The sequence below is a fragment of the Epinephelus lanceolatus genome, chromosome 24 (assembly GCF_041903045.1).
Source record: "Epinephelus lanceolatus isolate andai-2023 chromosome 24, ASM4190304v1, whole genome shotgun sequence".
Classification (NCBI taxonomy): domain Eukaryota; kingdom Metazoa; phylum Chordata; class Actinopteri; order Perciformes; family Serranidae; genus Epinephelus; species Epinephelus lanceolatus.
The window spans coordinates 1,088,235-1,203,586 of NC_135757.1; the positions used below are offsets into that span (position 1 = coordinate 1,088,235).

The window sequence follows — 115,352 nt, forward strand, 5'->3', positions numbered from 1 at the left end:
ATAGTATAGCATGTCATCGAAAATCATGAAAAAAAACATCATAGTATAGCATGTCATCGAAAATCATGAAAAAACGTCATAGTATAGCATGTCGTCCAAAATCATGAAAAAACATCATAGTATGGCATGTCGTCCAAAATGATGAAAAAAAGTCATAGTATAGCATGTCATCGAAAATCATGAAAAAACGTCATAGTATAGCATGTCGTCCAAAATGATGAAAAAAAAGTCATAGTATAGTATGTCGTCCAAAATGATGAAAAAAAGTCATAATATAGCGTGTCGTCCAAAATCATGAAAAAAAAAGTCATAGTATAGCATGTCGTCTAAAATGATGAAAAAAAACGTCATAGTATAGCATGTCGTCCAAAATAATGAAAAAAACGTCATAGTATAGCAGGTCGTCCAAAATGATGAAAAAAAAGTCATAGTATAGTATGTCGTGCAAAATAATGAAAAAAAGTCATAGTATAGCATGTCGTCCAAAATCTTGAAAAAAAAGTCATAGTATAGCATGTCGTCCAAAATGATGAAAATAAAGTCATAGTATAGTATGTCGTCCAAAATCATGAAAAAAAACATCATAGTATAGCATGTCATCGAAAATCATGAAAAAACGTCATAGTATAGCATGTCGTCCAAAATGATGAAAAAAAAAGTCATAGTATAGTATGTCGTCCAGAATCTTGAAAAAATGTCATAATATAGTTTGTAGTCCAAAATGATGAAAAAAAGTCATAGTATAGCATGTCGTCCAAAATCTTGAAAAAAAAGTCATAGTATAGTATGTCGTCCAAAATCTTGAAAAAAAAGTCATAATATAGCATGTCGTCCAAAATCTTGAAAAAAAAGTCATAGTATAGCATGTCGTCCAAAATCTTGAAAAAAAAGTCATAGTATAGCATGTCGTCCAAAATCTTGAAAAAAAAGTCATAGTATAGTATGTCGTCCAAAATCTTGAAAAAAAAGTCATAGTATAGCATGTCGTCCAAAATCTTGAAAAAAAAGTCATAATATAGCATGTCGTCCAAAGTCTTGAAAAAAAAGTCATAGTATAGCATGTCGTCCAAAATCTTGAAAAAAGTCATAGTATAGCATGTCGTCCAAAATGATGAAAATAAAGTCATAGTATAGCATGTCGTCCAAAATCATGAAAGAACGTCATAGTATATCATGTCGTCCAAAATGATGAAAATAAAGTCATAGTATAGTATGTCGTACAAAATCTTGAAAAAAGTCATAGTATAGTATGTCGTTCACAATCATGAAAAAAAGTCATAGTATAGCATGTCATCGAAAATCATGAAAAAAAACATCATAGTATAGCATGTCATCGAAAATCATGAAAAAACGTCATAGTATAGCATGTCGTCCAAAATCATGAAAAAACATCATAGTATGGCATGTCGTCCAAAATGATGAAAAAAAGTCATAGTATAGCATGTCATCGAAAATCATGAAAAAACGTCATAGTATAGCATGTCGTCCAAAATGATGAAAAAAAAGTCATAGTATAGTATGTCGTCCAAAATGATGAAAAAAAGTCATAATATAGCGTGTCGTCCAAAATCATGAAAAAAAAAGTCATAGTATAGCATGTCGTCTAAAATGATGAAAAAAAACGTCATAGTATAGCATGTCGTCCAAAATAATGAAAAAAAAGTCATAGTATAGCAGGTCGTCCAAAATGATGAAAAAAAAGTCATAGTATAGTATGTCGTGCAAAATAATGAAAAAAAGTCATAGTATAGCATGTCGTCCAAAATCTTGAAAAAAAAGTCATAGTATAGCATGTCGTCCAAAATGATGAAAATAAAGTCATAGTATAGTATGTCGTCCAAAATCATGAAAAAAAACATCATAGTATAGCATGTCATCGAAAATCATGAAAAAACGTCATAGTATAGCATGTCGTCCAAAATGATGAAAAAAAAAGTCATAGTATAGTATGTCGTCCAGAATCTTGAAAAAATGTCATAATATAGTTTGTAGTCCAAAATGATGAAAAAAAGTCATAGTATAGTATGTCATCCAAAATCTTGAAAAAAAAGTCATAGTATAGTATGTCGTCCAAAATCTTGAAAAAAAAGTCATAATATAGCATGTCGTCCAAAATCTTGAAAAAAAAGTCATAGTATAGCATGTCGTCCAAAATCTTGAAAAAAAAGTCATAGTATAGCATGTCGTCCAAAATCTTGAAAAAAAAGTCATAGTATAGTATGTCGTCCAAAATCTTGAAAAAAGTCATAGTATAGCATGTCGTCCAAAATGATGAAAATAAAGTCATAGTATAGCATGTCGTCCAAAATCATGAAAGAACGTCATAGTATATCATGTCGTCCAAAATGATGAAAATAAAGTCATAGTATAGTATGTCGTCCAAAATCTTGAAAAAAGTCATAGTATAGTATGTCGTTCACAATCATGAAAAAAAGTCATAGTATAGCATGTCATCGAAAATCATGAAAAAAAGTCATAGTATAGCATGTCGTCCAAAATGATGGAAAAAAAAGTCATAGTATAGTATGTCGTCCAAAATCTTGAAAAAAAGTCATAGTATAGTATGTCGTCCAAAATCTTGAAAAAAAAAGTCATAGTATAGCATGTCGTCCAAAATGATGAAAAAAAAACGTCATAGGATAGCATGTCATCGAAAATCATGAAAAAACGTCATAGTATAGCATGTCGTCCAAAATGATGAAAAAAAAGTCATAGTATAGCATGTCGTCCAAAATCTTGAAAACAAGTCATGGTATAGTATGTCGTCTAAAATCATGAAAAACGTCATAGTATAGTGTGTAGTCCAAAATGATGAAAAAAAAGTCATACTCTAGCATGTAGTCCAATCAGTTTATTGTAACTTAAATTGAGAAAAACTGGTTAATAAAAGAAGAACAAACCAAGGAAGAGGGCCGGTGGGTCCTATTTAACTCAAAAACAAAATCTAACAAAAAGAGGACTCACTGGGAGCTTAACCTATGATCTGACTAATCAAAGATTAAAGGAAAAGAAATTTGTATTATCTAATCTAGCTTTTAAAACAACAACAAAACAGCACCCCTGCACCTAGTGTCTCTATACAGATCATTATCTATGTGTGGCTGAAAAAATGTGAGGAATCAGTCAACAAGGTTTTAACAATTTCTAACAACCTGGCCACAATTCAAAGGTTCACAAGATCTATAAAAGCTTATAACAAGCTACAAACGCTACAAGTTGGCTGTCTAACACAACACAAAGTTCTTAGTAATTGTATCGTCCACTGACAAAATTTCATAAAACTTCACAGTTTATCATGTTTAGAAAAATGTGTGTCAGTGTCAGTACCAAAATTCAGCCAGTAGATGGAGACATAGACAGTAGAATCAAAGGCTGTGTTCAAGTCTGCAGGCTGATCAACTGACTCTGCAGATAATAGATGAGCTGATCATGTGACCTCCACCTGAATATGACTTATTAAAGAGTAAAGCTGTCCTTTGAGGGCTTTGAATGGATCATCTGCAGGCTCTCAGTTAAGGCTGGGATATTTTAGTGGAGAACAATCCCTTCAGATTTACCTTTTTACAACATGAATTAAAAATGACATCAAGTATTTTTAGAGTGTAAAAACCTTCACATGTAAAGAACACCACCACAGGTAAACTACACAGAGAAGTGAGTCATATGTCAGCTGAAATTTCTCAGAGGTGTTTAAACCTCCACTGACACCTTTATGAAACAGAAGGAAAAGACAAACAGAGCTTAGGTGGGATTTGAACCCACAACCATCTGACTAAGGATCAGTTTGTCTACCCACTGAGCTGTGAGGATTCTGAGAAATGAAGTGACTCACACAGAACAATGAGACAGTTTGTCAGTTTGGTGAAGTTTCTGTTGCTTCAGTTTGATCTTATTTGTCTCTCTGGTTCTTGGTACTGATCGGCCTCAGAGATGGTCCAGCAGTGAAGGTCATCAACTGCTGATCAGTAGCTGCGGGCTCAAACCCCGCCTAAGGTACGCCACACAGAAGTGTTTGTGAAAGTGTGTGTGAGAGTTCATTAACTGGGACACTGTGTTGCGTTCGTTACTTGCAATCTTCCAAATTTCATGTTGTGAATTTTCACCGTGGACCAACAAGGATGAAACAGAGAACAAGTAAGTACAACTGAGCCCAGGGGGTCAAGCTAGCTTGACAGGCATGCGTTTTATATTTGTTATAGTTGTTTATTGTTATTGGTTTAAATGTGTGCGTTTTAGTTTGCAGGCTGATCAGCTGACTCTACAGGTGAGAGAGGAGCTGATCATATGAACTTCATATGACATCATCTGCAGTAAATCATCCTTATTTAGGCTTTTCATGAATGGAAACTCAAAGTAATAGTATAGTATGTAAAAACAGTCAGGTTATAGTATGTCTTTTTTCAACAACAAAATATAGTTTGACTATTTTAGCAAAAAAAAAAATTCAAAATACCATAGTGTGCCTTCTTTAGCAGTTTTTTTTTTTTGACATAGTATACTATGACTTTTTCTGACATACTATAAAGTGACTGTTACGTTCCCCATGGTTGTGTAGGGGTCAGGGATGCAACATAAGTCCAAATGAGGAAAATGAGGAGTCAGGTGTTGCTTTTAACCCTTTCATTGCCAGTCCTGGAGGCATGAGAAAATTGTCAGGGAGAGCCCTGGCCAAAATAACAAACAAAATAGACCTAGACACAAACAAAGCACAGAGCTAACCAACTGAAAAATAAGAAAAAGTACAGAGCCTCCTGTTAACATGAATTAGGACAAGTAAAACTCAACAGGTAACAGTGGCATCACAAAGACAAATCTAACAACAACATGGCCTGTGTTACAGTTCACAGCAGAAGGTGAGTCTACCAACAACAAAACTGGCTGAACAGGTAATAGTAGTTCAACACAGATTAATACTATAACAATCTTTGCTTTCTCAAGTTTACAAAGACACAGAGTGCTCTGGAATATGTGGACAGAGTGGCTCACCAACACACCAGCAAAGCAAGAAATGGCAGCAAACTGAGGACCAGAAGAGCAGTTCATCGGCCTTTATAAATCCCAGATGGTCTGACTGGCTACTGGTTCCCAGCCAATGGCACAAGAGAGGGGAGGAGGAGCTAGAATTGAGGCCCACAGAGCCTCAAGAGCAACACAGTGTAGGGTAATCACCCATTCACTCATGGGAAAATGTAACACGGACTTTTAGCCATTCTATTATTCATGCTATATTATACATGCTATATATTATATACATGCTAACCCTTTTACCTGCTATACTATGACTTTTTTGGTTTTATTTGTTAAACATACTATCACTTTTTTGAATTCCTGGTGTATGACTTTTCTTGTCAGTTGTTGGATGCACTTATTTTCAACATACTTTCCTGTTTCCTTTTTCAAATGTTTATTTGTTTTTACAATTCTTTCGACATACTATACTGTGACTTTTTTTTTTTTAGTTTTTTCCAACATGCAACGTTATGATTGCTATATTATACAGTCCCTCCAGGATCTTGTGGCAAAAAAAACTTGAATTTGCGGCCCAAAACCTTTGAATTTGCTGCCAATTTTGTCAAAAATTGTGATAAAAATTCCAGCATTTTTATGTGATTTTTTTGTGTAAAATTGCACCAAATGACAAAAAAATTGCATGTCAGGTGAAAAAAAATACGTCATGTAATCACTTGCTATAATAATTATACTGAATATTACAAAAACAGCTGCAAATGTTTCAGTTCTCTTCTTTAGTTTTATTTTACAATTTCAAAACCTGGACTCCAATAATGTTGCATAAAATCCTGAGTGAATATTCTAGCTCTCAAACCAGACAATGTGACTGTAAAACATCATGTAAACTACATCTTCTGTAAACATGACATTTCATTCATCTATTTGTTTATTTATACAGGGACAGTGCACATTAATGAACATTTCTGTAAATGTGCCAGTTTTAGCTGAGTAGCTAGTTTCCAACTGCAGTCCCCAAGCAATGTGTTAAATGCCCGCTAAAAGGAAACAAAAACATTACAATAAACATTTCGTAATAACAGTAAAATATACAGCACATATAAAAGCACATGGATCAGATTAGAAGGCATAATGCACACAGTAAAAGACAAGAAGTGGCACATAAATCACAATGGAAAGCACATCAAGCACATTAAAAGACAGGAAAATAAGCTTCAGCCGGCAGGTAGGTTACATCAGGCAAACAGACAAACATAGTAGCCATGCAACATATTGGCAGGACACCAGGAACAAAACAATACAGAACAGTACAAAACAAAACGCAATGCACATTTAAGCAACATGTAAGCAAGCGAAACAGACAAGCAGATAGGCAGTCAAGCAGGCAACATGGAGGCAGAGAGGCACGCAAGCAGATAGACAGAATTATAGGATTAGTATGGACTACTGATTGTGATCGCAGGTCTGATTATCTTTTAACCATAGTTTTAGAGTGTGTTTGAAGGCTTTGCTTGTTTCAATATTGCGAATGTGTGGAGGTAATGAGTTCCAGAACTGGGCAGCTCGCACTGAGAAGGCTGACTGGCTCAAGGAACTTTTTCTCAGTGGTATGATGAGGGTAGTTGTTGAGGCCGATCTGGTCAGTCTGCTGCTCAATGTAAAAAAGTCAGCAAGTGGTGGTGGAGCCAAACCATGGAGAATTTTGAAAACTAGATTTATGTTGTATAGTGTTATCCCAGCTTAAAAGGATATGCTTGTCCAGGATACTGCAGTGATGGTAACAAAAAGATTTCTTGCCCAGAACTTTTAGGGCTTGCTTATACACAGAATGAATTTTAATAAATTCAACACATATTGTATGCATTTAAACAAAGTGCAAATTCTTATGTCAAAACAGAGCATTTCTCCATACTGCAATGCCATTAGCGTGATTTGATGACGCATCTGATGACATTTCACATGACATTGCATGTGCAAAGACTTCCGGTCAGCCAGAAAATGCAGAAAAATCATGGGACTTTTGATAAATTGCAAACCCCTGCAAAAATTGTGGGCTTGCGTTTAATTTGTCTTAATCATTGCGATTGCAAGATCGAGATTTTCTGGAGGGACTGATTAAAGTATGACTTTTTTTTCTTTTTTCTTTTGGTATGTTTTGCTTGTTTATTTATACAGGCTTTTACACATACTTTACTATGAATGAGGATCATCATGGAGAAAAACTTGGCAATTAAAGAGAAGTATGCCACAGATAGTGATTATTTTATTGAAGTGAAAATACAAAATGGAGTTTGCATGTTCTCCCCGTGTCAGGGTGGGTTCTCTCTGGGCACTCCGGCTTCCTCCCACAGTCCAAAGACATGCAGATTGGGGACTAGGTTAATTGATAACTCTAAATTGTCCGTAGGTGTGAATGTGAGCGTGAATGGTTGTCTGTCTCTATGTGTCATCCCTACGATAGTCTGGCGACCTGTCCAGGGTGAACCCTGCCTCTCACCCGATGTCAGCTGGGATAGGCTCCAGCCCCCCCGCGACCCTCAAGAGGATGAAGCGGTTAGAAGATGAATGAATGAATGAATGAAAATACAAAATGCAGAAAGGGATTATAAAGAATGTAAAGAAATGAAGGTCATGGATAATGTTAAAATGTTCACAAAAATCTAGCACAGGACTTGTGGACATATGTTTGTAAAGTTTGTCATCGCCTCCTTTTCAGACATCATGTCTTGAATTGTAAGAAAGAAGCTCATGCAACAAGTCCAAGTGTTGCTTCCCTTGCCATGGCTGAAACAACTAAAATTTACCTTTGTCAGTGTAGTGAGACGTGTGAGCTCCCTGCTCAAAGTGTTGCAAACACTTTACATCAGGAAAGTATTCGGCCAGAACTGAACATCTAGAGCACACTGGAACAACATTTAACCCTATGGGCCCTAGGCATTTTTGGGGTATTTTTACTGTCTTTACTTTTAAGCTCATATCACAGTCATTATAAAGGCTACATACACATGCTATATCTTGTTTTTTTCAGGACAACGTGAAAACATTTAATGTCCTTCTATGTGCCTGTATTTTATATTAATTTTTATATCAATGAAAAAAACAAATCTGTGTGCCTAAATTCTTACATTTTTACATGTATCTCACCATAGCAAGTTGGAAGTAGACATATTCTGCCATATATGAAGAGGGGAGACTCTCTGGAATCTGGCAATATAAGAACCATGATGCTGGGACATTCTGTCACTTCACAACTGTCCAAAACATGTGGTTTGTGCCAGGCGGACATGATTGCCAGTATTTTTTCATTATTGCAAGAAATTCCATTGACTCATTCACAAGTCAAAAATGTGTTTTATCTGAAAGAAACATGCAATATTTACATCTAAGATCATAGAAAAATAGTCAACCAAGTGCAATGATGTCCGCCAAGATAATATTTGCCACTTTGTTTGCAGAAAAAAAAAAATTGGGCATGGGGGGGGGCACGTGTCCCCCTCAATGTATATGGTGACTATGGCCCTGTCAGCATGCATAATTAGGCTACAGTTGTCTGGGTGCGCAAATGTGAAGTGGCTGGTCTTGTCATACAAAGTTTGATGGAGTGTCAACTGGACAATATGGAGATATTTGCATCTTGAAAGCTGGACTACAAATGTGGATAGACAGGGAGAAACACACGCAAGCCTAAGATGTGGTAAGATACGATATTCCTCACTATATGAAGTGACTGATAACAAGATCTGTATAATGGATTGTAAAGAAATTCGTCAGGTTTTTATTTTGTAGACAATTAATCTGGATTTATAGCGTGATCGGATGACAGCACAATGATGTGTGTGGTATCACTGGAAAGCTGCACTTTCATGTGATATGCGTGGCATTTCTGTGCAACCCTGCATTCGCGAGTAATCCATCCAAGAGTAATGTGTATGCAGAGCTGTATGAAAGCTCTGTTCTACATAATTTTAGTGTAACTTTATCATTGTTTTCATTGTGAAAACATTGGACTACCAACAAGTGCTTGGTCTTGTTGGAAAGCTACAATTCCGCTGTTTCACGTGATATGGCTTCTCGCTATGATGCACGGTCGCGGAGAAAATCAATAGAGAAGAACAGGTGTGAATTTGGACGCACTATGCATCGTTCGGGCCCATAGGGTTAATTGCAAGACACACTGCATTTATGAAGTAACTTGTTTTGCCAGAAGGTGTACAAATGGAGTGTTGGGGCCAACTGTTTGTGTTCCATCAAATTTTGCAGAAAATACCAATGTACTTCAAAGAACAGAAAACTGTACAGCTATGAATATCAACAATGACAAATTTGTGTTTCATGGATAACAGTAAAGTATGTTGATGGACATGTGTTTAAAACCAGTTGATGTGGCCCAAGAGGTCTGTGGTCAGTACTTCAGTTGTGTGTTTTATGTTGCTCCTGCAGAAGGGAACTGTCCTCTCAAAATTTTACTGGATGAAACAAATGAAGCGAAGTGTGCTCAAACTCTTTTCCTAGGTGGAAGAGGTACTTGTGAAGAAATATTGACACTGTCCAAGTATTTTAGTGCAAGCATGCTTAATGCTGATGATAGTTTTTTTTTTAATGGACTACAACTGTAAATTTGATGATGGATAAAAGTTACTCAAACCAATCCGAAGTACACTAATATTTTGGCAAGGTGTTCCAAGACACCTGCCTCCTATGGTCAGACAACATTGAATTCCAACATGGTTTTGCTCCTTCTGTTGATCTCAGGAGGAAAGAAATAATTGAGGGTCTCTTTAAGCAAGAAGGTATGAATAGAAATTTTGGTAATTTTAACTGGTCTCAGAGATGTGGTTTCTTGAGCATAAATTCTGTTACAGCTGCTCAAATGTTTGATCACAAAAAGGTGGAAAAACTTTTAAACTAAAAAAGTTTGCCATGAAATATTAAAAATAAGGAGCAGATAAATGGAGGAATCTGTGAGGTCAGTAGGGCCAGGAGAGGAGGAATTGAAATGTAAAACAAAGGAAACAAAACACACAACTCAGAGGTATGTGGTGAGAGGAGATGTGCCCACAGACTGGCTGTATGAATTTTTTAATGTAAATTTATGTATATATGTTGTATGTGTGCAGTGTGAAGGAGCTACAGCCCACATTTCATTGTGCTGTAAAACAACAAATAAATGAAGCTGGTCACCTTGTTTTATCAGACTCAGTAGAAAAAGTAGAGTCAGTCTGAAGTTTGTAAAGTTTGACATCAGTGAGACACAACAAACAATGATGAGTCAGCAGTATAAAGTCTTTATTCACACACAGTCAGGGACAATGTGTTCAGAAGTTCAGTGTCATAAACAATGATTGATTTGATCATCCATCATGTACATGTTGCCTTTACAGATACGTCGGGGCTGCAGACAGCAAACATGGACACAGAGAGAGACAGAGAGGGGTGGGACATAAAGCAAAGGTCCCCCACCAGAATCTAACCAGGGACACATGGTGGGACAGAACTAACATCAGCTGTGTGACATCCTGTACACACTCAACTGATGTGTTCAGCAGTGAGAAGGTTTCTCTAACAGGAGGAGACTCTCACTCCTACAGAGAACACAGAACCACTGAGGAACCAGGCCAGAAGAACCCAAACCCAGGATAAAGAGGTTCAGTGAATGTGGTGTTGAAGGTGCGGAGGTGGATCAGTGTGTCAGAGGAGACTCTGAAGAAGGACAGAGTGCCAGCAGGACAGTCCACATACACTGCTACTCTACCAGAGGAGGAGGAGGAGGAGGAGGAGGAGGAGGAGGAGGAGGAGAGTTCTATTCTCCTGTTATTATGCCTGACAGAGTAACCACCAGCAGAGCACTCCAGACTCCAGGACTGATGATTCCTTCCAAACACACAGTCATCACTGTCTCCTCTCCTGCTGATTCCTCTGTAACTCACTGAAATATCAACCCCTCCTCTCCACTCGACCTCCCAGTAACAGCGACCAGTCAGACCAGTTCTACACAGCAGCTGCCTCCACCTGTCAAATCTGTCTGGATGATCAGGATATGACTGATCCTCCTCCAAACGTGTCACCTTCCTGTTGTTGTCAGACAGTTTGAGGTTTTTGTTTATTGTGTTTGTGTCGATGGTGAGTTCACAGGAATCTGATGGAGAGAAGAAGACACAATACAGCTGCAGTTATTCATCTATCATTTGTTCAATGATCACTTCCTCCAGGAGGTTGTGATTGCAAAAATTAACTCAAATTCATCCAACCAGGATGGAGCTGCATGCAGGGTATTGATTCTGTATCTCTGTTATCATGAGACTCCTGCTTTTTAAAGATATTTGTTGGGGCTTTATTGCATATATTTGATAGAGTTGTAGTTGTAGTTACAGTTGTAGCATGAAAGGGAAGAGAATAGCATGCAGCAAAGGTTCAAGGGTTGGAATCAAACCCGCGGCTGCTGTGGCAAGGACACAGTCTCTGTACATGGGGCATCTGCTCTACCAGGTGAGCTAGTGGGCACCCTGAATATGAAGTTTTTGATGAATGCATCGCTGTTGTCTATTGTGTTGTCAGGGATGTAAGAAAAGATTAGATTATCACGCATGCTTCATGTTTGAATGTCAAAAGTTTCTTTCAATATTTTGTTTTCTTTTTGATTTATGTCCTTCTGAGAAGTGAGCAGTTAGACTGAGGTGCAGAGGTTGATGTTTTCTCTCTGGAAATTAAATGGTGAGTAAATCTGAGACTCAATTTCAGGTCTTTGATGCTGTGAACATCCTTTTTTTTTGTCACTGCTATATACTGTCCCTAATATTGGTGGTGTGTGGGTCATTGGTGTCAGTGGATTAATGCTATCTTTTCCTTTTGGCCGGTTTGGGAGTCAGGTGGTCCAGGTTATTGATTTCTCCCTCCATTGTGAACTGGTGGTAACAGTGATCGATGAATCTTTTTTAAGTTCTCCACACTAAATCGCATATGATATCGTGCTGTGTTGGCTGGGTGTGATGCAGTCAGGATGTTTTTTTTCATATTTGCACATTATATATTATTTGCATAATATATATGCATATTATATTTTGGCACAAAAGTAGAAGAAGTGTTGAATCCGATCTAGCAGCAGGGCACTGCCATGTTGAATGATGATTTCACCACCATAGTCTCGTGATCTCAGCACATCTCAATCCTCCTCAGCCTCCTATCTTTAATCAAGAGCCTGGTTTGTGCAACAATCTTATCTTAATTAAAGACAGGAACAAAAATCCACAGATGTCTGGTAACAAATGTTCTCGTATTAAAGTGAAACACTTCACTAAAATATGTTTCTGAAAACATTTGAGGTGAGAAATAGGCAACACAGTCACTGAATCTTGGTTCATATTTGATCAGCACTGATTAGATTTAACATTTGATCGGAGTTTGACAGAGAGAGGGGGTGGCTCTCTTTCTCTCCACTTCTATACTCGTTTTGTCCATGACATTTCAGGCCACATCAATCCCAAAAAAAGGCCACCAGATCCTGGAGGAACTGATATATTGACACTCAGAAATTTGAATGAGTGATGTCCCAGTTTGAAGATGTTTTGCTTTCATGAATCAAATTAAAAACACACTTACACTTCCTCACACCTGGTCTCAACCATCGGACTCCACCAGGCTCCACCCTGAAAGAAGGAGGGGGGTCAGAGCAGCACTTCCTCTTTCAGCATGCACACATGGACATTACATCACTCTCATACACATATTGTTATACACTGATAAAGGAACAGTCCACAAGGTTGATAACACACTTGAATGTAGCGTCTGAGTTCCTTTAACATGCAGAGATCTGTCCAAACTGCATCAATTATTACCAACAGGCAATTATCATTTTTGTTCCTGGAGATGTTCTCCTTGGAGACCTCCTACACAAATATCTCCTTTTTATGTTCCACCAGTGTTCATACCTGAGAGTGTCCAGTCTCCAGTGTGGATCCTTCAGTCCAGCAGACAGCAGCTTCACCCCTGAGTCTCCTGGATGATTGTAGCTCAGGTCCAGCTCTCTCAGATGGGAGGGGTTGGAGCTCAGAGCTGAGGTCAGAGAAGCACAGCCTTCCTCTGTGATCAGACAGCCTGACAGACTGCAAACACACAAAACAACACACATGGCAGATCATCTGAGGGTCCTGCTGTGTCACTCAAACACAAGAAGAAACTGTCTCCAAATCAATAACTGATCAATACAATGACTGAATCAGAGAGTTAACTGTAACCATGTCATTGTGATCTGAATGTTAAAGAGTCTACAGTCATGCTAGCAGCTCTGTGAGGGTGTATTAGTTCACTGGGTGTTTTGAGCTACATGATAACATAAGCATGCTAGGATTCTCACAGTGGCAACTCTATCACATTTATTTATTTTATTTATTTATTTGTTTATTTATCAGGGACAATGCATATTAATGAACAGTGAACTGTAAATATATTTAAGTTTAGAATTCATTCATTCAAGCTCTTTAATGGGTTAATGAATCCTGACCTGAGAGTTTCCAGAGCACAGTGTGGACTCTGCAGTCCAACAGAAAGAAGCTTCACTCCTGAATCCTGCAGGTTGTTGTTACTCAGGTCCAGGTGTCTCAGACTGGAGGACTGGGAGCTGAGAACTGAGGACAGAGCTTCACAGCTTCTCTCTGAGAGGTTACAGCCACTCAGTCTGGAGAGGAAATAATGAACAACAAGACAAATGATATTTGTGTTGAAATGTTGAGTGTGGACTTGTGGTGACACAGTTTATATGATCTCTTCCCAGTACAGGTTAAAATCATTGCTGTTTTACTCTAAACATGTTGGAGACGTGACAACTAACCATGACTGAAGGACAAATAAACAGACATCCAGTAATCAAAGTCACAAAAAACATAAATGAGTTTCTTGATCTTTACAACGCTGAGGATTGAGGACAGAGCTTCACAGCTTCTCTCTGACAGGTTACACAAACTCAGTCTGAAGAGACAACAGTAAGGAAACAAGTTATTTTTCCTCCTGTTGAAAGACAGCAGCAGTATTTATTGATGAATAAATCCCACTTACAGAGCTTTGTTGGAGGCTTTGACCACTGGCAGCAGCCTCAGAAGAGCCTCCTCTGAAGCAGAGTATTTCTTCAGGTCAAACACGTCCAGATCTTCTTCTGATGACAGTAAGATGAAGACCAGAGCTGACCACTGAGCAGGAGACAGTTTATCTGTGGAGAGACTTCCTGAACTCAGGGACTGTTGGATCTCCTCCACTAGAGAACGATCATTCAGTTCATTCAGACAGTGGAACAGGTTGATGCTTCTCTCTGCAGACAGATCCTGGTTGATCTTCTTCTTGATGTACTGGACTGTTTCCTGATTGTTTTTTGAGCCACTTCCTGTCTGTCTCAGCAGGCCTCGTAGGTGTTTCTGATTGGTCTGCAGTGAGAGACCCAGGAGGAAGCGGAGGAACAAGTCCAGGTGTCCATTTGGACTCTGTAAGGCCTTGTCCACAGCACTCTGGTGGAGATGTATGAGTTTAGATTTGTCTCTGAAGACTTTAGACAGCTGGGATGTTGTTTGTTGTTCTGCCATCAGATTGACTCCAGAGTTGATGAACTTTCGATGGACATGAAGAGCAGCCAGAAACTCCTGAACACTCAGATGGACGAAGCAGAACACCTTGTCCTGGTACAGTCCTCTCTCCTCTTTAAAGATCTGTGTGAACACTCCTGAGTACACTGAGGCTGCTCTGATATCGATGCCACACTCTGTCAGGTCTGATTCATAGAAGATCAGGTTGCCTTTCTGCAGCTGATCAAAAGCCAGTTTTCCCAGAGACTCAATCATCTTCCTGCTCTCTGGACTCCAGTGATGATCTGTCTCAGCTCCTCCATCATACTTCATGTTCTTCACTTTGGTCTGAACCACCAGGAAGTGGATGTACATCTCAGTCAGGGTCTTGGGCAGCTCTCCTTCCTCTCTGGTCTTCATCACATCCTCCAGAACTGTAGCAGTGATCCAGCAGAAGACTGGGATGTGGCACATGATGTGGAGGCTTCGTGATGTCTTGATGTGGGAGATGATTCTGCTGGCCTGCTCCTCATCTCTGAATCTCTTCCTGAAGTACTCCTCCTTCTGTGGGTCAGTGAACCCTCTGACCTCTGTCACCATGTCAACACAGTCAGGAGGGATCTGATTGGCTGCTGCAGGTCGTGTGGTTATCCAGAGGCGAGCAGAGGGAAGCAGTTTCCCCCTGATGAGGTTTGTCAGCAGCACATCCACTGAGGTGGACTCTGTAACATCAGTCAGGATCTCATTGTTGTGGAAGTCCAGAGGAAGTCGACACTCATCCAGACCGTCAAAGATGAACACAACCTGGAACTCTTCAAACCTGCAGATTCCTGCTTCTTTGGTTTCTGTAAAGAAGTGATGAACAAGTTCCACCAAGCTGTACTTTTTCTCTTTCAGCACATTCAGCTCTCTGAAAGTGAATGGAAATGTCAACTGTATGTCCTGGTTGGCTTTGTCTTCAGCCCAGTCCAGAGTGAACTTCTGTGTTAAGACTGTTTTCCCAATGCCAGCCACTCCCTTTGTCATCACTGTTCTGATTGGTTCATCTCTTCCAGGTGAGGCTTTAAAGACGTCTTCTTGTCTGATGGTTGTTTCTGGTCTGTCTGGTTTCCTGGATGCTGTTTCAATCTGTCTGACCTCATGTTCATCATTGACCTCTGCAGTCCCTCCCTCTGTGATGTAGAGCTCTGTGTAGATCTGATTCAGAAGGGTTGGGTTTCCTGCTTTAGCGATCCCCTCAAACACACACTGGAACTTCTTCTGCAGGTTAGATTTGAGTTTACGTCGACACGCTGCAGCAACAGTTCCTGAATAAACAAACAACAAATGATATCAGTGAGTGGATCCTACAGAAAATCAGAGAATTGAAACATTGAAGTGTGTCTGCAGAATTTGTAAATGTAAACTCCTCCCATGTTTCCTCCATTTCCTCTTTCCATCCTGTTCAGTCTTTATAGAAATCGTCTTACTGCTCTGCAGACAGTCAGCCAGCTCCTCCTGCTTCATTCTCCTCAGGAAGTGCAGTGTGATCTTCACAAATGCCTCTCTGCTGCTCCTCCTCTGCTCTTCATCCTCACCCTCCAACACCTCCTCATCCTCCCTCTGACTCTCGAAGCATTCTGGGTAATGTGAACTCAGAACCTTCTGGATCTTCTTCAGCTCGTTCTTCACAAAAGTGAGGATGTTCTCCTCCAGCAGCTGGAACAGAATATTATATGAATGACACAATCAAACATCAGATCCATGTTGGACACACTGACAATCCACTGGTGTAAAAAGTGCAGCATGGAGATGATTGTGAACAGAATAGATGTCAAAGTAGTTGTTGTACATGTACAGACCATAAATATGGAGTCCAGGTGTGTTTGATGCTGCTGGGCAGACTGACCACTGGGAACCTCTGAGCTCTCCTGGTCCACTCTGTGGAGGAACCATCAACAATCAGCTCACATTATGTCTGTCCACACAGAGACACTGTCCACACAGAGACACTGTCCACACAGAGACAGACACTGTCCACACAGAGACACTGTCCACACAGAGACAAACACTGTCCACACAGAGACAGACACTGTCCACGCAGAGACAAACACTGTCCACACAGAGACACACACTGTCCACACAGAGACACTGTCCACACAGAGACAAACACTGTCCACACAGAGACAGACACTGTCCACACAGAGACAGACACTGTCCACACAGAGACACTGTCCACACAGAGACAAACACTGTCCACACAGAGACAGACACTGTCCACACAGAGACACACACTGTCCACACAGAGACACACACTGTCCACACAGAGACACACACTGTCCACACAGAGACAGACACTGTCCACACAGAGACACTGTCCACACAGAGACAGACACAAGGTCAATCATCATTCAGCTCATGTTTTATAAGAACACTGAATCAGATCATTCCCTCTGATAACCAAGTGTTGTTAGTACAGCTGATCCCACTGAGAATCCACCGTCTGGTCTGCGGCTCTCTGCAGCTTTTAGGTCATCGACTCCAGTTCAAACTCCTTCTCATCACATTGAAAATTCTCAGTGTCAGCACAGCAGAGATTGGGGAGTGATGATCCACTCCCTCCTCAGGGATCTTTGACTCTGAGTCTACAGTTACTGCTCAGTACTGCCAGGTAACAAACAGCCAACTTACTGCTTCTACAAAACAACCTCACACTCTGAGACAAAAGCTCTCACCTTCTCAGGTTTGTGACACAATAGTAGTTAAAACATCAATGTTACATTCAGCTTACTGTTGTCCAGCTTTAAACGTAATAGGACGAAACATTGACCGGTCACTTTTGAAGGAAACACAACTGGGTGCAGGTGAGTCTGGTCTCTGATGGATCCTGAAGAACAAACAAACAAAGAGGAGTTTTTTACCTTCCAGCCACAGCAGCTTCTGGAGAAACTACCAGCTATCAACAAGAAAAGTTCAGTCAAGTTCAGGTGAAACGGATCATAATGTGAATTCAGAATAAGTGCAGAGTTGATATGTAGATATCGTAGGCTCTGACACCGTCACTCCCTATAAGGACACATCAGGATCAGCACAGCAGAAACTGGGGAGTGATGATACAGGTCTACAGGCATAGACCGCGGAACCGGGGGCCCAGGGGGGCCATGGCCCGGGTAACTTTTGTACTCTGACATAGAGGGCTGCATTGGGATTGGGTCCCGCCGGGTCCCGCCGGGTCCCGCGGGTCCCCATTAAACAGTAGAAGGAGAAGAAGAAGAAGAAGAAGAAGATGTAGCCTAGCAACAGGATGTCAACACAAAAAATTACTGTCAAAGACCAGTTCTATACATTTACCAATTTTAAAATGGGAAAAAGAGCTGGGTGTATCATCGGACCCTGACTTCTGGACTCAGATATGCAAAAATACATTCAAGATGACAAGACACACTAATATACAACTTATCGAATTTAAAGTACTCCACAGAACACACATCACCCAACAAAAGATGAATAGAATGGGCTTTAGTCAGTCTGACACATGCACTCAGTGTACTCAGAACACTGCAGACACCTACTTTCATGCACTCTGGTTATGTTCACCCGTCCAGCACTTCTGGTCTACAGTCACCCAAAAACTCTCCTCCATTTTGGACTGCAGGATCCCATTATCTCCCAACCTGTGCTTAATTGGTGACCTGATGACAATTGACCTCCCAAACAGCCACTGCAGCTCTCTTCTTGTAGCTCTCGCCATCGCCAAGAAAACAGTCCTAGTCAACTGGAAAGATAAACAGACCCTCAACATCAACCACTGGCTGAATCTCCTTGTAGAACATATTTCGCTGGAGAAAATATCTGCTGGCCACAGAAACCAATTAACATACTTTACAGAAAAATGGTCACCATTTATTCACTCACTCATTTATTCATAAATGGACGAATATGCCCTGACCCAGCGTTCATACCAATTTGCCGCTTGCTCCACCTGTCTGTCTGTCTATCTGTCTGTCTGTCAGCTCCATCTGTCATGAGACAAACATGAAAGAAGACGTGCAGTTTATTGTGTTTCACCGGTGACGAGCTGTCATTACGCGCGACTATTACGCACGTCTGCGCGCTCTTTATAACTCACTGTGTGAACCTATGTTGCATAATAAAGATTTGTCCCCTCGTAATTTTTAACTGCCCCCTAAGTAACTTCATCCTGGCGCCGGGCTTGCCTTAACCTCAATCACTGCTATATAAAGGTAGAAAAATAAATAAATACAGAGAAGGAGAATAGAATATGAAACAGCCTTTATTTCATTAAAAACTAAATGAAAACAACGAAATAGGAGCACTATTCCTGACCAGTGCGTCAAAAGACATGCAGGCCAGGGAAATGAAACAAACAACCCCATGAATGTCTTTATTAATAGCCTATAAAATGATGTGTTTTCTCCTGCGGGACGGGAGAAGACACAAAATCAATGCATCTCTATTATTGTGCAACATAAATTCTCAGAGTTTTGCGGTTGGGGGCGGTAATGTTCAGAAATTCAGCGTTCTGGTTACTTTTCAGTAACTGCGCAGCTGCGCTTGTTTTGTTGTTGGGTGTGTGTGTGTGTGTGTTTGTGTGTGTGTGCGCGGCTCTGCACATCAGTCTGATATGAGTGCTGACTTGTGATGATAATGAATATGATGTTGATTTAGATTCAAGGCAGCAAGATGAGTTTTGGTTGTGGTTGTGGACTGGATGTACTTTGTTGTTTGCTATAGTTTCATCTGTGCGTTTATGTGTAAATAGGCTTGGCCTGTTGGGTGTGTTAGAGTGGGATCAGAGGGGTTAATCTGAGCAAGAATGTGTTCGTGTTCATGCGTGTACTGTAGATGTGACTGTGTGGTGTCGGAATAAAAAAAGTGCTCCGCAACGTTATTTAATACATCAGTAATATTGTCTGTTTCAATGCATATGCCCCCCACCCCCTCCGCGTGACTTGAAATTATGCCCCCCCCCCCCGGTTCAGATGCGTTCTGCGGTCCATGTCTACAGGCAGCCTCCAGGTGGAGCTGCAACACACTGAAGGAACAAATCTATTGTTCAAAAACTTTCTCCAGTTTGGTGCTGTCAGATACAGAACTCTACAGAGCCCAGGAGGGGACATGGACAAAAGTTTTTATAAAGTATGCAAGTTTTATGAGTCACACATACACTTTAGTAAAGCTTTACATTACTGTTCAGGAAGAGTCAGCTCAAAATGTATTGTGACACATTCATAATTTCAAAACTACATCTATGATGTAATAAACATTAATGTCATATTCAGCTTACTGTTGTTCACGTCCATTTTTAAACACAAGAGGCTGATGCTTTGACCGGTCACTCTTGAAGGACACACAGCTGGGTGCAGGTGAGTCTGGTCTGGAAGACAAACCACCAAAGAAGAATGTTTTTATCCTCCAGCCACAGTAGAGAAAGAGCATGAGGGTTTGATAGTCAGCGGTGAGTGACATAGGTAACAGCAGAAAGAGTAAAGGAGAAATGGCAGGGAAAAACAACTCAGTATTTGAGGGATTTTCCAAAAGAGGAACGGTAAGAGTAGTACAATTTATCATACTGCTGAGATCACTGGACTCTTGAGTTGATTTGTTAATCTGTGTGTTCTGGAGAAACTACCAGCTATCAACAAGAAATGTATTTCAATCAGTGCGTTCAGACTTGATGCGTCAAACACCTTTTGTACAAGAGGAGTTAAAAATGAACTTTTCAGTCTTCAGTCACCAGCAGCAAGAAGTTTAATAAACTAAACAATAAAAGGTCTTCACACTGAATTACTGCAGTCTGTGTATCACTGGTTCATTTTCTGTAAAAGACTGAACAAAGTCAGGGCTAAACAAATCAACAGATGACGGACCAAACCACGGCTAGAAAAAGGTGAATATTGGGTCGAACCAGGACTAAAACTCAGCATATGAACTCTTGAGTAATGTCCAACATCATGTTTTGTGAGGTCACAGTGACCTTTGACCACCAAATTCTAATCAGGTCATCTTTGAGTCCAAGTGGACGTTTGTGCCAAATCTGAAGAAATTCCCTGACAGTGTTTCTGTGATGTCATGTTCACGGGAATGAGACGTACAGACGGAAGGACAACCCAGAGACGTGATGTCTCCGGCCACAGCTGTTGACGGAGTGGAGGCATTAAAAACAGAGAATATTGGATCAAACACCAGAGAAGAAGAAGAAGAAGAAGAAGAAGAAGAAGAAGAAGAAGAAGAAGAAGAAGAAGAAGAAGAAGAAGAAGAAGAAGAAGAAGAAGAAGAAGAAGAAGAAGAAGAAGAAGAAGAAGAAGAAGAAGAAGAGCGATGCTAAAAATAAACATACCGTTTCAAAAGAACTTCTCTGGATAAATAACAGTGAAAACATGAATCAGTAAAATTATAATGTTATTAAGAGCTCACCTCTCTGCAGCAGAGGGCTGATGGACTTTAAAATTAATGAGTCGACCATTTGACCAGTCGCTCTTTAAGGACACACAGCTGGGCTCAGGTCCAGGTCCAGGTCCAGGTCCAGCAGAGTCTGGTCTCTGATGGATCCTGATGGACACATGAATTCATTATGAACACAACACACACAGAGAGGTTTGAGTGCTGAGCTGTGACATGGAGAAGAGTCATGGACAGTTAGAGATCCTCATCTCACCTCTGAGCTTTGGTCTGGCTGTCATGTTCCCCACACAGAGTGGTTTTAGAGGGAGGGACTCCCTCCTCTCTGTCCTCACACCGATTCATGCTGCTCAACTCACACACACTTTCATCTGGAGAGGAAACACACATCATTCATCTGCACATCAACTCAAATCCTCCTTTACATCATTTCTCCTGTCAAAAGATCAGCTGCTGTTATTTTCTCTTTCATATCAGTGTCAGCTGAATGCAGTCAGACAGCAGCTGCTCTACTTCTACTATCACTCCACTAGATGGAGTCATCCAGCTGCAGCCCAGCACACACATGATACACATATTTGTAGATTCAGTGTGAGCTGTACTTTAAGATCATCATCAACCTGCCTGTTTTCTTCAGTATGACTTGTGTGTTCTTCTCAGACAAGGACATTTAAACTTAGTGATAGTTTTGTAACTCTGACGTGCTCTCATCTAACATCAGCCCCCAGCAGTGCAGCACTACTGAAACTGGGACAGTTTGATGACACATGATAGACTTATAAATACACTAACACAGTGTCCAAGACATCATCTGTGTAGTTTGAGAAATTTGTAAAGATGACTCCCAAAAGTCGAGTGCCAGATATGTCAAAGAAAACTGGCTCATCACAAATCTACAACCAGTCTGGCAAATCCTCCTGAAACCTTTGAGTGACAGCTTGATCTCAAAGTTTTCTTTTTACATTGAAAAAAACCTGCAGGCTGACAAGTGACAAGTTTTCACAATATTTTAGGTGCATCGACTGATGTCCTGTTTCTCTGTGTCTCAGTGTTTCTGGATGTTGAGCTTGAAGCAGTTCAGTGTATTTGATGAAGCTGATGTACTTGCAGTTTGCGGGGTTGTATCCACAGGGTTAAATGCTCCCACTGTAAGTCTCTTTGGATAAATGTGTCAGCTAAATAAATGCTGTGGAACAGATTTCAAACAACAGTGAGGAAGCTAAAAATCATGCAGGATGGTTCACAGAGAACAAGGTACTTATAATTGATTTTAGGATGAAGACACACAGCCCTGTCTACATCAGTGGAGCTGAGGTGGAGCAGGTGAACAGTTTTAGCTTCCTGTCAATCAGCGTCACAGAGAACCTGTCATGGTCATCACACATCTCTACCTGGTTAAGGGAAACTACAATGTGAAGTTCTTGTTCTCTTCTACAGAGCAGCAATAGATGAATCCTGACTGGGACCATTACAAACTGGTGTGAGATGTACACGGCCCAGGACAGGAGAGCTCTGCAGCAGGCCATTTAAACCACCCAGAACATATCTGCTACATATCTACTGAACATCAGTGATATCTGTGAGACTGTTTTATATAACAGCAATCCTGTTGCATACTGGCAGTAACGCTGAACCTTGAACCTTGAGAAGGAACCCAAAGTCCACAGAGGTTATTAAAATGTCCAGTAAAAGATTAATCTTGATATCAGAGCCAGCTGTAAATGGTGACTGCATTTCATTGTGCAATCCTGTTGTACACTAAAGCTAAACCTTGAAGTTTTAAAGGTTCCAGAGGAAATATTAGTGTGATGTTGTGTGTGACTTTACACTGATTTGTTTTCTGATGGCTGAAGAAAGAAAAAGAACATCAGCTGTTCACCATATAAATCAATAATCCAACAACACGACTTGTCTTCAAACTTTCTCCTGAAATAAGAAGTGAACGACGACTACAAACATCACAGAGCAAGAAACAAACCCTAAAGAGACTAAAGACAAACTTGTTGTTAAAGTATCAAACAAAGTCAACTTACAGCTTCTTCAAACAGTCCAAAGTGTTGAAGACGAAGAGAGAAAAGGCTCCAACACAGGTGAGCTGGTACCTGGAGTGAGTCATGAAGCAGGACAGGCAGGAAGGGCAGGAACAGGAGCAGACTTTCACAATAAGACGCTGTTGAGATCTACAGTGTGACAGAGTATTTCAGTGACATATGGCTCTAGACATACAGCACATGTTGCAGTACTTCATACCACATATTTATTTTCAAGGTGACTCAACAATATTTCATCCATGTGATGCAGCAGAGTTTGGACACATCCTGTCTTCTTTCAGTGTTTAGTCAGACACTAGTTGCCTCTATAAGGAATCACAACTTTCCACTCTGGCTGACTCCTTTTTCCACTCACTTGTTTAAAGCTCATTTTCCTCTTTAGATGAATGACATGTGTTTTGTTACTCAAGTGAGGTGAAGCTTTAAGACCTGAAGGTGGAGCTGATAAAACCCCTCCTATTACTGCCAGCACTGCTTCACATGTGGACATGACTCATATATGGAACAAAGAACACACACACCAGGACACTTTTTAGGCTTGATTTGATGTTATTGGTCCAACAGCATAGCATTAGACAGAGAAAAGTCCAACTCAGAACTGAAATGAGTTTTAAACAGATTTTATTGATTCTGTACATGTTCATGTTTTAGAAATAATTAATTTATGATCATTTCTAAATAAATGTATTTATTACTTAATGTAAATATCTGTACATCATCATGGTGGTTCATCAGACTCAGTAGAAGAAGAAGAATTAGTCTGAAGTTTGTAAAGTTTCACATCATTGAGAGTAAGTGGCATTTATCAGTGATAAATTTGTTGCGGCTGAAAGCTCTAGATCCCATGGTGGTCAGGTGGGCTTGAGGGACAGTGAGGTGGATGGTAGAGAAAGACCTGAGAGTGCGGGTGGGGTTGTGGATGTGCAAGAGCTCAGAGAGGTACAGAGGAGCTTGGTTGTGGATGGCCTTAAAGGTGAGGAGTAAGATCTTGAAGTCAATGTGATATTTAACAGGGTGTCTGTGAAGCTGCTGGAGGACGGGAGTGATGTGATTATTGGATGGGGTTCTGGTGATGATGTGAGCAGCAGAGTTCTGAAGCAGTTGAAGTTTTTGAATGGACTTCAGAAGGAGACCAAAAGGAGTGAGTTACAGTACTCTATTCAAGAAACCAGGGTGTGAACAAGAATGGCAGTACTGTGCGGTGTGAGGGACGGGCGAAGGCGATTAATATTGCACAGATAGAAGTAGGCAGACACACATACAGTAAAGGAGGACTGTTAAAAACAAAGGAGTGGTATTAAAAAGAAGTGTATTCATCAAATGTAATTTGTTTGAAACCAAGTGACGCTGAGACTATGGATGCTGTACCCCGACCCTTTTTACCTGTCCTGGATGAATAGGAAAAACTGTTCAAATGTTTGATAACCACTTTCATGTCTTCCTGAGAGAAGTCATTATGTCACCAGCAAGTGGAATGGCAAGCCCGTGGTTCAAGTCGGATACATGCACTCTCTGGGTGAAAAGCTCTTTAGGATGCTAAGTGATGATGATATTATTGCAGAGTTTGTGGACCAATATGGGCCTTGTGAGACGCATGACTTTGTTTGTAGTGTGCAGCAGCATAGTCAAAGACATTCAAAGACATACAAAAAGAAGGGAATGATCTGACATTTCCATTTCCCCAATACACCAAGTGATTACACTTCACATGAAGTGAGCTTTCCAGAGAACAAGCCACAATGAATGTTGAAGCCAATGACATGGCACATGCATGAAGAGAAAATGGTGCTGTTATTATATGGAGAAAAAGTTGGCCAGCAAAGACGAGCATGCCACAGAAGAGTATCATCATATAGAAAAAAAATGTGGCTATTAAAGAGAAGTATGCCACAAACTGTGATTATTGTAATAAAGTGAAAATAGAAAATGGAGAAAGGAATTATAAGAAATGTGAAGAAATGAAGGTCATGGACAATGTTGTCAGAATGTTCACGGAAGTCTTGCACAGGACATGAATACATTTTGTTATTGCCTCCTTTTTGGACATCAAGTCTTGCGTTCTTTATTCTCTCTCTCTCTCTCTCTCTCTCTCTCTCTCTCTCACTCTCTCACTCTCTCTCTCTCTCTCTCTCACTCTCTCTCACTCTCTCTCTCTCTCTCTCTCTCTCTCTCTCTCACTCTCTCACTCTCTCACTCTCTCTCACACACACACACACACACACACACACACACACACACACACACACACACACACACACACACACACACACACACACACACACACACACACACACGTTTCCTTGCCATACCTCAAGGTATAATGTGGATTTGCTATGCCTGCCACAGAAAATTTGTTTTTGGTACACTCCCTGCTCAGAGTGTTGCAGACAGTTTACATCTGGTAAGTATTCTACCAGAACTCAACATCTTAAACAGACTGGAACAGGATTTAATTGCAAGACAAGTTCCATTCATGAAGTAACTTGCTTTGCCAAAAGATGGACAAAATGGAGTGTTGGGCCAATTGTTTGTGTTCATCAAATTTTATACCTAACATACCTTCAGTTGACAAACCAGGATTCTCTTCAGAAAATTAAGAAATTTCATGATTACTCAAACTAATCCAAAGTACACCTAAATTTTGGCAGTGTAGTCATCTATTTGCTACGGTCGGACAACTTGGAATAACAACATGATTTTACTCCTTCTGCTGATCTGAGGAGGAAAGAAGTGATTGAGAGTCTCCTTAAAGCAGAAAGGTATGAACAGAGGTTTTGATAATTTGAACTCATCTCACAGATGTGGTCTCTTCAGGAGAAGTCATGATCCAACTGCTCATATGTTAGATTGACACTTCTATGTATTTCTAAGAAAAGTCAATATGTCACCAGATAAACCTTTTGACAGTGTAATTGATTATGTTACACCAGGTGGAATTTGAAGCCCATGGTTCACCTCATACCCATGCACTCTTCTGGGTTAAAGTTCACAAAAATGATAAGGAGGTTATTGCAGAGTGTGCATACTGATATGTGACTTGTGAATGCCACCTGATTGTGATGACTTGCATGACATTGTTTCACAGCAGCATAGTCAAAGGCATTCAAAGACATGGAAAAAGATGGGAACGAACTGACATTTCAATTTCCCCTATCCCCCTAGTGGCAGAGATTTAATTACACAGGTGAGCTTTCCAAAGATAAAGCCACAGTAAGTGTGGCACAAGAATGTAGAGAAAATTGTGCTTTTAATGTTGCACAGGAGGCATAATTTTGAGTCATGGATTATAGTTACACATTTTGGGATTAAGTATGAAATCTACTGCTGTAATCGCTACACTCACCTCTGATCAGCAGGGTGACCTCCATCTATGATGGCTAATGGACAACACACCTATGTGAGCATGAGACACATACCTGGCCCAGGTGTGTCTCATGCTGCTGATGACCCTCCAAACAGGTCTGCAGCCCTGGAGACAGAAAGCTCCACAGCAGCAAAAAGCACCAAGCACAGGAGCCGTCACAAAACACAAGAGAGACATAAAGACAGAGAAGACGCATTAGACAGAGAAAAGTCAAACTTGAGTTTTGAACAGATTTTACTGATTCTGTACATGTTCATGTTTTAGAAATACTTTGACTGTAACTACTGTAACTACATTTACATACTTTGTAACTACAATGACATACTTTGACTGTAACTACTGTAACTACATTTACATACTTTGACTGTAACTACATTTACATATGTTACAACCCAATAGGAGACTAGGGGTAAGTGAAGAACCATAAAACCAGACAAAAGTAAAGTGAATAAGGCAAGCTGCCGTTTATTCATTCACAGTAGTAAAGTGACAATACAGGCTACACTTTGCAATCATAAAACAATTAAAACAAAACTCTGACCTGTCACCAAAAGCACCCTAGCTAACTAACTTTAGCGGAAGGCCACCCAGATAAACAAAACAAAAACATGTCTACCTGTCTGCTCTATGACTTACCTGACAAACAAAACACACTCGGACCGACACCCATAAGTCTAGTGAGTTAAACAGGGAAAACCTACATGTGTGCGCAAAAAGGTATGTGGTATTAGTACTTAAATATTGCAGTCAAAGATATGCATACTTCTTCCAATACCTCTTGCAAGCAGAGCTGCAGACACAAATAAATAGATTAAAACAGTCCTGTTTGTTCCTCTAATTTTCTCAATTAAAGTTTATTATGCAATATACTAACCCTTTTTGATGTAATGTGTTTTTTAAACACTAGATTTGCTTATTTTGATTTATTTTTTAACATATTCATTCTAAACTGCATCCAATATTAATAGATTAATCATAAATTAGAATAAGGAATCAATAATGGCACAAAACAGCATTTCCTCTTCTACTTCACTTCACTCTAATTCACTTTCTTTCCTCATTGACTGTATTTGAACCATGTTTGTGTGAGTGTGCAGTTCTTCAGCAGAAACAGGAAGTAACTGATGGTCCTGTGATTTTAAACTGTAAAGTTTGTTAAGTTTGTCCACTTCTTTGTTACAGCTGAGTGGAGCAGCACAGGCAGGGAGGAGCCACATGGAGGACAGCAGGTGGATTCAGAAAAGATACTTTCATTGAGGAAAACAGGCTTACAGGCAGATGAGATGAAAACCAGGCAGTCAGGCAAGAAGGAAAAACCAAGAACGCAGGGAAACCACAAGAAAACATGAGCAGATGATCCTACAACCAGCTGCTGACAATGGCAGGTTATATACTGACTAGGATGATGAGGTCACTGAGAACAGGTGTGTGAGTGGGGACGGAAGCCCAGGTGATTGCAAATGTTCAACAGGTGAGGATATGGGGCCAGGAAGAAAGTCTGGGGACATCTGGTGGCTGGATGTAAAACGGCAGGTCTGTTCCTGAGAAGCCAACTGATTAATTTAGTCTAATAAATTGTACAAAACTCTCAATCTGGAGCTCTGATTAAGAGAGAGAGAGAAAGATCGCGTGTCACTGGGTGGGTGTGACTGTGGACACAGAAACAAGATGGCTGCCTGAGTTCAGAATGTCAAAGGCTGAATCCAAATGGACCGCCCTCTGGACATGCAGACTGAGCCCTTGTGGACGTTAGGTGTACATATTGTGACGTATTTACTGTCATCACATAAAGCCTGCGAGGGCACACTGTTATAGACTGTTTTACTCATTGTCACGGAAACGTTCACGTATTGCTGCTGTCATATTCATATATATGTCATATAATTTGATGAACAGTGCCTACTCATCTGGTCCTGCAGATGAGAAGATATAAATTCCATCTATAGCCTTTTTTGTGACTGAACAAAAATGTATTCATGCATCTCTATATGACAGGCTACACATGTTCAAAAGCAGACATGTTTGTAAATAAGGACAGGACTATAACCCAATAGACTGGGTATTACAGTCTACATTAGAACCCCTTCTTCTGTGCCTATTCCACTGCACAGCCTGATACACAGCCCCATAGGCTGCGATAATAAAATGTGTTTTCATTCCTTCTACAGCCCATACTTATACATATCTCTGTATCATGATGTGGTTGAATATTATTTCTGGCCCGCACAATTTAATAGACCTAACTATCAATAAGTATTTTACACATTCATAAGTCTTGTTTCTTTGGCAGTTGAATAATCCACAACATCATGAATTGTGGGTTATTGAATCAGTGAAGTCTGCTGTAGTCTGCACCCCAAGCGGACTCTCTGGAAGTCTGCAGAAAGTCCGCTTCAGGCCCCTTGTGGACTGGATGGACTGTAGCTTTGGATCGCCCTAAGCACACCTAGACTTGCCGGGAACACGCCCCCAAAGTCTACGAGTCTGCAAGTGCAGTGAAGTGACTGTATGTCCAGTGTCTCTGACAGTCTCCATCCATGTCAGTGAAAACATGGATGCTTCACACACAGAAGATCTATACAATCAGCACAGTTTCAAGATTAGAGTCACCAGTTCACTATCTGACCAAATGTCTCCCCTGAGCACCACACAGTGTGGGGACCCTATTGAAACTGAAGGAATTATTATTAGCATATGAATTCTTAAGTTATGGCCCAAACAATGTTTTGTGAGGGCACAGTGACCTTGACCTTTGACCCTCAACCTCAAAAATGTCATCAGTTTTTTCCTCAGTTCAAGTGGATATATGTACCAAATTTAAAGACATTCCATTATGGAAGGGGCTGACTTACATTTAGACTTACATATAGATGAATAGACATGCATACAGACAGACGATCAGAAAACATAATGCCTCCAGCCATGGCTATAGTCAGTACAGAGGCATACAAATATCCCATTATCAGCCAATAATTTACTGGTCTGATATATATTGTGCATCCCTAATTTTCTGAACAAGCTCTAAACACACAGAATGTAATTTCTGCTATTTCTTAATCAAAACCATAACAACAGAGAGACTCTGGTGACATCGTGAGCTAGCATGGGATCATTCATCCAAGATGAAAGTCTGTCTGACGTGACTCAGGTTAACTTCTGTAAGCCTCAATAAAATCATAGTTTTATACTCATGCAGTCATCAGTCAACAATCAAATCTAAGACTGGTTCTACGAGGCAACTCTCAGATGAAAGAATACAAATGTATGTGAAGAAGAACAATGCTGAAAATAAACTCCTCTGGGTAAATAACAGTTCAGACATGAATTAATAACATAATAATGCTAATAACAGGAGTTATGTACCCTGCTTAGTAGTTCCCCCTGCTGGCCCCCAACTGACATTATTCCTCCTTATCCAGATCCACTGGCTGGCTCTGGCTGCTTCATCTGACATTTCCCTCACTGTCTTCCTCAAATTCTGTCCCCGCACTCCGAGTTCCCCCAGGAGTGAGACAGCTGATCTTGCTATGAATCCCCTACACCCCACTTCCACTGGACAAATCCTAGTCTTCCATCCTCGCTGCTCAGCTTCTGCTCCTAAGTCTGCATATCTAAGCTTTTTTCTTTCATAGGCTTCTTCCACTGAGTCTTCCCAAGGAACTGTCAGCTCAATGAAATAAACTATCTGTTGACTCACTGACCACAACACTAAGTCAGGCCTCTGCCTGGTACAGACTATTTCCTGAGGAACAATAAGCTTTCCCCCTAAATCTACTTGCATTTCCCAATCACAAGCACCTTCTAGGCGGCCACACCCTTGCCTCCTCACTAACTTATCCCTTCTGTATTTCTCTCCCTCACGGACAAACTGAATTACTAAGCCCCTATCCTTAACACCTTCTGAATTTACCTGTCTTCGTTTCCCTTCGATGCCTGCAGCTAAACATTTCAACACCTGGTTATGTCGTCATGTATATCGGCCTTGTGACAAGCTAACTTTACAGCCTGACAAAATATGCTTTAAGGTTGCGGTACGTGAACACAATGGGCATGATGGGTCCTCATTTACCCACAGTTTTAGGTTCTGGGGGGTTGGTAACACATCGTATGTAGCCCCTACCAGGAATCTAATACGATTCTCCTCCATACTCCACAGGTCCCTCCAGCTAAGCTTCCTCTTCTGTATACTTTCCCAAATTCAACCACTGTCCCTGTTTAGCCTGGGCCACTACCTACCACATCCTTACTCCCAGATAACAAGAGCTCTGTCCTGACCTTTGTACATTTAAATTCCTCTGTTAAACTAGATACTGGCAGCTGAAGTATCCCTTTTCCATACAATGCAACACTACTTAGGCACCTAGGAGCGCCCAACCACTCCCTAATATAGGAGCTAACCGACCTTTCAATTCTCTCCACAACAGATATTGGAATTTCATAAACTGACAATGGCCACATTAACCTAGGATATAGCCCAAATTGCAAACACCACAACTTCAACTTTCCTGGAAGTTCGGATTTATCTATTCTATCCAATCCTTCTGCCACATCTTTTCTAAATTTCACCACCTGTTCTTCATCATTCAACTCCACATTGTACCACCTACCTAAGCTCTTTACTGACTTTTCCCTAATTGTTGGGATGTCCTCATCATCTATGACAAACTTCCTATCACTTACCTTCCCTCTACGTATCGAGATGCTTCTAGATTTACTAGGCTTGATTTTCATGCTGGCCCACTTGAGGTTCTTATTTACCTTCTCTAGTAGCCTCTTTGTACATGGCATTGTTGTGGTCACCAGTGTCATGTCATCCATGTAAGCCCTAACTGGTGGAAGATGCAACCCATTCTGCCGTCTCTCTCCACCTACCACCCACTTAGAAGCCCTGATGATTACTTCCATTGCCATAGTAAATGCTAATGGAGAAATTGTACACCCTGCCATGATGCCTATTTCTAGCCTCTGCCAACCTGTTGTGAAACCTGCTGTACTTAGACACAACCTAATATCCTGAAAATATGCTTTCACTAAGTTAACAACTACCTGTGGCACTCTGAAGTAGTCAAACGCACTCCAAATGAGGCTGTGCGGTACTGAACCAAATGCATTTGCAAGATCTAAAAATATTACATGCAGGTCCCTTTTGTTAATCTTTGCTGACTGAATCTGGTGCCAGATCATGCTAGTATGCTCTAAACACCCTGAAAAACCTGGTATTCCTGCCTTCTGCACCATGGTATCTATTAAACTATTCCTTTCTAAGTAGCTAGCTAGTCTCTGCGCTACTACACTAAAGAAAATCTTCCCCTCCACATTCAAGAGAGAAATGATCTGGAATTGGCTAAGGTCCACAGACTCCTTCTCCTTAGGAATGAGGACACCCCCTGCCCTACGCCATGCTCTTGGTATAATGTGTGTTTAATGTGTTTAATGCATGTTTATTGTTTGTATGCACGCACATCTGCATCTGTAGAACAACCAATAGGAACGCCCTCCCCCTGAAATGACCTGTGATTGGACAAAGTCTCCTGAAAACAAGAGGAGGCGCAGGAATTGATTTTTCTCTCAGATCTCGTGTATTACAATAAGCTCAAAGGTCATTATGGGATTTTTGCCCAGTGAAGCCAAAAGCAAACTGTTTGCCTGATCTTTAAAGTTTTTGATTGAGTGCCGAGAAATCTGATTTTTAAGAAAAACAAACCACTGAAGGACATCTAGAAATGCAGAGGAATGAATCGAAGCAACGGGGAAACCAAAGCATCACATCTGTGTGTTGAACAACATCTTGGAGACATGGAAACGTCCCTCTGTTCTCAAACAAACACACACACACACACACACACACACACGCACAATCCCATCTGATCTGCTCAATGACTTCCTGTCTTCTGCTGCTGTTGGACTCAGATGAAAAGAGGCTCTTTTGTTCCCGACTGTTACAATACTGGGAGCTCTGGTCCACACTCTGCTTCCCAGGGAACAATGTCTCACACACACTAATGCACACTAACACACACACGTCCATGCCATGTCCTTTGCTGCAGGAAAAGTACTAATACCACACTGAAAATACTCCACGTAAAAGTCCTGCATTCAGACCCTTACTCAAGTGAAAGTATCTGAACGTAGTGCCGTATAGCAATAACTGTACAAGTACCTCGAATTTGTACTTACAGTACTTGAGTAAATGTATTTAATTACATTCCACCTCAGGAAATGTTTCACACATCTGTGTTTCAGGATCTCTGAACATAGAAGTGTATGATTTCAATCAATGGTTCCCAACCTTAGGGTTCCAACTCCCACCGAGGGGTCACCAAAGCTTCAACAAGGGTCGTAAGACCTTCCTGATTTTAAAGTGAAATTTTAAAGACTGAGGGTCTGGAACTCGTGCTTACGTAAGTCTCACACTGACGGTCTCCGGCTGTGCAGGTCTGAAGATGATGCTAATTTAAGGGTTTTATAACACACACTCTCTGTATCTCAGCATCTCATTTATTTCTGTGAAGAAAACTACATTAAATTGTTATTTTTAAAGTTTTATTCAAGACATAAACTCCACAATAAAATCCTCACCAGACACATGCTATACTCACAAAGTCTTCACTCTGCCAAACAGCCTTGTCCTGCATCAGCCATGTTTCTACAGTAGCCCAGAACGGACAACCCAAACACTGGCTCTAGATAGGACATTTAGGTTCTGCAGCCTCTCCATGACGAGAGCATCAGAAAAGCTTTTTTTATCAGTGTTTTACAGGTTCAAATGACCTCGTCCTTTTGTTTGTTTGTTTGTTTTGTAATCTGTAGTCCTCGCTGCTTGATGCCGCCAAAGCCCCATTTCCACCCAGCGGTACAGTTCAGTTCAGTGCAGTTCAGTTCAGTCACAGTTTCTGTCTCAACAGTTAAAGTTGTGGATGGTCCCAACAGCAGCGTTCCTTAGCGTCCCCATGTTTGGTCCCCCCTCTGTTGGGGTACCTAGCACACAGATCTGGTACTAAAAGGTGGAGCTAGAAACCCTGCAGTCTGATTGGTCAGTAGAGGACGCTCACTCTGGTTTTATGTAACCTCTGTTCATACATCAGTAAACTACAACTATAAAATGAAAGAGAAAAAAATAACTTCATTCACTGGGCCGACTGCCGGCAACTTTTAAGGTGGAACGTTAACTTGTAATGTTACTCAATGCATGAGTTGATGACGTGAATCCATCAGCACACCTTAAATTTCACTGTGACAACTTTGACCATCACTTTAGTTTTTATATGACACACACTTTTAGTAATGACTTTAAAAATATAGATGAATTTGGAGCGGATTATGTGAAGGTCATATATTCTAATCCTCACTTCCTGTGGGCTACAGCAACACTAAACCCCTGAGCTTGCCTGAGAAGGACTAAATGCACAAAGCTGCTATTTTTAAATATCCCATGGAGAGAGACTCTCACTGCAGCCTGTTCTATTTTGTTGTGAAAATGTGGGCGTGCAGCCTCGTTCTGTGGACGATAAACCAGGTGCAGACTTCCATCTGTGTCACCGCTGATGAGGAAATACAGCGAGTGCTGGACGGAGCAGTGAGTGACAACAACCCCGCCCACATTTAAGAGGACATGTCTGAAGGGTTACTGCTGGTTCCAAAGGTGCTGGACTGAAAGGGTTTGGAGGAGACGGGGCTTAAATCTCCCTGAATCATCCAAATTAGGGGGGTTATTGTTTTCCGTTTCTCCCAATTTATCCCCCTAAATCCTACACACTGGATCTTGACATAAAAAGGTTTGGAACCACTAGTTTTAACAGTGTTGTCTTGCTTTTCAACAGTCCATTGAGGCTGATTTGCATTTTTGAAAAGTGACACAAAGCTTTCATTCTAATAAATGTTTGAATCAGTAGGTGTCAGAATGTGATGACTGATCAGTAATTGATCCGAGTGTGAGCTCGTGACTGCTCAGTAGATTAAGACTCTATTTTTGTTTTCCTGCGGTCACCTCGAGGCATTCCTGAAGATTGGCTCTCATTCCTTTCCTTCCTCCCTCCTCTCTGCAGAGCTGTAACAACAAACAGTGTGATTAGAGTCTCCCTGCAGACACATTATGTGTCACATGTCACACAGGAGCTCAGTGATATGACTCAGATTGCAAACAGGTGGCAGGAACACCACAACTGTGTCTGAGGTTTAGCTTCCTAAAATCCTCTTGAGGCTGAGATGATGTTAAATCCATCTGATCAAATATTTCAAGTCAGTACATGTTCGAGGTACTTTTTAGAGGTTAATGAACTGAAGGAACTTTTTACTGTCCGACAGCTTTAGTTACTGTACAGATGAGTGTTTTTTCATTAAGCTAATGTTCCTGTAACTCCAGATGTGTTCTCGTAAAGTTCAGAGCGTGTAGGAGTTTAGGACACTATGATGGTCATTCCAATGCTCAGTTATGTTTCATAAGTTGTTGTAGAATTTTTCAGATTGATACTATTTGTTACTCAGATTTGGTGCTAAATTTAGTCATTTTTTATCACTTGAGAATTTATGAAATGATCAAAAAAACTCTAAAGACCTCAAGGGACACCACAAAAAAAATATGCTGGGATTTGGTAACAAAAACCTTAAACATTTGGAAATTTCTGAAAGGACTGCATTTTTCAACGATAGGATGGCGAGCACTTCTGCTCTGGAAACAGCTGAGAGACCACCTTATTGTCAATAAACCTACGAAAACCATCAGTGAATCCTCCTGGGGCCGTATTCACAAACATTCTGAGAACACTCTCAGAGAACTCCTAACTTAATCAAAAGACTTTAAGTAAGGAGTCTTAGCTTAGGAGTGATTTAGGAAAGTTCTCAGAGCAACTCTAAGCAAGGAAGGGACAGAAATTTCTACCTGAGTGAGGAGGTGTGGTCGACCCTGTTGCTAGGTGTGATGCTTGCTTTTAACAGGTGTGATTGGTTGTCCTCTTGTGAGCCTGTAAGGTGTGAGGACACCCAGTGGAAATGAAATTAACTGCAGACTGTGCAAGAGTTGCTGTCGAGTGTGATCACTCTGCAGACTCATCACTGCTGCATTTTTACAGTTTTTAAAATATGTAAGTATTGTGATGATTTTATTTCTGGTGTTATAAGAATATTGTGTCAGGTGGAAAAGGCGTGTGTACCCCTAATAACGTCGACCACATCTGTAGCATTTCATATCTACACTGTCATTCAGTGTTTGGAGAATATTTCTCTGATCTCTTTGTGTTTCCATCATTTTCTCCTCCTCATTCAGAAACTCTTAAACCTCCTAAAGTCCTCCTCCCTGCTCATAACAGTTTTTCACCTTAGGAGCTCTCTTTAGGTCTGAGATGCTTTGTGAATAACTGATCTTTACAAAGAACTACTCTTAACTTTAAGGAAACATTTTAAGAAAACATCACAACTCTAAGAATTGCCTTAGAATTTGTCACTAGGAGCAACTCTAGGTTAGGTTAGCACTAGGAAGCTTTGTGAATACGGCCCCAGGTCTTGAGGCTGCAGTTATCCTAGTCATTTTATACAGTGATAGCCATTAAAAAAAAAAGAGGTCTTGCTACAGTGGAATGGCTGCTATGGGGACTAACAGGATCACACATGAATAAAGTGTCTCCGCTTTACAGTTAGACCTGATTTATGTAATTCAGTGACTGTTTATAGACTCCAGTATTCAGAAATATTTAAAAACAATATGCAAGAATAAAATGTATCCTCCCGAGACCATTATCTTTGAACAGGAAGTTTTGGGAGAAAAAAAATGATGTCCTCATATGGGGACGATGGGTTTATCTTAAAAGTCACAAGTGTGAAATTAAGTATAAAACTGATCGCCTGAATATTATTGTGCAAAAACAAATTAAAAATAATGCAACAAATCTAAAAATCTTGTGATTTGTTTATTTCGATACTCTGCATGATCCGTACTCCAAGTTAGGAGCGTCCGTTTGTCTGTCGGAACAGTCTGTCACGACTAATTGCTCCCAGAAATGGCCACCATCTTATTTTTGCATGGATTAGTGTACTGTGCTTCTGGAACGACTAGATGGCACAAAAAAGTGTCCACGTACGAGGACAACAGGTCTGAGTTAAGTAGAATGAAGTATAAAGTGCAGCAAACCCAGAATGTGATGTCCACATATGAGGACGCAGGATCTCAGGAGGTCATACTGCACGCTGAAAACCAGGGACCAGAGCATGTGAGCGGAGCGGACTGGGTGAAAATTTCCACTCCTCACTCGCAGATCTGTCACTTTGCACCGCTCGTCCGCTCTGCTTGGTTCTGCGCATTCTTCACTCTGCTCTGCTCCACTCCATCATAAATTTTATCCTACTTCGCTCAAAAAACTGCGTCGTACTACCCTAACCTGTAATCTTCTATTCACAAATAAAACATGAGCTTGGTAGATTCTCCGGGGAAGCCCACTCCCCGCAGTTAGGGACCGTTCTCCACGGTACCGCTGTCGGCAGGGTGGAAATAAGTAATAATAATAAGTGTGGAGGAAACGGATCGGGTTAAGCAGCTGACCTCTGGGGAAGCCCTCTCGCCTCTCCCCGCAGTTAGGGACCATTCTCCAAGGTACCGCTGCTTCTCTTCTCAGTTTCTTTTCTGAAGTACACAGTAAACTCCATAGTTTTGAAAGAAAATAGTGTGGGTGTGCGCAGGTGCAAAGATGCATTCTGGGTGGGGCATGAGCGACCGGAGCGAAATTGGAGGGAGAGATAAGGCTCCACTCCACCTTTTAAAAAAAATACCTGCGCCTCGCTCAACACAAAATCCTTCCACTCCCCACTCCGCTCACATGCTCTGCCAGGGACTAACACAAAAACGGCGTGTATGTAAAGAGGAGACTCGTGGGTACCCACAGAACCCAGATATCTTGAGGTCAGAGGTCAAGGGGCCTCTGTGACAATGGCCATGCCAGTTTTTTTTTCCTTCACCAAAAATTACCCTAAATTCAGAGTGTTATTTAACCCCCTTACTGACAAGCTAGCATGACCTGCTTATATGGAGGTAGATCTGTGTCCATATCAACGACAACCCGTGTGTTAATGTTTAATCTGTAAATATACACAAATAGACAATACACACAAATTCCATAAATTAAAGAGGAAAGACTCAGGGTGTGTAAAAAAAAATATGGGCATCTGACCTTTCTTTCACCTATAGAGTGTCCGGCATGAGTTACTTTTACGAGACAGCTTACAAATCATCTTATGCTCTGTAATCCATTATGACAGTAGTAAGACATATAGCAGAGGCCTTATTGCAAAGCAGGCCAAAGGTGGACCTCCAGAGAGGCCTTCAAAGAGATGCACCATGTATTGTGACTATGGATGGGCATGTGTTTTGGGTAACTATAAAGATAGAGGGCTGGAGGACATTGCCAGCTCTCACTTTGACTGACTGTTCATGCAGTTTGTACTGTGTGTGAGACTCCATTCGTGAATGCTTAATAAAACTCAAGAAAGACAGCCGACGTGTGAAGACTTTTCTTTGAATTGTTTATTGAATAGTAATTTTGCCACCACAACACGGACAGTTGATCTGTCCCACAAATAATAGGGGTCAATGATTTTAAGCAGGCTTGTTGATTTTAACCAAGGTTGCTGATTTTAATCAAAGGTTGTTGATTTTAACCAAGGTTTCTGATTTCTGAAATGAGTTTCCTCCACAGGGTGGCTGGGCTCAGCCTTAGAGATAGGGTGAGGAGCTCAGACATCCGGGAGGGACTCGGAGTAGAGCCGCTGCTCCTCCACATTGAGAGGAGCCAGTTGAGGTGGTTCAGGCATCTGGTAAGGATGCCTTCCGGACGCCTCCCTTGGGAGGTGTTTCAGGCATGTCCAACCGGTAGGAGACCTCGGGGCCGCCCCAGAACACGCTGGAGGGATTACATCACCCAGCTGGCCTGGGAACGCCTCAGGGTTCCCGTGGAAAAGCTGACGGAAGTGGCGGGGGAGAGGACTGTCTGGGCTTCTTTGCTGAGGCTGCTGCCCCTGCGACCCGGACCCGGATAAGCGGAGGACGACGAGTACGAGTACGAGTACCAAAGGTTGCGGATTTTAACCAAGGTTGCTGATTTTAACCAAGGTTTCTGATTTTAACCAAAGGTTTCTGATTTTAACCAAAGGTTGTTGATCTTAACCAAGGTTGCTGATTTTAACCAAGGTTGCTGATTTTAACCAGAGGTTGCTGATTTTAACCAAAGGTTGCTGATTTTAACCAAAGGTCGTTGATTTTAACCAAGGTTGTTGATTTTAACCAAGGTTGCTGATTTTAACCAAAGGTTGCTGATTTTGACCAAGGGTTGCTGATTTTAACCAAGGTTTCCGATTTTAACCAAAGGTTGTTGATTTTAACCAAGGTTGCTAATTTTAACCAAAGGTTGCTGATTTTAACCAAGGTTGCTGATTTTAACCAAAGGTTGCTGATTTTAACCAAGGTCGTTGATTTTAACCAGGGTCGTTGATTTTAACCAGAGTCGCTAATTTTAACCAGGGTCGCTGATTTTAACCAGAGTCGCTAATTTTAACCAGGGTCGCTGATTTTAACCGGGGCCGCTGACTTTAACCAGGGTTGTTGATTTTAACCAGGGTTGTTGATTTTAACCAGAGTCACTAATTTTAACCAGGGTTGTTGATTTTAACCAAGGTTGCTGATTTTAACCAAAGGTTGCTGATTTTAACCAAGGTCGTTGATTTTAACCAGGGTCGTTGATTTTAACCAGAGTCACTAATTTTAACCAGGGTCGCTGATTTTAACCGGGGCCGCTGACTTTAACCAGGGTTGTTGATTTTAACCAGGGTTGTTGATTTTAACCAGAGTCACTAATTTTAACCAGGGTTGTTGATTTTAACCAAGGTTGCTGATTTTAACCAAAGGTTGCTGATTTTAACCAAAAGTTGTTGATTTTAACCAAGGTTGCTGATTTTAACCAAAGGTTGTTGATTTTAACCAAGGTTGCTGATTTTAACCAGAGGTCGCTGATTTTAACCAGAGGTCGCTGATTTTAACCAAAGGTCGCTGACTTTAACCAGGGTCGCTGATTTTAACTAGGGTCACTGATTTTAACCAGGGTCGTTGATTTTGACCAGGGTCGTTGATTTTAACCAGGTTCATTGATTTTAAAAAGGGTCGTTGATTTTAACCAGAGTCGCTAATTTTAACCAGGGTTGTTGATTTTAACCAGGGTCTTTGACTTTAACCAGGTTCATTGATTTTAAAAAGGGTCATTGATTTTAACCAGAGTCGCTAATTTTAACCAGGGTTGTTGATTTTAACCAGGGTCTTTGACTTTAACCAGGTTTGTTGATTTTAAACAGGGTCGTAGCTTTTAACCAGGCTCGCTGATTTTAATCAGAGTCGTTCATTTGAACCAGGGTCGTTGATTTTAACCAGGGTCACTGACTTTAACCAGGGTTGTTGATTTTAACCAGGGTCTTTGACTTTAACCAGGTTTGTTGATTTTAACAAGGGTCGCTGATTTTAACCAGAGTCGTTGATTTTAACCAGGGTTACTGATTTTAACCAGGGTTGTTGATTTTAACCAGGGTCGTTGATTTTAACCAGGGTTACTGATTTTAACCAGGCTCGCTGATTTTAACCAGAGTCGTTCATTTGAACCAGGGTCGTTGATTTTCACCAGAGTCGCTGCTTTTAACTAGGGTTGTTGATTTTAACCAGGGTTGTTGATTTTAACCAGGGTCGTAGCTTTTAACCAGGCTCGCTGATTTTAATCAGAGTCGTTCATTTGAACCAGGGTTGTTGATTTTCACCAGAGTCACTGCTTTTAACTAGGGTTGTTGATTTTAACCAGGTTAGTTGATTTTAACCAGGGTTACTGATTTTAACCAGGCTCGCTGATTTTAATCAGAGTCGTTCATTTGAACCAGGGTTGTTGATTTTCACCAGAGTCGCTGCTTTTAACTAGGGTTGTTGATTTTAACCAGGGTCGTTGATTTTAACCAGGGTGGTTCATTTGAACCAGGGTCACTGATTTTTACCAGAGTCGCTGCTTTTAACTAGGGTTGTTGATTTTAACCAGGATTTCTGATTTTAACAAGGGTTGTTTAATTGCTGTATTTTGGGCAGAGACTAGATTTGAAGGGTTCGTTGCGGGTACTTGGGTTAAGGTGGGGCTGAGGTTGAGCGGCAGCCTCTTTCTCCAGTGTGGTATTAGTAGTCTTACTGCAGTAAAGGATCATACTTCTTGTATATTATATGAATATGACTGCTTGGTCCTAATAATGTGGTTGTTCTTTTAAGCTGGTTTGAAATGAGGCTATACAACAACAACAAAAGGAGAATGATCTAAAATTAAAGCAGCTCAGTGATTTGTTCTAATGACACCAGCTGGGTTCATGTGAGTCAGCTGAACATTTGAAAAACAGCTGCTGTTATTATAATCTCGGTCCAAGCCGAGGGTTTGTCAGTGTTGGCAGAGCGAGTGGAGGGTGGCAGCGTTTCCCTGTTTGGCTTCATGATGAGAGCCGCTGTGAAACAATGTGAGAGTGAGGGGGTTAACTTCCTGTCTGTCCACCAGGTTTTTGTAAATCTCAGCTCCATTGTCCCAAAAAGGAAAAGGGTAATTAAAGCGAAGTTGGGGGGCTTCAGGTCCTGCAGCGCCGTCTCTTTCATGTTTGTTCTGAGTGTTTTACTCAGTGTGTTTCTGTGGCGCTGTGAGGACCCCGGGCCTTATGAGGACGGTCCTGCTAAAATGATGTACAACACTTTGACTGAATCCTGTCAGCGGGATGACAAGCTGATGTTCACACGTTTCGTTTATATTTTAATATACTGATTCTGTAATTGCCACAGCGTCTGTGTTGAATTCACATGATGCGGTTGCCGTGGTGCCTTCAAGTGGAAGTTGCGTGATGCAGTTGCCATGGCATCTTATTGTGAAAGTTGTGTGATGTGGTTGCCGTTGCGTTGCCATGTGGAAGTCACGAGATGTTCTTGCCAATGCGTCTTCATGTGGAAGTTGCATGATGTGGTTGCCATGTGGGGGTTGGGTGATGTGGTTGCCATGGTGTCTCCACGTGGAAGTCACGAGATGCGACTGCCGTGGCGTCTACATGTTCAAGTCATAAATTGCAGTTGCCATTGTGTCCTCATGTGGAAGTTGTGTGATGTGGTTGCCATGGTGTCTTTGAGTTGAAGGCACATGATCCAGTAGCTGTGGGGTCTCCATGTAGAACTTGCACTATGGGGTTGCCGTGACATGTCAGTGTTGCAGTCACATGATGCAGTCGCCATGGCGTCTCACAGTGGAAGTTGCATGACGCGGTTGCCATGGCATCTCCATGTGGAAGTCACATGACGCGGTTCCAGCTGGAGGCAGATTTCAGGGGAGAATGACTTCATTGTCACGGCAGAACAAAGGTGGCTCTCAGCTCTCATTGGTCGGACGCAGCAGAGCCTGTATTCATGAGAGGAGCCAATGAGACGCTGACGCTCACAGGAAACACACACGACCTCTGTTTACATCCACTCGTTGATCAATAACAAGACACAACAGATCAATAACAACAAGCAGGCGTCAGCTTCATGTGACATTTGTTTTTATTTACAATCATCAGCTGAAGACGTTCAGAACAGTGACATGATTCAAAGCATGATCATCAATAATCATCAATACTCATACATAATAATCAATAATAATCAATAATATGATCAATAATACTGCTTCCTGTCTGATTGAAGGTGAAGTGATTTAAAACACATCAGCAGCTTCGTCTCTTCTGTCTTTATAACCTCTGATTTTACTCCTCATCATCAGTCGCTGACTGAACCGATCAATATCGAGTATTGATCATAGTTTATCATCTGTTGTTGTTGTTTATTACTGAACCAGTAAAACAGGAAACAGCAGCACGTTTAGTCTCTTTGGCTCCATGAAAACATCTGAATGATTGAAACTCATTTCATAACGACTAGAAATTGAAATATTCCAAAATAAAAGTTTGTTCCAGAGCTCCAGTGAGGCAGCCGGACTTTGTTCAAACCTTTATTTTGAAGAGCTGCAGCCGAGCGAGACAAACCAGGACGTGTAAGGAGAGCTTTAGGTTCTCAGGGGTTAAATCAGACAGAGAAAAAAACCTTTAAATATTTCAATTTCAATCTAGCCAGACTTTTGACTCTTTTATCTTCCACTGCAGCTTAAATCTCTCATTCAGAGCCTCATTAGGAAAACAAACGTTTTTACAGCAGTGTTGTTTCTGCTGTCGGCCTGAAATAGTTTCTGGAGACTGTTCAGGTGTGAGCACAGTTTCTACCCTCTGACCCTGAATTTGTCTTATTTTTTTCATTCTTTGTCGTCAGACATGAAAAAATAAATTTGTGTGATGAGGTTTTGTGTGTTTTAACAAAGTCTGGCTGCAGAGGAGTTCGTCGCCTCTAAAAAATGACTTATTTTCTTTACGTATTTCTGAATCAGAGTTTTAGACATTCGTCTCATTACAACATTAAATCTGCCATTCAGAGCCTCACTGGGGAAACAATCAGTTTTACTGGGAGTAGCTATGGAAACAGACTTGTGGCGTCCCTGATCGTCTCAGACGTACTCAGATTTGATCTTGATGGGGGACTGTCCTGGCTGCTCCCTCACCCTCACCAGAGGGACGTGGACGGGCGCGTTACAGTTCTCCCTCTGCAGACACAAACAGGAAGACAGCAGCAGCGTCCCTGCCACCAGGTGAAGAACTCCCGCTGTCCAGCCGCAGAACAGAGCGTCCCCGAACTCCCAGCGCGGCACCACCTCCGGCATCGACTCGTCGAAGAACCGCAACACCGCCATGTGGGCGATGTACGAGACCGGGATGAGCCCCAGGATCCCGGCCGCCAGGCACAGCGTGCCCCCTGCCATCTTCAGTGCCCTCTTGCAGCGGAGGTCCTCCAGCTGGTCATGGCAGCTGTTGACCACGTGCAAGCCGGGGATGGCCAGCAGGAGTCCGAGCAGCCCGGCGGCCAGCGTCACACACATGAGGATCCGGGCCAGCTTGATGTCCGGCGGCAGGCCCAGGAGGCTGTCGTAGGGGCGACACATCAGCGACCCGTGCTCCTGCACCACGCAGGTCTCCCACAGCCCCAGCTCATAGCTCTCGGTGGGGAGCAGGTCGGTGGAGAGCGTGAGCCAGGTGGACATCAGGGTGGTGGCCAGCGAGCAGAGCCAGGCCCCCCCAGAGAAGAAGACCCCCAACAGCTCCAGAGCGTGAATGTTTGGGTCCATGACGGTGCCGCTCAGAGTCTCACGGTCCTTTGCGTGTCTTTACCTCCTCGCCGTCAGGAGGCGGGGGCTCCTCGCTGGGCCATGACTCCTTCCAGGGAATATCCTGAGCGGGCTGCCAGCTCCGGCGGCAACTCAGAAAAAGCTCTTCAACACAGTGAGAGGGGAGCGGTGTCCCTGCCAAGCCTTGACCCCCCCCGCAGCCACCACCGCCACCACCCTCCATCAGTGAGACGGGAGAAAGTGATTGGACGGCACTGAAAACAACAGCATCATTCAGCCGCCTGTGAGGTCGCATGCACACAGGATGTCGTTCAAACGCAGACAGGATGTTATCAATGCACACATCTTTGTTTGAAGTTAATGGCATCGCTCGCTGCTTCCCTGCTTTGTGTGGGGACCCCCCCACCCACAGGGCGGCCCCCCCATACCCCCCCACCCCTCCCACAGCGTCACCAGGCAACCGTTTAATATGATGTCTCAGGCTTTGTTCATATAACCAGAAAACAGGAAAAAGAGGGTTTCCATGGTGACCCCCCCAAACTCAACATCCAGGCAACCTGCTGTTTATTCAATATTCAAGACAACTTTATTGTCACGTCTGTGAACAACAGTGAGACTCTGAGTTGGTGAGATGATGAAACATTCCTGTGGTTTGGGTTCTTTTTCATTTAAAGTCTGTGGCGTCTTTTCTCAGTGGACGTCTGAATGACGAACCGTTCTTTCAGACAGTTTAAGACATTTAATCGTCTGTAATTTATTTATTTATTTCTATTAATTGTTGTTTGCACTTACAAATACACATTCAGGAAGAAAAGAGTAGTAAAAAAATGTTAAAATGTGCAGGAAAGATCATCAAGCCCAAAGGGCTTATAAGCGACCCTCCCTTCTAAAACCTATAAATAACTATATTTAACCCCCCCCACCCCATACCCCTCCTCCCCACACACACATGCACAGACACACATGTGCATATCTTCCTCTCATACACACAGATATATACAATACAGCATTAAACAATAATTACAAAGCTGAATGAAATAAAATAAAAATACTTACAAAACACAATGATACACCGGTGACTAGAACATCTGTAGGGATTTTTTAAGCTTGGTCTTAAATGTATTTAAAGAGGAACATGATTCTGTTAGATTTTTTTATATCATTCCACAGCACTGCACCTTGATAGACAAATGAGAATTTAGCAACAGAGGTCCTACAGAAAGGAATGCGTAAGTCATTCTTTCTTCTTGTAAGATGAGCATGATAACGAGAGTTAGACTCTCTTGAAAAAAAATAGGTAGAGATGTAGGAAGGCAAATGACTTTATACATAAGAACCCCTGTTTGGGGCGTCGGTGGCTTAGTGGTAGAGCAGGCGCCCCATGTACAAGGTTGTTGCCGCAGTGGCCCGGGTTCAACTCCAGCCTGTGGCCCTTTGCTGCATGTCACTCCCCCTCTCTCATCCCCCTTCACGCTTGTCTGTCCTATCAAATAAAGGCTTAAAAATGCCCCAAAAAATATCTTTAAAAAAAAGAACCCCTGTTTGGTACTTGTTGACCTCATAAATTGTGAGTAGTTGCAATTGTTTAAATAATGGTTTAGTTGGGGCTAAATAAGAAGAGTTGGAGGCAATTCTTACAAAGGATTTCTGAAATCTATGGATTGTTTGTAAATAAGAAGGGTAAGTGCTGGCCCAAATTATATAACAGTAAGAGATGTAAGAATAAATCAAACTGTAATACAAAGTTAGAAGTGTGCTCCTTTTTAAATGCTGTTTAACCCTTTTTATAATGCCCAACGATTTTGAAACCGTCTTACAAACAAATTCACAATGATTCTTAAAGCAGAGTTGCTCATCAGTGTTGACACCGAAGAACTTCGCTGATGAAACTTGTGCAAGCGCATTGTTATTGACATAAATTTTGGCTCTGTCTGCATTGTAATTCTTGTTCTTATTTCTGAAAATAATGAAGTTAGATTTCTTGACATTGAGTGACAAGTTGTTTAACTTAAACCAATGGGAAAAATGAATGAGTCCAGGATTTGCTTTGTGCTTTGGCAATAAGGGAATCAAAATTCTTGTCAGTGACAAACAGATTTGTGTCATCAGCGAATAATATAGGTGACAATAAACTTGATGCATTAGCAAGATCATTAACATATATCAAAAACAACAAGGGTCCTAGAATGGATCCCTGTGGAACACCACATTTTAGTACAGCCAGCTGTGATCGATTACCATTAAAAACAACAAATTGCTCTCTGTTGTTTAAGTAATTATCAACCCATTGTAAAACCCGTTTTTTGAAACCATAACATAACATTTTTGATAACAAAATTTCATGATTCACTGTATCGAAAGCCTTTGATAAATCTAAGAAAACGCGTAAGGTGTATTCATTTTTCTCCAGAGCAGCAGTAATTTTTTCTCTGAGGTGCAAAAGAGCCATGTATGTAGAATATTTTTTTCTAAGCCCATATTGATATTTGAACAAAATATTGTTCGTATCTAGGTGCTTCATGATTCTACTATATACCGGCTTTTCAAGAATTTTAGAATAACAAGGCAGTATTGATAGAAGACGATAGTTTGAGAATATAGATGGATCATCAGATTTAAAGAGCGGAATAACCTTGGCAACTTTGAAGGCTTGAGGGATAGTACCTGATTCAAGGGACATGGAAAAAATGAATGTTCAAGGATCAATGATTAAAGAAGCTACCTTTTTGATCAAAGAGGCTGGAATTTCATCACGGCCAGGAGAAGAGTTTTTGAGACTCATAATAATATCAAGAACTTCCGAAGTGTTTACAGGCTCAGAAACATTTAAGGAAGCATACTCTTTACTTATAAAATCAGTGGGAGAACCAAAATGTTTTGCAAGACATGGTCCCACATTCACAAAAAAGTCATTAATTTGGGGTGGCTCTGTTATCTTTACTTCACCATCCTGAAATTCAGTCGGGGATGGAGAACAGTTGTGTCTCATATTGAGCAATTCTTTCAGAGTGTCCCATGTAGATTTAATGTTATTTGTAGAGCTGTTAAATCACTATAATACTCCCATTTAGCATTTCTAAGAAGATGGTTGTATTTGTTCCTAAATGTTTTGTATGTAGCATAGTTTAAAGGAGCAGGACTTTGTAGGTATTTTTTATATAATTTGTTTTTCTTCAGAGCAGATTTCTTCAGTTCAATAGTAAACCATGGTTTGTTCAAGCTTGCAGTGTTTTTGTTACTGTTAGTTATAAGAGGAAAACATTGGTCAAAAACAGAATAGAACTTGGTATAAAAATAATCATAAGCTGTATTTACATTCAACGCCTCATATACGACTTCCCAAGACAATTTTGCCAACATCTCTCTGAAGTTGTTAATATTCTTGTCATTGAACCTTCGAAATGAAAACCTCTTTGGTTCAGGCATACTTGATTCACTGTGCAAAACAGAGAATTGAAAAACAGGCATACGATCTGAGATGTCAGTATAAAGAATACCAGATTTTATAACATTAAGAAAGGTATTTGTAAAAATATTATCTATCAGTGTAGAGGATTTACTAGTTATTCTTGTAGGCTTGTTAAGTAGAGGCTAGAAGTAACTGGTGGACGGTTTGTTTGTGAGGTCATCAATGTGATGTTTGATTCCCCATTTAGAAGATTGATATTAAAATAACCTAGCAAATAACAAGGTTTACTCTCCTAATCAACATGTTCCAACACATCTAATAGACCTTCTTTGAACTTGTTGATGTCGGTATTTGGAGGACGATATATATGCAACCTACAATCACTCTTTTTTTCTCATTCAGAACAACAGTTTGAACCTCTACAAAAACAGCTTCACTGCTGCAGTCTTGAAGCTTCACTTCAAGATCAGTTCTTTGTTTGAATTCAAGACCCTTTTGAACATAGAGAGAAACTCCACCACCTCTACTTCCTCTACATCTATGTGTGGCTGTATAGGCAGCGATTTCAAATAGCGAGTTCATATCCTCTGTAAGCCATGTTTCAGTTAATGCAATAATTGAGAAGACATGGTCCAATGATGAGAGATAATGATAGAAATTGTCAGTTTTTAGAAAGACTTCTTATATGTAGAAATATTTAGAAATTAAATGAGGATTTTTATTGTAGTTTCATTTTCTTCCATGTCATGTAAAAAAAAAAGTAAGAACTGGAGAATGTCTTTGAGTTGACGCTTTTTAAACTCATTTCTCAAAAATTTTACCGGGAAAAAAAATATATTGGGATTTCTCTGGAAACTTTAAGATCTGAACACATTTCTACCAAAATTCAGAACCTGGTATTTTTGTAAATGTCAAGATCTCAAGTAGAAACTTAACGTGTCCTGAAGGTTTGATCAGCGTTTGTGGTGTCTGATCCAGGCTGCCAATAAATCATTTCATTTTCTCAGTGGACCTCTGAATCAGACGCTCTGATGGCCAGGTTAAATCATTTAAACCAGGGGGTCAAACATGCGGCTCGAGGGCTGGAACCGGCCTCCCAAAGGGTCCGATCCGGCCCGCTACATGACTTTGCACAGCTCATGTTGACGTGGCTGTAAAAGTAAGAGGAGCAACTTAAATGAGTATCCTGCTTCCTGTAAAATGTTGCTTCAGAGGTGTCTCCTCTCTGACCAGAGCACAGCTTCCTGCAGTCAGATTTAAAGATGTTAAACATTGTCTCTGTGTCACTTTTGGTGGATACGGACAAACTAACTCAACCTGCTTCTTCAACAGCTTCAAACTTTAGTTTGCCGTGATGGCGTCAGCATTACTGAGAGAGAGTGGACATGTGATGACAGCAAGTTGAAACTGCATTTTGTTCTGAAGATATCTCAGACTGTCAGACTGTTATAAATGTACTTTTTTACACTAAGAGAAAAATGTGAAGGTCGTTATTATCTCAAGGTTATTCTACAGTGGTTTTACTGGTCCGGCCCACCTGAGATCAAATATGGCCCATGAACCAATATCAGTTTGACACCCCTGATTTAAACTGTCAAAAAAATCCCTCTAAAATAAAGAACTTCAAAATAAGCATTTTTATTGTAATTTAATACTCTTCTCACGTCATGTAAGACAAAAAAAAAAAAATTTTATTTTATTTTTTATTTTATTTTATTTATGTACTTTTAGGTTTCTTTTTGGATCATTTCAACGCTTTATTATAAATTATTCATCTATCGCTATATTTTATTATTTAATCATTTCTTTATTCTTTTTTAAATTTACTTTTGTTCAATAAACAGTAACTTAGAAATTCATGAGTATATTTTAATTTTATTATTTTAGAATTAACAAAATTAAATTTTCCTGCGTTTATTGTTAAAACTAAATCCCTTTATTTTAATCTGTTTTTTTTAATTATGTTCTATTCTTTTTATTGTTTTCCACACTTTCATTTATTTTACCTGTGATTGATCCATTTAAACATATTGCCTCTAAATGTAGCGGTAAAAGAATAACGTTTATAATAATTAAAATGAATGATGTTTTGATAATCAATCATTAGTCTCACCTGTCGGTTGCTGGTTTCCGGTGCCATGGCGGCCTCTGGTGGACATCAGCAGGAAGTACAAACAGAGCTGCAGAGATTAAATGTTGTTCAGTTTGTTTCTCTCAGTTTATTATTTGTGTTTCAATGTATTAAACGTTTTAAATGTAATTTAACTTCCAGTGTTTGTTAGCAGCTGAGAGGACAGAGGGACAAACTGCCTCTGTGTCTCCATCAGGTCTTCTTCTTCTTCTTCTTCTTCTTCTTCTTCTTCGGATTTTACGGCAGTTGGCATCCATCACTTTGGTGCATTACCGCCCCCTATCATTACGGATTTTTGGCTCTGCTCAACCCATATACAAGCATACACACCTATACAACAAACCTACTTCACTGACTCTCACTCCTCATCTTGACTCCTCAAATCCTATTAAACAACCCCGTACTCCTTAAAAATTCTAATAGCATCCTTTGCTGAGACCTGTCACTCATGTCCAACAATCCTTTTAGTGATATTTCCTTTACTCCTGCATCCACCAGCCCCCTCCTCATCATCTCCCTCTGTGTTTCATACCTCCTGCACCTCAGAATTACATGCTCTACTGATTCCTCCTCCTGACACTCCTCACACAAACCAGAGTTATGCTTCCCTATTATTTTTAACGTTTTGTTTAAGGCACTGTGTCTGATCCTCTTGTTATCACAGTCTCCTCTCTCCTGCCTTTGCCAGCAGTCCTTGAAGGTCTAACATTTTGTTGGATTTGATACAGGTGTCTTCCTCTGCTCTCTCTGCTCCACATGCTCTGCCATTTCTGATTAATTCTTCCCTTAATTACACTTTTCATTTCTGCCTTACTAATGCTTACTTGCATTTCAACCCTATTTGCTCTCAGTGCCCTTTTTGCCAACTTGTCTGCCTTCTCATTCCCTTGCAGCCCTACATGTGCTGGCACCCAAAAAAATGTGACCTGCCTCCCCTTTCTGTGTATTCTTGTGACTGTGTGCAGAGCCTGATATAGAATGTCCTGCCTGCTGTTGGAGTGAAATGATGTGACACTTTCAAGAACTGATGCAGAATCTGAGCATATTACCGTCTTCTTTTGTGCTGTTATTTCCACCCATTTTAATGCCACCAACACCGCCACCATCTCTGCTGTGTACACCCCTAGTCCATCACCTGTTCTTCTATAAATACCTACTCCTTTTCCTGGTACCGCCACCCCGAATCCTGTTACACCTGTGTCTGGATTTTTTGCCCCGTCCGTGTACACCTGCACAAAGTCTTGATATTCTTGATTTATCGAGTGGCTAAATGCACTCAGTAAATCAACTGTTTTCTTCCCTGTCCTTGTAATTTCCAGCAGAGACATGTCAACTCTCGGACGCACTAGTCTCCATGGAGCCTCTGCTGGGTAGACCACTGGTGGGCTTATCTGTAGTCCTTCAACAGACAGTTCTTTCGATATTTTATTACCAACTTTTGCAAAATGCTCCCTGGTGCTCTTCTCATTCTCCCAGCTGTCCTGTAGTACCTCTCTTGCTGGGTGATTAGCTCTATGCCCTTTCAAATTCACCCAGTAATTGGCCATCAGCTGTTTCCTCCTTAACTCCAGAGGCACTTCACCCATCTCTACTTGTATGGCAGGAACTGGTGATGTCTTAAAAGCTCCGCAACAGATGCGTAAAGCTTGTGCCTGTATGACATCTAGCTTTTTAAGATGGCTCGTAGCTGCTGACCCATATGCCACACAACCATAATCCAGCACGGATCGTATTAATGCAACATACAACCTGTGGAGTGCTCTGCAACTTGCTCCCCATTCTCTTCCAGCCACACAACGCATCACATTTATGACTTTTTTACACTTTTCCTCTATCCTGGTGACACGGCCTGACCATGTCAGGCGTTCATCAAACACTACACCAAGGAATTTAAATTGTGGCACCCTTTCCAACTCTTCCCATTACACTCTTAACCTGACATCCTCTCTGATTCTCTTCCTGGTAAAGAACACAGTTTGGGTTTTTTGCAGTTGAAAACTTGCATCCCCAGTCATATCCCCAATCAGTCACTTGATTGATTGCTGCTTGAAGTTTTCCAATGACATGCTCAATATTTCTGCCTCTTTTCCACAGAGCTCCATCATCGGCAAACAGAGACCTGCCTATGTCTACAGGAAGTTTTGAGAACACATCATTAACGCTTAAACTGAACAGTAATGGATGCAGGCCTTCCTTCCACATCATATCATATGCCTTTTCAATATCGAAAAACACCGCAATAACTGATTCTTTGTTTGCTTGGGCCTTTCTTATTTCTGTTTCTAGTCTTATCACTGGATCCATTCTTCCATCAGGTCTAAACTCTTCCACCTGTCTTCAGTCCTCTAACTCCGGAAACTGAGCTCTAACACTTCCTGCCATTTTAACGTCTGAAATATTGCGTCAGACTCCTGAGACCACGGCCCACTACGTCATCACACCGCGCCGCCGCTCACGCTTCCACACAGATGAGCAGCTGACGGCGGCGCAGGTTCCTGCGGCCGGTTTTCGGACAACATGTCGGTGTTTCACGACGAAATCGAGATCGAGGACTTTGAGTATGACGACGAAACCGACACGTATTATTTCCCGTGTCCCTGCGGAGACAAGTTCGCCATAACCAAAGTAAGTAACCCGAACGCTAACGGCTAACAGCTAACTTCAGGCTTGTGTTGTAACGTTACCTCACACCAAACTCCTTATAAAATCCGCTCACTTTAAGGTTATTCCGCCTCAGTGACTATTCTTACGTGTAAAACTAACATTTAATCGCCTTTTACTAGTAGTTGATCAGTTATAATGAATTCGGCAGAGATTTAGTGATAATTTGTATTGATATATAAAAGCTATCAAGTCATACCCACAAGAAAGTTGCCAGAAAAGACATGAAGACAGAGGTGTAGAATGTGTCAGTTTGTGAATGGAGTTTGGTTCCTTCTTTCTCCACTTTATGGTCGAAGACAGCCAGTGTTGTTTTCTAACAGTCGACGTTTTATGATTTTTAGTGATCGATTAAGGGCCGTGATTATTCATCTTCATGATGTTTGTCCTGGAAAAGAACTTCACACCAAACTCCTATTAAGAATCATATATTTTAAGTCATACCTTCCCAGTGACTTGTATACAGGGCTGTGAGACATGTTTTACATGTTTCACGAATGTTTGAGATGTTCGTGTGAACTCGGCGCACAGAGCACCTCCTCCTCATCACTCACTGTTTAATGTATTTGTGATATTTCACAGTGATGTCTCTTATCTTGTTTAAGGCTTGTTGGAAGATGAGGACGTATAATATGTTATTTTTTGACTGGAGTTTGGTTCAGTGTTCAAAGATTCATGAAGCGTGTCGTGAGCTGTGACTCTTGTTTGTGACTCTTGTTGTTGTTTACAGGAGGATCTGGAGAACGGCGAGGACGTGGCGACTTGTCCGAGCTGCTCGCTCATCGTTAAAGTCATCTACGATCAGGTCAGTAAACGTCTCAGGGGCAGGAGGGATGTGATGACGTCACCAAGCTACAGGAAGTCCTCCTTCAAAACAAGAGACCCTGGCAGGAAGTCTTCAGTGATGTTTTCTGTTTGTTTCAGGAGGCATTCATGTCCGGAGAAATCGTCGAAGCGCCGTCGTCTTCAGAAACCAAACTGGAGCTGGTTCAGTCCTGACCCCCCTCACCTTCATCATCATCATCATCATCATCATCAGTAAAGCTGAGGACTGGTCCTTTAAATGACTTTATTTATGCAACATTTTAGTCTGAAGATGAACTCAGGACGGTGCATTCAGGTGCTGTCGGGAAACATCAGTCTTCAGAGGAAACAAATGTAAATATGTTTTATATCAGAATATTAACTTATATTTGATTCTCTCTCGTTGTGAATATTTGATCAGAATTAAAACACATCAAACTGCAGCCTGAGTGTCTCCAAATGTTTTGTTTGTATGTCACTGACACACTGACGTCTAAATATCTCCGCTTCATAAGAGACAATAAAATAAAAAGTCATTTGAATTTTATACATTTATCAAATAAAAAAACAAGGAGAACATTTTAAGAATTAATTTGTAACCAGATATTACGCAAATAAAACAAATGCTGCACAATATTTACGAAAACGATATATTCTCAACAAGAGTAGGAAAATAAATGTGAAAAACATACATTTAAACGATGATCTACAAATAAAAATGAAATGAAAAAGAAAGTTAAAGGAATAATGGTATTTAAAATAATATTACAATTAAATACACATTAAAAACTGATTTAGGCTTTAATAATTAAACATAAAATGAAAGTGGAAAAAACAAATATATAAACTGATGAAGAGCACGAAACAAAATCTACAATAAAATGACAGTATTTCAAATTTAATAATTAACAGTGCAAAAAGTTAGAATTGGTTACAAGTATAAAACAGAAAATTATAATTGTCAAATATAGTGTAAATAAAACAAAAATAAAATATAATTAAAAAATGAACAATATTTATAGTAATGATTTTTTAAAAGATTTAGATATTTAAAAAAAATAATGATACATTTAAAGAAAGTATTAACCATAAAAACTAAAAATAAAATATACAATTATTTAAGAAGCACGATCAGTATGACGAACAATGCATTTTAATTATTTACACAAAAATAAAGCAGCAAGCTGATTAAATAATGACAACCTAATTTGATACAAATACATTTTGTATTAAACAAATGTAATGAACTCTAGGCAGAATTAATAACGACACATAAACAAAATGACAATAAAATAAATTAGAATAAAAACTGTACGTGATAAAGTTTAAAAAATAAAAACTACAATAAACAACACAAAAAATCACCACAAATTCTGACACACAAGAACTTTTCTTTTGAAATTGCATGAAGTTTATTAAACTCAACAAAACACTATAATAATGAATTACAAGAAATAAGTTGGGTGAGAGGATGAAGCGGTTAGACGGTGAATGAATGAATGAAGTTTGGTGAGCGCTGTGGTTCCTGACTGTGGCCTCTGGGGGGCAGCACACACTCACTGTGCTGAAAGGACTCTGTTGTTGTGGACTGAGACACAGAGACAGTCATGGGACCCTGTTTGCTCGTCCTGAACCATGTGAGTCATATGAGACACAGAGAGGAGGAGGAAGAGGAGTAAAGAAGGAGGAAAAGATGGAGGACTTGTCCCGGTGGGTGACGGAGGCCGGGAGGTGGGTGAGGAGGTGCTGCTGTGGTGAGGAAGATGAGGATGAGGAGGAGAAAGGGAGAAGGGAAGGAGAAGAAGAGGAGGAGGAGGAGGAGGAGGAGGAAGTGAAGATGGAGGGGCTCAGCTTCAGGAAGAGCAGGAGTTCAACCTCCCTCCCTCCTGCTGAGGTATGACAACAACTCCTGTTTGAGCAGTGCTGGAATGTAACTAAGTACATTTACTCGAGTGCTGTGCTGACGTACAAGGTGGAGGTACTTTTACTTTACTTGACTCCACTTTCTTCTTCTTCTACTCCACCACCGCTGTTTCATAACTTTAGTTTAACTTTATAAATGAAGAACACACTTTGTTTATTTATTAAACACATGAAAATATTCTGCATGAAGTATTTTTACTTTCAGCTTGTAAATATTTTCCTGATCGTTCTTACACACTTTGACTGAAGTCATGTTTCAAAGCATGACTTTTACTACAGAGTATTTTTTACAGTGCGGTATCAGTACTCGCTCAATAAAAGGATCTGAATACTTCCTCCACCACTGTACTCCTGTTTGAGTGACATCACTTCCTGTTTGAGTAACATTTCTTCCCATTTGAGTAACATTACCTCCTGTTCGAGTAACATCACTTCCCATTCGATTAACATCACTTCCTGTTTGAGCAAAATTACTTCCTGTTTGCGTAACACCGCTTTCCATTCGATTAACATCACTTCCTGTTTGAGCAAAATTACTTCCTGTTTGCGTAACACCGCTTTCCCTAAAAGTAGCATTACTTCTTGTTTGACTAACTTTACTTCCCATTTGAGTAACATTAGTTCCTGTTTGACTAACTTTACTTCCTGTTCGAGTAACATCACTTCCCATTCGATTAACATCACTTCCTGTTTGAGCAAAATTACTTCCTGTTTGAGTAACACCATTTTCCTTTTGAGTAACATTACTTCCTGTTAGAGTAACTTTACTTCCTGTTTTGAGTAACTTTACTTCACATTGGAGTAACATCACTTCCTGTTTGAGAAACTTTTTTTTCTTTTTCTCTCTGTCTGTTTGTCCCAGCTGGATCCAGATCAGTCCAGCTCAGGGTCCCACCCTCACTGGTTCCACACCCTGCAGGTCCGACGGTTCCGACAGCAGCGAGGACGCAGCAATAGCGACCCGCTGGGAAGGAACAGCTGCGAGGAACCCTTCACCTGGGTCAGAGAAACATCACACCTGTCCTTCACCTGTCCTCCACCTGTCCTGCTCCTGTCCTGCTCCTGTCCTGCACCTGTCCTGCACCTGTCCTCCCCTTGTCCTCCACCTGTCCTTCACCTGTCCTCCACCTGTCCTGCACCTGTCCTCCACCTGTCCTGCACCTGTCCTCAGTCCTCCCGTCACCTGATCTCCTCCCTGCACCTCACCTGTTCTCTATTTCCCTCATTAGCTCCTGGCTACGCTGTCTCTGTTGCTTTATGCCTTTTGCCTTCAAGTCAGCTGAACCTGACCTCTGACCCCTGAGAGGAAACATCAGTATAAAGTTTGATACGTGACCTGATGTGTGACATGTGTCTTCTGATCAGAAACCAGGTCTTCAGTTTGGAGCGACTCATTCTTACCTGAGTCTGGAGAAACTGGGTGAAGGAGCGTACGCCTCCGTCTACAAAGGAATCAGCAGGTCAGTCTACTCAGAGTACTGATTATAGATTTATCTGCTGAGCACTGTGTGAGTCTTCATCAGCACCAGTGATGATGATCTGTACCTCCATGAGGCCACTGCACACTGGAGCTGCTCACTCATTGTTGGGCGTACTTTAACCGTGGCGTTCTTCTGCAGCAGCAGAACGTTGACCTCGATACTCTCAGTACATTTTGTTGTGTTCACTGTGAATGTTGCTTGTTGAGGATAAACGGACAGCTGGTGGCGCTGAAGGTGATTCGTATGAAGACGGAGGAGGGCGTCCCGTTCACCGCCATCAGGGAAGGTGATCACTGCACACACACTTTTATCCTCTGGGTTCTACTTTTTACAGTGTGTTTCCTGGATTAGTTGTTATTTTTTACAGTGTGTTTCCTGGATTAGTTGTTATTTTTTACAGTGCGTTTCCTGTTTTTTTTGTGTGTGCAGCGTCTCTGCTCAAGGGTCTGAAACACGCCAACATCGTCGTCCTCCATGACATCATTCACACCCAAGAGTCTCTGACCTTCGTCTTCGAATACGTGGTGAGAAACGTATCGTAAATAAGTTTGAATTATAAAACATCTTTCACGCGTTCCATTGCTGATCATCTTTCTTCTTCTGGTGTCGTTGCAGCAAACAGATCTGGCCCAGTACCTTACTGATCACCCCGGAGGACTGCACTCACACAACGTCAGGGTCCGTTCACACCTGCGCTCACACATAAGGATCCGTTCACACCTGCGCTCACATAAGGATCCGTTCACACCTGCACTCATACATAAGGATCCGTTCACACCTGCACTCACACAAGGATCCGTTCACACCTGCACTCACATAAGGATCCGTTCACACCTGCACTCACACATAAGGATCCGTTCACACCTGCACTCACACATAAGGATCCATTCACACCTGCACTCACATAAGGATCCGTTCACACCTGCACTCACACAAGGATCCGTTCACACCTGCACTCACACATGAGGATCCGTTCACACCTGCACTCACACATAAGGATCCGTTCACACCTGCACTCACATAAGGATCCGTTCACACCTGCACTCACACATAAGGATCCGTTCACACCTGCACTCACACATAAGGATCCGTTCACACCTGCACTCACATAAGGATCCGTTCACACCTGCACTCACACATAAGGATCCGTTCACACCTGCACTCACATAAGGATCCGTTCACACCTGCACTCACACATAAGGATCCGTTCACACCTGCACTCACATAAGGATCCGTTCACACCTGCACTCACACATAAGGATCCGTTCACACCTGCACTCACACATAAGGATCCGTTCACACCTGCACTCACACATAAGGATCCGTTCACACCTGCACTCACATAAGGATCCGTTCACACCTGCACTCACACAAGGATCCGTTCACACCTGCACTCACACATAAGGATCCGTTCACACCTGCACTCATACATAAGGATCCGTTCACACCTGCACTCACACAAGGATCCGTTCACACCTGCACTCACATAAGGATCCGTTCACACCTGCACTCACACAAGGATCCGTTCACACCTGCACTCATACATAAGGATCCGTTCACACCTGCACTCACACAAGGATCCGTTCACACCTGCACTCACATAAGGATCCGTTCACACCTGCACTCACACAAGGATCCGTTCACACCTGCACTCACACAACATCAGGGTCCATCATCAGGTACCAAAGTTAACAGGTCTCCTTTCATGATAAATAATAATATGTTGTTGTTGTTGTTGTTGTTGTTGTAGCTCTTCATGTTCCAGCTGCTGCGAGCGCTCTGCTTCATCCACAGCAGGAGGATCCTCCACAGAGACCTGAAGCCTCATAACCTGCTCATCAGCTACCTGGGAGAACTCAAGCTAGCTGACTTCGGTCAGGAGCAACTTGCAACATTCACGTCACCAACAACTCACCACAACAGAACATTTAGACAGACATTAAATTTAACCACTTTAAAATTAGTCGTTCATAAACTCTTCCCACTGACTTCTGTTCAGACTCACAGATTTCTCTAACACGTATCCAAACTGGATCTGACTGGTTCTGGTTTCAGGTCTGGCTCGGTCCAAGTCCATCCCCAGTCAGACCTTCTCCTCTGAGGTGGTGACGCTGTGGTACCGCCCCCCTGATGTCCTGCTGGGATCCACAGATTACTCCACCGCTCTGGACATCTGGTCAGCACCGACAAGCTCTTATCACATTTTTACAACAGTTTTATGATGTCAGGAAAATCAGCTCATGTGGAGGAAGCTTCTGACAGTGTCAGTTTAAATAAAATTTAATGTGTTTGAATCAGAGGAGCCAAGTGTATCTTCACAGAGATGACATGAACAGATGTGACCTTTGAATAAGCACTAACTCAGTCATAAACACTGATGAAACAACTTTAATAAAACCTAAAATAACTTTTCCCTTTATTAAACTGCTCTAAAATTAATGCTGTTAACAGCTAACATTAACTAGCTGCTAACACCTAGCTGCTAACACCTAACGTAAACTAGCTGCTAACAACTAACATTAACTAGCTGTTAAGAGCAAACTTTAATTTAATTAGTTGCTAAGAGCTAACATCCCAAACTAACTGCAGACTCTGACTAACTGTAACAGCTAATGTAAACTAGCTGCTAACAGCTAGCTTTAACTAGCTGCTAACAGCTAACATTAACTAATTGCTAACAGCTAGTGTGAACTAGCTGCTAACAGCTATCATAACTAGCTGCTAACAGCTAGCATTATCTAGGTGCTAACATCTTACTTTAATTTGCTGTCAACGGCTAACTTTAACTAGCTGCTAACAGCTAACATTAACTTGCTGCTAACATCTTACTTTAACCTGCTGGTAACAGCTAACTTTAATTACCTGTTAACACCTAACTTTAACTAGGTGCTAACAGCTAATGTGAACTAGCTGCTAACAGCTAACATAACTGGCTGCTAACAGCTAACATTATCTAGGTGCTCACAGCTTACTTTAACCTGCTGGTAACAGCTTACTTTGACTAGCTGCTAACATTAACTAGGTGCTAACAGCTCATGTTAACTAGCTGCTAACAGCTGACACATTAACCTGCTGCTTACCACTAAAATTAAATAGCTGCTAACAACTAACATCAACTGCTAAAAAATTAATTTTAACTAGCTGCTAACATTAACTAGCTGCTAATAGCTAACAGTAACTAGCTGCTAACAACTCATGTTAACTAGCTGCTAACAGCTAAGATTAAGTAGCTGCTAACAGCTAAAGTTATCCACCTGCTAACAGCTAACTTTGAGAAGCTGCTAACAGCTAATTTTGACTAGCTCTCCTCCTGCTGATGTCATCACAGATTTGTCTGTCACATGTTTTCTTTCTGTTTCCTGTTTGTGTTCAGGTGGTGACGTGTACATACAGATTATGACAGTGTGATTTTTAAATAAAGTTTTGTGCGTTTGAATCAGGGGAGCAGGGTGTATCTTCGTAGAGATGCTGCAGGGGGCGCCGGCATTCCCCGGAGTCACTGATGTGTTTGAGCAACTAAAGAAGATTTGGACGGTGATGAAAAGTTGACAGCTCACACATTTATTATTATTATTATTATTATTATTATTATTATTATCATTATGATATTAGATACTGATGAGAATGAAATTAAATAAAGTCTTGTGTCCCTGCAGGTCCTGGGTGTCCCCACAGAGGACAGCTGGCCTGGAGTCAGCCAGCTGCCAAATTATAAACCAGGTCAGTTCAATATATATATATATATACATATATATATTTGCATATATACACATTAATCAGTTGGTCAATTTTTAATTACATTTTTGATAATTATTTTATTAATTTATTTCATATTATTGACGTCATTCTTTGATTTAATACTCTTATTCTCATATAGTTATCAAAATATGTTTTATTTAGCTTGTTTATTCCTTCTTTATTTTATACTTTTATCTTGCATTAAGCAAAGTATTTTTTATTATATTACTTCTAAGGTGTTAGCATGTTAGCATGGAGCCTGCTGTTTAGTGTATGGTCAAGTGTTAGCAAGTTAACAAGTAGCTTACTGTTGTTTAACTTAACAAACTTTATTGTTGTAGCAGAGTCTATACTGTAGCATTGAGTTAGCATGCTAGCATGTAGTCTACTGTTGTTTAATAGCCTGTGGTAAAGTGTTAGCATATATTCACATAAAGCCTTCTGTTGTTAAGTGTATGGTGAGGTGTTAGCATGTCAAAATATCTTTTATTTTTATTATAATATTTGCGTCATTATTCATTTATTTCTCTATTTTAAATTACCAAGTAAATCTTTTTTTTTTAATTCTCAATTTTATTTTCATTTTTTAATATTCTGTATGTCAACATTCTCCAAATTAATATTTTTTATGTATTTTAATCTGTCTAACCTGCAGGACAAAAGAAATCATTTTATTGTGTTGTTTATTAACAGTTAAATCTTATTTCATCTTTTAATGGTATAGCCACATGTGAAATAAATCATCTGGGAGTTGTTTATTGTTTGTTTTTATGCACTGTTTGTTAAAGTAATATTTCAGGCGTCTTTCCCCAAGTTGATTTATTGATTATTGATTAAATGATCAGTCACTGTAGTTCAGCAGTGTGTCACAGTGACCACCAGGAGGCGACATCAAATCATTGAAGTCAACAGTGATTCTTCTTCTTTCATTTTATTTCTTTCTTTTATAATTATAAGTATTATTATTATTATTATTATTATTATTGTTGTTATTATTATTATCATTGTCATTATTATTAGTTATTATTTTTATTGTTATTATTAATGGTGAACTGGTTTTGTTTCTCTCCACAGAGTTTTTTCTTCACTCCAAGCCGAAGCAGCTGAGGAGCGTTTGGAAAAGGTAAAGACACAAAATAAATATCATTTGAATTGTTGTTTATTTTGTTTGTTTTTTTTGTTTTTTTTTTGTTATTTATTCCCCCTATTTTCTCAGGAAAACATCTACACTATTAAGAATAACTGAACTGTAGTAAAGTCAGCATGTAGCCTGCTGTTGTTAAGTGTATAGCAAAGTGTTAGTGTGTTAGCATGGAGGCCACTGTTTAAAGTCTATGGTAAACCATTAGCATATTTGCTTGAAGCCCACTGTTGGTTAATAAAGTGTATAGTAGATGTTAGATTGTGGCTAATTGGTGTTTATTAAACTGTAAACTGATGTTTAATCATCAATTGCAAAGTGTTAGCATGTTAGCATGTAGCCTACTGTTGCATATCAAAGTGTATCTTGAAGTGTTAGCATGATGGCTTGTAGCTAATTGATGTTCCATAAACTCTATGGTAAACTGTTAGCATGTAGTCTAATGTTGTTAAACAAACTATATGGTAAAGTGTTGGCATGTTAGCATGTAGCCATCTGTTTAGTGTAGATTGTATTAGCATGTTTGCATGTTAGCCTTCTGCTGTAAATTGTATGGTAAAGTGTAAGCATGTTAGTGTGTAGCCTACTGTTGTTTAATAAAGTTAATGGTAAAGTCTTAGTGTGTTAGCATGTTAGCATGTAACCTACTATTGTCTAACCAAGTCTATGGTAAAGTGTTAGTATGTTATTATAGTGTATTGTTGTTTTAAAAAGTCTATAGTAAAGTGTTAGCATGTCAGCACTTAGCCTACAGTTGTTTAATACAGTGTACGGTAAAGTGTTAGCATGTAAGCATGAGGCCTGCTGTTTTCTAATGTATGGTGAAGTGTTAGCATGTTAGCATTTAGCCCATAGTTATTTAGTGTATTATAAAGTGTTGGCATGTAGCATTTATAAACTGTTAGCATGTTAGCATGTGGCCTTCAGCTATTTAATACATTGTTTGGGAGAGTGTTAGCATGTTAGCATGTAGCTTACTGTTTTCTAACGTATGGTGAAGTGTTAGCATGTTAGCATTTAGCCCATAGTTATTTAGTGTATTATAAAATGTTGGCATGTAGCATTTATAAACTGTTAGCATGTTAGCATGTGGCCTTCTGCTATTTAATACATTGTTTAGGAAAGTGTTAGCATGTTAGCATGTAGCTTACTGTTTTGATGTGGACCAGGTTGGACCAGCTGCCCTATAAGACAGAAGACCTGGTCCAGAGGATGTTGAAGGGGGTCCCTGCAGACCGGATCTCGGCCCAGGACTCCCTGAGGCACCCGTACTTCAGCACGCTGCCTCCTCCCATCATGCACCTCAGGGACAGTAAGAACTCGCCCTTACACGCGCAGAGAGACGCACCAACACAGCCGCTTCCCACAAGTAATTTCTCTTCTTCTCTGGTTTTCCAGCAGTGTCCATTTTCAAGGTGCCCGGCATTCATCTGGAGACAGAGGTCAGGAACGCCTTAAACCCTGGACGGAGGGTCAAACCCTCCCTGCTGCCCGCCGCCAAGTGGTGGTGACCAAACTCAACCTGAGCAGATGAGCAGAGGGGGGAACAAACCCTCCATATAAACCCATTCATTACTGTATATTTATATTTATTGACATGATACGATCTGTGTATGTTTAATTGAATAATTCTAAACATTATATTCAATGTTAAATATAAATAACCATCTTTATGAAATGTTCCCGTGGTGACCGTCAGCCCGTTGGGACGTTAGCGTTGGTTCACGGAGAGTAACGAGGGTTCATTCAGGAGCTGAATGTTGATGAATGTTTATTTGTTGTTGTGATAAATAAAATCTGTTGTTGTGATTCTCCACACGTCCCAGGCTGCTTCGTCTTCATCACTTTGTTTGTAATGAAGAGTTGTTCATCGTGTGCTGCGGACAGGAAGTGCTTTATCAGGACTGACCTTTAGCAACCTTAACTGACCTTAATTAATTAACTGAATATTTCACAAATTTCACAAAACATATTTAAAGCCCGATGGATGGATCCACCAACTTTCACCCAGGAGGCCGGTGTTCACTTCCTGTAAGATTGTAAAGCCAAACCCTGTTCTTTTGTCCTAAACGTAACCACGTGTGTTGTTGAAGGAAAAAAAACATCAGTTGGTGGTGTTGTACTGACGTAGTGCTTTTATTTTGAAAGAGACTGTATACAAACTGTACATTTCCTGTGAAAACAGAAGTGTATTTTGAAAACAGACAATGCATGTAACAGGCTGAAGTTGACACGGCGTCCCAGAACGTCAACAACCAACACACCCAGGGTACCTTGGACGTCATATGTGGACGTGGAAAGTCCATGACCAAACGTGGACATGTGACGAGGTCACAGTGAGGATGATGATGGTCAAACAAACACAGACTTTCACCCCAGAGGCCGATATTCACATCAGTGTAGTAACATGACTTCTCGTAACTTCACATCACTTATGTCCCGTACGAAGTTATTCGAATCAAAACCACAATGTTTTCCGAAACCCGAGTGTTTTTTTTTCCTAAAGCTACAACGTTAACCACGTGTTTAAAACTGTGACTGTTCGTATTTGACTTTCCGATGATATGTCACTTTAACACACTGCGTGTCAGCGTCACGAAATGCGTGGTGATGAATCTGTGGTCATTTGTCGTATTTCTGTGAGGCTGACAGGGCTCAGGTGGTGTTTTTGAGACTTACCTCCAGTTTAACTTCTGAGAAGAAGTTTAAGCTTCCTCTGTAACGTTAGGGGGAACAAATATGTTTGTTTTTTTTATGAAGAAAATGTTTAACGTTCATTTGTTTAGAGAATAAAATCATGCTGCAGTTCCAATAAAGGTAGAGTGTGACGAACGTTTTCCAGGGGGCAGATTCACCTTCATATTTTCAACAATTTTAAATCATAATTTTACGACGTTACTGTAACACGTTTAAATGTTATTCTTCGGGAGTTGTTTCCTGCTGAAGTTGTATCTTGGTTTCACACAGCGGAGCAACACAATCACTTTGTTTGTAAGTTCGTGCTCGTTTCACCGTCGGCCTCTTTGTTCGCATTCACTTGTTTGTCTTTCGTGTTCGTCTCAAAGTCAAATCGGTTTTTAAAATTCAAGTCTGTGCGACTTCAGAAACTTCGCCAACAAAACAAGAAGTTCAACAAAAGCTCGAGTTGTTTTGAACAACTTTAAATTTATGGGATTCTTCTGATTGACGTGAAAATGAGGTGTCGTTTTGATTGACTGTTGAGATGAAAGAGACAGTCGAAGGTGTTGGTGCATATTTAACTCTGTTTGTGTTTGGGTGAACGTCGGGTATCGTTTGATGAGAGCAAATTCATTCACGACACTCGGAACAAACAATAAATAAATAATAAATCAGAATGCACAGCAGCCTTTGATATGTGGCCTCTGAAGAATCAGACGAGTTGGACTGAAGTTATTTTTAATCTCCAAAACACTTTGTCTTTGTTTTCTCCCAAAAAGTTTTCTCAGCTGTCACCAGACCGTCGCGTTGCTGCGAATATGTTTCATAAAACAGAACAATAACGCCACTGTGTCCTACGAAGCTAAAACGTGTTGAAGACCAGAATCAAAATCAGCAGTTACTATAAGATGGAGCTAAAAACTGCGCCAAGGCAGCCAAAGTAAGAGCTAGCTTGTAAAGTGACAGCTGACCACGGCTAACTTTAGCTGAAGCTAAACATTGAACTGATGAAGCAGCAGTTGAATACACTTGTGAGGTAAAATCCTGCTAAAGCTAACGCAGCGAAGTAGCAGTAGCTACATCTTAGCTTCTGAAATTCATGAAATTTGGCTTAGCTACGAATATGTGTGACTAAAATGAGATACACAATAATACCATGAAGGTAATACGTGTTCAAAACTTAGTAGAGACCAAAGTCTGACTTTCAGGCGTCTGTTTAACCACATAAACAAATATTAAATATTAGTTAAATATTCAACGTTAAGTGGGCATCACTGTTGCTAGGGTTACCACCCTAGCAACAGTGATGCAGCTTCATGCTTTCATCCTTTCCTTCCTTGTCACCTATTCTTTGCTTTCTTCCTTTCCTTTTTTCCTCTCCTTTCATCCTTTTCTTTCATACGTTCCTTCCTTGTCACCTATTCTTTGTCCTTATCCTTTCCTTTTATTCTTTCTTTCCTTTGCCTCCCTTTCTATCCTTTCATCCTGTCCTACCTTTCCCTCCTTTCTTTTCTTTCACCCTCCTTTTCCTTCATTTATTCCTTTCACCCTTTCCTACCCTTCCTTCCTTTCCTTTCTTTCACCCTTTTCTTCCTTTCCTCCCTTTCTTGCCTTTCGTCCTTTCCTCTTTCTTCCTTGTCACCTAATCTTTGCCCTTATCCTTTCTTTCCTTTCATCATTTCTTTCCTTTCCTCCTTTCCTTTCCTTATTTCCATTTGTCCTTCGTCGGTTCCTTTCTTTCCTTTCCTACATTTCCACCCTTCCTTTTCTTTTCTTTCTTCACCTCATTTTCTCCTTTCCTTCCTCCCTCCCTTTCTTTCCTCTTCTCCTTTCCTTCTTAATGCCTTTCCTCCATTCTTACTTTTCCTTCTTTTCCTTTCATTCCTTTATTTTACTCCTTTCCTTCCTCCTTTCCTCTCCTCTATCCTTCCCCCTCTTCGTATCCATTCATTTGCTTCCACAGACACAGTTTTTCATCTCCTGCTTTGTTTCCTTTCCTTCTCTTTCTCTCCTTCACTCGTTCCCTCTCTTCCTTCCCTCTCCTTGGTGTTGACATTAGTGGATCGTTTGGACAGTAGAGATATAAACAGTAGAAGAAGAGGAGATGGAGGGAGCAGGAACAGATGGGTCTTTTATTTTGAAGAGCCATGGCCTAAAAAGGCGTGGGGGTGTCAGCGGTGTTTGGGTTAACGCCGCTGTGTGTTTGTGCTTCAACTCGCTCAGCTCGGAGGAACGATGGAAACTCGTCTGTCAAATAAACACTGGACACCATCAGAGTGATGATGAAGACGTGACGGTGTTAAAATAAATGTGTCAGCAGAGTCGGCCTGCCGTCCGCTGACCTCGTCTTTATGACCACCACTATTTGTGTCTCTTTGTGGTTGTTTTGTGTCTCCGTGGTTGTTTTGTGTCTCTGTGGTTGTTCTGTGTCTCTTTGTGGTTGTTTTGTGTCTCTTTGTGGCTGTTCTGTGTCTCTTTGTGGTTGTTTTGTGTCTCTCTGTGGCTGTTCTGTGTCTCTTTGTGGTTGTTTTGTGTCTCTCTGTGGCTGTTTTGTGTCTCCGTGATTGTTTTGTGTCTCTTTGTGGCTTTTTGTGTCTCCGTGGTTGTTTTGTGTCTCTTTGTGGTTGTTTTGTGTCTCCGTGATTGTTTTGTGTCTCTTTGTGGCTTTTTGTGTCTCTTTGTGGTTGTTTTGTGTCTCCGTGGTTGTTTTGTGTCTCTTTGTGGTTGTTTTGTGTCTCCGTGATTGTTTTGTGTCTCTTTGTGGCTTTTTGTGTCTCTTTGTGGTTGTTTTGTGTCTCACTGCGGCTGTTTTGTGTCTCTGGCTGTTTTATGTCTCTTTGTGGTTGTTTTGTGTCTCTTTGTGGCTGTTCTGTGTCTCTTTGTGGTTGTTTTGTGTCTCTGTGGTTGTTTTGTGTCTCTTTGTGGCTGTTCTGTGTCTCTTTGTGGTTATTTTGTGTCTCATTGCAGCTGTTTTGTGTCTCTTTGTGGTTGTTTTGTGTCTCATTGCGGCTGTTTTGTGTCTCTTTGCGGCTGTTTTGTGTCTCTTTGTGGGTGTTTTGTGTCTCTTTGAGGTTGACAGAGACACAAAACGGCCCAACATTCACGGAAAATCTGACAGTGTAAAAGGGGCTGTAGGTTGCACTAAGGGATGTGTTGACATCACACAGAGGAAGGTGAGGTGGTTGTGAGGCTGTGCTCTTCACACTGTGTGTCGTACAGACTTTATATTCACATTAACAACACCTCTGTATGTGTCACACAGTGTGTATTCACTGTGTCGACATAACTGTATTTATATTCTTCACGGTAACTTCAATCTGTACTTTTGTAAATTTGGATCGGAGTACTTTCCCCACGCGAGTATTACAAGCACAATATACTGAGTATCAAAGATAAAAGTACTGTGTCGAGTACAACCAGGAGGCACCACTCCATGTTCAGACAGGAAGGAGGATAACGAGCGGCTGATTTCAGCTCTGAAATCTGAACAGAAAAGATCTGAATTATGTTTGTCATTTAAATTAATCATATCATAAAATAAAATAAATCAATCACATGACCTCAGTGTTTCTGCTCTGTTGTTTTTTTAATTAATGAATTAATTTATTTAATATATATATATATATTATTTTTTAAATTTTTTTAAATGAGATAAAAATAAATAAATAATAGTTACTATTTAAATTTTTTTTTTGTAAGTATACCCAGTGTAATATTTGTGGAGAGAGGAGCAGCACACTTCTGTACAGGAAGAAAAAAAACATGAATATTAAAGGATTCCTCTGCCGCTGTGGAGCCACCCTTTAACCTCCACCAGCCAATCAGCAGTGCCGCGGCCCAGAACACAGCGCGGTTTCAAGGCGCCCCGCGTGCGCTGCAGAGAGAGAAGAGAGAAGGGGGAGGGGCGCCTTGAAACCAACCCGGGCAGAGTGTGTGTGTGTGTGTGTGTGTGTGTGTGTGTGTGTGTGTGTGTGTGATAAGTTTTATTGTGCAGAACTCTCGTGCATCTTAAACTGTTTACTCATTGACAAAGTTTGTTTTCGCGCCACTGCGGACGTTCAGTGGGAGCGCAAGACTCTCTCGGGACATTTGAGGAGTCCTGAAGGAGCTCACGAGCCCGGAGTTAAAGAGAGGAGGAGGAGGAGGAGGAGGAGTTCACATCTGTTGCTGCTCTCAGCTGTCGGTCCGTGAGGTGACCGGACTCCGTGTCTCCGGGCTGCCGGGACAAGCCTCCGTTTTCTGGGAGTATTAAAGGAGTGCAGCAGGAGCAGGACTCTCCTCCTCCTCCTCCTCCTGCTGCTGCTGGAGCCTGTCAGTACTCTGAGGAGACTGGTCTTCCGATCATTGGTCATGACGGTGGGGGGAAGCTGGCGGCGGCTCTGCGCCCTGCTCTCCGCTCTCCTCCTCCAGTTGTGCGCAGCTCAGTACGAGAAGGGGATCTGGGTCCCGGAGCACGGCTTCTGTCAGCCCATCTCCATCCCGCTCTGCACCGACATCGCCTACAACCAGACCATCATGCCCAACCTGCTGGGACACACCAACCAGGAGGACGCTGGGCTGGAGGTGCACCAGTTTTACCCACTGGTCAAAGTCCAGTGCTCCACCGACCTGAAGTTCTTCCTGTGCTCCATGTACGCGCCGGTGTGCACCGTCCTGGAGCAGGCCATCCCCCCCTGCCGGTCTCTGTGTGAACGGGCACGCCAGGGCTGTGAGGCGCTCATGAACAAATTTGGGTTCCAGTGGCCGGAGAGGCTGCGCTGCGAGAACTTCCCAGTCCACGGCGCAGGAGAGATCTGCGTTGGCCAGAACACGACCGACTCAGAGAGAACCACTTCCGACCCGACACCCAACGTCCCGGAGTTGGTGACCCTGCCGCCGCACGTCTGGACCGACCAGCCCTTCTCCTGCCCGCTGCAGCTCAAGGTGCCGCCCTACCTCAACTACCACTTCCTGGGGGCGAAAGACTGTGGTGCCCCCTGCGAAACCTCCAAACCAAACGGACTGATGTACTTCCGAGAGGAGGAGCTGAGGTTCGGTCGGCTCTGGGTCGGGATCTGGTCCATCCTGTGCTGCATGAGCACCCTCTTCACTGTTCTCACCTATCTGGTGGACATGACACGGTTTCGATACCCGGAGCGGCCGATCATCTTCCTGTCCGGCTGCTACTTCATGGTGGCGCTGGCGTACGCTGCTGGATTCCTGTTGGAGGACAGGGTGGTGTGTATCGACCACCAGCTGAGCCGCGACAGTTACAAGATGGTGGCCCAGGGCACCAAGAAGGAGGGCTGCACTATCCTCTTCATGATCCTCTACTTCTTCGGCATGGCGAGCTCCATCTGGTGGGTGATCCTGTCGCTCACCTGGTTCCTGTCTGCCGGGATGAAGTGGGGCCACGAGGCCATCGAGGCCAATTCACAATACTTCCACCTGGCAGCATGGGCGGTACCAGCAGTGAAAACCATCACCATCCTGGCCATGGGGCAGGTGGATGGCGACCTGCTCACTGGTGTCTGCTACGTGGGGATCTACAACGTGAACGCCCTGCGCGGCTTCGTCCTGGCGCCACTGTTTGTCTACCTGTTCATTGGCACTTCCTTCTTGCTGGCAGGCTTTGTGTCGCTCTTCCGCATCCGCACCATCATGAAGCACGATGGCACCAAGACGGAGAAGCTGGAGAAGCTGATGGTGCGGATCGGCGTCTTTAGCGTGCTCTACACGGTGCCCGCCACCATCGTCATCGCCTGCTACTTCTATGAGCAGGCCTTCCGGCCGCAGTGGGAGAGGACATGGCGCCTGCAGACATGCAAGCGTTTCGCAATGCCATGCCCGGCCAGGAACTTTGCGCCTTTGACGCCGGACTTTACCGTGTTCATGATCAAATACCTGATGACCATGATTGTGGGGATCACGTCCAGCTTCTGGATCTGGTCTGGGAAGACGCTGCAGTCGTGGCGCAGGTTTTATAAAAGACTGAGCGGCAACAACCAGGGCGAGACGACGGTGTAGAGGTGGGCGGTACCCAGACATACGGACACCATTTTGTTACTGAGCCTGAGGACAGATGGATATCTGAGACGTGGACGCTCCGAGTCGTCTCACATCAGACTCAGTAAGGACACGTACACTCGGGAACCACGTCCTGGTTTTTATGTTTTCGAACTGAAGTTACAATTAATTTTACATGTGTAGCTTTTCTAAATTCTAGTTTCACTTTACAGGTCTGTGACTTCCTGTTTAAAAACATCACATTTATTTATCGATTATTTGTTTAGAATGTTGATGTTGTTTCTCAGAGCCAAAGATGACGTCTTGTTTTGTCTGACTGACTCAAAGTTTACAAGTTTACATCATAGAAAATCATGAAAACCATTTTATTGTTACGTTCTACGGAGGCTGTTAAGTGTCAAAATGTTGTGCTTTTTTATCCCCCTTTAGGACTTTAACAACTTGTTTCCACCTAATAATAATTTTTGTGCTAAAGTTAATAACTTGTTTCCAGTTGACAATTTTAGCGCGCTATTTCATAGCTTGTTTCCTCCTGATAATATTCTTTGCACAATCATTTTAACAGCTTATAATCATTTTTAGGCTCCAGTTACTATTTTGTTTCCACTTGATAATTTTTGCGTGCAAATTGCGCACTTGTTTCCATATCATAATCATTTCTGTGCACAAGTCATTATTATTACAAATAATTTTGCACCAAGGTTAATAACTTGTTTCCGCCTGATAATTTTTGCGCAGAGGGTAAAATTTCTTTCCACCTCATAATAATTGTTGCGCACAAGGTATGAACAAGTTTCCAGTTCATAATTTTAGTGCGCTACTTCATAGCTTGTTTTATAGGTTTTGCACAGAGGTTAATATTTTTTTTCCAGCTTAAAATCATTTTTGCGCTCAAGTTGATATTTTGTTTCCACCTGATAATTTTAGAGTGAAAGATGCACACTTGTTTCCACATCATAATAATTTTTGCACACAAGTTAATAACTTGTTTCTACCTGATAATTTTAGAGCGCAATTTCATAGATGGTTTCCCCCTTACAATTTTTGCACAGTGGTTAATAATTTGTTTTTAGTTTAGAATCATTTTTGCGCTCAAGTTAATATTTTGTTTCCATCTGATAATTTTAGCGTGGAGTTGTGCACTTGTTTTCCACATTATAATCATTTTTGCACCGAGGTTAATAACTTCTTTCCACTAGTAAATTACCAGTTTCCACATCGTAATAATTTTGGCGTGCATTTTAATAACTTGTTTCCAACTCATAATAGTTTTTGTGCACAAGTTAATAACTTGTTTCTACCTGAGTACATTTTTTCCACCTCATAATTTTTTTGCGCCCTAGTTAATGAATTGTTGTCATCTTATATTTTTTGCGCAAAAGTTTCCACTGCATAATAATTTTTGCGCATGAGTTAATAACTTGTTTCCACCTCATAAAAGTCATTAACTTGTTTCCAAATGATAATTTTGCGCCGAGATTAATAACTTTTTTCCACCTGATAATATTTTTTGCGCAGAAGTAAATAACTTGTTTACTCATAATAATTTTGTTTGTTCATAACTTATTGCCGGCTTATAACGATTTTTGCACACAAGTCAGTAATTTGTTTACCCATCAAAATAACTTTTGCACAGAATTTTTTAACTTGTATCCACTTGATAATTTTTGCGCGCACGAGACAAGTTGTTCCCACCTCACAGTAACTTGTGTGCATGAGATGATACAAAATTTGACTTTTCTGGACTTTATGCGCCCAGTAAATTTAACAAGTTGGAACCAGTAAATATTTTGCACTTTTTCGCAGTAAATGATTTTTAATTGTTGTGTAACATATAAAGTTTTGGAATCAGCTCAATGTTCGGTTATGTGAACACATGTTTAAGTGCAAAAATAAAAATTTGTACAGAGCACGAACTTGAATAAATGGACCAGAGGTGCTGTAAAAACAACAGGAAGTTAGTCTCTGTCATCTGACGCATTAAAAAACACTCTGAGACTCATTGCTTCAGTTTGCACCAAAAAGTGCACTTCTTCTTCTTCTTCTGTCGGTAACTCAGTGAAACATGAACTCACAGACGTGAAACAGATATTTTTAGATTCAGTGTGACTTCCATTTAGGGAGGATTTCATTATTTCTGCTGTTCATGCAGAAGAAATGTCCGTAAATCTAGTAAGAATTTGTCGGGAGAAAAGCGCATCAGAACGTCTTTGAGACTCTTTGTGTTTGTTTGTTTTTTTTCTGTGTGTATAACAATTACCTTCTTCTTTCCAGGATTTGTAAGGTGATTACCAGAGTCACAGACCTGTAAGCTGAGCGTTAAACAAACTGTGAGTCTTTTATCTTTCCTGTTTTTATTTACAGGAACGTTGTCCTGATTTTACAGTTTTGCGCTTCTTCTGCAAAGCTGCCTCATTTTATTGCTATTCTGTAAATGTCCTCATGTATTTATAAGACTTTGTAAAATCTTCTTTTAAGGAGTGTTTTCTGTTATTTTTTACGCTTCCTGACTCGTACAGTTTTTCAGAATAAAGTGTATTTTAAAGCCTGGCTGAAGCTGATGAAACACACATATTTAATCTGCGTTTATAGAAGAGGAGTTAACGTGGCTTTGTTCCAGACGGCTGACTCCTGCTGAAATCTGATCCTCTTGTCTTTTCCCCTCTTTTGTCCTGGCTGGAGAAAACGCTCAAGAGACTGAAACCAGAGCAGCTTGACCTCCTTACAGGGGAAAGAAAACAAGTCTTTTTTTTTTTTAGGTCAGGAAAAGTTTGAAAATTCAGAACAGAGTTTGTATCATGTGTGGAGGAACTTTTTATTGAGCAGTATTAAACTCAAACACAATGGAGTAGATTCATGAGGTAATCAGATCCATGTTTGGTTTAGATCATTATCAAAGAATTTAAAGTGTGTTAACTCAGTAAAACGGGAACACACTGACATGAAACACACATTTTTAGATTCAGTTTGGCTTTCCCCTCCATATGACATCATTATCTCTCATGTCCAGTATGAGTATGCCTCCAAAAATCCACTTAGGAATCAGAGAAAAAAGGCGCTGCAGAACTTCCTTGAAAATCTTGACGTTTTAAAGTTTCTCTCAGTGTCACATTAGTCCAGTGACAACTGTCTGTTCATTCATGAGCTCGCTGCAAACAGGAGCTACTCACACATAATTCGGCATACTTTGAATGGTGATCAGTTTGTTAACATAGCAACAGATACAGTCTAAAACCCAGGGCTCATGCTGTCGCCACCGGCTGCCTGTTTATCCTCGAAAGGCAAGGCTTGCTTCTGCAGCATGTTGTAGTTAAAATACGCCGAATGATGCGTCACCAGCTCCTCTCCTCAGTGAACTCATACATGTTCACATAATTATCACTGGATCATTGCGACACTGAAGAAAACCTAAAAACAAGAGGATTTTCAAGGAAGTTCTCCAGCGCTTTTTTTCCTCATGATTTCTAACTGGATTTGTGGAGGTTTGCTCTGGATGGACATCAGAGATCATGACGTCATCTGGAAGTGCACCTCACACTGATCTGAAAACACGTGTTTCATGTGTGTGTGTGTGTGTGTCATATTCCACTGTTTCTTTAATGTGAACAACATCTATGGTAACTTGTCTCCATCCAAAGCATCAGACATGACTGTAAGAAGTGTGTGTCACCAATAAACAACTTATCATGTGTGGATGTTGTGTGTTTGTTATTTACCATCGTTACAGACAGCACAAATCATTTCACCGGTTTTTATTTCATTCTCCTCTTGTGGTAAAAAAAAAAGAAAGAAAAGACGCCCTTTCTGTCCTTCTGCCGAACCTGCTTGAAAATCTCGACATTTTTAAGTTTTCTTCAGAGTCACATTAATTCAGTGGCAGCTGTCTGTACGTGCATGACGTCACTGCAAACCGGAAGTGCTGACGCATCGTTCGGCGTACTTTTAATAGTAAAAGTACTCAAGTATTCTCAGCTTCTTGGAGTTTAAATGCTGCAGTGTTGTAACCGTGCTGTAAATGAGGCGCATCTCTCTACGTTGGTGATGACGTGGCGCCCTCTGGTGGTATAAACTGCATAATGCGTGAGCTCTGTCACCGGATATACGTCACTGAGGTGTGTAGGCGTGAGAAGGCTCGTGATCACTCCTCGGCAGATTCCCGGTGAAGATGCAGCTTCTTCTTCTTCTTCTTCTTCTTCTCTCCGGATTAAAGGTGAAGTTTTAACATTTGATTATTCTTCTCTCCTCTGACGTCACGTTCATTGTCATAGAAACAGGGCCGTTTAAAACTCACCTGTACAGGTGTGCAGTCACATAAATCCCATCACTTTCTCTTAGGTGTTTGTTTGTTTGTTTGTTTGGGACACCGAAACCGGCCGGGCTGACGTCACCGCCCGCGCGCTCCTGACCCGGTTAACCCTTTGTAACATGGTGTCTTTCAAAAACAGGAAGAACTCAGCCAGCAATGTTAAATAAATAAATCAAAACAAGGAAATAAGTAAAAATAAAATGATGAAAATTAATAAATTAATAAATGCAAACAAGAAAATATGTAAAAATAAATAAATAAATAATAATAATAATAAAAAGAAATAAAGTAAATAAATATCTAAATAAAAAATAAGAAAAAGGTCAAAATAAAATGAAATAAAGATGATTAAATATATAAATAAATAAAAACAAAAATAACTAACAATAAAATGATACTGAATAAATAAATAAAAACAAGATAAGTAAAATTGAAATGAAATAAATAAATAAAAACAAGAAAATAAATGAAAATAAGATGTAATGAAATAAATAAAGAAGGAACTGACCTGGAGAAGGTGTTTAAAAATTATAATAATTCTGTACCATAATTTCAAATATTTAAAACTAGTTATAAATATAGTCTCTTCCCTAGTTTTTTTTAAAATATTTATTTAAATTGTTATTATTATTTATTATTTATAATTTTCATTTTGATTTTATTGATTTTTTATTTTTTACAATTTGTGGGACATTTCTTACCAAGTGTCTCACTCCCTGTTCTCCCATGTTTTTGAAAGAAAACGTTGCTCAGGGTTCAAACGTTTAAAACCCTGCAAAAGGCATCTGAAAGCAGCTCAGGAAAAGTGACGTCGCTCCAGGTTTCAGAGGCTTCAAGGAAAACTCCACCCCACAAATCACCGTTTGCATATCAATGATAATTCTTTGGAAATTACGCTCCAAAGTTCTGCTTAATTTTGGGGAGGGGAAAAAGAGGTCCGTTGATCTCTGACGTCCAGATGTCTGACTGAAAATGGATTCTGTGGGTCAACAAAAACAAAGACAGCTATGGTTAAATGTGATAAGACCAAAGGACTGGACGGAGGCCATCATCAAAAATGCTCACATGTGCAGCGCACACTTCATATCAGGTTAGGGAAAAAGTATTTCCTGTTGTAGGGATGAATAAGGTTATGTGTATTAAGGGTTATCATGTCCACCTCATCAGAAACTGGGGAGGGATTAAGAGGAATATTGGATTTCTCTGCAACGCTAACTTTTTAGCACATTAGCTAACGTTAGCTTCCATAGCAAAACAAACAAGCGTGGTCCTCCTTTGTAAGATTGTCACTGGCCTGTTGTCTCCCCTCCGTGTTGAGTTTCAGACACTTCCATCAGTGGAGGTTTTGCCTCCTTAAATGCAGCACAAAGCATTACAGATCGTCCTTTGTCCTGTCTGCTGTGTCACTTACCTTAACCAGCAGTGACCATTAACTGTCCATGATTTACCCCTGACAGTGTGTGACTCTGGATACTGTGTGTTATGTCGAACTTGTGACAACTGTCTGTATCTCAAATTGCCCCTCAGAGACATCGAAGCTTTAGCTTGGAATTTTGTCACATTTCAGTTTGTGACACCGGCTTACATATAATTATGGGCACTCCTCCTTTTTGGCAGAGGTCACTGCTGGGCAGTTCATTCATTCATTCACAGATGGATCCTATCATGTCATTATGTGTTCACTGTCCTGATTAAACCTCACCTAGTTACATAACATGTCCTTCCTGCCTGTTACAACACGCTGATGATGGAGCTGAAATGTTTCTCTTTATTTTGCTACCATTGAATTAATAGAGTTTATGTGTGAGTGCCGATGTTTGTTTTGTTTTTGGATCCTCACCACAACCCTGCACTCCTATTTGTTGTTCAAAGTTTTTTTGGAGTTGTGCACACTGCAATTTTTCATGAAATTATAATCCTGCAGATTTTATGAATGATATAGAAATATATAAATAAAGATATAGACCTGTGTAAACAATGAATATTCAACTGAATTGTGTAGTTTGGAGAAGTTGTATTAAATCCACATAAATACAATTTCCACATCCTTTTTACATACAGGAAGGTACAGTTTCATTTATTTTATCATTATTAATTTAAATCTACTTTTTTCAATTTGACTATTTGTGTTTTACCTTTTTTCTTTATCTTTTTTTTTTTTTTTACTGCAAATTAACAGCGTGATTTCTTCTGTGTTGATAAAATGATTCTGTCTGTGAGGGTGAGAATCAAACTATTCATTATCTGAGTCGGAGTCAATAAATAACGTGCAGTTCACCGTTTTAACCACAAGGTGTCGCCAAAGTTCTCCATTACAGCTGTATCAGGTCCTGTGTGAAGACATTATTCTTAATATGTATTGTGTTAGATTAATATTTAATGTGTGTTTGTTGTCTGACAGGATGTTGATATGTGAGTCCACCATGACTCTACCGGTTCCATCTGAGACGCAACTTTCTTTCAAAACGTAAGTCTTCGTCATTTCTCCTCATCGTGTAAATTATATTACATCAATACATATAAAACAGAAACACTGTGAGAGGAGTCACGTCAGTCTGTCTCAGCACAAATTATTGTTGTACTCAGCTGTGTTCACAATAAAGGTGCAAATAACACACCGTACGAATACTCTGGTACAACTTAGAGTATACGTAAACACTATTTCAGGAGTATTTGTAGTCGTCTACGCTACATTTATATAAAAGATAAATCTGATAAGCGGGTTGACAAAAGGTGAATGTGAAACTATTTTGGTTGAATTTTTCTAAAAGTAAACGTTTACATTCAGACTAAATGTACACGCTTGTATAAAGACTACAGACTGTTCCAGTTTACATTCAAGTGAAACATCAGAACACTTACTGTATCTTTGCTCTGTTACATTGAACAGGAAAGTGCATCAGATCCTCACATTTATGCTTCCTTCCAAAAATAAGACATGCCTGAGTGTGTGTTTGTGATATGTGCGCCATAGAAAGCAGTAGCCTCTGCTGTGTTTCTCAGGAATTTACCTGGACCTGGACCTGAACTCGATCCTGGACCTGGACCTGAACCTGAACCTGGACCTGGACTTTGTCCCAGCTGTGTGTCCTTCAGAAGTGACCAGTCGAAGTCTGAACCTCTTCTGTTTAAAGACAGACTCTTCTGTCCTGAGCGAAGGTGAGCGGTCCATAACATTCATCTTTTAACTGGAGATGTTTCGTCCTGATCCAGATCGGAGACCTTTGATACTGAGTACCTGCTGATACCGAGTCTGAGTCAGGTCTGAAGTAGAAGTACATGTTGAACCTTGTTTTGTTTTTCTTGTTGATCGCTGCTTGTTTCTCTTCTGTGTCTGAAGACTGAAAAGTGAATTTCCCTCCCTGGTTCTCCAGAATCCATCAGAGACCAGTGTCCCCTGACCCTGGATCTGAACTCAGCTGTGTGTCCCTTAAGAGCAACCATTCAAAGTCTGAACCCCTGGCATTTACAGATGGACTCGTCTCTCATAGACTGGGGTAAACTGTTGTTTACTGTTTGTACAGAATGTTTACTTCTCACATTTATAAAACAATTCCAATAGTGCACATTTATAACAAGACCAGAAGTGCACTGAAAGTTTGGCTGTACCTTGACCTTGTGTGTGTCTCTGTGTGGACAGTGTTTGTCTCTGTGTGGACAGTGTTTGTCTCTGTGTGGACAGTGTGTGTCTCTGTGTGGACAGTGTCTCTGTGTGGACAGTGTTTGTCTCTGTGTGGACAGTGTCTCTGTGTGGACAGTGTCTCTGTGTGGACAGTGTTTGTCTCTGTGTGGACAGTGTCTCTGTGTGGACAGTGTTTGTCTCTGTGTGGACAGTGTCTGTCTCTGTGTGGACAGTGTCTCTGTGTGGACAGTGTTTGTCTCTGTGTGGACAGTGTTTGTCTCTGTGTGGACAGTGTCTCTGTGTGGACAGTGTTTGTCTCTGTGTGGACAGTGTCTCTGTGTGGACAGTGTTTGTCTCTGTGTGGACAGTGTCTGTCTCTGTGTGGACAGTGTCTCTGTGTGGACAGTGTCTCTGTGTGGACAGTGTTTGTCTCTGTGTGGACAGTGTCTGTCTCTGTGTGGACAGTGTCTCTGTGTGGACAGTGTCTCTGTGTGGACAGTGTCTCTGTGTGGACAGTGTCTGTCTCTGTGTGGACAGTGTCTCTGTGTGGACAGTGTTTGTCTCTGTGTGGACAGTGTCTCTGTGTGGACAGTGTTTGTCTCTGTGTGGACAGTGTCTGTCTCTGTGTGGACAGTGTCTCTGTGTGGACAGTGTCTCTGTGTGGACAGACATAATGTGAGCTGATTGTTGATGGTTCCTCCACAGAGTGGACCAGGAGAGCTCAGAGGTTCCCAGTGGTCAGTCTGCCCAGCAGCATCAAACACACCTGGACTCCATATTTATGGTCTGTACATGTACAACAACTACTTTGACATCTATTCTGTTCACAATCATCTCCATGCTGCACTTTTTACACCAGTGGATTGTCAGTGTGTCCAACATGGATCTGATGTTTGAGTGTGTCATTCATATAATATTCTGTTCCAGCTGCTGGAGGAGAACATCCTCACTTTTGTGAAGAACGAGCTGAAGAAGATTTAGAAGGTTCTGAGTTCACATTACCCAGAATGCTTCGAGAGTCAGAGGGAGGATGAGGAGGTGTTGGAGGGTGAGGATGAAGAGCAGAGGAGGAGCAGCAGAGAGGCATTTCTGAAGATCACACTGCACTTCCTGAGGAGAATGAAGCAGGAGGAGCTGGCTGACTGTCTGCAGAGCAGTAAGAGGATTTCTATAAAGCTTTAACAGGAGGTTCATATTCTTTGGTCCCTGTTGGTCGAGCTGTACTTCCTGTTTGGTCTGCTAAATAAGGATTGCTCATTTAGTGCAAAACATCATCAACAATTTGACCAACATGATTCCAGAATAAACCGCAGGGTTTTCCCAACCATTTAAAGACTTAGGCTCCGTTCTCTACACCCCGCCTGCTTTCACAAGTCTGAAGAAAACTAACACATCACTTTAAAGACGACACAGTGTAGCTTACCTGTAGCCTGCAGATGCAGTTTTAGAGTCAAAGTCCTGGTAGCAGGCAAAAAGTCCACCATTGGTAGTTTGACCCTCCAACAACTTCATCCTCCAGCAAACCGCTTACCGGTAGCCTGCAGCTGCACATTTGGCGTCAAAGAGACACAAAGTCCTGGCAGTCTTTAGTTTGCTAACCCCTGGTAATGAGCCAAAAGTCCATCTTTTTTTGTTTTACCCTCCAACAACTTCATCCTCCACTCCGTAATTCCACTGGCAAACTACATGTCCCCTAGGCCATCCATCCCAAAAAACCAACTGCAGCACAAACCTTACTAAGCTTGTCTGTTAGTCACAAGAAGAATCACTTGTTTTTGCTGGCCAAATTTCGTAGTACGTCTCATTAGGAATCAATTTGGGCTACTTTTTAAAGGTAATATAATAGTACTTAAAAGATAACACAGTGTAGCTTAGCAGTAGCCTGCAGCTGCACTTTTGGAGAGGATGAGGCTTAGTCCCGACAGTCAGATAGTCGTTAGCTTGCCGGCCCCTGCCGACAATCCAAAAAGTCTCACCCTCCAATAACTTCATCCTCTGCTCCATAAATCCACCAGCAAACAGCTCCCATCCCCGGGAGCCGACTGCAGCACATGGAGGTAACTGCACTGTTCCCGGAGCTTCTCTAAGCTTGTCTATTAATCTCAAGAGGAATCACTTGTGTCTGTTTTTGTTGGCCTGTTTTTTTATAATGTCTCAAACTGAGTCATTTTGGACTGCTCCTCTTAAGCCCCGTTTCCACCAAACACTTTCCTTTGGAACCAACAGTAACCCTTCAGACATGGTATGGGTTGTTGTCACTCACTGCTCCGTCCAGCACTGACTGAATTTCCTCATCATTGGTGACACCGGTGCTCTACCAACGGTACAATATCCCAGACTTAACAATGCAGCCAGACATCCAAAGGTAAATCTGGCATTCTGTCCTAAACAACCAACAAACCCTGAGCCGTAGTTAGACATTCCCCAGACGCAGGATTCACTCAGCACAGGCAATGTAAGAGATTCTGATTGGAATAGTGAATGATGTGGGTGTTACGTTTGGAAGCATGAGTAGACTGTTGAAAGATGGGAAGTAATGAAGGTGAAGGGAATACTGGGGTGGTTGCCACAACATTAAATGAGCAAATAGAAAAAAACACGCAACTCAGTCTTTGCTTGACCCTGAAACCTCTGGACGTCTGTCGTAGCCAGTGTGCAGTAGCCCGAATCCAACTGGTTCAGAACTTAGTGAAACATCACATTTTACAAAAGACACATTAGTTCAGTTATCTCAGGAGTGACGGTAGAATGCAGATGGTGATGTTCCAGACCTCACCGATGGTCCTGAGCTTTGGGTTGTGACCAAAAGGATGACATTGCGGCCAAAATAAGCCTCCTTAGCCTAGACTTACCCTAAAGGCCCAGTCACCCCAAAGCACCTTCAAAGATCTAGCAGTAGTGAAAGCAGACTGCTGCACCCCCTTATGTTGCCAGTATCTTGGCCAAAAGGTTGCACATGAACACACCGCAAAGACTACAGCCGATGGCCAACCAGCACAGGCTGTCTGCACCTGCATGAGAGGACAAAACTCATCATACCAGCAGACGGTGACATTTTCTGTATTTCTCATTCAAAAAGGGGAAACCAAAAGACTGTCTTCAACTGCTGAATCCATCCGTCCATCCATTTTTAACAGCTTACCCAAAACCGTGTCGCAGGGGCAGCAGGCTGAGCAGAGTATTCCAGACATCCCTCTTCCCAGTGACACGTTCCAGGTCCTCCTGGGGGATTCTAAGGCATTCCCATGCCAGACGAGCTTTATAATCCCTCCAGTGTGCCCTGGGTCTAACCTGGGGCCACCCACCAGTTGGACATGCATGGAACACCTCTAACGAGAGGCACCCAGGAGGATCCTGATCAGGTGTTGAACCACCTCAACTGACCCCTTTCTGAATTGGCTGAAAAAAAAGCAGACAAGGGCCAACAAGAGCCAACAAGGGCCAATGGTGCAGGACACATCGCAAAGACTAGGGTAACAGATGCTCACAGGTGGCCCAATATTGACCTTTGGCTTGTTGTGTCAGGGCCTTTAGAGATAGGATCAGAAGCTCAGCCATGTGGATGGAGCTCGGTGTATTACTCATCCATGTTTAAATGAACAGGTTAAGAAGGTTCAACATCTGATCAGGATCTTACAGGGTACCATCCTTTTTAGGTTTTCTGTGCACATCCAACTGGTAGAAGACCCAGGAATCGACCTAGAACATGCTGGAAAATCATATATCTAATCTGGCTTGGGAGAGCCTTGGGTACCCTTCAGGAGGAGTGAGGGATGCAGAAAATGGATACATGGATGGACGGATATGTTTCGTTGATTCCTCTTTCTTTGCATCTGTCCTTGCGTCTTCAGTAGGGGGACCAAGATACAGAGAAAAGATGCAAGTGAGGGAAATGTGGGTGCCCCTCGCACCCACATTTCTGACCTTTTCTGTTTTTATACTCACGATCGATCCCAGAATCCAGACCTGAAGATTGACCCTGAAACTAAAGGGTTTGGGGAGGGTACTTTTTATGTTGAGCCACTGGTGCTTTTCAGAAGTACACTCAATAATGTTGCTTGTTCTTTCAGAATCTCCTGCCATGTGCCAATTTAACCTCAAATCTAACCTGAAGGAGAAGTTCCAGTGTGTGTTTGAGGGGATCGCTAAAGCAGGAAACCCGACCCTTCTGAATCAGATCTACACAGAGCTCTACATCACAGAGGGAGGGACTGCAGAGGTCAATGATGAACATGAGGTCAGACAGATTGAAACAGCATCCAGGAAACCAGACAGACCAGAAACAACCATCAGACAAGAAGACATCTTTAAAGCCTCACCTGGAAGAGATGAACCAATCAGAACAGTGATGACAAAGGGAGTGGCTGGCATTGGGAAAACAGTCTTAACACAGAAGTTCACTCTGGACTGGGCTGAAGACAAAGCCAACCAGGACATACAGTTCACATTTCCATTCACTTTCAGAGAGCTGAATGTGCTGAAAGAGAAAAAGTACAGCTTGGTGGAACTTGTTCATCACTTCTTTACTGAAACCAAAGAAGCAGGAATCTGCAGGTTTGAAGAGTTCCAGGTTGTGTTCATCTTTGACGGTCTGGATGAGTGTCGACTTCCTCTGGACTTCCACAACAATGAGATCCTGACTGATGTTACAGAGTCCACCTCAGTGGATGTGCTGCTGACAAACCTCATCAGGGGGAAACTGCTTCCCTCTGCTCGCCTCTGGATAACCACACGACCTGCAGCAGCCAATCAGATCCCTCCTGACTGTGTTGACATGGTGACAGAGGTCAGAGGGTTCACTGACCCACAGAAGGAGGAGTACTTCAGGAAGAGATTCAGAGATGAGGAGCAGGCCAGCAGAATCATCTCCCACATCAAGACATCACGAAGCCTCCACATCATGTGCCACATCCCAGTCTTCTGCTGGATCACTGCTACAGTTCTGGAGGATGTGATGAAGACCAGAGAGGAAGGAGAGCTGCCCAAGACCCTGACTGAGATGTACATCCACTTCCTGGTGGTTCAGACCAAAGTGAAGAACATGAAGTATGATGGAGGAGCTGAGACAGATCATCACTGGAGTCCAGAGAGCAGGAAGATGATTGAGTCTCTGGGAAAACTGGCTTTTGATCAGCTGCAGAAAGGCAACCTGATCTTCTATGAATCAGACCTGACAGAGTGTGGCATCGATATCAGAGCAGCCTCAGTGTACTCAGGAGTGTTCACACAGATCTTTAAAGAGGAGAGAGGACTGTACAAGGACAAGGTGTTCTGCTTCGTCCATCTGAGTGTTCAGGAGTTTCTGGCTGCTCTTCATGTCCATCTGACCTTCATCAACTCTGGAGTCAATCTGATGGCAGAGGAACAAAAAACCTCTCGATGGAATAAACTATTTAGAGACAGTCCTGAACCGCCACATCTCTACCAGAGTGCTGTGGACAAGGCCTTACAGAGTCCAAATGGACACCTGGACTTGTTCCTCCGCTTCCTCCTGGGTCTTTCTCAAGGGACCAATCAGACTCTTCTACAAGGCCTGCTGACACAGACAGGAAGTAGCTCAAAGATGGATCAGGATACAATCCAGTACATCAAGAAGAAGATTGAAGAGAACCCCTGTCCAGAGAGAAGCATCAACCTGTTCCACTGTCTGAATGAACTGAATGATCGTTCTCTAGTGGAGGAGATCCAACAGTCCCTGAGTTCAGGACGTCTCTCCACAGATAAACTGTCTCCTGCTCAGTGGTCAGCTCTGGTCTTCATCTTACTGTCATCAGAAGAAGATCTGGACGTGTTTGACCTGAAGAAATACTCTGCTTCAGAGGAGGCTCTTCTGAGGCTGCTGCCAGTGGTCAAAGCCTCCAACAAAGCTCTGTAAGTGTGTAGAAATTCTGTTAATTTCATGGTGCTTTAAATGTGCTGTTGATTGATTCAATTCTGTTCATTATTTCCTCTCCAGACTGAGCGGCTGTAACCTCTCAGAGAGAAGCTGTGAAGCTCTGTCCTCAGTTCTCAGCTCCCAGTCCTCCAGTCTGAGACACCTGGACCTGAGTAACAACAACCTGAAGGATTCAGGAGTGAAAATGCTGTTGGCTGGACTGGAGAGTCCACACTGTACTCTGGAAACTCTCAGGTCAGATCACCTCTCTCTGTTTCTCCTGTGTTGTTTGAATCTTTATCTTCAGGGGCTACAGTCAGATGCTAACATCTGACTTCTGCAGAGATCTCTTTAACTAAGACATGCAGTCACTTATTCAGTCCGCTTATCTCCAGAATCACCTGTTAGCTTACTTATAGTGCCGGCTATAACGTACCTTTGCTTTGGGAAAATATGTAAAGGGGTGTGCACCAACTCCTCTTGGAGAAATCTGAGGTGGTTGCAAGCCAGATAAGATAATCCCTCTAACATGCTTTGGGTCTACTCTGTAGTCTCCTACCAGACTCTGGGACAGCACCAGGGTGTACGCTTGCCCAGAGAGGCTCTAAAAGGCCGTGGTGCATAGTGGATAGTGCCGGCGCCCCATGTACAGAGGCGATGCCTCGCTGCAGCGGTCGCAGGTTCAACTCAGGCTTGCACCCATTTCTGCATGTCACACCCCTGCTCTCTCTCTCACCCCTGTCTCACTCTGTCCTGTACATTAAAGACAAAAAACCCAGAAAAAATAATCTTAAAAAAACAAAAAACAAAAAATAGACCTGGTAGGAAATAGCCATCCCGCTAGCCACGTTAACATTCGGAAACATAGTGCCCACTGCCCACCTTTCAGTCTCCACTAGCTAGTTAGCTAGGCCTCACCCTTGCCGGTGCACCAGCTTGGTTTGCTGGGAGCTAATGTCAGCTAGCTGCACCTCTCATGCAGTGATTACCACTAGTTACACTATCCCGACCCAACAGCATTACTGTGGAAACAGGTGTCCACCTTCCAGTCTTTCAGCAGGTTGTCCCAATGAGTAAACGGCTGGACTTTGAGCTGCAAACTTCTTTTGGCATCACTGTAAGCTGTGCCAGCATGCCACGTGGTGCTAGTTAATAATGCTAAAGGGGTTTTGTGGCTCAAAATGAAGCTTGCGGGGAGACTGGAGGGTGGCTACCATGTCTCACAGCAATGTTGTCCGGTCACCGGGAGAGCTTTACAAATTGCAAATGAGTAGCACCACTAGCTAATTTAGCTCCCACCCGGCCAAGGTTGTTCACAGTGCAGAACGGCCAAGGCTAACATTAGCTAACCAGTGGAGACCGACATTTGCACAATGGACACTATATTTCCAAGTGTCAACGCGACTAGCTGGCTGTCTGTCAACAAAGTCAACATAAAGCAAAACATTCAAATTTCACCACCTCTAAGTGGATAGACCTTTGACCAAACAACAGGCCTTCTGTGTTTTGCTTCATTTTGCATTTTTTCTTCAAAGTTAAATGGTTAGTTATCACTTATCAAGGGCTGACAACCCTCAGTACAACCAAAAGGTTGATTATTTGTCTTTGACTTGAGGTGTTCAGGCACTCTCTAGGACCCCCACCAGGAGACTACTCTGAGCTGCCGCTTGGTTCATAAATATGTTGTGACACAGAGGTGACCCTCTTATTTTCGGGGGAGAACTACAAGACAGCTGAACGGTCCACCTCTGGTACCAGCTCCAGTTCCCTCCCCAACAAAGAGACGACTTTCCACGTCCCCAGAACCAGGTGTCAGTGCAAGGGATTAGCGTGACTCGGTCTTTGCCCGACCACAGTCCCTGTCCCACTGCCTGAAAAAGTTAGGGAGTTATGTACCAGTCATACCATTAGGTAAAACAATATGCCGATGATATGCTTTTTATATGTGACTACTTGTCATTTGTCTTTACAGTCTGTCAGGCTGTCTGATCACAGAGGAAGGCTGTGCTTCTCTGGCCTCAGCTCTGAGCTCCAACCCCTCCCATCTGAGAGAGCTGGACCTGAGCTACAACCATCCAGGAGACTCAGGAGTGACGCTGCTGTCTGCTGGACTGAAGGATCCACACTGGAGACTGAACACTCTCAGGTATGAAGAGACCTTACCCTATCTCTAAGGCTAAACCTCATTCTTTCTTTCCTTCAGTCACTACACAGAGCTCATGACCATAGCTCAGAGTTGGAACGTAGATGGACCAGTAAATTGAAAGATTCATCTTCCGGCTCAGCTCCCTCGTCACCACGACGGTCCGGCGCAGCGCCATCACACCGCACCAAACCGCAGATCCATCTCACGCTCCATGCTTCCCTCACTCATGAACAAGACCCTGAGATACTTGAACTCCCTCACTTGAGGCAGTAAAACTCTCACAACCCGGAGGGAGCAACCCACCGGTTTCCGGCAGAGAACCATGGCCTCAGATTTGGAGGTGCTGACTCTCATCCCAACCGCTTCACACTCAGACCGCCCCAGTGCATGTGTGATGAAGCCAACAGAACCACAACCAAGTCTGAGATCCCCAAACTGGACCCCTTCATCCCCCCTGAGTGCACCTCGAGATCTTGACCATAAATATCACAAACAGAATCGGTGACAAAGGACATCCCTGGTGGAGGCCAACACCCACGGAAATCGTGTTTGACTTTACATATGTGAACACAGCTCTCACTGTGTTCATAAAGGGACAGGATGGCTCGTAGCAGCGACCCTGGCACCCCATAATCCCATGCCCCTGCTTGCTAATACATGTGGTGAAATATGGTCCTACGGATACATGGTCCATGTTCTGACGTTCCATGCCCGTCTTTCGACTCACTGTCAGGCAGCGTCTCTCATGTGGGGCAGTTTGCATTTTTAATATCGAGTATAAGACGACATCAGTTGCCTAAACACAGCAACATTCAGCGTCTCCTCCATCTCGGCCGTGCTCAGAAAACTTCAGGTAAAAACACGTCAACCACACAGAACCCTTTGCTATTGGTTGAGCCTTTATCCGCCAGCATTCACCAAAGTTGAACTCCACACGATGCAAAGATGCAAATTTGTTTTGCCACTGGAAGTGAATGTTATTCACCCATTTGCTCGCATTGAATGGAAGCCAAATATTCGCCAATGATAATTTCATGCATGTGTGACCGTGACCGTCAATTGATTTTCTTCCATTGGAAAAACAGATCACTTGGCCAATCACTGCAGCTCTAACAATAACCCTATTTAACTCTTTCAGGGTGGAGCCCGGTGGAGTCCAGTGGTTGGAACCAGGTTTGAGGAAGTGTAAGTTTGTTAACCTGTAATCTGTTTCTACTCACTATGATGTTATTTTTCTTTTTATGCCTCTACATCTGCGACAGGTGTAGCCGGAGGAGTTACGTTATCAGGTCGGCGTGTCTCATCCTGGTAAATTAGATATCTCAAGAACACCTCAAGGGAAATTCTTTAAATTTGGCACAAACATCTAGTCCAACTCGAGGATGAACTGATCACAATTTTGTAGTTTAAAGTCACTGTGATCTTTTATCTGGCTCATTCTTGTAAACGTGATATTTCAAAAACACGTTGAGGGAATTTCCTCAAATTTGGCACAGACGTCCAGTTGGGCTCATCAATGAACTGTTAAGACTTTGGTGGTCAAAGTTCAAGTTCACTGTGACCTCACATCCATCACATTCTCATGAGCATGATATCTCAAGAACACTTTGAGGGAGTTTCCCCAGATTTGACACAAACTTCCACATGGATTCAACAAGGAACAGATTAGAATTTGGTGGTCAAAGGTCACTGTGATCTTGCATTTGGCTCATTCTCATAAACGTGATTTCTCAAAAACACTATCAGAGATTTTCTTAAAATTTGGCACAAATGTCTAGTCAGACTCAATGATAAATTGATTAGATTTTGGTTGTCAAAGGTCAAGGTCACTATGACCTTACATCTGTCTCATTCTCGTAAATGCAACATCTCAAGAACACTTTGAGGGAATTTCCTTAAATTTGGCACAGACGTCCACGTGGTGGTAGTTCTGGTTGGATTGGCCAATAATAATCTAAACTCTGTGTCTTGTTGCCTTCATCAGATTACTGTGAGCTCACACTGGACCCAAACACGGCGCACAAATTCCTCCAGCTGTCTGAAAACAACAGAAAGGTGACAGACCTGAGGAAGGAGCACCCGTACCCTGACCACCCGGAAAGGTTTGACTACTGGCCTCAGGTGCTGTGTGAAGATGGCCTGACCGGTCGATGTTACTGGGAGGTGGAATGGGGGGGAAAGGTTTATATCGCCGTGAGCTACAGGACAATCGGACGAAATGGAGACCGCGACAGCTCCAAATTCGGAGGGAACGACCGGTCCTGGTGTCTGAGCTGCACCGATGGAGGATACAACGCCTGGCACAATAACAGTGGGACGCTCATCCCTCTTCCTTCATCCTCTAACAGAATAGCAGTGTATGTGGACTGTCCTGCTGGGACTCTGTCCTTCTACAGAGTCTCCTCTGACACATTGATCCACCTCCACACCTTCAACACCACGTTCACCGAACCTGTGTATCCTGGGTTTGGCTACGGGGTGAAGTTTAACTCCTTCGCGCATCTGTGCCCGCCGTAGACCAGAGGCCAGAGATCGGGTTGTTGTCCTGGACTGTTTGGAATGATGTGACCAAACTGGATGGGGTCTGTTGTGATGGAGTCTGATCTGGTCCTCAGATCCAATCGTTCTCAAAAGGATTGTTCAGTGATGAGAATAAACACCTCAACAACCTCAACTGTTAGGCTTACGGGGCTACACACGCCTCTCCGTCCAGGAACTTGCCAAACTCCCTGCTTTTACACCTCTAAAGCTGGAGGCATTATGTTTTTGGGTTGTGTGTCCATCCATATGTCAATCTCATTCTCATGAACACCTTGAGGGAATTTTTTCAAATTTGGCACAAACGTCCACTTGGATTAAACAGTGAACTAGGGATAGACCGATATGGATTTTTTAGGGCCGATGCCGATACCGATTTTTTTCCATCACCCTTAGCCGATGACCGATTATGGACTGCCGATTTTCTTGAGCCGATATTTGGGGCCAATACTGCTTTTGCTCCCTCAATTTACATCAAAAAAATGAAACAATGATAACAAATATTACAGGTCTCAAGTTTAAAATAAGAAACAATTATTGAACAGTAAAAAATACTAAAACAAGATGGAAAGTTGAGGTAGAACAGGTAGAATTTTATTATTATTATTATTATACATTCAAATAAAAAAAAGAGTTCAGTGCTCTTAAATCTTCCAGTAATGTCTTTATAAAATAAACAAATATTTAAGCTGAAGCATAAATAAAACAACAACTACTGTACACAGTAGGATTCGCTGCATGTGCGCTGCAGGGTCTTCCGGCAACACAGCTGCCCGTGGATGCCTGTCTGTAAATCATGCCAGGGAAAAATAAATCCGCGAACCCACACGCATATCGGCCGATGCCGATACAAGTAAAAAAGTCAAATATCGGCCCGATATATCGGCCGGCCGATGTATCGGTCTATCCTTACAGTGAACTGTTTCGATTTTGGTTTTTAAAGGTCAAGGTTATGGTGACCTTGTTCATCTTGTTCTTATGAATGTGTTACCTCAAGAACATCTTAGAGAAATTCCTTCAAATTTGGCACAAACATCCACATGGACTCAAGGATGAACTGATCAGATTTTAGTAGTCAAGGTCACTGTGACCTGGTCTGTCTCATTTTTGTGAATTCAATATCTCAAGGATGCCTTGAGGGATTTCTTTCCCTTTGTTTTTTTTTCAGCTTTGGCACAAATGTCCACTTGGAGTCAACAATGAACTGTATAGACCTTGGTGGTCAAAAGTCAAGGTTATGGTGACCTAGTCCGTCCCATTCACGTGAAACGTCTAGAGGGAATTTTCTTCAAACTTGGCACAAATGTTCACTTGGGCCTAACAATGAACTGTTTAAATTTTGGAGGTCAAAGGTCACTGTGACCTTGCGTCCAATTTGGCACAAACATCCACTTGGACGCAAGAATGAACTGTGACCCTACAAGCCATGTTTTTGTCCATAACTCAATAATTCATTCAGTAATTATGACAAAACTTGACACAAATGTTTGACAGGATAAAATAATGAAGTGATGAAATTTTGTATCCAAAAGGTCAAAGGTCAGTGTCACTGTGACATCATCATGTTTTAACGTGACATCATCAGGAACATGAGTATGTCGGTGTTCTGCCCTCCAGTGGTCACAGTGAGTCGTTGTTACTGCTGAACAGCTGTTACAGCTCAGAGACGTGTTTGTTGGCTCTGCTCCTCCAGAATGAATCATGTTATTATATTTATTGTTTTTTTTATTTATTTGTACACACGCAGAAGAGTTTTTACTCGCGGAAACAACTTTCACACACAGACTGAAAACAGAAAGACGTTTTATAATCCTGAACGTTCACAGGTCGTTTGGAGGTTGTATGTAAATCTGTTTGAGGTATTTAAAGTCCAACTTTTTGTTTTTATTTTTATTTGATAAATCTCATCTGATCCACTGCAGCAGACCAGAAGTTTGTTTACTGTTTATTTATTTATGTTATATATAGCTTAATAATAAACTTTGATTAACTGATTAACTTTATATACTGTGTTGTTTCATTTTATTTTTTATATTAATATGAAATTCAACACTGTGGTTTTCAGTTAATAATGTTGACAACTATAATTTGAATCAATCAAAAAAGAACTTTATTAATTTATTATGGATTTATTTGTTTGCATATTTTGTTTTATTTTTCATTTGAAAATTGAGGACTGTCTGTAGTTTTAATTTAATCATTAATTACAATCATCTAAATCAATTATATTAAAAAAACACAACATGAAGTTTGTTTATTTCACTTTCTATTGACAGGTTGTCAAAGGTCAAGTCTGTTTTATTTATTTATTTTTTGTGTGGTTTCCAGTAAATAATATTGATTGAACAATTATTTGAATAAAATAACAATAAAAAAACAACATGATGAATTTCATTAACTTTATTATCTATTTATTTTTTTGCATATTATGTTTAATCATATTATCATTTTATTAAATTGAGGGGTGTCTGTGGTTTTCAATAAATTATAATATTTTGAATCAATAAAAAACATGTTATAAGGAACTTTATTTATTTATTTTAAAAGTTTTTAAAATTATTTATTTACTTGCATATTTCATTTATTTTTTATTTTGATATTTTATTTATTTACCTACATATATATATATATATATATGTATATATATATATATATATATATATATATATATATATATATATATATATATGTATGTATATATATATATATTACATTTTGTAAATTTACCAGCATATTTTATTATGACTTGTATATTCATTTTTTAAAATTATTTATTTACTTGCACATTTTTTTAATTATTAATTTAAAAAAACACATCTTAAGGAACTTCACTTATTTATTTATTTACTTGAGTATTTAATTTTTTAATTATTTATTTACATGAACATTTTATTTATTAACTATCTATTTACTAGCACGATTTTCTTTAATTATTTTTTTTAAAAACATGTTATAAGAAACTTTACTTATTTATTTACTTTCATATTTATTTGAAAGGTTTAATTTACTTGCATATTTTATTTATGTATTTATTTTGATGATTTTAATCATCATTCATCAACATTTTTATATACCTGCACATTTTTTTAATCAATTATTTATTTACTTGCATATTTATTTTTCTTAAATATTTATTTACTTAACGCTATAAGAGACTTTACTTATGTATTTATTTACTTTCATATTAATTTTTTTTATTAAGTTTTAAATTTTAATTATGTATTAAATCACATATTTTATTTCTTATTTATTTACCTGGGTTTATATTTTTTAAATTATTTAGATTTATTTTGATTATATATATATATTTTTTTTTACTTGTACATATATTTATATATGTGTTGTTTTTATTGACAGATTGAGGACCTGTCGTTGTTTTTAATTGACAACAAGACGAGACCCAGAGGCTTTCAATGACGTAACCACGTAAAGCGTAAAGCCAGCGTCCCTTACGCCCGGTGACGTAGCGGATGTTGTCATGTCGCTATCGTGCTGCTGAATCTTTGTAGCGGAGCTGTTTGTGAATCGGCCGCTGACACAAATGTGTTTTTAGATAGTTTGTCGAGTTTGTTCGGAGCTGACAGCGGAGAGTCTGAAACACATGAACCCACCGGAGAGTTCACCGACTGTTAACCGGAAGAAGAAGAGGACAGCGGGCAGCTAACGGAGCTCACCGAGGCCACAGGGGGCAGGTACCGGAGCTAACAGCGCTACTGCAGCACGATCCCCGCTGAGAATCACCGCTGTTTTAATTTGTGTTCAGGAAATCAAAACGTACAAACACGCTGTGATAACAGTAAAGAGTGTTTGTGAAAATATGGAGTGTGATGTTAAATTCGGCACACAAACAATCATCAACTTTCATTTGTAAAGTAAGACAATCGACTTTTATAAGTGGTTCACACTCGCAGTTAGCGCCCTGAGCTAACGTTAAGCTAGTCTGGAAATAATTATATTTTCAGCTCAGTTTACGTGAAGTGATTTTTATGTCTTAAACTGAGCAACAAAAGAACTGCTCACAGTCTAAACGGTAAACTGTGTAGCTACATCCGGATCTCCGTTAAGAATTATTACTATTTTGAATTGTACGGCTTTAACTGAAGTGTACATACATGCTGGGTTATGAAGTAATATTGTGTCTGAATGTGCACAGTATTCTGGTTAGTTCGGCTTATAAATAATCCACCAACTGTTTTTTATAAAGCTGAAATATCTGTTTTTATTAATAGTTTGCACGCCCTGAGCGAAGCTCCTCGTGACCTCCAGACAGCAGGTGGATGCTGTAGATTAGGCTGTTTCTGGTTCGAGGTTTGGTCTGAGTGTGTTTGTTTCTCCAGGATGGCGTCACCCTTCAAAATCCCCAAGAAGAAACAGCGAGCTGGCGCTGACTCCGCCCCCCTGTACGCGTCACCACTGTCCTGCCTGCAGAGCTCCGCCCCCGACCCTAAGGTGGTATTACAATATGTCAGCCCGTGTTTAAGGTGGTATGAGTGATCTGTCAGCCTCTCTCTGTTGCAGTCGTCAGTTTTCAGTGTGGCGTGTCGTTTTGTCCCAACAGGGTTACCAGGATCAGTCCAGCAGCGGCAGAGCTGACAGGGTGCATGCTGGGAACACACAGAGGTGTGTAGAGCGCCCCCTTCAGGCCTCACTGTCATTGACATCAATGTAAAGCTTCTAAAATCAATCTGAACCTTTCGTCCAGCGCGTCCTGTGAGCCGGTCTTCAGAGACGTGGTCAAAACGCTGCTGGGACTCAACTGCCCGACCAGAGGAGCGTCAGCAGCCAATCACAGAGGAGCATCAGCAGCCAGTCGCAGAGCAGGCTGGAGCGGCCAGTCAGAGCCTGGGCAGAGAGCGGGGTCGTCCGCGGCGTGTTTCTCTAACGGGTGAGTTGTTTGTTGTTGTGATGTCGGCCGTTGATCGTGAAGCTGCTGATTGTTTATTTTATTGTTTGTGAACAACAGATTTGTTTGTTTAAATCTCACGTCTGTCGCACTGAGTGTTCCTGATGCAGCTCTGGGCAGTGAGCGCTGTTGTTCCGTGTCTCGTCCACCAGATGGCGCCCTAAGAGAGCGTCAGACCGACTGCTCCAGCCTGCTGTGACCTCAGAGCCTCCGTCTCCACCACAGAAGAAGAAAAGTGACCTCAGTGGTAACATTTATGATGTTTTGCTTTAAATAACAGAGACATAAATATTCATTCATTCATTTTAATGGTTCAGTGATCGTTCATGTTTCCTGTACTGGTCTGTGAGGAGCAACAGGAAATATATACGTGAAACAGAAGAGTGAAACATTTCTTGAAGGATCAATAGTTAATCAATAATCATCAGTGATCGATCTTGAACCGTCAGGCTGGCAGAATAAAAGCATCTCTGTGAAGTCACTGGACTCTCTGGCGGAGCTGCGAGGCGAGGAGCATGCTGGGAGTTTGAGTTCTTCAAAGCTTGGAGAGCAGAGGACGTGGAGGCGAGTGGAGTCCGACAGACGGGTCGCTGCTGAGCGAAAGGTGAAGGTCAGAGGTCACGAACAGGATGAAACCTGCGTCAGTTAGTTTCAGTATTTTCAGAATAAAGTCGCAGCTTTGTTTCACTGTGACGTCGTAGTTTTGTGATGACACTGTAACGTTATGGTGAGGATAACGTTTTGATATTTTCTACAACAAAATAAAAATTTGTAAAAATAAAAACGTAAAGTTTGACAGTTGTCTTGTGATGTGGTACAACAAACAAAATGTTCTTTCAATCTGATGTTTGTTTGTTTGTTTGTTTGTTTGTTTGTTTGTTTGTTTCAGAGCGACACACGAAGATCTCCTGAATCTTTAAAGCAACAGAGGAAGATCTCGCCAGTCTCCGATTCAGACCGGACGTCAGAAGACGACTTCCTGTCTCTGTCCAGAACCACAAACAAACCCTCTGTGACGTCACTGAGGACGTCGACCGACAGGAGGCGGAGTCTGGACAGGACAGCATGTCTCGCCACCAGAAGCAGCCTGACGGACGACCTGAGGGAGAAGGACAGGGAGAGGTGGAGGGAGTTCAGAGAGAAGAAGAAGACGTACAGGTCGGCTGTCCCGCACCTTCGACTGAAGAAACCCAAACAGACTCCGACAGAACCCAGTGAGTCTAAAGAATACGACCAATGATGAGTCAGAGAAAAGCCTTAACGATTTTAAGAAAAAAAGCCTTAACGATTTTAAGGAAAAAAACCTTAACGATTTTAAGAAAAAAAAAGCCTTAACGATTTTAAGGAAAAAAACCTTAACGATTTAAAGAAAAAAGCCTTAACGATTTTAAGAAAAAAGCCGTAACGATTTTAAGGAAAAAAGCCTTAACGATTTTAAGAAAAAAAGCCTTAACGATTTTAAGAAAAAAGCCTTAATGGTTTTAAGGAAAAAAGCCTTAACAATTTTAAGAAAAAAAGCCTTAACGATTTAAAGAAAAAAGCCTTAACGATTTTAAGAAAAAAGCCTTAATGACTTTAAGAAAAAAGCCTTAACGATTTAAAGAAAAAACAATATAAAGAAAAAAGCCTTAACGATTTTAAGAAAAAAGCCTTAACGTTTTAAAGAAAAAAGCCTTAAAGATTTAAAGAAAAACGTTTTGAGAAAAAAGTCGCAATTCAGAAGAAAATAGCAATGTTTTAAGAAAGAAGTTGTAAATTCAAGGAATAAGTTGTAATGTTAAGAAAAAAGTTGCTTTGTTTCAAGAAAAAAGTTACGTTTACTAAAGAAGTTGTAATTTTTAAGTTAAAAAAAGTCTTAACGATTGAAGAAAAGTTGCAAAGTTTAAGAAAAATTTACTGTTTTGATAAAAAAAGTTGCAATTAAAAAAAATGCAATGTTTTAAGAAAGAAGTCATAATGTTTCAAGAAAAATGTTGCAGCATTTTTAGAAGAAAGTTGCAATGTTTTGGGAACAAAAAGTGTCAATGTTGCAAAAAAAGTGATGTGTTGGAAAAAAAAAGTTACAATTTTATAAGAAAAAAGTTGTTTCACAAAAAAAAACAACTCTATGACAAAGAATTTGTGTTTTGTGAAAAAACGTCACAATTTACTGAGAAATAACTTGTGATGTGTTGAGAAAACGTCCCGCAGCTTTTCGACCCAATCAGACTCCGTAACGTGGAGAACATTTTATCTGCAAAGAAAAAGAGAAACACTGAAATTAAAATAATGATAACGCAGTATTCATGTCCCTGGTCAGAAAATATACTTCAATGGATGAGAAAGAGAAAACAGTGAACATGTTGTGAACGGTGTCATAACTGTCGGTCGGTTTAACTAACTGAACGCCAGAATTTTTCAGCCATTGATCCTTCGGTATTGATTATCTCTACGATGTTTAAACTTTGAATATGTTGAGAATCAGCTGAATCAGAAACACAGAAAAGGTGTTTAAAGATGTGGTGATCCTCTGTTTGCCCTCAGTTGTGCTGTCGAGTGAAGAGGAAGAGGAGGGTGATGATGAAGGAGACGGAGGAAAGAGGATGCCACAAAGCCTGATGAAGGAGTCCGGTCCTGGAAGCTCGGAGCAGAAGCAGGTAGGAGACATCGAGCTTTCAGCCACGTCTCTTGGTCTTCCTCAGTTTTGGTCATCTGGTTGTTCAAAACGTCAAACTCGGGTTGAGTTCAGTTATTTTCACTTGTGATTTTAAAAATGTAAAACAATGGAGTGATGGAGTTACAGAGTTGTAACAAACCAAGGGCAGTACCTTTTGGTTTGTTCGTTTCCTTGTTTTTATTGACGTCTTTGTGTTCCATGATCGTAGATATTAACTTTCAGAAAAAAAAAATATATGATATGTTAAAAAAAACAACTCACAATTTTATGAGAAAACAGTTGGAATGTTTCACAAAAAAGTCTTAAGATTTAAAGAAAAAATCATACTGTTCTGAGAGAAAATGGTGATGAGTTGAGAAAAGTCAAAATTTTATGAAAAACGTTTCGGGACAGAAGTCACAATTTTATGTGTGAGAAGTTGTAATATTTTGAAAGAAAAAAAAAGTGACATATTAAGAAACAGGTCAACTTTTATGATGAAAAAGTTTAAATGTTTTGAGAAAACTTTGTAATGTTTCAATAAGAAAGTCAAAATGTGTTGAGAAAACATCACAATGTACTGTGACAAAAATGTCGTGAAACAAATCATATTTAGTAAAAAGTCGTAAGGTCTCAGTTAAATCTTAATGTTAAGAGGAAAAAGGTCACATCGTGTGGAGAGGAAAAAAGTCAAACTTTTTTGTGTAAAAAGTTGGAATGTTTTGAGAAAAAAGTTACAACTTTATTAGGAAAAAGTTTTGTGAAACAAGTCATGTTTTTGAGTGAATGCTTAAAAAAAAGTCTCAACATTTCAAGAAAAAGTCGTACTGTTTTGAGAGAAAAGTTGTAATGTGTTGAGAAAAGAAAAGTCAAAATTTTATTAAAAATGTGTCGATAAGTCACAATTTTATGTATAAAACGTAATATTTTGAGAAAAAAAGTCTTAATATTTTGAAAAACATTTAGTGTGAAGAAACAAGTCAAATTTTATGAGACAAAAGTCATAATGAATAAAAAATGTTAAAAGTCGTAATATGTAAGTCGTTTCGCAAAAAAAGATTTCAAAAACAAGTCAAATGTTGTGAGAAAAAAGTTGTACAGTTTTGAGAAAACTTCGTAATGTTGCAATAAAAAGTTGTGATGTGTCAATTAAAAAAAATTTTATGATTAAAAAAAATCATAATGTTCAAAATGTAATGTTTCGAGAAACAAGTCGTATTTTATGATAAAGTCGTAATGTGTCAAAGAAAACTTTTAAAATCTTGATTTTATGAGAAAAAAAAAAAAAAATCATTCTTTTTAAAGTAAAAAGTTGTAAGGTTTCCAAAAATAAGTTACTTTACGAGAAAGAATTGTAGCGTTTTGAGAAAACTTTTCAATAAAAAAGTTGGAATGTGTCAATTTAAAAAGACACAATTTTATGAGAATTTTTTTTTTCCGAAACAAGTCACGATTTTGAAAGTAAGAAGTCAAAATGTGTGAGGAAGTCTTAATGTTTGAAAAAAAAGGTCAGACTTCTGTTGGATAAGGTTCTGAGAAACAAGTCACAATTTTGTGAGTAAAAAGTCGTAACGTATTCAAAAAAGTCAGAAAGTTAAAAAAAAAAAAGCTGTAATGTTTTGAGAAAAAAATGGTAATGTGTGGATGGTCAGTTTACTTAAATAAATGACGGAGACATTCATTAAATATTTTCTGTGTGAAACAGTCGTTCTGCTGCGTGTCATCACTGATACTTAAAGTTTTATTTTGAAAAGATCATCAGTTTCCTTCAGGTGAGGTCGTCCGACACCACATATTAAAATCTGAACCTTCAGATGAACTGTGCTGACTATGTACCTGCGATTTGTCTGAACAGGCTCAACAGGCTCGTTCCTCCAAAGCTGAAATAAACGGGCAAAACCTGCCGCCGCCGCTGCCATCCTTCCTGCAGCTGGACTTCACCTCGCTTCACGCTGGCCTGACGCACAGCGACGCCAACGGGAAGCTGATGGTGAGCACGGTGAAATATTCACCTACATGTACTTTTACTTTCCATAGCAGTCAAAGGGGGGGGGATAGGAAAGGAATGAAGGAAGGAACGAAGGGAGGGAAGGAAGAAAGAAAGGAACTTGGGGAAGGAAGGACAAGAAAAGGAACGCACCATTTTGTGAAGATTCAATTTTTGTTTTTCTTCTGTGTAGATCAGTGAGAGCGGCGTCACGATTCCTCTGAAAGGTAACAAAACACTTTACTCTAAGTTTGACTTTCTCCTAAATAGCTTCAGGTTTTAATTTATACAATGTCATTTTAAAACAAACTGAAGAAATAACTGTTCCTGTCCATCTCTCAGGAGCCGAGGAAGGGGAGGTCACAGTGGTAGCGTCTCAGGTTCGGGGTTACGGTGTCTGGGACGGGGGTGTGGCTCGGGGCGGGACTCTACTGGCTGGCTGGAAAGGTCCCGCCCCCTCCTTGCTCTTCCTGTGGGTGACTGATGCTCAGGCCAACCTCCTGCAGAGGGAGCTGTCGGCCATCCAGACGTCCTCCGCCGCCGCGTCAGGTAAACGGAGACCCTTAGATATGTGAAGCGATTTTAGAACTACAAACTGTCACTGACATGTTGAGACTCTGGAAACGTCTCAGCCGCAGTGTCCTTAAAAAGTGTCGCACAGCGTTCAGTAACTGGTTGTAGTGGGCTGATAGGTCCAGTAACTGGTTGTAGTGGGCTGATAGGTCCAGTGAGTAGTTGTAGTGGGCTGATAGGTCCAGTGAGTAGTTGTAGTGGGCTGATAGGTCCAGTTACTGGTTGTAGTGGGCTGATAGGTCCAGTGAGTAGTTGTAGTGGGCTGATAGGTCCAGTAGTGGGCTGATAGGTCCAGTGAGTAGTTGTAGTGGGCTGATAGGTCCAGCGAGTAGTTGTAGTGAGCTGATAGGTCCAGCGAGTAGTTGTAGTGGGCTGATAGGTCCAATCACAGGTCTTGCTGGGCTGATAGGTCCAGTTACTGGTTGTAGTGGGCTGATAGGTCCAGTTACTGGTTGTAGTGGGCTGATAGGTCCAATCACTGGTCTTGCTGGGCTGATAGGTCCAGTGACTGGTTGTAGTGGGCTGATAGGTCCAATCACAGGTCTTGCTGGGCTGATAGGTCCAGTGACTGGTTGTAGTGGGCTGATAGGTCCAATCACTGGTCTTGCTGGGCTGATAGGTCCAATCACTGGTCTTGCTGGGCTGATAGGTCCAGTAACTGGTTGCTTCCTCCTCTGTGTCAAGTTAACGTGTCCTCCTGGTCCCTCAGGCTCGGCATGCTCTGTCCTCCTGCTGGTGTTGAAGGAGCAGCTGCAGGAGCTCCAGGCCGCCCTGCTGGCCTCCATCCTGGACATGGAGGAGTACAGGAAGGGCTTCTCCTCCTCCGCCGGCGGGCCCACCTCCCCTCTGGAGTGGACCGACGGGCTGCTGCTCCTCCACAGCTGTCCTCCTCCTCTGGATCAGCACCTTCTCAGACTGCTGGGGCACTCTGCGGTAAGACTCCTTATCTCCTTCCCTCATCAGACTCCTTCCTTTACTTCCTCTCTGTGTCATTGTCTCCTTACCTGGGGGACTTCCTGTCCGTCACAGACTCTGACCGTGTCTTTGTCTCTCAGGTGCGAAGCAGCCCGAGGAAGAAGAACTCGTCCGGTCAGCCGCAGCTCCTTCCCACCAGGTAACATCACCTGGATGACATCATATCGTCAGCCAATCATACGACACACTGACCTGTCTGTCTGTGGTCCTCAGGTTGATCCAGTACCCGCCGCCGCCCTCTAAAGGACGCATCACCGTCACCAAAGAGGACTTGGCCTGTCTGAACGGCGGCGAGTTCCTTAACGATGTCATCATCGACTTCTACCTCAAGTCAGTCCGTCAACCTGTGTCCTCCCTGTCCTCTTTCCTCTGTCCTTATTCCTTCCCTTCATCCTTCTCTCCTTTTTTCCTTCCTTTCCTCCTCCTTTACTTCCTTTTATCCCTCCTTTTCTCCTTTCCTTCCCTTCTTCTCGCCTTTCCTTAATTCCTTCTGTCCCTCCTTTTCTCCCTACGCTCCTCCCCTTCATCCTTTCCTCCTTTCCATTTTACCCTGCCTTTTTTATTCCATCCCTCCTTTTCTTACTCCCCTCCTGCCCATATTTTCTTCCTTTCTTTCCTCTTTTCTTCCTTCCTTCTATCCATCCTTTTCTTCCATCCATCCTTCCCTTTCCCTCCTTTCCTCCACTCAGTCTCTCCGTGTCTTACTTCCCTCATATCCTTCTTTCCTTTCCTTTCCTACTTTCTTTCTATCCACCCTTCCTTCTTTCTTCCCCTCCTTTACTACTTTTCTTTCTTCCCACCTTTCTCCTTCTCTTCTTCTTTTCTTGTCCTCCCTTCCTTCCCTCCCTCTCCAGACTCCTTCCCTCCTCTCCTATGCCTCCTTGTGAACCAGGATTCTGTAACGTCAGAGTTTCAGTCAGTGTCTGTACTTCCTGTCAGTCACCAGCAGAGGGGGTCAGTGTCCTGAGTCTTCTCCTCCTCCTCCTGCAGGTACCTCCTCCTGGAGGGAGTCGGAGGCTCGGTGGCCGACAGGAGTCACGTCTTCAGCAGCTTCTTTTACAAACAGCTGAGCAGACGGAGAGTGGCTGGAGAGGACGACGCCCCCTCCGTCCCGTAAGAGCGCCAACATGAAAGTTAATGATAATAATAAAGACAGAAAACAAATAAACAAGTTGTTACGTACGAACTCTGATCGGACGTGTTCAGAGGAACTGGCGGGTTAACGTGTTTTTATTCACGGCCGAAGTTAATAACTTTTTTTTATTTGTTTTTATAAAGTCAGCAACAACATTCAGCTGAACAGAAAACGGAAACAGAAAAACACCTCATCAGGAGTTTGACTGGCCTCTGATGACGTGTCTCATCTTTGTGCCATTTTTGGCCTTTTTCGCACCATTTCCTGAAACACTCCGATTATTTTTTTGTATAATTTGTGTGTTTAGGTTTTATTTCATGAAATTTTTTTGGTGCCATTTTTTGCAACATTGTCCCATTTTCATGCAGTTTTTGTGGTTAGGTTTTAGATGGTGACATTTTGTCTTTTGTTTGATTGTTTTTTAGTCATTTTTGCACCATATTTTTTCAACTTTTTGGTCATTTTGTATAGTTTTATGGTTAAGGTTTGGATGGTGACATTTTGGTGTCATATTTTGCCATTTTTGCACCATTTTCTGCAACATTTAGTTAATTTGTGTATATTGTTGGGATAAACATTAGGTTTGTGATATTTCCATGTTAGATCATTTTTGCTCCATTTTCTGCAACATCAGCCAGTTTTGGTTGTTTTTTGGTAAAGATTTGCATGATGACATTTCAGTGTTATATTTTGCCATTTTTGCACCATTTTCTGCAGCTTTGAATCTTTTTTGAATACTGTGTGTTTGGATTTTTTTTTTGGCATTTTTGCACAATTTTCTGCAACATTTGGTTGTTTTTGGATATTTTTAATGGTTAAGGTTAGGTTTTGTAACATTTCCATTTCCTGACATTTGCAACATTTAAAAAATTTCTGTAAATTTTTCGGGATTAAGGTTAGGTTTGTGACATTTTCAATTTATGCTATTTTTTCACCATTTTCTGCAACATTTTTTTTGTATAGTTTTTTGTTAGGGTTTGGGTTTTTTTTTTGGCGTCACTTTCTTCCATTTTTACACTATTTTCTGCAACATTTGGCCAGTGTTTACAGTAAGGTTTTGGATAGTGACATTTTTTTGTTCATTTTTGTATATTATTTGTTATAAAAGTTAGATTTGTGACATTTTCATTTCTTGCCCCTTTTGCACTATTTTCTGCAACATTTGGTCATTTTTGTGTAGTTTTTTCTTTTTTTTGGCAAAGTTTTGCATGATGCCATTCTGGTGTTATACTTTGCCATTTTTGCACCATTTCTTGCAACATTTTGCCCATTCTTGAACAGTTTTTATGGTTAGGTGTGGATGGTGACATTTTGTTGTCATTTCTGCACTATTTTTTGCAACATTTCGTTAATTTGTGTATATTGTTGGGATAAACATTAGGTTTGTGATATTTCCATGTTAGATCATTTTTGCTTCATTTTCTGCAACATCAGCCTTTTTTGTTTGTTTTTTGGTAAAGATATGCATGATGACATTTCGGTGTCATATTTTGCTATTTTTGCACCATTTTCTGCAACTTTAAATCTTTATTGAATACTGTGTGTTTAGACTTTTTTTTGGCATTTTGGTGTCATATTTTGCCATTTTTGCACCATTTCTTGCAACATTTTGCCCGTTCTTGAACAGTTTTTATGGTTAGGTGTGGATGGTGACATTTTGTTGTCATTTCTGCATTTTTTGCAACATTTCATCAATTTTTTAATATTTTTTGTGCTTAAGTTAGGTTTGTGACATTTGAGTCGTTTTGCACCGTCTCTGCACTTTTGCATCAGACCATTTTTGTGCTTTGGCTTATTTTATTCCCTGGAAAAAAAATAGAAATTCAGGTTAAACGTCCTTCTGAATCAAGTCTGTCCTGGTGACCAACCTGAGCTGTAGTTCTGTCTTAGCGCAGGCAACATCAATTTACAGGAAGTGATCTTTCTGTTTTCAGAGCAGAAAGTTAATTTAATAAACATTTCTTAAACATAACGTCTATATTGATGAAAGTGGCGTCATGTGTTGCCTCAGGGTTTCCATTTTGTTTCTTTGTATTTTCTCAGTGATCGTCACATGAGGCATCAGAGGGTAAAGACGTGGACCCGCCAAGTCGACATTTTCACCAAAGACTTCCTGTTTGTGCCTGTCAACCAAGAGTAAGTCCCCGTCTTGATTCCACAGTAAAATGTCTGTAAGCAGTTTCCTCCGACTGTGTCACAGGGTGAAGTGAGTCTGTGCCCTCTCTGGCCGCCTGCAGGCGACGTCAGCTCTTTGTCCCAGATTTAAAGACGCCAGTTTGGAGCTTTGACCTGTCTGAATCAAATCTCTGTAATTCCACTTTAATTGAAGCACCTCATCACTTTCTGTACCTGCCAACTGGGTAACAGACGGAGCGACTGGAGTCACCTCGACTCGATGACTTTAACAGACCGCCTTCTCTCCGCGCTTTGATTGTTTCACTGCAGCTCTTCACAGAATCATGTGTTCATCAGGAGTTTATGACTTTAATGATCGCAGCCTGTCCTGTGCTGAAACATGCAGTCTGTCCTCCATCACTGTATCGTTCTGCGCCATTTGTGTTCTTGCATTTGTCATATTCACGATATTTATGTGCAACATTTGAGCCGTTCTTGTGTTGCATCATCGTCACATTTTTGTGCCAGAGTGGTTTAATTTCTTTGCCAATTTTCTGGTCATTTTCATGAACAGTTTGTGCAGTTTTGATGCAGTATTCCTGCCATTTTCGTACCACTTTGATGCTGCTTTGGCTTTTAGCTGTTTTTATGTTTTGGTTTTGTTGCAATTTCTTAAGCCTTTTTTAAATTATTATTATTGTGATGTATTTGTGACATTTGTTGGGCTGCATCATGAAATGTTTGTGTAGTTCTTGTGCCACGTCCATGCTCTCATTGTGTCATTTTCTGTGCAGTTTCTTTACAAAGTATTTGAGCATCATTTTTGTGTTAAGGGTTAAGTTTGTGACACTCTGGTGCCTTTTTTTGCAACATCTGGGCCATTGACACAAAGTGACTTCTGCAGGAAGTTGCAGATGCTAACTGAAGTACCAGAGTCAGCCATGATGTATAACGTGTTGTTTGTTATATGTTGACAGAGCTCACTGGTTCCTGGTGGTGGTTTGTTTTCCAGGTCTGGAGGAGTTTCAGTACGAGGAGTTTCAGAGACCGTCAGGTGAGTCCCAGACAGGTTGCAGGTGGACAGAGCCGATGTGGTGAGAGTACGCTGAGCAGGAGGAGTTAAAGCTTGTTGTTTGTGTCTCAGGTGCTTCAGAGCGAGCTGCAGGAAAACCTTCATCCTTCAGTCTGAGATCACAACAGCCTCCGGTAAATAACCTGCTCCAGCTCTCTACCAACACAAATATATACAAATATTCCTTCTTTTGACTCGTAGGTTCTCATCATCGTGAGCCTCGGCAGGTTTTGTTTTGTCATTGTCTGAATAGAATAAAACATTAAAAAAGGGTTCTGTGTTCTGCAGGAGTGCACTCAGCAGAGCTGGCAGAGGGACACAGTGTTAAAGAGGTGAGTCGTCGGCAAAGAAACTGATCTGATGACTGTGACTTTGATTGGACTAAAGTTTACAACCATTTTAATTCAACAATAGATATTTACATGGAAATATTCATACTTAAATATAGAGACAATTAACTCATAACTATATAATTATCAACTTGTTAAACCTCACGTAGCCGGAACCTTGAAACTTTGTGTTGATTTATGTTGATGAGGAAACCTTACTTCTTTCAATATGTTATTACAAATTTCGTAAATGAGGGAACCTTAATTTTTGAAACTATACAGTTTGTGCTTTTTTATGTATAAAACTGAGACTTTTTCCTGATTTATGTTAATGACACGGCACTGCTTTGAAAGACACTTAGCGCCGATTTGTCCGTCCCCTCCAGGCCGTGCATCCTCGTCATGGACTCCCTGAAGCTGTCGTACCACGAGAACGTCTGCAGACTCCTCAGAGAGTCAGTTTCACTTAAATAAGTCTTAATTCTGTTTAAGAAGTTCCACTTCTGTGTGAAAATGTGAACAAACCTGCTGATAGGTGGCTGATTTCTTCCTCATCGTCCGCAGCTACCTGCAGGTGGAGTGGGAGGTCCGGAGGGGGACGCCTCGTCTCTTCGGGTCGGACAACATGAGGAGCTCCAACTGCAGAGTCCCTCAGCAGGACAACAGCAGCGACTGTGGACTGTACCTGCTTCAGTACGCCGAGAGCTTCCTGCAGGTACAGATACACCTGGTTCTGAATCTTAAATATAAATATTAACAGAAATCTTCTGATTCAGCCTGTTTCCACCCGACCTCCCTCAAAGAGTTCCGACAGAGTTGACGCTCATTTACACCCCAACTAATGTTAAAAACTAGAATAGTTCTTGTGTTGTTGTAGCGACGGGGCGTTTCATATGCGACCACACTAAATCGAGCTCTCTGATTGGCTCCCCAGAACCCCGTGGTGCACCTTGACCTCCCGTTACGGCTGGAAAACTGGTTTCCGCGGCAACGGGTGCGGCAGAAGCGCGAGGAGATCCGAGCTCTGATAATGAGGATGCACCAGAGTCAGAACGGAGAGCACTGAAACCACAAGGACCAAAAACCTCCTCGTCACCGAGCTGTTAATTCACCTGTGCAATAAATTATTTATATTTTTTCTATGTTGGATCTTTTACCTCCATGTAAAAAATTTTAATAAAATTATTTCAAAATTTGCTTCATTGTTTAGTTTTTTTTCTGTGCAAACTTTTTTTTTTCCCAAAATAAACCTCTGTGGTGCTTTTAGTTTGAAATAACAGAATTTTTATTTTTCAGTCGTTTTTCTAAATAAATGCAATTTAAATTTTGTCGGGTTTTTTGTGCTAATTAATTAACAGCAAACAAAGGTAACAATAAAATCCCCTAAATAACTTTATACTATACTTTCTACCCTCACCTGGCCCCGGGACCTTGCCTGGTACTGGTCTGACCCTCATCTGACTCTAGTCTGGCCAAGGTCTGGCTCTATTGTGGCCCTCATCTGGTTCCATTCTGGCACTGGTCTAACACTCGTTTGGCTCTTTCCTGGTTCTAGTTTGGCCCTGATGGGGCCCTCACCTGGCTCTGATTGAAAACCAGATTTCAAACTCTGGTCAAATTTCTTATAATCGATATAAAACTAGATTTATGTTTGTTTTTATTAATAAATACCAAACAGAGTTAATAAAATCATTTAGAAATACCTTTCTACCATATCTGTTATCATTTTCAAAATAAGAAGCCTTCTGTTTTGTCCTGTTTTATAGAATAAACCTTTTTTTTTGCAACATTGAGGCGCAAGTCTTTTTCCAGAGGAATGTGGCTTTTAATTTGAAACCCAAACATCTTTAAAGCAGGAAGTGGAAGAACCAAAGAAAGACTCGTCGCTACAACATTCAGACCAGAAGAAAAAAAATGTTCCTGAACTGCTTCCTGTTGGTCTCATAAAGACACGAGTCGGTCCAGATATGTGGAATTCAACATGAATAAAAAAAACCTGGATGTGATTCCTTCACGTCGAGCCGATAATGTAAAGAAGGAAAAGGAGCAGAAGACGACGTTGGACCTCAGTAAACTCAATTATACCTCAAGAATCTGATCGAGGACACAGAGACGAAAGACAAAACCAGAGGCCACTTCCCTCATTCAACAAGATCCAGATGTGGAACCCCCCCTGCAAAAAAACTCTCACATGTTCAACAGAAACATCAGTTCAGTCTTCATCATTAGTCACTGGTTTTGTATTCAAATCATCAAGTCCTCCAAATTAAAAGTTGGTCAACGAGAATGTCACGTAAAATTATATTATTATACCGCTGTTAGTGTGCTGATACTACTGATGTGGTATCCAACCCTTAAAGGCCTCGGACAATTTTGAGGTTGCCTTAACACAGCGCGCTTCCCTGTCATTGAAGAGATTTTCCGTCATTTAACGCAGAACGCTTCCCCGCCATTGAAGAGATTTTCTGTCATTTAACGCAGAACGCTTCCCCACCACTGAAGAAATTTTCCGTCATTTAACGCAGAACGTTTTCCCGCCATTGAAAAGATTTTCCGTCATTTAACGCAAAACGCTTCCCCGCCATTGAAGAGATTTTCCGTCATATAACACAGAATGCTTCCCTGTCATCGAAGAGATTTTCCGTCATTTAACGCAGAACGCTTCCCCGCCATTGAAGAGATTTTCCGTCATTTAACACAGAACGCTTCCCTGTCATCGAAGAGATTTTCCGTCAGTTAATGCAGAACACTTCCCCACCATTGAAGAGATTTTCCGTCATTTAACGCAGAACGCTTCCCTGTCATCGAAGAGATTTTCCGTCATTTAACGCAGAACGCTTCCCCGCCATTGAAGAAATTTTCCGTCATTTAACACAGAACACTTCCCCGCCATTGAAGAAATTTTCCATCATTTAACGCAGAACGTTTCCCCGCCATTGAAGAGATTTTCCGTCATTTAACGCAGAACGCTTCCCCGCCATTGAAGAGATTTTCCGTCATTTAACGCAGAACGCTTCCCCGCCACTGAAGAGATTTTCCGTCATTTAACGCAGAACGCTTCCCCGCCACTGAAGAGATTTTCCGTCATTTAACACAGAACGCTTCCCTGTCATCGAAGAGATTTTCCGTCATTTAACGCAGAACGCTTCCCCGCCATTGAAAAGATTTTCCGTCATTTAACACAGAACGCTTCCCCGCCAGTGAAGAGATTTTCCGTCATTTAACGCAGAACACTTCCCCGCCAGTGAAGAGATTTTCCGTCATTTAACGCAGAACGCTTCCCTGTCATCGAAGAGATTTTCCGTCATTTAACACAGAACACTTCCCCGCCAGTGAAGAGATTTTCCGTCATTTAACGCAGAACACTTCCCCGCCAGTGAAGAGATTTTCCGTCATTTAACGCAGAACGCTTCCCCGCCATTGAAGAGATTTTCCGTCATTTAACGCAGAACGCTTCCCCGCCAGTGAAGAGATTTTCCGTCATTTAACGCAGAACGCTTCCCCGCCACTGAAGAGATTTTCCGTCATTTAACGCAGAACGCTTCCCCACCATCGAAGAGATTTTCCGTCATTTAATGCAGAACGCTTCCACGCCATTGAAGAAATTTTCCGTCATTTAACGCAGAACGCTTCCCCGCCATTGAAGAGATTTTCCGTGATTTAACACAGAACGTTTCCCCGCCATTGAAAAGATTTTCCGTCATTTAACACAGAACGCTTCCCCACCATTGAAGAGATTTTCCGTCATTTAACGCAGAACGCTTCCCCGCCACTGAAGAGATTTTCCGTCATTTAAGGCAGAACGCTTCCCCGCCATTGAAGAGATTTTCCGTCATTTAACGCAGAACGCTTCCCCGCCATTGAAGAGATTTTCCGTCATTTAACGCAGAACGCTTCCCCGCCATTGAAGAGATTTTCCGTCATTTAACGCAGAACGCTTCCCTGCCATTGAAGAGATTTTCCGTCATTTAACGCAGAACGTTTCCCCGCCATTGAAGAGATTTTCCGTCATTTAAGGCAGAACGCTTCCCCACCATTGAAGAGATTTTCCGTCATTTAACGCAGAACGCTTCCCCGCCATTGAAGAGATTTTCCGTCATTTAACGCAGAACGCTTCCCCACCATTGAAGAGATTTTCCGTCATTTAACACAGAACGTTTCCCCGCCATTGAAGAGATTTTCCGTCATTTAAGGCAGAACGCTTCCCCACCATTGAAGAGATTTTCCGTCATTTAAGGCAGAACGCTTCCCTGCCATTGAAGAGATTTTCCGTCATTTAACGCAGAACGCTTCCCCGCCATTGAAGAGATTTTCCGTCATTTAACGCAGAACGCTTCCCCGCCATTGAAGAGATTTTCCGTCATTTAACGCAGAACGCTTCCCTGCCATTGAAGAGATTTTCCGTCATTTAACGCAGAACGCTTCCCCGCCACTGAAGAGATTTTCCGTCATTTAACACAGAACGCTTCCCCGTCATCGAAGAGATTTTCCGTCATTTAACGCAGAACGCTTCCCCGCCATTGAAAAGATTTTCCGTCATTTAACACAGAACACTTCCCCACCAGTGAAGAGATTTTCCGTCATTTAACGCAGAACGTTTCCCCGCCATTGAAGAGATTTTCCGTCATTTAACGCAGAACGCTTCCCCGCCACTGAAGAGATTTTCCGTCATTTAACGCAGAACGCTTCCCCGCCATCGAAGAGATTTTCCGTCATTTAATGCAGAACGCTTCCACGCCATTGAAGAAATTTTCCGTCATTTAACGCAGAACGCTTCCCCGCCATTGAAGAGATTTTCCGTGATTTAACACAGAACGCTTCCCCGCCATTGAAAAGATTTTCCATCATTTAACACAGAACGCTTCCCCGCCAGTGAAGAGATTTTCCGTCATTTAACGCAGAACGTTTCCCCGACGTTGAAGAGATTTTCCATCATTTAACGCAGAACGCTTCCCCACTACTGACAAGATTTTCCGTCATTTAACACAGAACGTTTCCCCGCCATTGAAGAGATTTTCCGTCATTTAACACAGAACGCTTCCCCGCCATTGAAGAGATTTTCTGTCATTTAATGCAGAACGCTTCCCCGCCATTGAAGAGATTTTCCGTCATTTAACGCAGAACGCTTCCCCGCCACTGAAGAGATTTTCCGTCATTTAACGCAGAACGCTTCCCCGCCATTGAAGAGATTTTCCGTCATTTAACGCAGAACGCTTCCCCGCCATTGAAGAGATTTTCCGTCATTTAACGCAGAACACTGCCCCGCCATTGAAGAGATTTTCCGTCATTTAACGCAGAACGCTTCCCCGCCACTGAAGAGATTTTCCATCATTTAACGCAGAACGCTTCCCCGCCATTGAAGAGATTTTCCATCATTTAACGCAGAATGCTGCCCCGCCATTGAAGAGATTTTCCATCATTTAACGCAGAACGCTTCCCCGCCATTGAAGAGATTTTCCATCATTTAACGCAGAACGCTGCCCCGCCACTGAAGAGATTTTCCGTCATTTAACGCAGAACGCTTCCCCACTACTGACAAGATTTTCCGTCATTTAACACAGAACGTTTCCCCGCCACTGAAGAGATTTTCCGTGATTTAACACAGAACGCTTCCCCGCCATTGAAGAGATTTTCCGTCATTTAACACAGAACGCTTCCCCGCCATTGAAGAGATTTTCCGTCATTTAACACAGAACGCTTCCCCGCCATTGAAGAGATTTTCCGTCATTTAACACAGAACGCTTCCCCACCATTGAAGAGATTTTCCATCATTTAACGCAGAACGCTTCCCCGCCATTGAAGAGATTTTCCATCATTTAACGCAGAACGCTGCCCCGCCATTGAAGAGATTTTCCATCATTTAACGCAGAACGCTTCCCCGCCATTGAAGAGATTTTCCATCATTTAACGCAGAACGCTGCCCCGCCACTGAAGAGATTTTCCGTCATTTAACGCAGAACGCTTCCCCACTACTGACAAGATTTTCCGTCATTTAACACAGAACGTTTCCCCGCCACTGAAGAGATTTTCCGTGATTTAACACACAACGCTTCCCCGCCACTGAAGAGATTTTCCGTGATTTAACACAGAACGCTTCCCCGCCATTGAAGAGATTTTCCGTCATTTAACACAGAACGCTTCCCCGCCATTGAAGAGATTTTCCGTCATTTAACACAGAACGCTTCCCCGCCATTGAAGAGATTTTCCGTCATTTAACACAGAACGCTTCCCCACTACTGACAAGATTTTCCGTCATTTAACACAGAACGCTTCTCTGCCACTGAAGAGATTTTCCGTCATTTAACGCAGAACGCTTCCCCGCCATTGAAAAGATTTTCCGTCATTTAACGCAGAACGCTTCCCCACCATTGAAAAGATTTTCCGTCATTTAACACAGAACGTTTCCACGCCATTGAAGAGATTTTCCGTGATTTAACACACAACGCTTCCCCGCCACTGAAGATATTTTCCGTGATTTAACACAGAACGCTTCCCCGCCATTGAAGAGATTTTCCGTCATTTAACACAGAACGCTTCCCCACCAGTGAAGAGATTTTCCGTCATTTAACGCAGAACGCTTCCCCGCCACTGACAAGATTTTCCATCTTTTATGACATCGCGTTTCCCCGCCATTGAAATCAGTGTAATAAAGAGGTTTATGTGACACCAACAAGATTGTGATGCTGTATGTTGTGATGCTGCAGTAGTGGTGGTAGCATCAGTGTAAGTCGAGGTCAAAGGTCACTGGGTTTCTGTCAGTGTGTTGTTTTTTCTTTTACCATAAAGCATGATTTTATTTTATTTTATTCTACTTTTCTTTTTTCTTTCTAACGTCACTTCTTCTGTGGTGTTTGTATATATCACTCTGTGTGTGTGTGTGTGTGCGTGTGTGTGTGTGTGGTAATCTCAGGGTTTAAGCGTAGCCCCCCCTGCTGAGGACCAATCAATTTACAGCTCATTAACTGGATCAGACTGGAGGGCGGAGTGGAGGGGGGGATTTTATGTATTTAAAGACAAAACAACAGATAACTATTTAATTAACAGATAATTATTAATTGTAATTATTTTAACCAAACATTCACTAAACACCAGAGTGCTATAACACACTGTCAGGATTTGTTCCTCTGTGTCATCGCTTATATTGGATATGATTTGTTTTCTGCTTTTAGAAAGATCAAAATGTTTAAGTTTGAAGTAAACTGCAGTCAGTTTCTGGCATGGTGTAGTACTTCTGGTGTGGCCCTCATCTGGCCCTGGTGCAGTTCTGATGTGGCCCTGGTGCAGTTCTGATGTGGCCCTGGTGCAGTCCTGATGTGGCCCTGGTGCAGTCCTGATGTGGCCCTCATCTGGCCCTGGTGTGGCTCTAGACGGTGATGAGTTCATGTTTTGCCTCAGCGGCCGTAGAGAAGCTAATCTGGGCGACAGGAGGTTAAGATTAGACAGATTTAGGGCCTCCGTGAAGACTCCATCCCGCTTCCCAAAAATACTCTTGAGTCCTGGAGCTGGAATACTGATCCAGACTCTCAGCTGGAGGCCAAGTCCTCGTCTGTCCCAGGATCAGTTCAACACTGTGTGAAACATTCACAGTGACAGAAACACTTCACTGGTGTTTTTTAGATACGGCAGTGTCAGATTTTTATTTTATGTTTTCCTCGGCCTCCTCATCTCCTCCCGTTAATCTTGTTATCCAATAAAGGGTGCCTGCCATTGTTGACTGTGATTCAGTGGGGGGTCATGGTCTGGAAGAGGACCAGTCTAATTATAGAGTCCAGTTTCTAATTGAATCACCCCACTGTGGGGACTCCAAACAAAGACACAAACTCCAGATGGAACATTTATTTTATATTTCTGTATATATTTTTACATGCACACTGTTTATTCACTGAGCTGACGTCTTCGGACCGGCCTCAGTGGGATTATTGTCACACTTCAAACTGGTTCAGTGAAAACGAGCGGGGGAAAGCGTGGGCTCTGAGGCGCTCCATCATCACCTCTGACCCTTTAATGCCCGATGTGACCTCGCAGAGCATTCAGGTAATCCACAGATCAGTCTGCTTTAACGACCACCTGGCTGATGACCGACTTGTCGGCTGTGACTGTCCTGTCCTGGCTGGATTCCGGTTGTGTTGTGGTTAGATCCTGGATAGATTCCAGTTGAACTGTAGTTGAATTCTGGTTAGATTCTGGTTAAGTTCTGGCTGGATTCTGGTTAGATTCTGACTAGATTCTGGTTAAGTTCTGGCTGGATTCTGGTTAGATTCTGACTAGATTCCGGTTAAGTTCTGGCTGGATTCTGGTTAGATTCTGACTAGATTCTGGTTAAGTTCTGGCTGGATTCTGGTTAGATTCTGACTAGATTCCGGTTAAGTTCTGGCTGGATTCTGGTTAGATTCTGGCTAGATTCCGGTTAAGTTCTGGCTGGATTCCGGCTAGATTCTTGTTAGGTTCTGGTTGTATTTGGGTGGTTTCCAGTTGGATTCCAGTTAGATTCTGGCTAGATTCTGGTTAAGCTCTGGCTGGATTCTGGTTAGATTCTGACTAGATTCCGGTTAAGTTCTGGCTGGATTCTGGTTAGATTCTGGTTAAGCTCTGGCTGGATTCTGGTTAGATTCTGGCTAGATTCTGGTTAAGCTCTGGCTGGATTCTGGTTAGATTCTGGCTAGATTCTGGTTAAGCTCTGGCTGGATTCTGGTTAGATTCTGGCTAGATTCTGGTTAAGCTCTGGCTGGATTCTGGTTAGATTCTGACTAGATTCCGGTTAAGTTCTGGCTGGATTCTGGTTAGATTCTGGCTAGATTCCAGTTAAGTTCTGGCTGGATTCTGGTTAGATTCTTGTTAGGTTCTGGCTGTATTTGGGTGGTTTCCAGTTGGATTCCAGTTAGATTCTGGCTGGATTCTGACTGTTGTTTTCTTTGGATTCTGGTTAGATTCTGGCTGGATTCCAGATACAGTACAGGCCAAAAGTTTGGACACACCTTCTCATTCAATACGTTTTCTTTATTTTCATGACTATTTACATTGTAGATTCTCACTGAAGGCATCAAAACTATGAATGAACACATGTGGAGTTATGTACTTAACAAAAAAAGGTGAAATAACTGAAAACATGTTTTATATTCTAGTTTCTTCAAAATAGCCACCCTTTGCTCTGATTACTGCTTTGCACACTCTTGGCATTCTCTCCATGAGCTTCAAGAGGTAGTCACCTGAAATGGTTTTCCAACAGTCTTGAAGGAGTTCCCAGAGGTGTTTAGCACTTGTTGGCCCCTTTGTCTTCACTCTGCGGTCCAGCTCACCCCAAACCATCTCATTTGGGTTCAGGTCCGGTGACTGTGGAGGCCAGGTCATCTGCCGCAGCACTCCATCACTCTCCTTCTTGGTCAAATAGCCCTTACACAGCCTGGAGGTGTGTTTGGGGTCATTGTCCTGTTGAAAAATAAATGATCGTCCAACTAAACGCAAACCGGATGGGATGGCATGTCGCTGCAGGATGCTGTGGTAGCCATGCTGGTTCAGTGTGCCTTCAATTTTGAATAAATCCCCAACAGTGTCACCAGCAAAACACCCCCACACCATCACACCTCCTCCTCCATGCTTCACAGTGGGAACCAGGCATGTGGAATCCATCCGTTCACCTTTTCTGCGTCTCACAAAGACAAGGCGGTTGGAACCAAAGATCTCAAATTTGGACTCATCAGACCAAAGCACAGATTTCCACTGGTCTAATGTCCATTCCTTGTGTTTCTTGGCCCAAACAAATCTCTTCTGCTTGTTGCCTCTCCTTAGCAGTGGTTTCCTAGCAGCTATTTGACCATGAAGGCCTGATTGGCGCAGTCTCCTCTTAACAGTTGTTCTAGAGATGGGTCTGCTGCTAGAACTCTGTGTGGCATTCATCTGGTCTCTGATCTGAGCTGCTGTTAACTTGCCATTTCTGAGGCTGGTGACTCGGATGAACTTATCCTCAGAAGCAGAGGTGACTCTTGGTCTTCCTTTCCTGGGTCGGTCCTCATGTGTGCCAGTTTGGTTGTAGCGCTTGATGGTTTTTGCGACTCCACTTGGGGACACATTTAAAGTTTTTGCAATTTTCCGGACTGACTGACCTTCATTTCTTAAAGTAATGATGGCCACTCGTTTTTCTTTAGTTAGCTGATTGGTTCTTGCCATAATATGAATTTTAACAGTTGTCCAATAGGGCTGTCGGCTGTGTATTAACCTGACTTCTGCACAACACAACTGATGGTCCCAACCCCATTGATAAAGCAAGAAATTCCACTAATTAACCCTGATAAGGCACACCTGTGAAGTGGAAACCATTTCAGGTGACTACCTCTTGAAGCTCATGGAGAGAATGCCAAGAGTGTGCAAAGCAGTAATCAGAGCAAAGGGTGGCTATTTTGAAGAAACTAGAATATAAAACATGTTTTCAGTTATTTCACCTTTTTTTGTTAAGTACATAACTCCACATGTGTTCATTCATAGTTTTGATGCCTTCAGTGAGAATCTACAATGTAAATAGTCATGAAAATAAAGAAAACGCATTGAATGAGAAGGTGTGTCCAAACTTTTGGCCTGTACTGTATATTCTGGTTAGGTTCTGGCTGGTATCCAGTTGGATTGTGGTGGAATTCTGGCTGGATTCTGGTTGGGTGGCTGTAACATACCTGCTCAATTCCAGCTAAATCCCAACAAAAATTGCTCCGACTAAGCTGAGACCAATTTTGGTGAAAATTTGTCAGAAACAAGTGAAAGTTTTTTTCTGTTTTTATTCTTTACATTAAGACTTTGAGTCCACCTGATTTATTAACTGTATTCGGCTTTTAAACCTTTGATAAGATACATGACAGACTATAATGTGGGTATGAGCTGATACAAGGACATTTCAAGTATCTATGAAAACATTTGTGTTTTACTGCAGGAGGAGTTAATAGTTGTTAATAATCACATTAATAAACATTAAGATCTCTGTCATTAATACATTGTAAAATTTAAATTGTGTTTTCATATTTGAAGATGAATGAAATTTAACATATTTTCAGATTCATACATAAACCAGCTGCAGGTCTGTGCAGCAGTTTCACTGATTTGTGGAACAACAGCGTCATTTTTTGGAGCCATAGCATCGCGCCGGTAAAAATCTAATAACTAATTAATTCAGTTATTTTTCAGTGAAAAGTCGAATCCCGAGTCTCAGACACAATCATCCTGTTTGATTTCCTTTAAGCAAGACTGACCTGTTGCACCGAAGCGCGGCGGCTCTGACAGTCATCCACTGCAGCGGCTTAACAAATAGGATTAGAGCAAAGAGAAAAAATCTCCCCGGCAGCAAAGTCCCATCTGCTCACCTGACAGAGCAACGAGCAGCGCGGCGACGCCACGCCAGGACCGTACTGAACCTCCACATACTGAGCTCACTGTGTACTGGGACCTGGTGGATGGACACCTGTGAGACTGGAGTGGCTGATGAGCTGAGGACGTGGACATAAGATACAGAGTCCGGCTGGACGTTCAGATTTACTGAGAGATGGAAGGACAGAGCCGGAGGGTGGTGCTGTGGACGATCGGGGTGGTGCTGCTGCTGTCAGGGTATTTCTACACAGAGACCGG

At 41.4% G+C, this 115,352-nt stretch overlaps 7 protein-coding genes across 18 annotated transcripts; 5 read left to right on the forward strand and 2 right to left on the reverse strand.

Annotated features, from left to right (window-relative positions):
- Positions 1-10,230: 10,230 nt before the first annotated feature.
- Positions 10,231-26,417, reverse strand: LOC117249946 (NLR family CARD domain-containing protein 3-like). 9 transcript variants are annotated; one of them, XM_078165722.1, is made up of 12 exons: positions 26,383-26,417; positions 22,949-23,095; positions 20,931-21,065; positions 19,801-19,890; positions 17,284-17,379; positions 16,355-16,433; positions 15,983-16,211; positions 14,017-15,820; positions 13,466-13,639; positions 12,894-13,067; positions 12,565-12,611; positions 10,231-11,104 (listed from the first exon to the last, which is right to left on the reverse strand). In XM_078165722.1, exons 1-12 carry the CDS (start codon positions 26,400-26,402, stop codon positions 10,551-10,553), a joined length of 3,549 nt encoding a protein of 1,182 aa, XP_078021848.1. In that variant the 5' UTR covers positions 26,403-26,417; the 3' UTR covers positions 10,231-10,550. The 9 variants fall into 9 exon arrangements, with proteins under 9 accessions (XP_078021848.1, XP_078021847.1, XP_078021851.1 ...); XM_078165721.1 differs by having other exon boundaries at positions 19,801-19,902; XM_078165725.1 differs by lacking the exon at positions 26,383-26,417 and adding an exon at positions 21,172-21,286 and having other exon boundaries at positions 19,801-19,902.
- A 15,463-nt stretch (positions 26,418-41,880) lies between these two features.
- Positions 41,881-43,989, reverse strand: LOC117249983 (claudin-24-like). Its single transcript, XM_033615918.2, has one exon. It carries the CDS (start codon positions 43,562-43,564, stop codon positions 42,890-42,892), a length of 675 nt encoding a protein of 224 aa, XP_033471809.1. The 5' UTR covers positions 43,565-43,989; the 3' UTR covers positions 41,881-42,889.
- A 7,541-nt stretch (positions 43,990-51,530) lies between these two features.
- dph3 (diphthamide biosynthesis 3) lies at positions 51,531-53,012 on the forward strand. Its single transcript, XM_033615931.2, has 3 exons — positions 51,531-51,729; positions 52,496-52,570; positions 52,690-53,012. The coding sequence occupies exons 1-3, from the start codon at positions 51,622-51,624 to the stop codon at positions 52,762-52,764; spliced, it is 258 nt and encodes an 85-aa protein (XP_033471822.2). The 5' UTR covers positions 51,531-51,621; the 3' UTR covers positions 52,765-53,012.
- A 1,064-nt stretch (positions 53,013-54,076) lies between these two features.
- cdk15 (cyclin-dependent kinase 15) lies at positions 54,077-62,666 on the forward strand. Its single transcript, XM_033615900.2, has 13 exons — positions 54,077-54,463; positions 55,355-55,492; positions 55,858-55,952; positions 56,180-56,259; positions 56,403-56,497; positions 56,589-56,651; positions 57,724-57,847; positions 58,029-58,149; positions 59,414-59,507; positions 59,630-59,693; positions 60,786-60,834; positions 62,022-62,164; positions 62,251-62,666. Exons 1-13 carry the CDS (start codon positions 54,263-54,265, stop codon positions 62,361-62,363), a joined length of 1,380 nt encoding a protein of 459 aa, XP_033471791.1. The 5' UTR covers positions 54,077-54,262; the 3' UTR covers positions 62,364-62,666.
- Positions 62,667-67,501: 4,835 nt separating this feature from the next.
- Positions 67,502-72,087, forward strand: LOC117249964 (frizzled-7-A-like). Its single transcript, XM_078165775.1, has 2 exons — positions 67,502-69,640; positions 71,812-72,087. The coding sequence occupies exon 1, from the start codon at positions 67,882-67,884 to the stop codon at positions 69,535-69,537; it is 1,656 nt and encodes a 551-aa protein (XP_078021901.1). The 5' UTR covers positions 67,502-67,881; the 3' UTR covers positions 69,538-69,640; positions 71,812-72,087.
- Positions 72,088-73,562: 1,475 nt separating this feature from the next.
- On the forward strand, positions 73,563-90,027 carry LOC117249947 (NLR family CARD domain-containing protein 3-like). 2 transcript variants are annotated; one of them, XM_033615844.2, is made up of 11 exons: positions 73,563-73,747; positions 76,245-76,310; positions 76,847-77,002; positions 77,218-77,340; positions 78,171-78,249; positions 78,393-78,621; positions 81,536-83,336; positions 83,422-83,595; positions 85,313-85,486; positions 86,625-86,671; positions 87,471-90,027. In XM_033615844.2, the coding sequence occupies exons 6-11, from the start codon at positions 78,585-78,587 to the stop codon at positions 88,001-88,003; spliced, it is 2,766 nt and encodes a 921-aa protein (XP_033471735.2). In that variant the 5' UTR covers positions 73,563-73,747; positions 76,245-76,310; positions 76,847-77,002; positions 77,218-77,340; positions 78,171-78,249; positions 78,393-78,584; the 3' UTR covers positions 88,004-90,027. The 2 variants fall into 2 exon arrangements, with proteins under 2 accessions (XP_033471735.2, XP_078021870.1); XM_078165744.1 differs by lacking the exons at positions 73,563-73,747; positions 76,245-76,310; positions 76,847-77,002; positions 77,218-77,340 and having other exon boundaries at positions 77,935-78,249.
- A 1,456-nt stretch (positions 90,028-91,483) lies between these two features.
- Positions 91,484-104,941, forward strand: senp7b (SUMO specific peptidase 7b). 3 transcript variants are annotated; one of them, XR_013490473.1, is made up of 22 exons: positions 91,484-91,716; positions 92,362-92,473; positions 92,583-92,644; positions 92,727-92,909; positions 93,080-93,174; positions 93,377-93,537; positions 93,817-94,141; positions 95,451-95,563; positions 97,418-97,552; positions 97,743-97,776; positions 97,892-98,098; positions 98,832-99,055; positions 99,178-99,236; positions 99,311-99,427; positions 100,088-100,210; positions 102,276-102,368; positions 103,325-103,401; positions 103,492-103,553; positions 103,708-103,751; positions 104,103-104,203; positions 104,313-104,463; positions 104,683-104,941. XR_013490473.1 is itself a non-coding variant. In XM_033615854.2 (22 exons), exons 2-22 carry the CDS (start codon positions 92,363-92,365, stop codon positions 104,812-104,814), a joined length of 2,577 nt encoding a protein of 858 aa, XP_033471745.1. In that variant the 5' UTR covers positions 91,486-91,716; position 92,362; the 3' UTR covers positions 104,815-104,941. The 3 variants fall into 3 exon arrangements, 2 of the variants coding, with proteins under 2 accessions (XP_033471745.1, XP_033471746.1); XM_033615854.2 differs by having other exon boundaries at positions 91,486-91,716; positions 104,135-104,203; XM_033615855.2 differs by having other exon boundaries at positions 91,487-91,716; positions 93,377-93,531; positions 104,135-104,203.
- Positions 104,942-115,352: the final 10,411 nt, after the last annotated feature.

Coding starts and splice junctions, on each gene's coding strand:
- LOC117249946 (XM_078165721.1), bottom strand. CDS start 26,402: ATGAGACACACCTGGGCCAG. Junction 13,640..14,016: donor AAAGCCTCCAACAAAGCTCT/GTAAGTGGGATT, acceptor TTTCCTCTCCAG/ACTGAGTGGCTGTAACCTCT. Junction 11,105..12,564: donor GAGACCAGGTGTGAGGAAGT/GTAAGTGTGTTT, acceptor TCTCTCCATCAG/ATTCCTGTGAACTCACCATC.
- LOC117249983 (XM_033615918.2), bottom strand. CDS start 43,564: ATGGACCCAAACATTCACGCTCTGGAGCTGTTGGGGGTCTTCTTCTCT.
- dph3 (XM_033615931.2), top strand. CDS start 51,622: ATGTCGGTGTTTCACGACGAAATCGAGATCGAGGACTTTGAGTATGAC. Junction 51,730..52,495: donor ACAAGTTCGCCATAACCAAA/GTAAGTAACCCG, acceptor TGTTGTTTACAG/GAGGATCTGGAGAACGGCGA. Junction 52,571..52,689: donor TTAAAGTCATCTACGATCAG/GTCAGTAAACGT, acceptor TGTTTGTTTCAG/GAGGCATTCATGTCCGGAGA.
- cdk15 (XM_033615900.2), top strand. CDS start 54,263: ATGGAGGACTTGTCCCGGTGGGTGACGGAGGCCGGGAGGTGGGTGAGG. Junction 56,260..56,402: donor GTTCACCGCCATCAGGGAAG/GTGATCACTGCA, acceptor TTGTGTGTGCAG/CGTCTCTGCTCAAGGGTCTG. Junction 57,848..58,028: donor ACTCAAGCTAGCTGACTTCG/GTCAGGAGCAAC, acceptor TTCTGGTTTCAG/GTCTGGCTCGGTCCAAGTCC.
- LOC117249964 (XM_078165775.1), top strand. CDS start 67,882: ATGACGGTGGGGGGAAGCTGGCGGCGGCTCTGCGCCCTGCTCTCCGCT.
- LOC117249947 (XM_033615844.2), top strand. CDS start 78,585: ATGAAGCAGGAGGAGCTGGCTGACTGTCTGCAGAGCA. Junction 83,337..83,421: donor AAAGCCTCCAACAAAGCTCT/GTAAGTGTGTAG, acceptor TTTCCTCTCCAG/ACTGAGCGGCTGTAACCTCT. Junction 83,596..85,312: donor TGTACTCTGGAAACTCTCAG/GTCAGATCACCT, acceptor TTGTCTTTACAG/TCTGTCAGGCTGTCTGATCA.
- senp7b (XM_033615854.2), top strand. CDS start 92,363: ATGGCGTCACCCTTCAAAATCCCCAAGAAGAAACAGCGAGCTGGCGCT. Junction 99,237..99,310: donor CCGCAGCTCCTTCCCACCAG/GTAACATCACCT, acceptor TGTGGTCCTCAG/GTTGATCCAGTACCCGCCGC. Junction 103,752..104,134: donor AGGGACACAGTGTTAAAGAG/GTGAGTCGTCGG, acceptor CGTCCCCTCCAG/GCCGTGCATCCTCGTCATGG.